Source organism: Cupressus sempervirens, chromosome 3, assembly GCF_028749045.1.
Source record: "Cupressus sempervirens isolate cs-2001-9-10 chromosome 3, ASM2874904v1, whole genome shotgun sequence".
NCBI classification, from domain to species: Eukaryota; Viridiplantae; Streptophyta; class Pinopsida; order Cupressales; family Cupressaceae; genus Cupressus; species Cupressus sempervirens.
The window spans coordinates 435,481,559-435,625,737 of NC_143120.1; positions in this window are offsets into that span (position 1 = coordinate 435,481,559).

Genomic DNA, 144,179 nt, shown 5'->3' on the forward strand with positions numbered 1-144,179 from the left:
GAAATCCAAAATTTTAGAAAAGACTTTCCACTTTTCTTTCCTAGTCTCTTGCTCCTACAAGGAGTACTCATTCCTTATTAAGTCTTTAGGAAAATAAAATTCATGCTCAATTTTACCAAGCTTAATTCTCTGCCTCAGAGCCAAATGATAAAATCCTTCAAAATCACAAAAATGAGGATGGAAAGTGGCCATCTTATAAGGATTCAAAATCTTGTGCAGAGAAAGCCAACCTCCTTTTGTGATTACAAAATGATGAGCCACTGTGCAAGTAGGAAAAATTGACCCCTTTTGTATTTTCAATAGAAGGGCTTCCTCCACTCCTCCTAGCTGCCACAATATCTCAACAACTCCTACCTTCAAAGGCATTTGGTAGGGTAGTACGTGAGGGCTTCCTTTAAAACCATATATTCTAAATACAATATAAACAGAATATGGAATGACATCTCCCCAATTATGTGAAACTTTCAAACCACTTGGGTTGTCCATAGGCCTAATGAGATTCATTAATGCTTTGGGGATTCTCAGATTGTCCCTTAATAGGAGGCATTTTAGCTTTGAAGCGAAATACCTATCAAACCTGACAAAATTGGCATTCTTTGCATCCCAAGTCATATCTACACTCCAAAATTGAACTAGTAATGCTTCCCCACTCTCTTCTCTATCTAATTCTATTTCTTTACTAAAATATTTTACTCCCTTGAATAAGAACATGTGCATTAATAGAGAATAATGGCCAAAAGTTTTTTCCACCTTACCATTAGCAATTCCAATCAGTCCAATGTGAATCTCCTCAGCTAAGTAAGAAGAAAAATAAAAAATTATATGAACACCAAAAGAGGAAATTTGAGTAATCATATACATAAAATCCACAGGCACAAACTCTTCTTCATCTCTTCCAAAAACTTTACACAAGGACCTATATATTTCTATAGCCCTAGAATTGAAGTATGCCCTTTTAAAAGGCTCCCTGGAGGCTGCTCTTATTGCTGGTAGTGTTCCAATTCTACCTATGTGTGCGCTCAGTGCTCCTTGCCTAATTGTATCTCTCTTAGACATATACTCATTTTCTAACCCTTTCAAATCAATGGGCACATGATAATCAGTGACAGGCCCTAAACTAAAAACTTCCCTAATCTCCTCTGCACTGATTGTAATCAAGATTTCATCATTAGTTCTCCTCACTACCCTAAGGGCTTGGTCATAATTCTTAGCTTCAACTTCCAAAAGATCATAATCCATGAAAACATTGGGAACTACCACCAGATGTTGGCGTGTGGGGCAAAAAGGTTCGTCTCTAAAAACCATTTTTTGAATAAAACAAGACTAGTCTATGAAGTTGTTGCATCCCTAACCTAGTTTCCTTTGTCATACAGCCCATCTGCTATTTTCAGCCTAGGGTTTAATGAAATTAGCCTCTTAACTTCTATAGTTTCAACAATGGAAGAAGGGAGCAGTTCAAGCAAATCATCGTGGACATTCCTATCCAAATAGTTCTCTTGAGCAGAAAACGCTTTCTGTTTTGGAGCCATTTTAATTAACTCTCAAAGGAATTGAAACAGAAGGAGGATTCTAATGCAAGTACTTACTTTGAATTTCGCTCTAGTTCTTCTCAGTGTTACTGCAATCTTTCTACAAAAAAACTGCTCCACAATCTTACCGAATCCAGCACGGTCTTCTCAACAACTGTTTCTGCTTAGAAATGTGCTAAATCTTTGTTTGAGTATGGTGGAATTAAGAAAATCTTATGTGTTATACACTATTTTTCTTCACATGTGAAGCTTTCATCTCTCATAAATGCACAGGGTGGCATCACCTTCTATATTCAAATTTACACCATGGATTTATGAAAAATCCTACGATCTAGGGATGCAAGCAAAGATGACTCATGTTCCTCTTGACAAGCTAGCAGTCAACCCAATGAAAATTTTCCATGTGTACCTTTCCTTCATTGTTGGTGCCTCTGAACTAGACCCACAGAACTCTGAGGACACATCTCACTTTGGTGCTATCTCACTATACATAAAGAGTGAGCACATTGCCATAGCGAGATAGCGCCCGCCATTGATCCTGATTTGATAATGCGGATGACATTTGATGCATTGCTCAAAAGAAATATGGTTGGCCCCTTGTCGCCATATCACTATTCGTAACCTTTGTGCAACTCGCCATAACGAGATAGTGACAATCATGGATTTGAGATAGATCTGACGATCAATCTTTCATATATTTTGTGAATAGGGCGTGGGTCCAATCATTCATGACGTGATGAAATCTTGGCTATATTACCTGCTTCTTGGGGCCCACATTTGTTTATTTCTCAACTAGGTGCTATGTTGCTAACGACGAGAAGCACAAGTTCTCGATAGCAACATAGAAAATCCCAGTGTCTTTTCTTTTCTTGGCGTATATGTGTAGCCCATTAGATGCCAGCATGTTCCAAAGCTTTATAATTGATATCTGATGGAGTACTTTCTAGGAGCCACTTACTCTAAAAAGTTGCTACAGTACTACTTTCTGTCTGGGCACTATGTCGCTAACGGCGAGAGACACCAATTCTTCGATAGTGACATAGTGATTTCTGGTGACTCATCAAAATTTAGGGTCAGAAAGATAAAGGCAAGTGAAGTCATAACTACCCTCGTTAATGCATCTGACACAATAAAATAGCACGTGCACCATGCAGCCTAAAAAAACTTACGATCATCAAAAAATTTAAAAGTGACTATTGGCCATTATTTTTGGTGAAGGCATCATGTCGCTAATGGCAAAGTGCCCAATTTCTTCGAAAGTGACAAAGAAACTAATAAAAAAAGCTAAGATTTATGTTGACGCCTTTTGTATCTCAATGTTGTAATTCCTTTTAAAGTTCTAACATGTTTGTTGTAAACGTGATGAAATATCTCTAAAACAATACAATCTTCAGTCACTCTATTTCCACTTGACGGTACGGCTTTTCAACTTAGTGGTGGTCACTATGTCACTAAGGGTAAAATACTTGTATCTTTTCATAGCGAGATAGTGATTGTCGTAGATCTTTTAAGGATCAAGTGGTCAGAAACACAAAAGAAAAGATGTGACTTAGGGCGTGGAAAGTTTGAAAAGGATGGGAATCTTTGCATATTTTTAGTTTTGCACCCGAAAAATTTAAAATAAAACAAGACCTAGGGTTTCCACAAAAATTTGCTTCAAAGACCTACAAAATATGACTTGGCTAGAACCCTATTCACCATAGGTGAATCCCAATTTGAATTCTTCTATACCTTGGACAAAGGAATTCGATTATGCAAAAATTCATACCAACAAAACTATTATGGAAAAATTGTGACAAAGATGCCACCTGCAACTATTAGACTATCATAGAAAAATTGTGATGAAGATGACATTAAAAACTATTGGACTATCATGTGTATAAGTCACAAAATGATTCCAACATATGAAATTAAGTGTACTACATAGGATAGTGATGACTGAATTTCCATGCCCTCCAAATTTGGTGGTTGTAACATTTATACCAATTTCATTTGTGGGATACACACTCTTGATAAGTCAGTTAGCCTTGTGACTAAGGTAAATGGGCAATTTTGACACATGCAACCTGAGCATGAGTTTGAATTTGGTATTTCCTTAGAGATATTTACTTATTTTCCAAATAGAAGGTATCATATCCATTTTGTCTGTCATGATAAGTTGTCACAGGTTTTTTGAATGAATTTATTTTCTTATGTGTATTTCTTCTCATAGAATGAACAAAACTTATTAATGCTCCACCAAAAGCCATAGAAGTAACAATAATCTAAAGTTTGGGCTTGCCACTGCCAGGATCTCCCTTTCCAAAGAGCCCTAAATAGCAAAATAAAACAAACAAATTCAAGACCGTTTAAGCTTTACCCAATAATAATATCCCAGGAGTCCAAGAACAACATTTGAATACAAGGGTGGTGATGAGAAGTGTGGGGTAGTATCCCTTCAGACCATATAAATTCTTCTATAGTTCATGTTTTGAATGCCATAAAAACCTAGAATTAACATTAGAATCCATGGTTTGAATAATATAAAGTCTTAGAATCAATCAATACAAAATCCATGGTTTGATTGCTATGAAAACTTAGGAATAGTACTAAATTTCATGCTTTGAATGAAATAAAGACTCAGAGTAGTCATATAATGTTTTTTAACTCAACATTGCACTCTTCCCTAGAACATCCAATATAAAATCCTAGGTCACATTGCACTCTTCCCTGGAACATCCAATATAAAAGTCAAAACTCATAAACAAAAAATCAATCAATTTCATTTCTAGGGCTTTTATAATTCCTCAATAAAGTTTGACTCATGAGGCTTCACCAATATGTCACTTTAATGACTTATATAACTATTTTTTTGTGTTTGAATTAAGTTATGTCATTATTAAAGTCATACTTTTCCATTAAATATAATGGCTCCTCAATAATACTTTATGAAGATAAGTAATAAATTTACAATATAACCATTATAAATAGCTTTATTACTGTTACTATAATTTTAATATCTCATTGATTACTCATCATCTCTCTGTCTCATCTGAACTAGTTGGTCAACCATTGCTTCCATCGCACAACCAACTGCCTTACTAAAAATATCAATGGTTCTCTCTATTAACTCCTAACCTACTATAACTAGTAATTCCCTGAATATTTAATAAAATTAGTAGTGCCAAGGGTCATCACTGTGTTGAGATCGGTCCAAGTGCCTTGCCAAATGTAGAAATGTTGGATACATAACTTACTATAAATTGTAAGTGTACCTAACTGAAACAAACGAGGAGCAATCGTAAACACTTCTATACTATAGAAGGGAAAGATCCTCTTGTTTTGCTAGATGGGACCCTCTAGCCATCAGCCTTAACCTACGAGGGCCAATAATAGGTCAATCCAAACATAAACCATGGCGAGCTAAAATGAGGACATTACACTTTATAACCAATCCTACTTGTCAAAAAACACATAGGACACTTCAACAAACACTTTGATGAGCCCTCTTAACTTCAACATGCTCTATTCATCTTTAGAGAACCTATTTTTCATCACCAAATCTCCATTAAATGATCTCTAGCTTCTCATGGAGTTCCTATATTAGAAGCTTCATACATAGTATCACTTTCATCATCTGCAATAGCTGGTGATAATCCACATCTAACCAATGCATGATTGCCAACTAAAGAAATACTAGAGCCAATGTTGAGATCTAACTCCACAATAATAGCTAATGCATTTTCATGTTTTTTTATCAATGGGGTAATCTATTGAATTATTAGAAAATTTACAAGTCAATAAAAAAAACTCATCAAATCAAGCTTGGTGTTATTCTCAATTATAACAACAACCATTTAGGCCAACTATTCGTAAACTACATATTTATATTTGGTTGAAACTCAATAGTTTGGATGGTGAATCTGATAATGTTTTTATGGTTGTAGAAGAAGAACTCATTTTTAGCATATCCTTGCTCAAAATAGTTTCCACAAAAAATAAGATCCACCAAATATTCTACACCTCAAAATAGAAAACAATCAAATGATGCTAGTTGTGCACACCATGTTTACTTTAGTTCTAATTATCTTTTAACCAAATAATAGTATAGGGCTTTTCTATAAAACAATGCTACTAGCTGCCACATTTCTAAAATGATCAATTGCATGCCACTATCGACTATACTCTTGCACCTATGCTTGGTGCAAGAACTAGCATATATATAGTACTTAAGATACCACTGAATATCTAAATCATTGTTTTTCAAAGAAGTTGTAAGGCATAATTCGAGTGAATTTAAATACTCTAGGCAATTCCTGAGTGCGGATGTTTCAATTCCTTAGTGTCAAAACTTGAATATATTTCATGCTTATCATTTCCTCTAGCAATTCTTATGTAAAACATCATTTAAATAATTGTTCCCTTTGACAGCATCAAAGAGTGTATATATACAATATTTTTGAAGTTGTTTTGTGCTAAATGAACCTTTTGTGATCAAGTCTTGTAAATATCTTGGTTGGTACAACTGTAGATTTCTTACTAGCTTTGTACTAGTACCCAAGATTAACATTGATGACATTAGTAGAATTCCAAGTTTTGCTCTTGTATTCCTATTAATTGTACTTGACTGTCGAATATGTTAAAGAAGAAACAAATGCAAATTAATTTATAGACTATAAATGACCTGAATTGCTTGATGTATTTTTTAAATGTTGAGATGCATATACTAAGAATTTTTTGTTGCTACAGGCCAAGCCACAACTGACAAACAGGGCAAAGCTTCCAACTATTGTGGATCCTATGATTAAAGAGTTGCTGAACTTGAAATATCTTTAGCAAGTAAGTTGCATTCAAAATATTTCTTTTGAAGGGAATTGACATTATTTTTAAAAATACATTCAGTTTATAAAATTTTACTCATGTTTTGGTGGATAAAAACTTAACGTTCTTCCACATTTCTTGCCCATTTTATTGTATATCTGAAATAAGACATAATCTTGCCATTTTCCAATAGCTAAATGTCTTTAACTGTGATTGGAATTTGGCATAAAATGTATTTTTTAGGTTAGATTGTCAGCTAGTTCTGGTTGATCACCATTTGAAAATTAGAAGTGCTAATCCTTTCATTGAAGATAAAATTTATAGTGCACTACATATCATCAAACATACCCAAAAAAGTTGAGCCAAACATTTGATTATCTAGATTGAAAGTCATTGTCCACTTCATAATCTTAGCAAGAAGAACACCATAAGTGCTTGTGAACCAAGTATTTATGATGAAGCAAGAAGGAAAGAAAAATGAAAAAATGTGGTTAGTTGAGAGATAGACATTGGAAAGAAAACCATTGATTATAAAAAGTATTAAGGTCAAGTTTAAAAATAATGTTTTAATTGACAAGCACAAAGCAAGATTAGTAGCTAAAGAGCAACAAATTTTCCTTGTACATCCGTGCACTATCTCCATGATTCCATGTTTGGTCCTTAGCCTCTTTACAATAACCACATGATCGATGATTGCCAAATAGTGCCGACATACTATGTGGAAAGGCCCTTTCTAGATCATATTTCAATGCAACAATTTATCAAACGATGACACTTTGAGGGGACAATGATCATCTTCAACCGTGTGACTTTGGCTCATTGCTTCAAAGTTTTTAGAGGATATAGAAACTTACTGACTATAAACAATAGGTATGTTCCTAGAAAAAAAACCCATACTCATTGTAAATAGCAGGTATAGACTTAATGCATATTTCATGAGTTGTGGTTCATAAAAACCCATACTCATCAGCTTGAATTGTTTTTTTAATACCCAATGCATTGAGGTGATACTTACAATTTGAATTCATAACAACCATTTCTCATCAACTTAAATTGTTTGTTTAGTACCCATTGCATTGACATGACACTTACAAGGTTGAAGTATTGCAACTTCTTAGAAGGTCTGCCTACTCAATTCCATGATGATCCAACTTTCCTTGATCCTTGGGAGAATGATGTAGGAGCATGAAGGTCAAGGTTGAAGGCATGAGAAGACATTAAGGTCTCAAGATAACCAACATGACCATGTTAGAACAGTTGATGTAATAAGACCCTGTGAAGGTCCTTTTTGATATGTTTGTAATCATTTTAGTTACATTTGAAAACATTAATTAACAAAAACCATATGTGCAGATATAAACATTAATCACAACATGTCCAATTTATTTGTAGGTATATTTTCCTGTGAAGAAAGACCACGCCTGAAAATATTAATCTAGAAGAAAATAATGAGATAATGGCTGCATTGTGGGCTCAATTCTGAATAAAACTTGATAAATGTTATTGTCCTTGCAAAAAGTGTAAGGGTTTAAAGAATCAAAGAATTATAATCACAACAGCCCAGAGTCATTGTAGGCAATATGGTCATGTTGAAGGGGGCCACAATTTTTGTCCATTGCTGAATGTGGATTTCCTACTGGAGGAACATGAAGGTGTGAATATCCAAGCTGAGGATAACACTCAAATGGAAGAAGATGGTATTGGGGCAAGTGATGAAGAGGCTCACAATGATGGTACTAGCGAATCTGATAATAATGATGAAGATGGTCTTGATATACCTTTACTTGAGAAGGCACCTGAGCCCTTATACCTAGGCTCCCAAACAACTCTACTATCGGCTATAGTGTTGTTGGTGAACTTAAAAGTTATGAATAGCATATCCAATGTAGCAATGTCACGTATGCTAAGGTATGTCATTTTTGTCATCTTCAAGGTTAGCATACAATTACTATTCATTATATTAACAATGCATATTTGTTACTACCATAAAACATTATGGATCAAATTGAAATGAAGTATCAGACAATACATGCATGTGCCAATGATCACATTCTATATCATAAAGAACATGAATTTGCAATAGAATGTCCTGATTGTCATGATAGTAGATATCGATAAGATCAAATAAAAAAAAAAGTGCCTCACAAGGTTCTTCAGTACATTCTCATTATTCCACGTCTGGAACGATTATTCAGGTGTGCTAACTTGGCACAATTTATGGATTACCTTGCACGCAATGGAAGTTAGGATGAAATTATGTGAATGCCTGTCGATGGTTCTACATTTAAAGAGATAGAAGAAACATGGTCACACTTTAAAGAAGAACCTCATAATCTGAAACTTTCATTGGTAGTGGATGGTATCAATCCATATGGAGATATGAGATCTATTTACTCAGTATGGTGTATTTTTGTTATTAACAATAACATTCCTCCTTGGATGTCCATAAAGAGGGAGCACATAATGTTGTCAATGATTGTGCCAGGTTTTTTTTTTTTAATAGTTATCTAAATTAATTTATAAATAGTGCATGAAAATGGTTATAATAATTATGTAATGTTTATGTTCATTCAATTGCTAGGTAAATACCAAGTTAAAGATATGAGCATCTTTATTGAGCCCCTAATTGATGAGTTGTTGAAGTTATGGAATGGCATCACTATGTATGACATCTCTAGACTGATAGGACATCAACAATTTCAATTCCATGCAATGCTTGTATGGACAATACATGATGCTCCTGGGCTAACTCATTTTTGCGGTATGATATATTGTTAAGATCACATATTTCTGGTCTATTATAGTTCTTACACATTACTATCAAATGCTTAAGTTATGCATGATAATTGTACATGATCCAATTATAAATGATCTTTAAGGTCTTCAGACAAAGGATAAATTTGTATGTCTAGTTTGTGGTTCGAAGATGAAATGTCATCATTCAAGAAGTTTAGGAAAGTAGGTGTTTGATGAGTCTAGAAACTTTCTCCACAATAATCATAGGTGTCGAATTGCTGGAAAACATCTTTTCAATGGGAAAGAAGAGACATCATCAAGGCCATGAAGAATGACACCTCATTTATGGAAGTTGGAATACGATTGACTAAATCGTCGAGGTAATGTCCAATTTGTCATCCAAAGTTTACAATTTGTATTTTGATATTGTCTTATATTTACTAATGCTATAACTGATGCTCGTGGAGGTCATCAAGGCATTAATGACCAACTTCCTAGAGGAATGAAAAGTTATCCTACTCAATTTAGTAGGTTACCATACTACAAGGATCTCCCAATCACGCATTTGTTTGATGCTATTCATATTGGAAAGAATGTAACAGAGACACTATGAAAAATGTTGGATGGAAGACATGATAGAGAAAAAATTGCTAAAATTTGTACTGACATTCATGAATCTAATCATGCACTAAAAGTTTTCATTGAATCAAATAGGAATGGAAATCGCATAAATAAAAGTTCCCTTCCTTGGTTATTAACAGAGCAACAAAGTGATGCATTAAAAGAAGTCATAAAAGAAAAAAAAATTTCAATAGGATTTGCTACAAATATAAGCACTCTTCTATCAAAGAAAGGTGATTTTGGGCCAGGGTTGAAGACACATGATTGGCATACCTTCCTCAAGGTAAGTCATGTTTTCTATTTACAATATATTTGTAAGATTGAATGTAGTACCAATTGCATTATTTAATAATATATTGAAATGATCATTTTTTAATGATTGCAATTCATCCTACCTCTATCCTTTCCACAATAGTTTGACAACAGTATTAAACAAGTTATATATGATCTTGGAAAATACATGAGATTAGAAGAGTGTTTTTTCTTAGATTTGTAACTTTTTATCTAAAATCTATTGTATAATTTTATTTGAAATCTCCTCTATGTGTTTTTGCATGTTGAATCTCATTTAGGTGGTTATCATCTAAAGAAATTGATAAAAAAGATATAAAGTATTGGAAGAGAAAAATTCCACAGCTTATGTGTGAAATGCAAAAGTGTTTACGTCCAACATTTTTCAATGCTCAAGAACACTACCTCATACATCAAGTTGAGGAGATTGAATTGTGTGGAAATGTACAAGTTAGATCAATGTGGATGGTTGAGAGGCATTTGAAATTTATGAAGGGTTTGGTTCAACAAAGAGCATGTCCTAAGGGTTCTATGATAGAGGGATATATGATATACCAGACCATGGTGTATATCAGTGAATATCTTCCAAAGTTTGCAGCAAATATCCATCTAGATTGTATTTGGGATCCCAACTATAGTGACAAATTCAATGGAGAGTACCTGACAGGGAAAGGTAGATTGAGGAGGGTGAGAGGTAATTATAAGTTTTTTTTTGTAATTTAATAATTCTTATCCATCATCAATATATATAAGTTGTTTCTAACTGGTGTAATTTTCTTCTTTATAGTTGGTCGTGAGTGGGATGCACTACACTTGTATATTGCAAACAATCTTGATTGGATGACTGTGTCGATTGAATAGTCTCAAGAAAAAATTCGCTTATTAATATGGGATGGTGTTGCATTGTTGGTTAAAGAAGCTCATTGTATGCCAATGGTACTTGATCTAATATATGGCTTAAGAGGTACAAAGGTATGCATAAGATTACTAATCATGAGACATAAGTTTAATATCAACTCATAGATCAGTGAGAAGATTCTTGACATGTATGAATAATTGCACGTCAAACAACACAAAGCTATGTACTACCATGGCTATAAATTCTACACAAAAAAGTTAGATGAAACGAAGAAAATGTGTGATTCTGGGATAAGTGTTGTCTTCGCAGTTACAAACATTTCATCTAGAACTGACATACATCCTCAACAATCTGAAAATCGATACTATGGCATTTTGGATGATATACTTGAGTGCCACTTTAATTCATTCAAAATAGTTCTATTTTTCGTCAAATGATTTAGGTTATTGTTGTCACTTAGGTTTGCACCCTAGTCCAAGGCCTATGTTTGAGGACAACCTAGTGAAACACGGAAACAACCTCCAAGCTATGGGACTTGAACTGCGAGGTTGAGTCTCCGGAGAAGGCTGGCTTCCTTTTACTATCAGGGTGCACCAATCTACTTCTTGGAGAGGAAAAGGGAGAAGGAGAGTGTCAAAGAAAATCTACCTAGTCTAATCTAAGGAGGTGATGCACCAAAATAGAATGTTCAGACTCATTTCTGCCCATATATGCACTACAAAACCAAGATAACATTCAAAAGACATACACACCCAGACTTATATCAATCAATAACCACATACAAATCAGGAAACCAACGTGAATAACACAAGGAAAAGGATTTCACTTATATATTATCCAATAGGCTGAAAATAGAGACAGTATGCAGGCCACAGATCTCAACAATACACCAATGAGAGGCAAGATAGATGCACATATACATTGATGGCTGAAGGAGATGACACAGAATGTTGTACAGCTTAGAGACAAAGGGAATTTTACACTGCAGACTTGCGACTAGTAGCAGAGAAATCAGAAAAGGAGTCCTCTACAAAAACTACAAAATTTGCCTTTATAGTTCAGGCATAACTAAGATCTTTTGCTGCTGAAGTGACCTTGTAGCTACCTACCATTAAGTCCTGCAGAGGAAAATCATGGGAATCTGAGGAAAATCTGATCTTTGTTGCAATAGGTGTCTTGAGAGGACTGAAAATGGCACCATCGATGTTCTGACTGGGTAGATGGATTGACTGAGATGGTGGAGTGTTCTTCCCCATTTTGAATTCATTCCAGGTAGGTTGGGATTGATCATGAAGATCAAATCACACAACCAAATCGATTACCCTCATTTCTTGGTACATGAATCAACAGGATCAATGAGGTCAAACAGTTCCACATGCTGAGTGGGCCATGCGGGCCAATCACATCTTTTCATTCTGCCACCTAGGAAGTCCTCTGTGGTTGACCTCCTTTTATTGAACTAACTGCGCCACCCTTCAAACTGTTATTATTAACTGTAATGATCATACTAACCGCCAGCTGCTAACTGCCAGCCTTGGCTGAGACAGTGAGACACGTGTCAACAAGGCGCTATGTCACCATGGTATCCACCGTGTAGCTTTCGATGGCGAGATAGTGCCAACCATTGATTGGCCTTAAAATCAAACGATCATGAAGAATTTTCATATCACTGTGCTATCCTTACCCTGGGCCCATCATATCTGGTGCCACCTCAACAATCGCACCACACTTGAATGACACCTGGCATACTTTGGTGAGACCTAGCCCTGCTGATCCAAATGGCGGATGGGCATTATGTCACTATGCTAAAGATCACACAACTTCACCATAGCGACATGGCATCTTCTGTCGATTCTCCTTGATCTGATGATAAGCGATAGATACTGCTCCTTAGTGTATCAATCAATGGAAATCGGCCACATATCACTGTCTGTATTTCTTGCACCTCCAAACCTGGACCCACAAGGACACGCATCCTCAAGGCACCAAATCACTATCATAAATCTCATGTGGCTTATCCATAGCACGATGGCGCCTGCCGTTGATCTCTACAGATCTGACGGAAGAGAACTTAACCCCTTACTGTACTGGTCATGTTGAAGATCCGGTCTCACGATCTATCTATATTCTGACCTAGCATACGTGGTTGTTCCCCATTGGCCTAACGAAGCACCACCTTGATCTGACACGGCACCAAACTGGAGGGTCCGTATTGCTTTGACCCTACTGAGGGGACACGTGGTGCCCAGGCACTATGTCGCTATGTGAAAATCGAGGCCAACTTCCCATAGTGCCATGGTGCCCAACGATGACATGTCTTCTGATTTGCACATGTCTTCCAATGATTTGCCACCATGGCACCAGAGTCCACCAACTGGGCAGATGAGGTACAAAATGGGACTCAACCACTTTCTTGAAGCTCTCGCCGTGGTGACTTTTTTGTTGCCGCAAACTTTTCCTGCCGAACACTAGGACTCACCGTAGAAACACCCTTTGGCCAGCTGGGCACTATGTCGCTATCAAAAAACTTGTGATTTTTTCGATGGCGACATGGCACCTTGCCAGCTTTTGAAATTTTCAGCTCATGAAACCGACCGCCTGCCGTAAGACATTTTCGTCGGGCGCTATGTTGCTATGAAGATTTTTTGGCCAATACATGATAGCAACATAGCACCCATGGTGCTGTGGAACTTTTTTGACCCACCGAAACATGTCTACCCTACAAGTTGGACCACCAGACACGTGTCCTCTTGGCGCTATGTCACTAACGTATTAACTATGCAACTTCCAATGGTGAGATAGCACCAACTGTCAATCTTCCTCAGATCTGATGGCAGAGAACTTGCAGGCCGCAAAAAATATGTTATAAGGTGTGAAGATTGGTATTTTAATATTTCCATGGGTATTTGATTATGGACATTTCAAAGTCGGGAAGGGCAATATGAATTATGAATTTTGGCGAGAAGATTAAAATACAACATTTTTGGCGACTCACATGGGGCATGAGCCTGCTTGATGCATGACCAGTGCCTGTAAACAATCCATTGGGTCACAGGTTCAAAAAAGTATGAATCTGAGAACTGCAAAACCCTAACCCTTCTGTGAGGAGATCAAAACATTGAAAACCCTAGCTCTGCAACTGCAACTGGAAACAAAAAAACAAAACTTCTTCTACAACTTGAGACACCTTAAAATCTGCTACCTCATAGGGAGACGATTGTGCCCACGCACTTCTTGAAAAGCAGGAAACAACAGAAAAGAAACTAAACTACTTATGTACATGGATTCCCAATTTTTCAGAAATAGGGCTTCAGATAGATCCCATTGACTGGAATGGGAAAAATTTCACCATTTGGCCTACTCAACTTAAATGAATTAGCCTGTTTGCAACTAGCAATCAGATAGGGGCCACTCCATAGTGCATTAAATTTGGAATGTCTTCCTGGTTTTGCCCTATCTGCATCCCACTTTAGAACTAAATCTCCTTCTCTGAAGGTACTGATCCTAGTTTTCTTATCAAAATTCCTCTTCATGCGTTGCTAATGTATCTCTAGGATTTATATAGCTTTATTTCTCTTTTCTTCTAGTTCAATCAGCTCTGCCATTCTTACTGACATGGCATTATCTTCAATCAATTCTAGCTGATGAGCCAACTCCAAGGATGGGAATTCCAATGAAATTGGGAGTCTGGCCTCCCTACCATATACCAACACAAAAGGTGAATTCCCAAAAGATCTCTTGGGTGTTATCTTGTCAGCCCACAGAGCAGTTCTTAATTTCTTATGCCAGACCCTCTGATTGTCTTCTATTGTCCTCTTCATGATTCTGATCGGATCCTTGTTGGAAGACTCAGCCAAACCATTACCCTGAGGATAGTAATTTGATGATGTGCTCAGGTAGATATTGTGATTCATTGCCCATGCACAAATCTGGGTTCCAACAAAAGACCTAGCATTGTTCGAGATGATAGTAGAAGGAGCACCAAACCTAGATACAATTCTGTCGAGGAATTCAACAACTGATGGTTCTGTGGCATCCTTCAAGGCAACTACCTCTGTCCACCTAGTGAAATAATCAGTAGCAGCCAAAATCCATTTGTGACCTGCACTAGATGGAGGACTAGTGGTGCCTATAAAATCCAACCCCCATTGGGTAAAGGGCTAATCCACCTGAATAGGACGAAGGGGGAGAGCTGCAAGCCTTTGTTTGCCTGAAAAGAAAGCACACTTCTCACATTTTCTCACATATCCATAACAATCATGAAACAGAGATGGCCAATAATAACCAGCCCTCATGATCTTCATGGCAGTTGTTCTTGCAGAGAAATGGCCACCATCAGCGCCATCATGAAGTTCCTTAATCATCCTTTCAGCCTGATCCTCTTCAATGCATCTCAATAGGGTCCCATTAAAATCCCTCCTGAATAGGATACCATCAATTACAACATAGGGAATGGACTGTAGTCTATATTGTCTCCTTTTAGTTCTATCCAATCCCTGAGGCTATCCATTCCCTAATAAGAAGCTCTTCATATTATTTATCCAGCTCCTTGGACCATTAACATTTCCTTCCTCCTGCTGCTCCGTTATTACCATAGCAACCTCTTCATCAGAATCCTAATTTGATAACATTTCTTTGCACAACCCTTTCCCTCTTACTAGCTTGGTAATGTGAATATCAACATCATACTCCATTACCTTAGTGATCCATCCAGCTCTCTTTTCACTGATATCTTTGCTTAACAGGAAATCTTTTATACTAGCATGGGGCACGAACAAATGGATCCTATTGTGGGACAAGAGGTGCTTGAATTTCTTCAAGGCTCTGATGATTGCAAGGGCTTACTTCTCAACAAAGTTGTACCTATCTTCATATTCCTTAAGCCCTTCACTAAAGAAAGCTATGGGCTGCTCTTCATCCTTGTCATTTTTTTGAGTCAAGACAACAGAGATACTTGACTCACCACCTAGAGTGTAGAGGATGAAATATTTTTCAAAATTTGGGTTCATGAGAGTAGGGGCTGAGGCTATGGCTATCTTGATCTCTTCAAAACTCTCCTTCCCTTCCTTGGTCCATCAGAAGACCATAACTTTCTTAAGCATAGCTGTAAGAGGTTTCACCATGGTAGCAAGACTAGGAATAAACCTTCTTACAAAATTTATTCTACCAAGGAAACTTTGCAACCCCTTCTTGTGTTTAGGAAGAGGAAGGGCAAGTATTGCCTTTGTTCTTTTTGGACCAATGGTCAGCCCATCCTTAGATACAATGTGTCCCAATAATTTTCCTTGGCTTGTAGCAAAGACACACTTGGATGGGTTAATGGAAACCCCAAACTCTCTACATCTTAGAAATACCTGTCTTAGATGATCAAAATGATCTTCTACATTTTTTGAATATATAGTTATATCATCAAGGTATACTAAGACAAACTTGTCAATTAATTTTTTAAAGGCCATCTCCATTGCCTTCTGAAATGTGGCACCTGCATTTGTCAGTCCAAATGGCATCTTGCAATAAGCATAGGTGCCCCATTTAGTACTAAATGTTGTCTTATGTCTTTCAGATTCTTTAACTAACACTTGGTTATAACCAGAAAATCCATCAAGAAAAGAGAATCTCCTTGACCCACTGACCCTGGACAGGATTTTCTCCATGGGAGGGAGAGGATGGTGATCTTTAAGAGAAGCCTGATTAAGGTCTCTAAAGTCCACACATAGTATGATTTCACCATTCTTCTCCCTAACAGGGACTAGGTTGGCTAACCATGATGAGTGCTTGATGGGAAAAATTATATTAGCCTCAATCAACTTGGATAGCTCTTTCTTCATTAGAGGCTCAATCTTAGGATTCACTGGCCTCTATTTTTTCCTTACTGGTTTGGCCTTATCAATTAAATCTATGGTATGCTGAAACAAACTAGGATCAAATCCTTTTAAGTCATCATATGTCCAAGAAAATACATCATTAAATTCTTGACATAGATGAATGAAATTTTCTTGCTCAATTTTAGAATATACCTTCCCCATATTCAGAGATTTTCCATCAGCAGTTGTAACTAGAGCATGATCATCCTTTTCTGCACCTAGATTCATTCCTTTGCCTCTTGTTTGATCATCGGGATTAAAGAAACTCTCCAAGGTAATGAAACCCTTGGGCAACTTGTTAGAACTGAGATGAATGATCTAATCACCATACTGATCTTGTAGTCTTGACTAGTTTCTATCTGAGAATTCTGCCTCATTCTGTAAGAAACTCACAATTTTCTCATCAAAATCAAACACCTGCCAATGAGTGTTGTTGTCAGGGATGGTAGGCCTCACTACCACCTTTATTTGTTGCTTCTTTTCTTCCTCAAGATTCCCTGGTACATCATAAGTTGCACCCACTGTTGCAAGTCTATCAGCATGTTTATTTTCTTTCCTAGGAATGCTCTGAATATTAAATGCATTGAAGCCCTCAAGAAAATCCCAGACTCTGTGTTTGTAAGACTTGAGTAGGCCATTTTTTTTGATATTCTAGTTTCTAACTTGGTTAACTACCAACTCACTATCCCCATATACTCTCAAGGCTTGAATCCCTCTCTTTTGGGCAAGTAAGAGACCTTGAATCAAAGATTCATACTCGGCCACATTATTGGTGCAACTGAATTGGAGCCTAAAGGAGAAGTAGTATCTTATTTGTGCAGGAGAGATCAACATAACACCAGCCCTTGATCTATTTCTATTCCTTGAGCCATCAAAGTACATACTCCATGTTCTATTTATATCATCATTAGTCCCAATTAGATCAGGAACTTGAGCATCTTTCTCTATTATGAAATATGTACTAAGGCTTGTCTCAAGAGTCTCTGACATAGGCTCAAACTGATATGCTTTTGCTCACTCATCAAAGAAGATATCAAGAATCTCCGCTATGGAAGTGGTAGGCTTATTTACTATGTCATTTTTATCTATCTCTAGAATAGGACAATTTATATTGATGAAGTTGGGGGTGTAAGATTCAATGTGATGAAGGGCTTGAGGTTCTGCTCTAATTGAGGCATTGGCTCCATATCTGGTCTTAAATGACATATATGACCAATCAGCAGCTATGAATCCACCAATTTGAGCAGTGAAGTCTCTTGAGAGACAGATAGCAAAATAGGGCTTGACTTTAGCAACAGATATGTCTTGAATCACAGTGCAACCAGGGCATGCATGTAGGGTCATCTCCTCATTCTTAAGGATACCTACAATTTTGATAGTACTACCATCTAATTGTAACACATCCCTAACAATGGGCTCATATTTCATTCCTAAAGCATCAACAACACACCTAGGCATTACTGAGCTACTAGCCCCTGAATCTATCATGCAACTGTGGACTAATTTGCCCAGTATAATCAGATAAACATAGAATGGAGGAGGTCTAACCTTTTTATTTGTCTCCACATCCCCTGCTGGTTGTACTAGACTTGTGGCACTTTCCATGATAGATGGTTGATCCTTGGGTTCAATCTTCTCTAACTCTTGCTGCAGCATCCTCTTCTGGATTGGTATGGTAGCAACAGCATCCCACATAGAAATGTTCACATTTGTCTTCTTCATTTTCTCTACCACACTGAATGATGTATTGGGAAATTTGGCAGAAACTTTGGGCACTGCACTTATAAGAAGTTGAGATGGGGCAACATAAGGATCACTTGCATCTTTCTTTCTAGAATCTTGCTTTTGCTGCTGTGAAGTACTTGTTTGTTCGTTTGCTGCATGTATATGAGGTGTGGCACTTGAAGTTGAGGCCTGCTTAGGAGAAGGAGGGGCAGCATGCTCCATAGCTCACCTCTTACTTCTTGTGTTATGAGCAACGGAATCCTAGTTTACATTACAATGCTCCCCAATTTGATGATTCATGAAAGAGCAATCATCACGTCCTTGAATATATGAGGCCTCCTTGGGATGATCCTCCTTGTATGATTTGTTTTTTGTAGGTTCTTGGTCAGTTAGGGCCAAATAAGATTCTGCCTTCTGGCACATGCAATAGGCATAAGAATAGTTGCAAGAAGGACAGAAATCTTGATCTTGGGCCAAGTTATTTTGAGGGAGTATAGCTCTATTCTGATTTGAGCTTGAAGCAGAAGCATGACTATTTTGTCGACCTTGATCAAAAGAACTATTCCACTGATTAGGAGGCCTACCACCATTTGGAGCCTGATATTGCAATTGGGGAGGCTTGCCACTTTGAGCTTGCTGCCTTTCCAAGGCCACCACCTTGTTACTCATTTTTTGTATTATAGAAAAACTATCCTCTAATCTCTTCCCTTGGTCTTTCAGCTCCCTCCCCTGTTCTTGCAATTTTTTATCCAGGGTCTTCTCTCTCTTATCTGTATTTAACACTAGACCTTGGAGTGTTTCTTTGAGTTCATCTATCTTGATGCAGGAGCATCCAGAGGTATAAGGGCAATCCTGTGTCACCCAAAAAAATGTACTTAGACTTAGTTTCTATTTTATGTCTTTGCATTTTTGGATACCCATTTGGCTCAAATAAAGGTTCCAACTCTCATAGTTCAACTATCAGTGCATTTAAAAATCCCAAAAAAATAGGAGCATGCAATTTGACCATCATTTTGGTGACCTAGAAGGTGTGACTTGGCTAGATGAATGTAATCGAGATTTAGAGCATTCCAGAAAAAGAATCAGGTCAAAAGGCCCCACGGTTTGAAAGTTATTGCAGTTTTATGGGTTTTGGAGACCCCCTAAGAATGCTTCAAAGTCAAGTTTGGGGCATTAAATGACCTCGAAAAGGGTAAAAAAATGGGGGACGAGCGAAGCTGGTCCATAGGGCTATAGAGCGCTTCGAGAGCTTTCCGAAAATGTAAACGGTTCGTCAATCGGAGTTACGGTTCAAAAGTTATGCCTCCCGGAAGTTCGGCTACCGTTTCTGGATTCTTCTAGAATTGCACCGACTTCTAACGCAACTTCTGGAACCTTCTATTTTGTCGGTGGATGCCTACTAGCACTTTCTAGAATGTACTCCTAGTCCTTAACCCTCCGGGGTCTATTTAAGGAGATTTCTGGCATTGTAAAAGGCAGTTCGGATTGGAGCTTGAGAGGAGGTGCTAAAAGGAGAAATATTCTCCAGATTTATGCTATTGTAAGCCCGCAAGGCATGTTTTGAGTTTATTTTCTCTGCACTGTTTGTACCAGCTTATTTTCTCAGTTAATATAATTTCCCCTTTCTATTGTGTCTATTCTGGTTGTTGGGTTGTGTCCCCATCAAGTGGTATCAGAGCAGGTTTTCCTGAGTGTGTAGACAGAGTGCCGACTGTGAGGCAGTTTGCACCAGGACTGTGTGGTTGTGGGTTCGAGTTAGAAGATGCCTCCACGAAGAGAGCGTGGTGGAAGGGCCAGAGCTGTTGATCCTGAGGAGGTTAGAGCCCTCCAGAGACAAGTACAAGCATTGCAAGAGGAGCTTCGTAGAGGAGCAAATATTGCCGCAGATGACAATAGTGAGGATGACAATGAAGAGGAAGTAATGGAAGTTGACGGGGAAGTTCTGAATCCTGTAGAGGAAAGGCTTTTTAGGGCCATTTCTAGGTTTGGGAAAAGACCTACAATTGAAGTGGGTATATTTTCGGGAAATTTGAAACCAGATGAGTTGATCGATTGGATCAATGAACTGGACGAATACTTTGAGTATGAGGATATAAGGGACCCAGATAGGGTTAAGTTTGCAAAGGCCAAACTAAAAGGCCATGCCAAAATCTGGTGGCAAGAGATTCAACTGGAAAGACTTAGAAGAGGAAAGGAGAAGATCACAAGATGGGATCGCATGGTGGACAAATTGAAGAAGCAGTTCATTCCTGTGGACTACGAGCTTGATCTATTTAAGAAGATGCATGGGTTAAAGCAAGCAGGAAGATCAGTCCAAGAATATACAGAGGAGTTTTACCGACTCCTGATTAGAGCAGGGCATGCAGAAGCAAATAAGGAGAAGGTTGCTCGTTATATCAGTGGGTTACGACCTAGCATCCAGGAGGAACTAAGTCTAGTAAGAATGACCAGTGTTGAAGAAGCATACCAGTTTGCCCTACGAGTTGAAGAGAAGCTGAGTAAAAGGTTTGAAGGAAGACAAAGAGGGCGCGGTCAAGGAGGACGGGGAAGCGGTAGATCATCTGGAGGCCGCAATGAAACTCAAAAGAAGAATGAAGATGAGGGTACTAGCAGAAACCAGAGGAATGAGGGTTTCAACTGCTCCCGTGATCAAGACTTTGGAAATCAAAGAGGAAGAGGTAGAGGACGTGGACAAGGAAGAGGAGGCTTCCGTGGTACCTGTTTCCATTGCAATGAAGAAGGTCATCGTGCCTTTGAATGCCCTCAACGACAAGGAAGGACAGATAGGAGAGTTGAGGGCCAAGCTAGGGTTGCTCATGTGGATGAGGATGCACAATCATCACATTTAGAGGATGCAGAAAGAGGAGAGACCTTGGTAAATGAAAGAGTCCTACTAAGTGGTGAAAATGAACCAGGACAATGAAGGAGTTTGTTCCGTACCAGATGCAAGTGTGAGGATAAATGTTGTGATGTGATCATTGATGGTGGTAGCACTGATAACTTGGTATCCGAAGAGATGGTCTCTAAGCTGAAGCTCAAGAGGGAGAAACATCCCCAGCCCTATCGGATTTCTTGGGTAAAAGATGATCATAAGGTCCTGATAAGTGAACAATGTTTAGTAAAATTCAAAATTGGTAGTTACCATGATGAAGTCCTTTGTGATGTTATTTCGATGGATGTTTGCCATCTATTGTTGGGTAGACCATGGCAGTTTGATAGACATGCAATACATGATGGACATGCAAACACATACTCTCTGACAAAGGATGGAGTTCGCCACAAATTGAAGCCCATGAAAAAGGAAGGTGAAAAGGTATGTAGCAGTGCTAGGATTTGTCTTGTTGATGGAAGGAAGTTTTTAGATGGCATGAAACATCAGCGTATGTGCTATGCTTTGATTCCTAGGAAAGATAAAGAAGGTAGTAGTGAAATACCATTTGAAGTTTCAGATTTACTAGGAGAATTTGGAGATATTATCTCTGATAATGTTCCAGATGGATTGCCACCAGTAAGGCAAATCAGTCATCAGATAGATCTGATTCCAGGAGCTAGTTTGCCTAACAAGGCTACTCACAGGATGACTCCTACTGAAAAAGAGGAGCTAAATAGACAGGTTCAGGAGCTGTTGAGGAAGGGCTTGATTCGAGAGAGCCTGAGTCCATGTGCAGTACCTGCAGTACTTGCACCAAAGAAGGATGGAGAGTGGAGGATGTGTATAGATTCTCGAGCTATAAATAGGATAACCATCAAGTACCGGTTTCCTTTACCAAGGATGGATGATCTTATGGACTGCTTGAGTGGAGCTCAGTACTTCACAAAGATAGATCTGAAGAGTGGCTATCATCAGATACGGATTCGAGAAGGAGATGAGTGGAAAATAGCCTTCAAGACCAAGGAGGGTCTTTATGAGTGGTTAGTCATGCCCTTTGGATTGACGAATGCCCCAAGCACCTTCATGCGGCTCATGAATGAGGTACTTAAGAAGTTCTTGGGAAAATTTGTTATTGTCTATTTGGATGATATTTTAATTTTCAGCAAGACTTTGGAAGAACATTTACTGCATATTCGTAGTGTCCTTGAAAGGCTAAGGGAAGAGAAACTGTTAATTAATCTAAAGAAGTGTGTCTTTGCAAAAAGGGAGTTAGTCTATTTGGGATTTGTTATATCACCTGAAGGTCTCAAAATGGATCCAGAGAAGGTAAAAGCCATCTTGGAATGGCCTACTCCAAGGTCTGCTACTGAGGTAAGATCATTTCATGGTCTGGTTAGTTTTTACAGGAAGTTTATTAAGAATTTCAGTGGCATATGTGCACCCCTAACTGATACAATAAGAGGGGATAGAAAAGAGTTCAAATGGACTGCAGCAGCTGCGAGAAGTTTTGAATTGCTGAAGAAGAAGGTGACTGAACAACCTGTGTTGGCACTTCCAGATTTGAGAAAAGTATTCCAGGTGGACTGTGATGCTAGTGGTAGCGCTATTGGGGCTGTATTAAGCCAAGAAGGTAAGCCTATTGCATATTTTAGTGAAAAATTGAATGATGCAAAGAAGAAGTATTCTGTTTATGATCAAGAGTTCTATGCAATAGTTCAGGCCTTAAAGAAATGGAGGCATTATTTATTGCCAAAGGAATTTGTTTTGTATACTGATCATCAGGCATTACAGTACCTAAATAGCCAAGGTAAGTTGAATCAGAGACATATGGAGTGGGTAGAATTCTTGCAGAGTTATACATTTGTGTTGAAGCATAGAAGTGGAAAATCTAACAGGGTTGCAGATGCATTAAGTAGGAGACAGGTGTTGCTTACAACAATGCAGGTTGAAGTAGTTGGGTTTGATGAACTCAAGAATTTGTACCCCGAGGATCCTGATTTTGCTGAAGCATGGAAATCTTGTAAAGAACCTGTTGCTGTAGATAGAACCAAGTGGTTAGACTATTTGATTCAGGATGGCATGTTGTTCAAAGGTAGTCAATTGTGCATTCCAAGGAGTTCCATGAGGGAAAATCTGATTAAGGAGAAACACAGTGGAGGGATGGCAGGACATTTTGGTCGGGATAAGACCATTGCCATTCTTAGAGAACATTATTTTTGGCCTCAAATTACACAGGATGTGAAGAAGTTTGTACAGAGTTGCCAAGTTTGTCAAGTTGCCAAGGGGTTTAGTCAAAATACTGGCCTATATCAGCCATTGCCTGTTCCATCAAGGCCATGGGAGGACATAAGTATGGATTTTGTTCTTGGATTGCCAAGGACACAAAGGGGTAATGACTCAGTATTCGTGGTGGTTGATAGGTTCTCCAAAATGGCACATTTCATTCCATCCCACAAAACTCATGATGCTGTCCATATTGCAGACTTGTTTTTCAAAGAGGTGGTGAGACTACATGGTCTTCCAAGGAGTATAGTTTCTGACCGAGATACTAAATTTGTGGGGTATTTCTGGAGGACATTGTGGAAGAAGTTGAGAACAGACTTGAAATTCAGTTCCACGCATCACCCACAGACTGATGGCCAAACAGAAGTGGTAAATAGAAGTCTGGGCAATTTGTTGAGATGTTTAGTTGGAGATAAGCCCAAGCGATGGGATTTGATTCTACCACAGGCAGAGTTTTCTTATAATAACTCTGTAAATAGGAGTACTAGAAAATCACCATTTCAAATTGTATATGGGAATAGCCCAAGGACTGCACCAGAATTGAGGAAGATAGAACAAGGGGAGAGAACAAGTGCTGAAGCTGAGGAATTTGCTGAACACATCAAGCGTCTACATGAGGAGGTTCAAGCACACATTATCAAGATGAATCAAGAGTATAAAGCTAGGGCTGATGCAAAGAGAAGACATAAGGAATTCCAAGTAGGGGATCTTGTCATGGTGCACTTACGAAAAGAAAGATTTCCAGTTGGTACCTACAACAAGCTGAAAATGAAGAAATTTGGCCCCTGCAAAATTTTGAAGAAACATAACTCAGGAAATGCATATGAGGTGGAGCTGCCAGATGGTATTCACATTTCTCCCATTTTCAACATTGCAGATTTGACAGAGTATCATGATGATGGTGCAGATGAGGAGCTGGTTTTAGAGCCGTGTCCAATTCCTGCTTCTAAGAAGGAGGAGATAGAAGACATTCTAGATCACCGTGTGGGTAGGAGTACCAGAAACAGATAGTATGAAGAATATTTGGTCAAATGGAAAGGACGACCAATCGAAGACTCAACTTGGATTTCAGCAGCTGAGGTTTCCCATTTGGGATTTCCTCTACCATCCATAAAGTGACAGGGTCACTTTTCAATCTACCCTGGGTGTCTGATGCAGGAGCATCCAGAGGTATAAGGGCAATCCTGTGTCACCCAAAAAAATGTACTTAGACTTAGTTTCTATTTTATGTCTTTGCATTTTTGGATACCCATTTGGCTCAAATAAAGGTTCCAACTCTCATAGTTCAACTATCAGTGCATTTAAAAATCCCAAAAAAATAGGAGCATGCAATTTGACCATCATTTTGGTGACCTAGAAGGTGTGACTTGGCCAGATGAATGTAATCAAGATTTAGAGCATTCTAGAAAAAGAATCAGGTCAAAAGGCCCCACGGTTTGAAAGTTATTGCAGTTTTATGGGTTTTGGAGACCCCCTAAGAATGCTTCAAAGTCAAGTTTGGGGCATTAAATGACCTCAAAAAGGGTAAAAAAATGGGGGACGAGTGAAGCTTGTCCATAGGGCTATAGAGCGCTTCAAGAGCTTTCCGAAAATGTAAACGGTTCGTCAATCGGAGTTACGGTTCAAAAGTTATGCCTCCCGGAAGTTCGGCTACCGTTTCTGGATTCTTCTAGAATTGCACCGACTTCTAACGCAGCTTCCGGAACCTTCTATTTTGTCGGTGGATGCCTACTAGCACTTTCTAGAATGTACTCCTAGTCCTTAACCCTCCGGGGTCTATTTAAGGAGATTTCTGGCATTGTAAAAGGCAGTTCGGATTGGAGCTTGAGAGGAGGTGCTAAAAGGAGAAATATTCTCCAGATTTATGCTATTGTAAGCCCGCAGGGCATGTTTTGAGTTTATTTTCTCTGCACTGTTTGTACCAGCTTATTTTCTCAGTTAATATAATTTCCCCTTTCTATTGTGTCTATTCTGGTTGTTGGGTTGTGTCCCCATCATATCTCATTTGAGGATGTAGAAGTTTGAGGGATTGGAGGAAGGGCTTGTGATGTAGAAGTTGTAGGAAGAGGGGGCATTGCTGGTTGGTGGTTGGGAACATTAGGAAAGAAAGGCATAGGGGGCCTTGGAGCCAACTTTCCTCCTTGTATTAGAATATTCTCAGCTTTTATGGCTATCTCATAAGCATTAGGCAAGGTATCTTCTCCCATTGTGTGGATTGTAGTGGCAATATCACTGTTCAAAGCTCTAAGGTAATGCAAGAAGGCATTACCAGGGGTAGGTTTCACTTTAGTAGGTATTCTATCCCATGTCTTTTGAAATCTATAATTAAAATCAGTCATACATTCATGGGGGGCCCTTTTTATAGTAGTCAGCTACTCTAAAAGTGACAAATGGTCACTTCTATCCTCAAAGTGTTTGCATAACCCTGCTCCTAGTCCATCCCAATCAGTTATAGAACCATGAGCTAAGCCTCTATACCACTGTAATGCTTTTCCTTTTAAAGATGAGGCTAGAAGTCTGACAGTAACATCATCCTCTGTAATACCATGAATATTAAAAACATTTGCTACTTCTTGGATATGCTCTAAAGGGGAGATGGAAGTTTCACCAGTAAAATTAGGTATAATTTTTAGTGCAGATACTGGTATATCATGTCTTTGGGCTAACAATAGAGGACTTCCACCACTAAAGGTGGCAAAAGCATGAACTCTTGGTTGTGCCATGTAAACAAGTGTTCTATTGATGAGTGTTGATGGCAATCTAGGCTGAGTTTGAACAGTAGGAGGAGTAGAGACAGATCTTACAGGTATATTAACTGTTATTAGACCCCTAACTCGTGATAATGAAATTCTAGTCCTCCTCCTTCTAGGATTTGAAAGAGAAAGCTCTTGATATTGAAATTTACCATTGGAAGATGCCCTTGTTTCAGCTCTGGGCATGAATCGGTGCAACTTTAGCCTAGAACCACATTTGTTGATGTTCAGAGTCACCAAGTACTTTGAAGAATCAGCCTCTTGAAGGCTTGAATACTAAAGCTAACACTACCTCTTTAGCATTAATCTCTGAAACTCTTTCTTCTTGACACCAGTAGACTTTAAATTTTTTTTTTAATAGAGTCCCACCGGGCGTGCCAAAAACTGTTGTCACTTAGGTTTGCACCCTTGATCAAGGCCTATGTGCAAGGACAACCTAGTGAAACATGGAAACAACCTCCAAGCTATGGGACTTGAACTGCGAGGTTGAGTCTCTAGAGAAGGCCGGCTTCCTCTTACTATCAGGGTACACCTATCTAGTTCATAGAGAGGAAAAGGGAGAAGGAGAGCGTGAAAGCAAATCTACCTAGTCTAATCTAAGGAGGTGATGCACCAAAATAGAATGTTCAGACTCATTTCTACCCATATATGCACTACAAAACCAATATAACATTCAAAAGACATACACACCCAGACTTATGTCAATCAATAACCACATACAGATCAGGAAACCAAACTGAATAACACAAGAAAAAGGATTTCACTTATATATTATCCAATGGGCCGAAAATAGATACAGTATGCAGCCCACAGATCTCAACAATACACCAATGAGAGGCAAGATAGATGCACATATACATTGATGGCTAAAGGAGATGATACAGAATGTTATACAACTCAGAGACAAAGGGAATTTTACACTGCAGAACTGTGAGCAGTAGCAGAGAAATCAGAAAAGGAGTCCTCTACAAAAACTACAAAATTTTCCTTTATAGTTCAGGCATAACTGAGATCTTTTGCTGTTGAAGTGACCCTGTAGCTACTTGCCATTAAGTCCTGCAGAGGACAATCATGGGAATCTAAGGAATATCTGATCTTTGTTGGAATAGCTATCCTGAGAGGATTGAAGATGGCACCATCGATGTTCTGACTGGGTAGATGGACTCAGTGAGATGCTGGAGTGTTCTTCCCCATTTTGCATTCATTTCGGGTAGGTCGGGATTGATCATGAAGATCAGATCACAGAACCAAATTGATTACCTTTGTTTCTTGGTACATGAATCAGCAGGATCAACGAGGTCAAATGATTCCACATGCTGACTGGGCCACACAGGCCAACCACATCTTTTCGTTCTGCCACCTGGGAAGTCCTGTGTGGTTGACCTCCTTTTATTGAACTAACTGCGCCCCCCTTCAAACTGTTATTATTAACTGTAACGATCATACTAACCACCAGCCGCTAACTGCCAACCTTGGCCAAGCCAGCGAGACACATGTCAACAAGGCGCTATGTCGCCATAGTATCCATTGTGTAGCTTTCAATGGTGAGATAGCGCCAACCGTTGATCGGCCTTAAAATCGGACAATCATGAAGACTCGTCATATTACTGTGCTATCCTTACCTTGGGCCCATCATATCTGGTGCCACCTCAGTAACCGCACCACACTCGAATGACACTTGGCTTACTTTGGTGAGACCTGGCTCTGCTGATCCATGTGATAGATGGGTGTTATGTCGCTATGGTAAAGATTGCACAACTTCACCATAGCGACATGGCATCTTCCATTGATTCTCCTTGATCTGACGACAAGTGATAGATATTGCTCCTCAATGTATCAATCAATGGAAATCGACCACGTATCACTGTCTGTATTTCCTGCGCCTCCAAACCTGGACCCATGAGGACTTAACCCCTTATTGTATATCTTTGATCTTTGCCTATCATTGATCTTTGCAAATCTGACGGTAGAGAACTTAACCCCTTACTATACTAGCCGCATTGAAGATTCGGTCTCACGATCTATCTATATTCTGACCTGGCATACGTGGCTATTTCCCAGTGGCCTAACAAAGCACCACCTTGGTCTGACAAGGCACCAACCTGGAGGGTCCGTACTACTTTGACCCTACTAAGGGGACACGTGGCACCTAGGTGCTATGTCGCTATAGGAAAATCAAGGCCAACTTCCCATAGCACCATGGCGCCCAATGATGACATGTTTTTTGATTTTCACGTGTCTTCTAATGATTTGCCACCATGTCACCAGACTCCATGAACTAGGCAGATGAGGTACAAAATGGGACCCAAACACTCGCCTGAAGCTCTCGCCATGGTGACTTTTCTGTTGCCGCAAACTTTGCCCACCGAACACTGGGACTCATCGTAGAAACACCCTCCGGTCGGCCGGGTGCTATGTCGCTATCGAAAAACTCATGAGTTTTTCGATGGTGACATGGCACCTTGCTGCCTTTTGAACTTTTCAGTCGTGAGACCGACGCCCATCGTAAGACATTTCTGTCGGGCGCTATGTCACTATGAAGATTTTTTAGCCAATACATGATAGCAACATAGTGCCTACGGTGCCATGGAACTTTTTTGACCTGCCAAAACAGATCTACCCTGCAATTTGGACCCACTGGACACGTGTCCTCCTAGCACCATGTTGCTAACATATTAACCATGCAACTTCCAATGGCGAGACAATGCCAACTGTCGATCTTCCTCAGATCTGATGGCAGAGAACTTGCGGGCTGCAAAAAATATGTTATAAGGTGCGAAGCTTGGTATTTTAATATTTCCACAGGTATTTGATTATGGACATTTCAAAGGTGAGAAGGGAAATATAAATTATGAATTTTGGCAGGAAGATTAAAATACAACGGTTATGACTGAATCAAAATGATCCCGATAGGACTATTATTGAACATGACAGTAGATTTACTATGATTAATACAAGGTCATTTGAGCCAATCGGAGATGAGCCCTATGTTCTTCCAAGTCAATGCGAGCAAGTATTTTACTTTTGTGTTCCAAACAAACCAGGTTGGTCATTTGTTGTTAGACATGACCCAAGAGGAAGGCTAGTAAAGTATAATGTGATCGAAGAAGAAGATTTTGAAGAAGCACCAGAGGAAGTAAATGATTATCAAGAACAACAGTTACCCAGTGATGAAGAAGAAGAAGATGGTGATGATTTTGGTCATCTTAACGATAATGGTGATAATGATGATGACGATGCTAATGATGATCATGATCATGGTGACGAGGATGGTGATGATCATGGCGATGATGGTCATGATGATGATAGTGATCAAGAGGATGATGATGGTGATGAAGATGGTGGTGGTGACGATAATGATCAAAGTGATGAGTACGATGATGGTGATGATGATGATGATGATGACATGGATGATGATCATGATGATCAATGAAATCTTCAGGTATGATCAATGTCAACTATGATGGGGTCTTGTATGGCCAAATATTTCTTTCCTAACCATATGTGCACATATAAACATTAAGTAGAACATGCCAAATATTTTTTTAGATATAAACATTAGTTACGCTAAATTTTTAACTTAAGACAAATGATTTACATATACAATCTACTTTATTATTAATATTTATTTTGGTAAGTCTATTACTTTAATTTCACTACTGTTTTCTAAGACTTACTAATTTTTTTCACAGGGTGATATGGATGCACCATGTCAGACACCTTCAGTAGAGGTAAACATTAATTATTGTAAATTTTAATGTAAATATAGAAACAAATGTCCTATTATTATGTTCTTTTCTTTATGTCTTTGGAGTTATTTTGATGAAAGTATACGAATATTTGATGTCACAACTGATAGGAAAAACCTACAATGATCGCTGATCAAATGCAATCTGAAATATGAGCGTCATATCTACATGACATTGGCCTTAGTACTGACCCTGTATTCATCACCCAACAAATTACACAAAGATACATTGATGAGCTTGTTCAAATTATCATCAAGGGTGATAGAAGTGAGGAGAAAGAGGCACTAAGAATAAAATTGGACCATAGAATCCAATCTTTGAAAGTAAGCAGTAATTCGACTAAAATAGTAATAGAAATTCAATAGATATTAATATTTTATAGTATCTTATGGATCATGATCTCTGATTTTATGTGTTCTTGTATAGACATATGTGCTAGTTGCGACATCACATGCTGAACATGGTCAGGGTTGTTTCACAGTACCTTCGTGTAAGTAACACTTTGTTTGTTTTGATCAACATTATAACACTTACCTTTTTTTTTTGTCGACATTTCTCACTAGTATCCCATTTGATCTTTATCCATTTCAAATGTCTTTACTAACAATATTTTATTCTTCAGATCATGATGAAGTGCAGACTCTTCCTTCGGTTGGCGGTCCACTATTGTCTGCTGCATTGTCGGCAACAAGGACCATGCAAACATCATCGTCTATGCCTAGTAGAACTAGTAAAACCTTGTTTTTCTATATTTTGTAATGTCTTTCTACAAGTTGATGAACAACGAAGTAGCACATTAGTTCTTAAATGATGTCTACAGAAGCTTGCATACACATAAACACATGCATACACACACCATACATACATACATACATACATACATACATACATACATACATACATATATATATATATATATATATAGCCACACATAGAGAGACATGGACATAGGCAAGGAGGTAGACCAATAGAGAGCAGTACTAAAATTGTCATTTAACTATTATGATGTTTCAGTTGATAGAGCAATAGAGAGTAGTACTAATAAAGCTGATCCATTTCTTGGAGCAGTTCGTGTGATTAGTATTGGTTCATATGAAAGGACATTGTTGCTAAATACATTGTTGCTAAATACATTGTTGCTAAATAAGAAAACTATGTTTCCACTAAGAGAATGAAAGCTTCTAGGTGCTTTAAAATTGATATTTTTTAAAGTGTAAATTTAGTTTACTTTTACATTACTCATTTTGGACTAATAAATCCTTTATGTCTTTGTAGGTAATAATGCTTTCTTTGAACATCTTTTTCATATGACATTGAGACTGTTTGGACCCACCATACATAAAAGGTACATAGTTTCATATCATTGCTACATAATTTTTATTTTCTTCTATTTATTGTAATATATTAAATTTATTGATCTAACAATCTATTTATTTTTAAAAAGATGGAATTTACAAGATATGGAATTAAAAAATCAGTTGATTGCATCCATTGAGGAGACATTTGGGGAAAATATTTTTGACACTGGCCTACTTCTGAAAAGAGCAGCAAAGCATATAAAGACTGTGAGGGATCAATATAGAAGGGGTCTTAAGGATAACCCAAAGTATGACCATCCTCCTATGATTCCACCAATGGAGTGGAATGAAATAATAGAAGATGCAAAGGAGAAAAGGCTATGTGAAGATAGAGATAATGAAGTAGCATAGGGCAAAAAGAGGTATGTCATTATAGAATTAAGTACATTGTAATCATGCACTAATTATTGATATTTGTAAACAAATAATCTAAGATGTTTAAAATTTTTCATAGATTGTAAGACACATCCGTGGCTACAAAAGCGAGAATAGAAAAGGTTGGCCAACACAAACTTGGCTCTGGTGGCTATATGAATCTACAGTCTCGACTTGTAAGTAGAGCAAAGAATTTTATTTTTGTTCTTTTAATATAATGTTGCAAATAGTTTTGTTTAATGAAACCATACATGGAAAACTGATGTTATCAAGCAAAAACCACAGGGCACAGATTTCAATGTGGAGGTCACAGATGAAGATAAAAAAATTGCCTTGAAGGAAGGCTATAAAGTTGTTGTTGCACGCCTACGTGAAGAATCTGTAAGCCTTGCCTGAGAATCCAGTGCACCAAATGATATCTCACAGGTAAATTGGTCAGATGAAAAGTAAATGAAATTAAATAGTTGAGAAGATTCTTTTTTAGTATTAGTTTTAAACGTAAATTGACTAGATAACAATGTGCATAACATTTTACTACAACCTTCATATCCTACCACATAACCTGCTCCTGACGAAGGCCGTGATGTGCATTATAGTGGTGGAGGTATTAATTTGCTATTGGAAATTAATTATCCAATTATGAATACAATTTAACATCTTCAATTGGAATTTGATGTGTATCCTTTTTTTGAATATTTCAGAGCATGTTGAACATCATGCTAAAGGACTGGACCATGTTCCAAGTGTTCAACATGTTGATGCGGTGGCAGATCAAAATGTTAATGTACATGATGTGGCATTCTCAAGTAAAAAAAATGCATTTTATGTTGTACTTGTACTTAATTACAAACTTGTAACAATTAGAAAAAGAAAAAGAGTATGCCAATTTATCGCATTCACTTGTTCTTGCAATAGAGGCCCCTTTAGTGTAGCAACCTCCTGCTCCTCCAAAGAGAAGGAGCCATCGTAATTTGACATTACACGTGCCAGAAGAGGAGGAGAATGAAGTAGATATGGATGTCCCTATGAGCACTTTTCTTGAGAGAGCTCAGAAAAACAAAAAAAAGAAATGATGTTTTAAAAATCTTCTTTGATAAACCTTGTTGGATAATGAAAGAACTTTGTTTTAAGTAATTATGTATGAATGATGCATATTAATACAGATTTTTATTTTATGTTAATGAATATTGTTATGTGTTAATGAATTTTTGATTAGTATTGTGTATTAATGATTTTTATATCATATTAATGAATGTTATGTGATTGTATTTATTGAATGTTATAGTTCATAAATGGATGAATGAATGAATGAAGTATGTAATTAGATGATAATGGGTACTTTAGATTGATGTTAGGGGGAGGGGGGTGAGGCCAGATGAGCTTCCACCTTCACATGATTGGCCTTGTTAAGAAGAGAATATTATAGTATTCTTGAAGCCAAGTGAAGCTCAAATTTGTTAAGTCTTCAAACACACATCCCAATTCTCTTTAATGAGACTGAAGTTTTTTTGCTTGTAATAGTCTCATTGCAGTCATCTTTTGGTTCCTTGAACATATAGTTCTTGCTTAGTTTAAATCCCAATTATTAGATATTTTTCCACATTGGAGTTAGTTTGGCATAGAAACCTGCATATTTTATTATATATATTTAGTCAACTGAAAGCAATGTAGAAATCATTCACATAGTTGATGTCTAACAAAAGAAGACAAGATGCATATACTATTTAGCATGGAAATCCTTGTAGGTGAATTGTATGTGTATGTACACACACACACACACACACACACACACATATATGTATGTATATAACTTCAAACAAATGTGTAGACTCAATTAGCAAGAGACACCAACCTCAAATCTTGCAATGCAGAAGGAACTAACCTTTGAAATGAAAAGTGTTTATAATGTAGGTAGATTTGCCTTAGATATCCTTCGAGGTCTTCAAAAAATCTTCCTTGTACTTATGAATAATCCACCAAGATTTGAAATATTTTTTTTCAATAAATGCTCTAAACTTGGAATATACCTTCATAAAAATTATGCCTTAGATCTGCTCATCATATTCAAAATAAGCCTTCACATGTCTAATCACTTAGGTCTGATTTAGGTCTTCCACAAATTTGGCTTATAATTATGCTCTTAAATCTTTTAAAATCTTCTTTGTATTCAAATGATATTTAATGAATTGATTGATACAAATTTCCTCATACTTGAATCCAAATATCATTGTCATTGTCAAACATAACACAAACATAAAATCATTTTGGTTATTCGCTTGTTATACAAGTTAGTCTTATCTTTTTGGTTTTCACAAGTCATGCACTTATGAATCTTTGGGATATCCACAAGCTATTAGAGATGTTTGGATGGTTCATGTCCTTATTTTTTTTGGGTTGTTTGTAGGGCTTTTGTCATGAAGTCTAAGGACAAACATGTTGGATGTTTGTGATAGACATGTCCACCTATAAGAAAAGTATCAAATGTAGAAAAAATACAAAGAAAAGCTTGTAAGGGTTTTAGGTGTCTTTAGGCCTAGTACAACTCGTAAGGGTTTTAGGTGTCTTTGGAAGGGTTAGTGAAGTTATAAAACCTTTGAAAAGGTTAGTGAAATATATTAAAGGCATATATGATTGTAAGTTGTCGAAGTTGACATTTTGTGTCAACTAGACAACAAATTTTAGTTTATAACTAACTGGTAACAATCAGATAGTTAGACAACAGTGGTTGTTTACTGTTGTTTGGTTATTTAGAATGGATTTTTTGAGTGTTTGGGGGAGAAGTAGAGTTGGGGTGGTGAGACAAGGCATTGTGAAAAAATTATAATCAATAAAATAATCCCGTTCTCTACAATTCAGTCTCTGTCCCATGGAACAGTGAGTTCCTATGATGTATCAAATGCATTTTAACTAATATTAAATGTGAGAACATTTTACTATTTTTGTTATCTTGTCCACATATTCTTTTAATTTTCATTGTGGGTTGACTAAGGAATAATAGACTGGTGCATTCAAACCAGTGACTGGGTAGGCACAATCAACTATACTTATTCTGAAGTTTCCAATGTAGATTCTCTTTTACCACCTGTAGTCACTGTTATTGATGGGAGACAATGAGGTTGTGATAATTTTTTTGTACTATATTAACCAAATGCAAGAGAGTGGGAAAACTTGGTGCAAGTGCAGTGTTGGATGGTAATTGCTGATGGAGGTTTAGCTTGGATTAGACACCAGTCTAATAGATAGTGGATCATTTCATGTTTGAAGATGTTTGGGGTGAATCCTTCATGTTTGGGGGGTGTCTCTGTTACCAAAAATGAGACAGTAGAGCATTGCTAGTGTTATGATGGGCAAAATATGTCTTTCATTATAGACTATTTCTAAGTCATCTATGTTGTTTCTTGCTATTATCAAGCAGTCTTTGTTTTCCTTGAGACCATGAACAAAATTATCTACCATTTTTGCTAATGATAAACATTTGACTTGAACAATGATAAAGTTTATTAGTAATCATTATAGTGGAACAACTTTTGACTTGTTCAAAAAATTAAGTCGAAGGTGTTGAATTGATAGTGAACCCCAAGCTCCTAGAAATCACCTGCAACCAAAATGCATGTTACATCTATGTCTGAGAGAGAATATGATCCAAAAAGCATGCCTAATTTGGTGATTTGGCTATTGCAGCACTAAAAAGTGTCTTATAGTGTTTCTCATTTTCTTAAATAATAGGCAATTAGTTCATGATTTCATCATATCTTATAGTAGAACAACTCCAAGAATCTTGGGTAAATTGCTTGCTATAAGACATTCTTGTATAGGACACTCAATAACATGGGCTAAGTGGTGGGCATAAAGAGGAACAAGAAAGGATATGTACAAGTGCACGGTGTAGTAGAATTCAAAAATGAAATTATGTTAGTTTCATTCTGATTCTCCTCTATTACCCTCACATACGTACATGGCTCACTTCAATTCTTCAATGCTCTCAAACTTATACACATCCCTTATCAGCAGATCTGGTCATAATTCTCCTAAAATTTACAAATATTCTTGGAAATAGCAGCTACCTAAGACTTAGGAATTAGATATAAATGAGTTGAGACTAGCATTTATAATTCTTGAACATGATTGAAAATAATTTTGATTTTGTAAGATGATTTGATATGCAGTAGCAGAATTCATCCTTGTTTACTTCTGATTTATAGGACCAATGCCTTATCCATTGGGCAAGAAATTGACTATTGGTGGGAGATCTAATTCAAATAACTTGTATAAGAATTAATCAACTAAAATCACCCATCTCCATTCTTATGTAATATCCCTTTTATGAACTCATAAACCCTACTGATTTACTAAAGCATTTATATAATTGCTTGAATTAAAAGAAACAATAAAACCAACATACAACCCATCTAGACTGCACTCAGCCAAATAAACCTTATTTAAATGACTTCAAAGTAAACAAACCCATAAATTGGAGACAAAAATTGATGATCCACAGATATAGTGTAAATACCCCTTCGTATTATCCTTTTTATATGACTAATACAATAACCAATAGAAAACCAATTTAATGCCTAGAATAGATTGCCATTTTTGTCATTTCAATTTTCTTATCAGAAAGTATAATGGAAGCAAACTCAAAACCTCTGCATACTATGGGACCGACTAAATATGTACTCTTCTTGAAAGAAACAAAAAATTGCACAAGTCTCGGACCATCACAATGCCTTGAAAAATCATTTATATAGCATGAGTTGCAACAAGCAAAGGGAAATTATGATTTGACAAGTGTCCAAGGAACAAAGCATCATACAAAAGATAAAAGAAATCACAACAGAATGCCAGGCATATCAAATATTCCTTCAGGTAGGCCCATTCCAATTTTAGTTGTGAATCATCAACTTCTGATTTGTCTCTCATTATTTTGGCTCCTCAAAATATGTGGCTACCAAGCTGGCCAAAGAAGGATGATCTTGTGATACCTCCAAATCAGTTTTCTCTTGCGAGTTCTCACTGCTTTCACCCTGAGCAAGCATTATTACCTTTTCCCCTTCTTCTTTTTTCAATTTTGGTGCAGAGGTGTCAATAACCTACACCTCACCTTCTAGTTTCTCATCATCATCTAAACTATCCTCCTCTAACTACTTGTCCAACAGAAGATTTGCCATCCAAGTGTCAAATTGTATATCATTCGACCAGCTGAACTGTAGGATATCATTTTTCTTTTTTAAAATATAACCAACCTCCTTTTCAAAACCAACAAATTCTTGCTTCAAAGAATCAAAAAATAATTGACTTTAACCAATTCCTCTGTCATGGTGGCCCACCAAGCATGCTCCTTCTCATTAATAACTTTATTTATCCTTGTGCAGAAAAGGTCATCCAATTCTTTACTCCACTCTTCCTTATTTTTCAATTTCTTCTTTCTATCCAAGGCAAAAGGAAATAGATCAAATTTTTGATTCTTGTACTTATTCAAATAAGAAACAATTTTCAGTTGCAAAGCAACTCTCCTATTATCAAAATCTGACAGGTCATTAGCAATATCATACACATTTTCAACATGATCATGGGAAGAATTTATAACTAAATAACATAGAAGGGTGATTTCCTTTTCCCTTCTTCCCCATTTATTAACAATAGGCTCCAGGGTATCATCATGAGTTTTCAATTCCTCTCATATATCTATTACTTTTACCAACTGATCAAAGAATAAGGGCCACTCAATTTTTTCCACTAAATACATTAGAGCCTTTCTAAGCTTATCCTCATACTGCGTATTTAACTCTACATGTAAGGCCCATAGTTTGCTCTTCTCTTCTTCAAATTCCTCAGCTGTATAATATTCAAGCCTTTGAGGTGTGTCTGGTATCTCTACAAGGGGGGTGGATTTAAAAGGTTCCACTAGAGGATGGGGGTATGTTATTCTTGGCCTTGTAGATTTCCTCATTGCCTTATTTTCAAGTTCAATTCTCCTTTTTACCTCCCTATTATAGGCCTCAAGAAGTGTTTTATATTTATTCTATAACTCAAACATAACATGTTCCTCCTTCTTAACAGTGGCCAACACAAACTTAGAAGAATCCACATTCCAATATGCTGCCTGTACATGTGAAGTGTCAGCAACCCTTCTTACAAGTATATTTCCCATCAACCTAGACTCATCTGATTGTGATGGTGTGGCTCTAGATCCCTTTCTTAATGACCAACTAACCAATGTAGCTTGATCTTCAATGAATGAAGTTCCTTGGAAGTCTCTTCTATTTGGGTCTTGCAACTCCAATCTACTTGAAACAGAATTGAAAATTAATGCATCTGCAATATACCAATTGGGCAATAATAAAATGTTAGATGCCTTTATCATTTTCCTCCCCTCCTCAGGGCTTATATTCTTCAATTCCTTCATCATTTCTTCTTTAATTTGGTTTTTCATGGAAGTTTCATCCATTTTTGGATGCTCTATTTTCATCTTTTTACATTTCTCCTCGAAAATGTTCATGTTTGTCCTCCATGCAAACTGCTGAAAAGCCCTTGATTTCACAAAACTATCATCAGTCAAAAATTGATGACTTGCCTGCTCTAATATAGGGTCCAACTCCCTGCCTCTATAATCAGCTATTGTTAGATCCAAACTTGGGAGAGGAAGTTCTGGAGGGTTACCCTCATCTAATTTTGCTTGAGTAATAAAAATATCTCCCTGTGATCCCATTTGTTCAACCTGTTCACCAGTGAGCTGCTCTTCTCCAATCCTCAAAGGGGAATGGGTGGGTGAATATTCCTCATCTTGAGGCCTTTCTTCTATCATTACCTTTTTCCTCTTAGGACTAGGCTCTTCAAGTCTCTCCTCTTGGGCTATACTGGTAGATCATATTATTTGTTTGCCCTTGTCTATAGGAACCCTTTTATTCTGAATTATAGTATATCCGAGCCTCTTTTGTACAATTATTTTTTCAGTTCTCACATTTGGAGTGAAAGCCAACCTCCTCATGACCTCTCTGGCCTTATCAAGATATGAATCAATAAAAAATTGTTTCTTTTCATTCATGACCTCCATTATTTCAGAGAAGGTATTCATGAGCTTACTTATTTTGTCAGCCTTTGTAATAGTATTATCTAAAGGATCATATTTATTATCAAAACAATGAATGAATTCTAAGACCTGAGAATAAACTCTCCATTTTTCCTTTTTAGTTTCCTGCTCCTACAATGAGAATTCATTCCTTATAATATCCTCTAGATAATAAGAATTGTGCTTGACCAGTCCCAACTTGATTCTATGCCTCAACATCTGATTGAAAAATCCCTCAGAATCACAAAAATGGGAATGAGAGACAACCATCATATACTACTCCAAAATTTTATGCAAAAAGATCCATCCCCCTTTTGTAATCACAAACTAATGGGCCACTATGTAGGTAGGGAAAATTGACCCTAATTGCGTTTTCAACAAAAAAATTTCTTCCACTCCCCCTAACTGCCATAAAACTTCAGCCATTCCCACCTTCAAAGGAACCTGGTAAGGCAAAACATGAGGGTTCCCCTTGAAACCATAGATTCTAAAAATAGTAGAAACAGGGTAGGGGATGATATCTCCCCAATTATGTGAAACTTTCAAGTCATGGGGGTTATCCATAGGCCTGATGAGACTCATTAGTACCCTAGGGATTTTGGGATTGTCACTCAATATGAGGCATCTCAATTTAGCAGCAAAATATCTATCAAATCCGAAAAAACTAGAATTACTTGCATCCTAGGTAATATCTGCACTCCACAACTGGACTGGCAGTATTTCCCCATTCTCCTCTATGTTTAGTTCCATCTTATTACCAAAATATGTCACTCCTTTGAACAAAAACATATGCATTAATAGAGAGTAGTGACCAAAAAAAATTTCCACCTTGCCCTTCGCAATCCCAACTAAACCAATGTGAATTTCTTCAGCCAAAAAGGAAGAAAAATCAAAAATAACATCTACAGCAAAGGAAGCAATCTGAACCATCATGTACATGAAACCAATGGGCATAAATTCTTGCTCATCTTCACCAAAAACTCGGCATAAGGTCTTGTATATCTCTACAGCCCGAGAAGTGAAAGGACTCTTCTTAAAAGGCTCTCTAGAGGTTGCAGTAATTAATGGAAAAGTTCCTATTGTACCAATATGTGCCCTTAGTGCACCTCCCCTAATTACATCCTTCTTTACTTTATATTCATTCTCTAATTCTAGCAGATTGATTTGCACATGGTAGTCTGATAATGGTTCCAGGTGAAAGACCTCTCTAATTTCTTCAGGAGTAATTGAGACCACAGGCACGCCATCCTTTCTTCTTACAACCCTAATGGCTTGGTCATAATTCTTAGCAATGGCTTCAAGAAAATCATAATCCATGAAAACACTTGGGACTACTAACTTTCCCAAATCAAAATTCCAGACATTAGCATGCGGGGCAAACAACTTTCTTTCTGAAAATTACTTTTTAAACAAGATAAGGCCAGTTTGAGTAGTTTTTGCATCCCTAACCTAGTTCCCCTTGTCATATAGGCCATCACCAATTTTAAGCCTAGGATTTAAGGAAATTAACTTTTTAACTTGTGTAGGCTGTATAGTAGATTCTGGGAGTAATTCTAATAAATCATCGTGGACATTCCTATCCACATAATTAATTTACCCAAAGAATGGTTTCTTAGGAGGCATTTTGACAGTATTGAGAGAATTGGAATGCCACAGAAGTTATAATATGAGTACTTACTTGATTTGTTGAACTTGTTCTCCTCTAAACTTCTAAAATTTCTCTCAAACAATAGAAGAATAGTTTCACATCTTTACTAGGATTAACACGACACAATCAATCAGGCTCTTGTGCTCAAAAAAATTGTTATCTTTGTTCGCATGGGACTAGAATTAATGAAAATCTCTGTGTTATACTTTGTTTCTCCCACACGGAAAGCTTTCACTTATCATAAAATGCGTCGAACAGAAAAATAGAGTGGTATCGCACTTTCTTTTTTAAACTTGTGTCATTGATCTTTGAAAAATCCTATGATCTGGGAATGACAACTAAGTTGACTTAGCTTTCTTCTTAACACATTAGCAGGCAAGCTAATAAAACACCTCCACCTCTACCTTTCCTTCAAGGCTGGCACTTTAAACTAGGCCCATGCATGACTACGCACACGCGTCATCAACTCGCTATCTCGTTATACATAATTCTCGAGCACCTTTCCACAGTGAGCTAGCGATGATCACTGATCTTACTTTAATTGTGTGGTAGACAATTGAAACAAACTTTAAGAACACGATGGTGGTCCATTGCTCATTAACTCCCTATATCTAATTTTTGCACATCTCTTTATAGCGAGTCAATGAGCATCATCGATCTAGACTTGATCTTGTGGACAACAATTTTACTTCAACAGTAGTGGGCCACACTCACTAACTCGCTATACTTAACTTCTGAGCACTTCTTCATAGCGAGTCAACGCCACCCTTTGATCCCGGCTTGATCTCACAATTAGAAATCTTCATACCTAGTACATGGGAAGTGGGTCCATGATATCATTGTCCATGATATGGGCCCTACAGATTTCTACCAAGCATTGGTCAAAAGTTTGACCAATGAATGGAAAAAAATGCACTGATAATGCCATCATTTTTCGACCACTGTATTCGTCAAAGTTTCGACCAACCTACTGGATGGTCAAATTTTTGACCAAAATGTTTTCAACCAGTGTCATCTAGTTTTCTACCATGCACTGGTCAAAATTTTGACCAATGCCCCATAGATTTCTACCAAGCATTGGTCGAAATTTTGACCAATGAATGGCAGAAAATGGCTCAACACCCTGGACATTTTTCAACCAACGTATTGGTCAAAATTTTGACCATCGAGTAGGTTCGTTGAATTTTTGATCGAAAAAATATCGACCAATTTGTTGGTCACATTTGGTCAAAAAATGGGTTGAAATTTTGACCAATAAAGGTCAAAAAATGAGCCCAAATGTACTAGTGTGAGGATCATTTCTTGAACAACAAAGAGAACTATGATGAGTTGTGGCTGTTCAGAATAGAATGCTGGGTTGCCAAAATTTTGCATACTATGAGCTTGAGTTTTAGCATTGAACAGATCAGTAGAAGGCACTAGTTTGGAGCTGCTCTATTGAGACGTGGTTGGCTGATGTATAAAGGCTCCTACTTCTCCTAGCTGGTAAATGAATTCATGTGATTCTTCTCTTACTGCTGGTTTTGTGGTAGGTTTTGCTTCCTACCTATGTATATATTTTGTAAATATGTTTTTAGTGTGCATAGCATTAGTTTGAATAATGTGCAAGCTTCGCGCTTGCTGGTAGTTAAGGTGTTTTTGTGTTGGTTGGCTTTGCCCTGCTCTCCTCTGCCCTCTCTGCAAGAACTCCTAGTTTTCCTTTCTTGGTGATTCTATTGCCCAATGGATAAGACACTTGTCTTCTACTGGAGAGTGTTGGAGTTCTTTGTTTTTGCATCAAAAATAGTCCCGCCGTTAGAGCCCTTGTTGGTACCTAATATGGACATATTTTCAAACTTTTAGTTTATGATCTTGAACTCCTTCAAGCCATAGTTCAAGGGAGTTTGAAGTGGTTCAATGGTTCTAGAAGCTCAATAGTTCTGAAAGTCCTTTTTGTATTTCAAGAAAAATCAGTGGCTTAATGTGACACAACTTATGTGTTCAGAGGATGGTACCCAGAATGTGTGAAGCTATAGTTAGAACCTTAGGTTCAGTGATTTATATTTTGGTTCAGAGACTTCCTTGTTCCAAAATCAAGGGATCAAGTTCCATAGATTTTTGTTCCAAGTTTAGAAGCACAAATGATCAGTTAGAAGTCTGGGTTCATGATTCAAATTGCATAAGAACTCATGATTTGATTTAAAATTAAGTTCAATAGAACAAGATGCATGTTTCAGACACACTTGGTCAAAATTCACCATTCAATTTGTGCTAAGGAATCAAGGCTGAACAAACTTGACTCTATCACTAAGTTCAATAGAACAAGATGCATGTTTTAGACACAATTGGTCAAAATTCAAATTCAAGTTGTACTAAGGAAGCAAGGCTGAACAAACTTGACTCTGTCGTTAACACCCCACAGGATGGGAGTCAGAGGAATGTGGTAAAAGGCAGGAATGATGTGGTTCATCCTAATTGGTTCAGATGTTGGTAATTTATGAGGCTAAATGAAGCTATATGGAGTCATTATCTAGCAGCAGTAATAGAATGATGGTTTATTAAAAGAGAGATTAAGAGATACATATCCTTGTATAACCTGAACTGACCCGAGCGCATGGAATGGTTCAAAAGAGACATGGTACGGGTTCCTTATGACGTGACAAAATCATTATAGCAAAGCATCAGTCTTAATGACAGATTCTCTCATCAACTTCAAGTATATTACCACACCAAACCACAAATGACTCATGCTGAATATAAATTACAAAACGCTTTGTGATCTATGTTTGTGATGCAATTGAGAGAAAATATGGGAATCACGGGTAATACTAACAAGACGTGGGATAGAATACAGATTGGAGGTGATGCATGAGCATCATAAGCGTATTTCAGTAGTAATCCTAATCATCCACCAGAATGGCTCTCATGCAGCCCGCAACCTCGGATTCATTTGATTAGTATTGTTCTGAGTGCAGTGCACTCTCTTTATCATAAGAAAATAAAGATATCCTGCCAAGATCATGAGCATCCAGTCCTAACCCAAACCTCACATCATGCCCACGAGAAGGTAAAAACTATGAGCAAAATCTGTAGCTGTATCTAATAACGTCGAACAATCATGCAAGAAATGTCTCAAAGATAATCGCATCGTGGAGGTGAATAATACCGTGTTTTAAGTTGGCAGCAGAGTAGAGAGCAACATCAGCTTGAATTAACTAATTTGCAACCTATTTCTCCTTTTATGTAGAGAAATGGAAGACAAGTTCAGGCTATTCGTACTTTATGCTTCCCAAACTGGGAATGCTGAAGATGTTGTAGAACGCGTTGGACGTGAAGCATAATGAAGACATTGTAGTGCGGTAGTCTTATCAATGGAAGACTTCGATGTGCACTGTCTTCCCAACGTAGAGCTGGTCATTTCTGTAGTTTCAACTTCAGGCCAAGGTGATCCTCGAGACTCAATCAAGGAATTTTAGAAGTTTTTGTTGATGACAAGCCATGGTCACCAATAGTTAGACAGAACACATTATGCTTTATTTGGGCTTGGTGATTCTGGCTATCAGAAGTTTAATTTGGTTCCAAAGAAGTCGGACAAAAGACTTTTTAATCTTGGAGCACATCCAATCATTGAAAGAGGGCTTGGGGATGACCAACATCCTTCACCGTATGAAGCTGCATTGGATCCATGGTTGAGTTCATTGTGGTAAACAAGTCAAAGAAAACTTTCCAAATATATTTGTAGAAGGAGAATGATTAGAGTTTTATTTATCTCTTTATGATGACTCCCGTGAGACTTTTTAATGATAGTAAGTATGGTTAGCAGACATATGATATATATGGCCACGTCATTGATTTTGTAGATACCATGTGGAGATCATAGAGGAAATCTCAGTGTTATAATCACAAGTCCCCGTGAGCAAAAATTAGAAAAGAAGTAAACATAATTATAATGTTTCATTAAAAATTTATAATTATTCTCAACATTCTACCATTTTCCAAATAATAGGATATGTAGCTTTATTTTAAAACCAAATGAGGACAGGCAAATAAGAACTTTCCCGAGAATCAGCTATGTACCTGAAAGGTTATAGGAAAGAGAGGAGGCTAGGATTTCTTTTTTGTAAACTGTGCTGTAGAAAAAGAGAGGGGGTGCTACAGGGTAGGGGGAGATTCAAATTGTAATGCAAGGAGAGAAAGAAAATATTCTTCTGGATAGAAATTTTTGTGTGTGTCAAATAGCGAAATCTATGTTGTTTTGTCATGTTCAGAGAGGAAGGATTTTAATATATCAGAACTTTGAGCCTGCATGTTAGATTCTTGATCAATAATAATCTTTGAATTGTATTGGTTATCTCTGAATTTAGTTTGATACATCTGATTATTTTGATGATTATCTTTTGGACTTTGTAATTTAGTTATTTGATTATTTGGAAAGAACCATTCATCTTTCTCTCATTTTCTTTGTAATGTAAAATCTGAATAAATGGACTTTGTGTCATTTATTTCGTCTTAGCTACTTAATTTTTTCGCATCTATTTCATGTTTATGGATAGATGTTTGTAAACCTTTTTTTCTTTTTGGTTAAAAGCATTTATAATTTTTGTGCAGTTGATTCAGTGCATATCATACATGGGGAGTTGTACCTGATAAAATTTAGATGAAGGTTATCAATCCAATGATAATCTATCCAAATGTTAGTGCTGATTTAGTCCTCTTATCTGGGCATTTAGAGTTAATTTGTATGTATTTTCTTGGAAGACAATCTATTCACTAATAGATTTTTGGCGACTCTACTTGGGATTTGGAAAGCAAGATCAACATTAATTTTTGTTTCCTCAGTTTTCTGATTATCTCCGTGTGTAGGAGATTGGAAACTCTATAAAAACCATGCCAGATTTTAAAGCCATGAGAAGATCAAGGCCAAACCCTTCTCTCCTAGAACTTTATCAAATTATTGATAAAGTGTTACACAAATTTGTGGATAGCTTTAAAGAAAGCATTTCATGGGCTCTCCGAAACAATATAAGTCTTGAAGATGATGCCTCATCTTGGCCACTATCGAAAAGCCTCTACATGATATTTCACAAGTTGAAAGAATTGCAAGAGCTTGGGGAGAAAGTGTCTCAGTTGAAGAAACATTTGGAGGTGGATAATGATGAAGCCCTAGTTATATCTTCACATTTTATCTCATGCAATTATTCAGTCCTAACTGAGAAAGGATTCAAAATAGTCAACAATGGAGAAAGGGTAAGCACTAATAATGAAATCTTGTCTCGAGTTTCTTGTTAACCTCATGTATAAAGTTTTTCAATTGAGGATCATGATGATTATTCTTTTCTTAATGATTCCATTGAAATACTCTCTAGCAATGCCTTATTAGAATATGAATCTTTAAATATCATAAGAGATTGTGAGAATAGGGGTTCTTTATATATGAATGATGAAAAAGACCCTATCCTAGAATCCTTTCACTTTGGAAATAATGCAATGACAGATCTTATTATTAATGCTAATTTTAAAGATGGTACTGAAATCTGTCTTCAAAGAGATTCTATTGGGACTGAATATTTGGCCAAAGGGCTGAATCTAGAAACAAAATCACAGAAAGAGGCTTTCTTCCTTCAAGAAATATCACACCCTCATGAAGATTAGGCAAGGGTAGATAAAGATTTTCAATTTGAAAGTGAAGATCATGGTGGCAATGACAATGAAGGTAAAGACAGTTTGTCAGTTAAGAGGGAAGAATCCTCGGTAATGTCATCTCACTTCTCTCCTCACTATGATTCTATTCTTTTTTGTCATGATGGTACTCAGGGAAGTATTAATGAAGGTGCCTCTAAATATTTCCCATCTATGGCTATAAAAAGTTTCAATTTTGAAAGTCATGATAGTCATCTCATTTCTAAAGTTCCTGTTTGTAAAAAATTTGACAACAACATGCTAACAGATTATCAATCCTTTACTTTTAATGAAATGGATGGAAGTGATATTAATCATTTTCTTTGGAGAGTTTTGTTTGTAAGAATATTAAGAATAACCTACAGTCTAAGACTGATTCTTATACTTTCATGGAAAATAAAGACAACATCTCATGTTGTAAAATTTGTGATCAGTCCATTGTAAGATTTGGTTAGTTTGAGGATGAAGTTTGTAATGATGACAAGGTGAAAGTGCATGTGGAAAAGCTTCCTTCTCATGTTGAAACTTTGATTGAGGAGAGAGGTGCTGAAGTTGACACTCATCTCATAGATTACCCAGTTGAAACATGGAGAGGAACTCTCCTTGAGCAAGAAGGAGAAATCATAAGTGAGTTTTTATTGTCTCTTCAGCCAAAAGACCTTTCTCAAGTTAACTCATTTGATGACAATCAAACCATTCATAGAGATAGGGTAGAGATGTCTTTGGATGAGAGTCTTCTTGCTGAATTTCTTGTTGAGAAAAATATGTATGAAGCTGACTTCCAACCTAAAGTTGACTTGGCTGGTGTGTTGAGGAATGCCCTTCTTGATGAGGAAGAGGACATTATAAATGGATTTCTATCATTTCTCAAACTAAATCATCCCTTTTCTGATGACTAAGTTATTCACTCAAATCATATCAAGAATAAAACACTCATTGATAATTTTTCTTTTCATTCATCTATGTATGGTTTTGCTGATTTGGATTGTGGAAGTAGTGCTAGAAAATGTGATGGAACTTTGGGAAAAAATAAAAGATGGAATGTATTGCATACCTGATGAAAACTTGTTTCTTGAAAGAGATGAATAAATCACATACTCTAGAATTGATCCTATGTTCGGTGAGGAATCTCTTGGGTTGCATGTTGATCATGATATTAAATGTCATATCCAAAAGGTGACTCTTGAGGATAGCATTTTCATGTATTGTACATCTTGTCTTGAGAAGGTTTCTTCTTTTCAAATCTTTGAGCTTGAAGTGAAACCTGGCCATATGCATGTTGAGGATCATTTCTTAAATGAGAAAGATTGTTATGATGAGTTGTGGCTATTCGGAATAGAATGTTAGGTTGCCAAAATTTTGCATACTATGAGGTTGAGTTTCAGCATTGAGGAGATTGCTAGAAGATAGTGGTTTGGAGAGGCATGGTTGGTTGATGCAGAAAGGATCCTACCTCTCCCATTTGGTAATTGGATTCACATGATTCTTCTCTTACTACTAGTTTTGTGGTAGGTTTTGCTTCCTACCTATTTATGTATTTTGTAAATATGTTTTTGTTTTGCGTAGCATTAGTTTGAATAATGTGCAAGCTTCACTCTTGCTAGTAGTTAAGGTATTTTTGTGTTGGTTGGATTTTCCCTACTCTCCTCTATCCTCTCTACAGGTAGCTCCTAGTTTTCTCTTCTTGGTGATTATATTTCCCAATGGATAAGGCACTTGTCTTTTGCGAGTGATTGTTGGAGTTCTCTATTTTTCCATAAAAAACATTCCCACAAATAGAGCCCCTATTGATACCCACTATGGACACAGTTAAAAATATTTAGTTTATGATCTAGAAGCTCAATAGTTCTAAAATTTCTTTCTATATTTCAAGAAAAATGAGTGGTTTGATGTGACATAACTTATGTGTTCAGAGGATGGTACCTATAATGTGTGAGGCTATGGTGAGAAACTTAGGTTCAATGATTCATATTTTGGTCCAAAGACTTCCTTGCTCTAGAATTAGGGGATCAAGTTCCATAGATTTTTGTTCCAAGTTTAGAGGCACAAATGATCAGTTAAAACTCTAGGTTCATAATTCAAATTATATAAGAACTCATGATTTGATTTAAAATTAAGTCCAAGAGATCAAGATGCATGTTTCAGACTCAATTGGTCAAAATTCACCATTCAAGTTGTACTAAGGAAGCAAGGCTGAACAAACATGATTCTATCACTAACACCCCACATGATGGGAGTTGGAGGAATGTGGTAAAAGGAAAGAATGATGTGGTTCATCCTGATCAGTTCAGATGTTGGTAAATTATGACAATAAAGGAAGCTATATGAAGGAGTCATTATCTAGTAGTAGTAATAAAATCATGCTTTATTAAAAGAGAGATTAAGAGATATATATCCTTGTATAACTTGAACTAACCCAAGCATGTGGTATAGTTCAAAAGAGACATTGCATAGGTTCCTCATGGTGTGAAAAATTCTTTATAGCCAACCATCAGTCTTAATGATGGATTCTATCATCAAGTTCAAGCACATGACCACACCAAACCACAAATGACTCATGCTCAATTTAAATTACTAAGTGCTTTGCAATCTATGTTTGTAATGTAGTTGATAGAAAATACAAGAATCACGGGTAATACTCACAAGGCATGGGATAGAATATAGATTGGAGGTGATGTGTGAGCATCATAAGTGTATTTCAGTACTAATCCTATCCCTCCACTCGAATGGTGCTCATGCAGCTCACAACCTCAGACACATATGATTGGTGTTGTTCTGAGTGCAGTGCACTCTCTTTATCATAAGAAAATAAAGATATCCTGCCAAGACCATGAGCATCCTATCCCAACCTAAACCTCACCTCATGCTCACGAGAAGGTGAAAAGTATGAGCAAAATCTGCAGCTACATCTAATAACATAGAACAATCATGTAGGAAATGTCTCAAAGATAATTGCATCGTGAAAGTGAATAATATTGTGTTTCAAGCTGGTAGTAGACTAGAGGGGAATTCTAGCTTGAATCAACTAATTTACAACCTATTGCTCCTTTTATGTAGAGAAATGGAAGACAAATCTAGGCTATTGATACTTTATGCTTCCTAAACTAGGAATGCTGAAGATGTTGCAGAATGCATTGAACATGAAGTAGAACAAAGACATTGCAACATGGTAGTGTTACCAATGGAAGACTTCACTGTGTGTTGTCTTCCCAATGTAGAGCTGGTCACTTTTGTAGTTTCAACTACATGCCATGGTGATCCTCTAGACTCGGTGAAGGAATTTTAGAAGTTTTTGTTGATGAGAAGCCTTGGTCACTAGTAGTTAGACAGAACACATGATGCTTTAGTTGGGCTCGGCGATTCTGGTTATCAAAAGTTTAATATCAAATGGCTTAAACATCACACACTAATGCTTCATTCCTAGAGTAAAAGTGTTAAATAGTCAAAGTTTGACTTAATTTTCCAAGCTTAATTTCTTGGTTAGTGTGTGATGTTTAAGGCTGGTCGTTTAATATGGTTGCAAAGAAGTTGGACAAAAGAATTTTGGATCTTGAAGCACGTCCAATCATTGAAAGAGGGCTTGGGGATGACCAACATCGTTCAGGGTAAGAAACGACATTGGATCCATGGTTGAGTTCACTGAGGGAAAAAGTCAAAGAAAACTTTCCACATATATTTGTAGAATGAGAATGATCAAAGTTTTAGTGATCTCTTTATGATGACTCCCTTGACTCTTTTTAATGATACTAAGTATGGCTACAAGACATATGATATATATGGCCACATCATTTATTTTGTCTACCATGTGGAGATCATAGAGGAAATCTCAATGTTATAATCACAAGTGCCCATGAGGAAAAACTAGAAAAGAATTAAACATAATTATAATGTTTCATTAAAAATTTATAATTAGCCATGACACTCTACCATTCCAAAATAATAGGATATGCAGTTTTATTTTAAACCCATGTGAGGACAAGAAAATAAGAACTTTCCCTGGAATCAGTTATGTAACTACAAGGTCACAAGAAAGAGAGGAGGCTAGGATTTCTTTTCTATAAACTTTGTGCTGTAGAAAAAGAGGGGGGGTGCTACAGGGTAGAGGGAGATTCAAATTGTAATGCAGGGAGAGAAAGGAAATATTCTTCAAGATAGCAATTTTTGTGTGTGTCAAATAGCAAAATTTGTGTTGTTTTGTCATGTTCAGAGAGGAAGGATTTTAATATATCAGAACTTTTAGCCTGCATGTTAGGTTCTTGATCAATAATAATCTTTGAATTGTATTGGTTATCTCTGAATTTAGTTTGATACGTCTAATTATTGTTATGATTATTTCTTGGACTTTGTGCTTTAGTTATTTGATTATTTCGAAAGAGCCATTCATCTTTCTCTCCTTTTCTTTGTAATGTAAAATATGAATAAATAGACTTTGTGTCATTTATTTCTTCTTAGCTGCTTAGTTTTTCCACATCTATTTTGTGTTTATGGATAGATGTTTGAAAACCTTTTGTGATTTTTGGTTAAAAGTATTCATATTTTTAGTGTTGTTGATTCATTGCATATCCTATAGGGGACACTATACCCAATAAAATTTAGAGGAAGGTTATCAATCCAATGATGACCTATCCAACTGTTAGTGCTGATTTAATCTTCTTATATGGGCATTTAGAGTTAATTTGTATGCATTTTATTGGAAGACAATACACTCACTAACAGGTTTTGGCAATGCTACTGGGGATCTAGAAATGAAGATTAACAATAATATTTGTTTCCTCAGTTTTCTAATTATCTTTGTGTGCAGTAGATTAGTGACTCTATAAAGACCATGCCAAATTTTAAAGCTATGAGAAGATCAAGGCCAAACCCTTCTCTCCTAGAACTTTATGAAATTAATGATAAAGTGTTACACTAATTTATGGAAAACTTTAAAGACAGCATTTCAAGGGTTGTCTGAAACATATAAGTCTTGAAGATGATGCGTCATCTTGGCTGCTATGGAAAATCCTCTACATGAGATTTCACAAGTTGAAAGACTTGCAAGAGCTTGGGGAGAGAGTGTCTTGGTTGAAGAAACATTTGGAGGTGGATGATGATGAAGCCCTAGTTATAACTTCACATTTCATCTCGTTCAATTATTTAGTCCTAAGTGAGAGAGGATTCCAAATAATTGACAATAAAGAAAGGGCAAAAATTAATAATATAATCTTGTCTCAAGTTTCTTATTCACCTCATGTAGAAACTTTTTTAGTTGAGGATCATGATGATTATTCTTTCCTCAAAGATTCCATTGAAATATTTTCTAGCAATGCCTTATCAGAAGATGAATCTTTAAATATCATAAGAAATTGTGAGAATAGTGGTTCTTTATTTTTGAATGTTGTAAAAGACCCTATCCTAGAATCCTTTCACTTTGGAAATAATGCTATAGCAGATCCTATTGTTAGTGCTAATTTTAAGGATGGTCCTGAAATCTGTCTTGGAAGAGATTTTGTTGGGACTGAAGATTTGGCCAAAGGGTTGAATCTAGAAAGAAAATCATTGCAAGAGGCTTTTATCCTTCTAGAAATATCACATCCTCATGAAGATCAAATAGGGCAGATAAAGTCTCTCAAGTTGAAAGTAAAGATCATGGAAGAAATGACAATGAAAGTAAAGATGGGTTGTCAATTAAGAGGGAAGAATCCCCCGTAACGTCATCTCACTTCACTCCTCACTATGATTCTATTCTTGCTGATAATGATGGTACTCAGCAAAGTATTAATGAAGGTGCCTCTAAATCTTTCCCATCTACGGCTATAAAAATTTTTAGTTTTGAAAGTGATGATAATCATCTCATTTCAAAAGTTTCTATTTTTGAAAAATTTGACAACATGCTACCAAATTATCCATCTTTTACTTTTATTGAAATTATCAAATTATCATGCCTTAAAATTTGCCATCAACCCATGGAAAGATTTGATCAGTTTGAGGATGAAGTTTGTAATGATGAAAAGGTGAAAGTGCATTTGGAAAAGCTTCCTTGTCACGATGAAACTCCGATTGAGCAAAGAGGTGTTGAAGTTAACACTTATCTTGTAGATTACTCAGCTGAAACATGGAGAGGAAATCTCCTAGAGTAAGAAGGAGTAATCATAAGTGAGTTCTTCTTGTCTCTTCAACCAAAAGACCTTTCTTAGGTTAGCTCATTTGATGACAATCAAACCCTTCATAGAGATAAGGTAGAGATGTCTTTGGATGAAAGTCTTCCTACTAAATTTTTTGTTGAGAAAAAGATGTATGAAGTTAACTTCCAACCTAAAGATGACTTGGCTAGTGTGTTGAGGAATGGCCTTCTCGATGAGCAAGAGGACATTATAAACGGATGTCTATCACTTCTTAAACCGGATCATCCCTTTGGTGATGACTTAGGTATTCATTCAAATCAGATCAAGAATGACAAATTCATTGATAATTTTTCTTTTCATTCATTTATGTATGGTTTTTTTGATTTGGATTGTGGAAGTAGTGCTGGAAAATGTGATGGAACTTTGGGAAAAGAAAAAGATGGAATGTATTGCATACCTGATGAAAACTTTTTCTTGAAAAAGATGAAGAAATCATGTGCTCTAGAATTGATCCTATGTTTGACAAGGCATCTCTTGGCTTGCAAGTTGATCGTGATATCAAATGTAAAATGCAAAAGGTGACTCTTGAGGATAGCATTTTCAAGTATTGCACATCTTTTCTTGAGAAGGTTTATTCTTTTCAAATCTTTCAGCTTGAAATGAAACGTAGCCAAATGCATGTTGAGGATCATTTTTTGAATGAGAAACAGAGCTATCATGAGTTGTGGCTGTTTGGAATAGAATGTTGGGTTGCCAAAATTTTAAATACTATGAGCTTGAGTTTCAGCATTGAAGAGATCACCAGAAGGCAGTGGTTTGGGGCTACACTATTGAGGCATGGTTGGCTAATGCAGAAAGACTCCTACTTCTCCTAGCTGATAAATGGATTCACGTGATTCTTCTCTTACTACTTTTTTTGTGGTAGGTTTTTCTTCCTAGCTATGTATATATTTTTTAAATATGTTTTTGGTGTGCATAGCATTAGTTTGAATAATGTGCAAGCTTTGCGCTTGATGGTAGTTAAGGGGCTTTTGTTTTGGATGGCTTTGCCTTACTTTCCTCCACCCTCTCTACAAGAAACTCTTGGTATTCTCTTCTTGGTGATTCTATTCCCCAATGGATAAGACACATTTCTTTTTCCCAAGATTGTAGGAGTTCTCTATTTTTGCATAAAAGACAGTCCCACAGTTAGAGCTCCTATTTGTACCCAATATGGAAACAATTTTAAATTTTTAGTTTATGATCTCGAACTACTACAAACCATAGTTCAAGGTAGTTCAAAGTGGTTCAATTGTTCTGGAAGCTCAATAGTTTTGAAACTTTTTTTGTATTTCAACAATAATCAGTGGTTTGATGTTACACAACTTCTGTGTTCAGAGGATGGTATCCAAAATGTGTGAGGCTATGGTGAGAACCTCACATTTAGTGATCCATATTTTGGTCTAGAGACTTCCTTGCTCCAGAATCAAGGGATCAAGTTCCATATATTTTTGTTCCAAGTTCAAAGGCACAAATGATTAGTTAAAAGTCTGGGTTCATAATTCAAATTGTATAAGAACTCATGATTTGTTTTTAAAATTAAGTTCAAGAGATTGAGATGCATGTTTTAGACTCAATTGTTCAAAATTCACAATTCAAGTTGTACTAAGGAAGCAAGGATAAACAAAATTGACTCTGTCACTAACACCCCACATGATGGGAGTTGGAGGAATGTGGTAAAAGGTAGGAATGATGTGGTTCATCCTGATTAGTTTAGATATTGGTAAATTATGAGGCTAAAGGAAGCTATATGAAGGAGTCATTATCAAGCAACAATAATAGAATCATGTTTTATTAAAAGAGAGATTAATAGATATATATCCTTGTATAACCTAAACTAATCTGAGTGCGTGGAATGGTTCAAAAGAGACATGGCACGGCTCCTCATGATGTGACAAAATAATTATAGCCAAATATCAGTGTTAATGACCGATTCTCTCATCAAGTTCAAGCACATGATAACACCAAACAACAAATGACTCATGCTTATTTTAAATTACTAACCACTTTGTGATCTATGTTTGTGATGTAGTCAACAAAAAATATGGGAATCATGAGCAATACTCACAAGGCATAGGATAGAATATAGATTGGAGGTGATGCTTGAGCAGCATAAGCGTATTTCAATAGTAATCCTAACCCTCTACCTGAATGGCCATCATGCGGCTCGCAACCTCTGATACATTTGATTGGTGTTGTTCCAAGTGTAGTATGCTCTCTTTTGTAAGGAAGAAAAGGTGTGTAGAATCACTTCTTATGGTAATCTTTGAAAGGATGATTATGCAAATTCAACTAACTATTGTAGAGATCTCAAGAAATGCATAATAACATAATCAAAATAACAAAGAACACATAGCACAATGATTACCATGGGGAAACCCTTTTAGAAGAAAAACCCCACCCTCCAAAACTTGCACAATGTATTATCAAACCAAGATTATTACAATACACTTGCAATGTAAGTTCTTATAGGAGCGCATCACCACAACTCAATCTCGGAGAGACTCCTTCTAGCACCAGTATTGCAAACTGAACTCAATTACACAAACACCTACCCAAGCCCTCCTTTTATAGTGATTTTACAACCTAGAAACTACTTGTGGTTTTACAAAACCATGGGCAAAATTACCATGACACATGTTACCCATTTTTGACATTTACATTTCCAATATGGAAAAACAACAGGTTAAAATAGTAATCCCGTCCACAATTTTGTCTCTTAGTCTAGACCCCCATAAAAGTCACAAAATGAGTCATCAAGGCTCTAAAAATGACCTACCTATATTCTACTATGGACAAGACTCATTTTTGACAACTCATTAACCAATTTCCAATGTATAAACAAGTGGAAAACATCCACAAACAAATTCTGGAATTTTTCAAAAGAAGATTGCAAGGTTGAGACACATGTTCTCAACATTCTCCCACTTTTCGAACACCTTGCAAGAGTCAGGGGATCCTAAATATCATGGACTTAATTGCTAGGGGCTGAGAGGGCTATAGACTCTAAACACCATCTGAATTTATCTATGCTTACAAGCTTAGTTAATGCATCAGCAACATTCACAAAAGTCTCTACCTTTTCGAGCTTCACCATGCCACCCTCGATCATATCTCTCAGAAAATGATATTGTATATCAATGTGCTTGGTCCTCGTAAGAAGAGTCAGGTTCTTTGTTAGGTAGATTGCACTCTGGCTATCACTATAAATTGCCACTACACCCTATTTGAATTCTATATTTGAACACAATCTCTTTAGCCAAATGGCTTTTTTGTAGGCATGAGTAGCTGCCATATACTCTACCTCAGTAGTGGACAAAGCAACCATAACCATAATGTAAACATATATGCACTGGTGGATCTTCTTCTATCAACATCACTAGCCCAGTCTGAATCCACATGGCCTCACATATCCAAGGAATGCTCATTTCCTATTCCATGAAAACATATTGAGTACTTTGAGGTACCCCACAAGTATCTGAAAATTCTTTTTATTGCATCCCAATGTGCTCTTCTTCGATTAGACATATAATGGGAAAGTACTCCCACTGCTTGGGCAATGTTTTGTATTGTACAGACCATAGCATACATAAAACTTCTAACAACACTCTAATATAGTACTTGACTCATCTCTTCAATCTCCAATGGGGATGTAGGACACTGTGAGCTAGAAAGATTTGTTCCCATAGTAACAGGAACACTCAATGGTCTTCAATCCTACATATTAAACCTTTTCAAAATAGTACCAACATACTTACTCTGGCTTAGCCAAAGCTTTCTATTTTGTCTATCTCTTATAATCTCCATTCCTAGAATGTGCCTAGCTACATCAATATCTTTCATTTCAAACTTTATCGAGAGTTGAGATTTTAACTCTTCAATCAAACCTTTTCCTTTGCCAATAAACAACATGTCATCAAAATACAAGGCAATAACTAGGAAACCATCGCCATTAGATTTGATATATATATACAGTGATTAGATTTAGATCACACAAATCCGAAACTCAACACATATGTATCAAACTTTTGGTACCACATCCTAGGACTCTATTTTAAACGATACAAGGATTTCTTCAATTTACAGACCAAATGACTTTTACCTCTCACCACATAGTGCTCTGGCTGTGACATGTAAATTTCTTCCTCCAAATCTCCATGAAGGAACACAGTTTTCACATCCATTTGCTTGATCTCTAGATCATAAGCTACTGCAATAGAAAGCAAAAATCTAATGGATCTCATTTTGGCTACTCGAGAAAAAATCTCACTATAATCTACTCCCTCAACTTGAGAGTAACCTTTTGTGACCAAATGTGCTTTATACTTTTCAATGCTTCCATCTAAACCCATCTTCATTTTGAACACCCATTTACAAACAATAGGCTTCCGTCCTTCAGGCAATGGTACAAGGTCCCATGTTTGATTCCTCTTAAGAGCTACCATTTCTTCATCCATGGCTATTTTCCAAGACTCTAAATCATTCATACCAAGAGACTCTTGTATAGATCTCAGTTCATCAATGCTAGTATTTAATGCAAATATGCACCTCCAATCATTAGGAGAATACCCATACCTTTCAAGTGGTTTCCTTTGTCTAGTAGATCTTCAAACAAGATCTAGTTCAGGTTCAGGAGGTTTAGGTTCATGATTAGGTTCTCCCTCTTCCTCTGATGATTTGGAACTCATAGAGCTCTCTTCAACATCTCATCTTTCTAATAGCCTTGATTCAAATTTCTTAGGTGTAGTAGGAAGTTGAATCACATCTTTCTTTTCTTCAATTTTATTCGGCTAGACTATAACAGAAGAAGGCTTAGTTTCTCTAAAAATAACACTTCTGGGATAAAATACCTTATGTGCAATAGGATCCCAAAGCTTGTATCCTTTTACACCATAACTATATTCAATGAAGATATATTTGATGGCTTTGTCATCCAATTTTGTCTACTTCTCCTTTAGCACATGAGCATATGCCTCACAACCAAATGCTCTTAGATGTCTAAGTGAAGGCTTGTGGCCAGACCACGCTTCCATTGGCTTCTTATCAACAAGAGCTGATATAGGAGACCTATTTATCAGGTAGTAGGTAGTGGCTATAGCTTCAACCCAAAACTTTTGTTCTAGTCCAACACCACTCAACATACTCCTAGCCTTCTCCATCAGGGTCGTGTTCATTCTTTCTGCAACTCCATTTTGATGTGGAGAATATGGAGTTGTCTTCTCTCTTTTAATACCACAATCTTTACAAAATGTGTCAAAATCGTTAGAGAAAATTTCACCACAATTATCAGTTCTCAAACATTTTATTTTCTTTCTAGTCTACAATTCATCCATTGCTTTAAATTCTTTGAAATGACTGAAAACTTTAGCTTTACTCCTTAGAAAATAAACCCATGTTCTTCTACTGAAATCATCAATGAAAGAAACATAATAAACTAATCTACCAATAGAAGGAACATCAACTGGACCAAATACATCTGAATGGATTAGATCCAAAATACATGAAGACTTATGACAACTCAAATAAAATTGAATGCAGTTTTGTTTTCCATAGATACAATGCTCACAAAAATCAAATTCAAGATTGTAGTCATTTAACCCATCAACAAGGTTCTTATTTTTCAAGGTCTATAGACCGTTCTCACCTATATGGCCGAGTCTCTAGTTCCATAACATGGTTTTTTCTGTAGGCGACTTTGATTTGGTAGACAGAGCACCCTTAGGTACCCAAAAACCACAACCTTCTTTTGAAAGAGAAATCTTCTCCTTCTCCAACTGAGTAGTCTTTTTCACAATCTTATCAAAAGTACTATTGCACTCGATTGTGTGTGCATCAAGCTGGTATAATGTACCCAATTTTCTTCCTCTTGCTATTACCATAACACCACTCACCATTTTTATACCTGCTTCAGAAAACTATACATGCACACCTACATCTATTAGCTTACTAATGGATAACAAATTCCTTACTAGTCTAGGGATATGTAAGACACCATCAAATCTTCTAATTCTACCATCAATAAATTTTACACAAATACTTCCACGACCAAAAATATCAAGTACTGAGTTATCACCCAAATACACCTTACCACCATCAAAATTTTCATACTTACTAAACCAATTTCTAGTAGGAGTCATGCAGAAAGATGTACCTAAGTCTATTAACCATGTATTTTCACTTGCATGAGTGGCCAAAGCTGCGATGAAAGCATCTCCATCTTCCTTCTTAGACTCATAGTCAAAATCTTGCTTCTTCTTCTTCTTCCTTTTCCTCTCCTCTTTGTAGTCCTTTTGGAAGTGTCCAAGTTTGCCACAATTCCAGCAAATTGCCTTGGACTTACTAGGAGATTTTGATCTCCCTTTATTTTTGGACTTAGAATGACCATGCTATTTTTCATTCTTGCCTCTTTCTTTTGGTGTTCCGTGAACACTCAAAGCCTCTTTGGCATTCAAAGAGACCTTCCTTCTCATCTCCTTTGGAAGTAGAGAACCAAAAACATCCTCCATCTTCAAGACAATTGAAGTGCTCCCTATAGCCATCACAAGACTATCCCATGAGTCTGGCAATGAACATAGAAAGATTTGACACCTTTCTTCTTCATCCATTGGTACTCTTACTAAGGTCAACTGAGTCACCAACATATTAAAGATTTTCAGATGCTCATAAATTCATCCACCTTCTTCCATTCTCAAGCAATACAACTTCTTCCTCAAGAAAATCTTATTCAGAAGTGATTTAGTTTGATAGATCTCACTTAAATTTTTTCAAAGCTTCTTTGTGGTAGGTTCTTCATGGATATTAATCAGAATTGAGTCTACAAGACACAATCTGATGAGACCTTTAGCTTTTTTGTCTGTCACATCATATTGTGCAGCTAAAGTCACATATGTGGGCCTCAACTTGTTTTCATCAATCGCATCCCATAGATCCTGATCAATCAATAGATCTTCCATCTTCAGCTTCCACATCTCAAATTTTGTTCTAGAAAACTTTTCAACATCAATTCTCCCTAACATGCTTGACATCTTTTTAATCTTGCAACACGAAAATGAAATACTCTACACAAGCTCCCACTCAGACCTTGATTAGCTCAGAAAACCCTGTACCTAACAAATAGAACCAAAACTGGCTAGGCTCTAATAGCACTTGTAAGGAAGCAAAGGTGTGCGGAATTGCTTCCTATGTTAATCTTTGAGAGAAAAATTATGCAAATTCAACTAACTATTGTAGAGATCTCAAGAAATGCATAATAACATAATCAAAATAACAAAGAACACATAACATAGTGATTACCATGGGGAAACCCTTTCAGGAGAAAAACCCTAGCCTCCAAAACCCACATAGTGTATTATCAAACCAAGATGATTACAATACACTTGCAATTCAAGTTCTTATAGGAGTGCACCACCACAATTCGAACTCAGAGAGACTCCTTCTAGCACCAGTCTTGCAAATTGAACACAATTACACAAACACCTCCCCAAGCTCTCATTTTATAGTGATTTTACAACTTAGAAACTACTTGTGGTTTTACAAAACCATGGGAAAAACTACCATGACACATTTTATCCATTTTGACATTTACATTTCCAATATGGGAAAACAACCAGGTTAAAATAGTAATCCCGTCCACAATTTTGTCTCTTAGTCTAGACCCCCATAAAAGTTACAAAATGAGTCATCAAGGCTCTAAAAATGACCTACCTATATTGTACTATGGACAAGACTCATTTTTACAACTCATTAACCAATTTCCAATGTATAAACAAGCGAAAAACTTCCACAAACAAATTCTGAAATTTTTCAAAAAAAGATTGCAAGGTTGAGACACATGTTCTCAACATCTTTATCATAAGCCAATAAAAATATCCTGCAAAGACCATGAGCATCCAGTCCTAACCTGAACCTCACGTCACGCCCACAAGAATGTGAAATGTATGAGCAAAATTCGCAGCTGCATCTAATAAATGTAGAACAATCATGCAGGAAATGTCTCAAAGATAATCACATCGTGGAGGTGAATAATACCGTGTGTTAAGCTCGCAGCAGAGAAGAGGGGAACACCAGCTTGAATCAACTAATTTGCAACCTATTGCTCCTTTTATGTAGAGAAATGGAAGAAAAGTCCAGGCTATTGATATTTATGCTTCCCAAACTGGGAATGCTGAAGAGCATTGGACGTGAAGTAGAATGAAGACATTGTAACACGGTGGTCTTATCAATGGAAGACTTCGATGTGCACTGTCCTGCCAACATAGAGCTGGTCATTTTTGTAGTTTCAACTACAGGCCAAGGTGATCCTCTAGATTCATTGAAGGAATTTTTGAAGCTTTAGTTGATGAGAAGCCTTGGTCACCAATAGTTAGACATCATGCATTATGCTTTATTTGGGCTTGGTGATTCTGGTTAACAGAAGTTTAATATGGTGCAAAGAACTCAGATAAAAGACTTTCTAATCTTGGAGCACATCCAATCATTGAAAGAGGGCTTGGGGATGACCAACATCTTTTAGAGTATGAGGCTGCATTGGATCCATGGTCGAGGTCATTGTGGGAAAAAGTCAAATAAAACTTTCCACATATATTTGTAGAAGGAGAATTATCAGAGTTTTATTTATCTCTTTATGTTGACTCCTACGACACTTTTTAACGATAGTAAGTATGGCTAGCAGACATATGATATATATGACCACATCATTGATTTTGTCTACCATGTGGAGATCATAGAGGAAATCTCAGTGTTATAATCACAAGTGCTTGTGAGCAAAAATTGGAAAAGAAGTAAAGATAATTATAATGTTTCATTAAAATTTTATAATTATCCTTGACACTCTACCATTCCCCAAATAATAGGATATGTAGTTTTATTTTAAAACCATATGAGGACAGGCAAATAAGAACTTTTCTCGGAATCAATTATGTAACTGAAAGGTTTTGGGAAAGAGAGGAGCCTGGGATTTCTTTTCCATAAACTTTGTGCTGTAGAAAAAGAGAGAGGGGTGCTACAGCGTGGGGGGAGATTCAAATTGTAATGCAGGAAGAGAAAGGAAATATTCCTCTAGATAGCAATTTTTGTGTGTGTCAAACAACAAAATCTATGTTGTTTTATTATGTTCAGAGAGGAAGGATTTTAATATATCAGAACTTTGAGGCCGCAACCTCAGATACAATTGATTGGTGTTGTTCCAGTGCAGTACACTCTCTTTATCACAAGCAAATAAAAACATCCTGCCAAGACCATGAGCATCCAGTCCCAACCCGAACCTCACCTCACGCCAATGAGAAGGTGAAATGTATGAGAAAAATCCGGAGCTGCATCTAATAATATAGAACAATCGTTCAGGAAATGTCTCAAATATAATCCCATCGTGGAGGTGAATAATACCGTGTTTCAAGCTGGCAGTAGAGTAGAGGGGAACGTCAGCTTGAATCAGCTAATTTGCAACCTATTGCTCCTTTTATGTAGAGAAATGGAAGACAATTCCAGGCTATTGATACTTTATGCTTCCCAAACTGGGAATGCTGAAGATGTTGTAGAATGCATTCGGCACGAAGTAGAATAAAGACATGGTAACATGGTGGTCTTATCAATGGAAGACTTCGATGTGCGTTGTCTTCGCAATATAGAGCTGGTCATTTTTGTAGTTCCAACTACAGGCCAAGGTGATCCTCCAGACTGAATGAAGAACTTTTGGAAGTTTTTGTTGATGAGAAGCCTTGGTCACCAATAGTTAGATAGAACACATTATGCTTTATTTGGGCTTGGTGATTCTAGTTATCAGAAGTTTAATACGGTTGCAAAGAAGTGGGACAAAAGACTTTTTGATCTTGGAGCACGTCAAATCATTGAAAGAGGGTTTGGGGATAAACAACATCATTTAGGGTGTGAAGCTGCATTGGATCCATGGTTAAGTTCATTGTGGGAAAAAGTCAAAGAAAACTTTCCACATATATTTGTAGAAGGATAATGATGAGAGTTTTATTGATCTCTTTATCATGAATCCCGCGACACTTTTTAATGATAGTAAGTATGGCTAGCAGACATACGATATATATGGCCACATCATTGATTTTTTTCTACCATGTGGAGATCATAGAGGAAATCTCAGTGTTATAATCACAAGTGCCCATGGACAAAAATTGGAAAAGAAGTAAACATAACTATAATCTTTCATTAAAATTTTATAATTATCCTCGGCACTCTACCATTCCCCAAATAATAGGATACGTAGTTTTATTTTAAAACCATATGAGGACAGGCAAATAAGAACTTCCCCAGAATCAGTTATGTAACTGAAAGGTTACGGGAAAGAGAGGAGGCTGGGTTTTCTTTTCTGTAAACTTTGTGCTGTAGAAAAAGAGAGCGGGGTGCTACAGGGTGGGGGGAGATTCAAATTGTAATTGTAATGTAAGGAGAGAAAGGAAATATTCTTCTAGATAACAATTTTTGTGTGTGTCAAACAACAAAATCTATGTTGTTTTTTTGTATTCAGAGAGGAAGGATTTTAATAAATTAGAACTTTGAGCCTGCATGTTAGATTCTTGATCAATAATAATCTTTGAATTGTATCAGTTATCTTTGAATTTAGCTTGGTACATCTGATTATTTTCATGATTATCTTTTGGACTTTGCGCTTTAGTTACTCGATTATTTGGAAAGAGTCATTCATCTTTCTCTCCTTTTCTTTGTATTGTAAAATTTGAATAAATGGACTTTGTGTCAATTATTTCTTCTTAGCTGCTTAGTTTTTATGCATCTATTTTGTGTTTCTGGATAGATGTTTGTAAACTTTTTGTGCTTTCTTGTCAAAAGCATTCATATGTGTAGTGTAGTTGATTCATTGCATATCTTACACGAGGAGTTGTACCCGATAAAATTCAGAGGAAGGTTATCAATCCAATGATAACCTATCCAACTATTAGTGCTAATTTAGTCTTCTTGTTGGGCATTTAGAGTTAATTTGTACGTATTTTCTTGGAAGACAATTTGTTCACTAACATAGTTCTATTCACAATTTATAATTAGAATGAAAAATAAACCTAAGATTTCTATTTAAAAAAATAGTTTAAAATAAAATATAAAAAAATTAACTTACTGTTGGGACTTGTTCACATTGGACATAGCTAGAGTGTCATAAATTTGACAAAGAATCCAATCTTCCATAAGAAGGAAAAACACGTTGACATCCAATAATATCTTCCAACTAAGATCTTGTTATCACCCTAACTATTACTATGACATTTGCACAAAACATAATTGTGATCTAGTAATCAAACATGAAGTTTCCTATAAGTAAACATGACTTTTTGATACACATTCTTGGTATCGTCCAAAATATGCTTCTTAGGAAATGGAATGAGTGAAGCTAGATATAAATTTAAAATGCTCCTTAACTCCTCCTCGTACAATTGAATATTTGAGCATACAAATTTCCCATCATTATCTTTGAACTATGACAATATATATGATATGACATCAAGTTAGACACAACTCCATGCTTTGTTAATATAAATTGTAATATAGTTAACATTGATATTTGGTACTTTGAGATTTCAACTATAATAATTAATAAAATTGGAAGAAAAATTATACTTTATAAATAATTATAAAAATCTTTCAATTTGAAAATACTAAAAAAAATCGCAATTTTAGATTTATAATTTAATTATAAGAGTGCCTACTCTATTTTTAAAGTATATTCTACCAAATATTTGAAACCAAATTTGATCATTTAAAAAAAAAATTCATTTATTCTATGAATCAGTGTGAACATTCTATTAATAGGAAGTATAGGTATAGCTATTTGATGAGAAAATTATTGGTAGATACATGATCATAGCCTTTTATAATTAAGTCCAAAATAATTCATAAATTATGAAAGTCCATTAAGTCACAAGATAAAAACCAACATAAAAAATTGTTTTATGATTCAACAAATTTGTGAATATTACTTGAAGTGAGACCATATTTGTGGAGACAAAGAATTCGAAAACCCAAGGTTGTGGTGTTAAGATCTGTACAAGGACTTTCTCTACCACACACAATACCATTGATATCATTCCTTGATACCTACTATTCAAACCACATGTTACAAATATTAGGAATGGAATAAAAGAAGAAATCTTAATTTAGCTACCTTGTTGCAAAAATTTGCAATGGTCTTGACCTTGTGAAACCTGAAAATGTTAATATTTTACATTCAATCCTATTTATATGTTCAATACTAATTTTTATAATATTGATCCTTAAGTATACAAATTTACGAAGGCATAATCATAAACATATTTATATAAGATATTTTTAGAATTCACATTTAAGTTGATTTATTAATATATTTTTTTTGGAGTATTATTTTGTGATTAGGCTTAAATCTGGTATAATGTTCAATTAGCCTTAACATTAAAGTTTGCTTAAGTGTTTAACTTTATTTATTTAATTGATATGGTTTTAAAGATATGTGTACTTATATAATGGATATTTTATACTTATTTTATTAAATAGAAATTTTTTGATTTTTAATGTTGTTTAAACATATATGTAGATTATATTTGATGGACCCAACCCCACACCTTCCCCCTCCCCACCCCTACCTCTGCCCCCTCCATCTCATCTCCACCTCCATGACCACCTAGTCCTCCTCCACCACCTATCGTAGAGGACCTGTGGGAGAGCATGAGGTGTAATTTTAGAGACCTCATGTGAGATATTAAGACTATCAGGTGTGAGGCCCACCCTCCTCCTCACCTACTATGCCTTGAGGATAGCATGCAAGGCATTGTTCACTCTATAGAGAATTTGGATTTTGACATTGATAGCTCTAGATTATGGCTGCAAAACATGCATGCCTTTTATTCTGATGGCCTATCCTATATAGAGGTCCATAATCTAAAAATAATTAAACAACATTTTACTAGATATTATGTAAACCCTAAGATGGGTGAGGAGATTAGCGAGAAGAAGCCTCACATTTCTATTAGATGGTGCACACATCTGCCTATATTAGCACACTTTTGGGAGTGGTGGTGGATGGTATTTAACCATCCACCACATGCTAATCATGAGGTGCCCATGTACTTCCTTAAGAAACTATGGGCTGAGTTTGAATTGGGTTTTAAACCTAATTCTTTTGATATTAGAGCATTTCAGGGGGTTGGTGAAGGGATGCCTCGCAATAGACCTAGGGCAAAGCTAAGCAATAGAATGAGAAATTGCATATAGCCTCAACCTCTTGTACCTCTTCATACACTAGTTATCCCAATGCCACACCATCATCAAGTAGTTTCAACTTCTCTTACCTCATTAAGTACCCTTTCAGGAAATTTAGTAGAAAAGTGGACGTAGGCGAGAGATAGTCATCCCCTTGGACACATTTGTACTAGTTGTGGAGATATATTTAGAGGTCACTAGAGTGATGTTGATGCAACACATGATGAACATTATGATTTTGATGATGACATATACACTACCCATGGTGATGGTGGTCATGATATTGATATGTCATCATTTGTTGACCTCATGTAGGGAGAGCCTAGAGACAGTCAGGAGCAACAAGAAAAATTTAAATATAAAGTACATAATTATTTACTTTCTACATACATTTGTAATTGTATTAATGATATTAATGTATGTTGATTTTGAAATAACAGAGGATGGATGATATTATTCCTCCTAGGAGGCAGTATAGTCTTTTTTTGAGACCAACAGACATTGGCATCCCTCATACGGTATGCACTTTGAATTACATTGTAAAAATATACATTTGAACTTGAATTTAATAACATGTGCTCATCAATTCTTTTTATCTAATTTTGTAGGGATTGTCAGCTACTACACAATTTGAAGTCAGTATAGGATCTGATCCATTGACCACTAAGGCACAACCTCAAATACCTACGGTATGAAATTTTGACTCAAGGGAAATAATTTGTACTATTTTTATGTATGTACATTGTTATTAACTTATAATCTGAAGAACTTTGATTCATGTGTATAATTTTATGTGTTTTGATTTTATGAATAGGAGATGGATCATACTTATCCATGTAGGCCTCAATCTAGTTTATTTTTGACTCCATCTTTTTGACCATGTGAGACATGCTGATGATCATCATGCTAGCATATCTTTAGACACATCTGCAATAGTGGCTACTACTCAAGTATGATATATATAAATATTTTTATAGTGTATAAAAAATGTAGCATACAAATTATGTACTTTTTAGTTTACTACTTTCTAATTCATTTATATATAATTTTGACTCAACGTTTGTGTATCCATAATTTTAGGACAATGTCACCATAAATGTTCCTAAGAGTACAGGACTAAGCCTGATGGAGGTACCTACATCATCCTTTGAGGTCAATATTGTGATTTATGTACATACATAGTTCATTATGCTCTTTATCAAATTTTAAAAGTGTATGTATTGTAAATTATAGGACCTTAGACTATCGCATTTGGTAGCATTCACAATGCACCTCCTCCTATTATAGAGGGACACCCATCTCATGTGGTATTATTTTTATTATGTAGTGAATATTTAATTTATTTGCAAGCTAGATTTTGAAACCCATTTCAATTAAGCATGTATATGATGAGACACCTCATGTTACATAAGATGATCCATTTGAGTCCTCTTCGGGTGGACTAAAGAGGATTGTAGGTCAAATAGATTAGGTCTTTTTGGTACCTTTAGATTGTATTTTTATGACATTGTCTATTTTGATACACTTTGTATTAGGACAATTAACTGTATTATATGTATTTTTTGACTTCATAGATCATGTTATGACATGTTAGACCATGTAATATTTTTTATGACTTCTTATCATACTAGTGTATGTAGTATATATTATTATGTTAGATCATGTTGTAAGTATTAAAATTGTTTTCTTTATTGTGACATATTTTATTCATGTTATGACACATTTTCTAAGCATATGGTACATGAACAACAATTTTAACTATTTATATATACAAAAATTAATTTAAAAATGTTTGAATGTAAAAGCAATGGAAAAAAATAGGAGGTCATTACTTGAATGAACAATTAATTTATAATATCAAGTGCACACCTTTAACTTTCAAATAGAAGTAATCTCCTATTATTAAATGTTTACAACATGTTTCAAAATATATGTAAGACAATGTCGATGACATATTTATAGAAGTGAACTCAAAATATAAAACTGGTTCAACACATTTCTTCAAATGGGGTCCTATAAAATAAAATTGTAAAACAAAAACACATGTTAATAAAAGCATAAATTATAATGAGCTATTTGAACTATGTAAATATGCATAATTTTTATGTACTCACTATGTGTAATTGCACAAGATGTTGATGTTCGATCCACCTTAACATTTAAATTTGCATAAATTGTAATTGAGACCTGAATAAGAGGTCTATATAAGTTCTCTAATTTTCTATTGACAACACAAAGATACATATAATTAAATCATATAAGTACATATATAGAAATAGCACAATAAATAAAAAATTTACATGCATTTGATTTAAATGTAGTCATCCCGCTATACCATCTACATTCTTTCTCTTTTGTAATGCATCTATCATTCTTTCCTGCTTGTCCATTGAAATTATCCATAATACCTTATTGGCAGGTCTCCCTTTGTATCTTTCTAATTTGATATTTGTTGCCACAACCAAATGAGAATAGTGTAAAATCTTCTTTTCAAATTGGTAGTCTTCAAATATTGGTAAACCATTTCTTCTTGTTAGGTATCTATGTAGCCAGGTGCTAGCTACAATGATAGACCCAATTGGATACTCAAAACCATCATCATCTACTTGATGACATATCAATTTTTTCTTAGGTTCCAAAAATCTAGCTAGGCGATACTCAGTCTATTCATTGTTATCATTAGGTGCAATAATAACATAAACATGTCCTACAAGATATGATAAAGTACATAAACACTTTAATCACATGTGTACATATATAAATAATATGTTAAAGAATGTACACTTGAATTATATTAATGAGATGTACATAAATAGATAATATAAATTTAATCATGATCACAACAAAATCTAATTAAATTATGTATACTAGGTTGTATGATGTTGAAAATATGACCATCATCTTCTAATGCCAAAGTAACATTCTGGTCTTCATTTACTATATCATCTTGAAAATGTGTATCAATAGGTGCTAATGATTTCTATTGTCAATCTTCAACCCATTTTGTATTCTTGCATTCTTCCCATTCACTTGCGAGACAAAATTGATAAAAGCAAGCAAGCTCCCTAGTCCATATAGTCCAAGTGTTAGAATCTAAACTCCTAAATGAAAGCCATTTAGCTGACCCACTAATTGTATCATAGTCGTATCTTGAAAGGATATTCTTCTCTTCAACTAGGCAGAAGAAATGTTTGATTGTAGAGTTTTTATTTGATCCTTTGTATAAATATTTGTTACAACATTCAAAAATCTCATGTGCATTTTTGAATTTGGCTTTTTCCTCAAATTTTAATTGCTCTCTACTAAGGGCTTTCTTTACGCATGCACCAACACCATCATGTTCTCCTTTACCATGTCTACCCTCAAAAAAACTCCACACATGTTGGATATTAGTTTGCCTATGTGTCCCACTCAACCAATAAACATTCCAACATTCTTCAATTGTCCTGTACAATTATCTAACCATATCTAATGTAGTGTTATTTGAATTTGTCTCTCTTTTAAATTATCATAAAGGACCTTGAAACAATATTGAACAAAATTAGATGAATGAAGTTTATTATCACTCATATAAAAATGGTACTTTCTTAATATTTTTTGATCCTCCTCTGTACTATTAGGTGCATGCCTATAAACCATATGAACATAAATTCTTAGTTGCATTGAATTGTAATATTGTGGTTGTACCTCATCTTGCAGTGCAAGTATGTATTTCTCTGCAAAGTCAACTACTAAAACTGTAGTACCAATTGGAAATGTATTCTTACATATGCAAAATTGTCCATCAAGCCATCTAGCATATTGAGAGTGTTTAACATATTCTGGTATGATCACACTCTTAAATTTATCCATAAATGCATGACAACTAACTTTATCTGTAACTAGATCACACCTTCTTCCAATATTCTCATCCTTTAGTGTATATTCAATAGTTTTGAATCATTTTACATCAAATAATTGTTATCGAAAAGTAGTCAAAGCATTTTCATGAAAACATTCATCTAACAAAGAAAGATTGCCACACATATCACATGTACCAAAAAGACATGCATTGAAAAGAAAGTATTGATCAATAGGTGACTTACAAAAACAACCTGATATGACACCCTTTACTGTTTGAGGTGGTATTTTTATACCACATTCTTGCAAAATCTCTTTACTATCCATGATACCATGTATAGATCAAAATACATCATAATTGGAATGAAATTAAATATGAGTTTTTCAACAACATGTGATTATTTCCTTATTAGTCCTTACATACCATGGTTTACACTTTTCAAAAGCTCTTTGACTAATGGTAATAGTTAACACCTTACCATCTACAATTTTTTTGATATCTACAAAATATTTCCTAGATCACATTCAAAGTTAACCCTTCTCTTTACAACTCTTTCTAAAGTCTTATGATTCACATTAAGATATCCACTTGTGTTGGTAATCAGTCTTTTGTCAGTTGTATATTTTTTAACTAAAGTTGTTTGTATTGCTCATCATGTCGAATTTTTATCTTTAGAGTGACTTTTCTTTCAGATAACATCAAAGGCTCTAGCAACAATGGATACAACTTGTTTTAAAGACTCATTTTTATTATTTGGATTTGCATACATTCCTAACCTTTTGATTACTTTTTGCATTTTAGACATTTTAATTAGTTGCAACATCAACTGACATTGAAACTCAAATTCCCTCTTTAAAAAAAAATGTCTATATAATCTATTAGCATGTGTCCAAATTTTTCTCCATGAAACCAATTGCTCAATATTATCCAGCACATCATTGGGAAAAATAAAATTACATTTAGGTACTTTAGTGTCATTCTGATATGTTTGTTTAGTAATTGGTGTTTCTATGTCTACATTCATATAACAATTAATATTTTCAATTGGCATTTCACTTTCACTGTTATTTGGGATTTGAATCTCATTTTAAAATTTTCTTGGTATTTCTTTAGGGTCATACATTTTCATTGGATTTTGTTGTGCATGATCATTTGATAATCTATTCTCATGTAAAAAATCTAAATCGTTTAAATCATAACTTGCTTCTAAAAAATACCAATTTCATCATGAAAAAAATTTTGAGGGTTTTGGAGACTATTTGATTAGAATGTGCACCAGAATCTCCTTGTAATGGGTTCTCTTCTTCATCCTCTTCATCCATTGTGGTATCATCAATATTTTTCTCTTTTGAAACATTGCTCAATACTCTAATTATTTGTCTTCTCTCTTGATGACATTGTGTGTCATGCTCTTTATTTGTTATAATATCCTCATTTTTTAGAACTTTTAATTTCTTCTTTCTTCATTTTTTTGATCCCATGTTTGCACTAGTTTTGAATTTGAATCAACCGCTTGCAAATTGTAGAAGAAGATAAGAAAATAGAAAAACTATGATAGAATTTGCTCTTGCAGATTCAAACTATTATTCAATCATTGCAATCATTGAAAAGTTGTCTATGGGGAATCTTTTGGGGCCCAATGGGTAGATTAGAATTGGGTACCCAATTGTTTAAAAATCAAGTACCTTATTTTTAAACAATTGTTTAAAAATTGAGTACCTAATTTTTAAACAATCGGGTACCCTTTTTTGTCAATAGCTAAAACCAAATCAAGCACTTGATTTTTGAATTACAAATCGAGTGCCTGATTTTAGTTGACATAGGTAGGAATTTGGAATGGCCACAAATTTTCTTTGGGTTTTGCCTTGGGAAAAGGTATGGCATAGGCTTGGTCCCACCAAGCCATGCCTTCATGAACCATTTTTTTCCAAGGCATTTAATCAATAGTTTCAAAGATTGTTGTAATTTTTATATGGTCGTCCCCATTGAATTTTTTGATGGAAAAAAACCCATTAGAGGTATTATTGTTCTTATTTCAAAAATGTAAATTTTATAGTGTTATGAAGTCATTTTCTATTTTTTCATTATTTATTAATCAAAAGTATCTCTTAAATGTTAAATAGTGACATTCACTATAACTTTAATAACTTTTTAAATTTTTGATATTTTGTAAATTAATTTACATGTCATCAATCCTCACACAATTCTTTTAAAGTTAAAAAAATTAAATATTGATTAAATTTTGGCATCTCTACATGAGATGTTTTAGAAATTAGCTTAATCATCAATTAAAAATTAATAATAATAGAATATTCATTAAAAATTTCAAGAAAAAATATTCTCATCAATCTTTGGTGTGTCAGGTAACTTTGTTTAAAAGGATTCACAAAAATTCATTTAGTTGTGTCAAATTATGGTGTATGTACACGAGCATGGTACGGTCCTGAAACAGGCATTTTGAAAAAGTGGTTTTTAAAGATCCATACCAAAAAAAAATCTATCATATGGGTATACAAATAAATTACATATTCATAAAGAAGATCCCAGGCACTACAATTTTTATTTCTGATTTTTTTTTATATTAAATCTCTAAATGCCTTAAATTTTGGCATCAATTGACAAAATATTTCAAAAATAGGAAAAAAAATTACACTTTTTGGCCAAAAGTGAGACCCAACTTCTTGGACTGACCCTTGTGCTAGCCATCAGATTTCAGACATTCCTTCATCAACAATTGTATTATAACCATATATTGGTAGATTTTTTTGCAGCAGCTAGGCTATACTTTTCAAATGGATGGTTTATATTGATGACTCATTTTTTCGGGGCAAATTAGATTTTCCCATATAGGTTAGTTGTATAGGTGTATGCAAGTGGGTTAATGTGCATGTTATCCCACCCTACTCTTTTAGTAGGGTTATTTTATATCCCACATGGAGATGAGGTGGCAAATTTGAACCAACCATTGTTTGCCACATGATGCCTAGATGTAGCCAACTAGAGGTTTGACCAAGGTAGAGTTGAAGGTAGATGTAAAGTTTAAAATATTAAAAAATTTAAAATAATATCTTCAACATGGACATGAATTCTAAGATTTGAAATTTTTAAAATAAAGTTGGGATATATTGTATAGTTCAGACTATATGAAAAGGTTAAATATTTTGAACATTTAAATGGTCTATTCATTGCAAAGGGCAGAATTTTCAAAGACACACCAAGGGCCTTATTTTTTGCCAAAATATGAAGTATCATATGTCAATGGAAAGAGGAGAAGATGGATTTTCCAATTTTGTAGTCAAAATATGCGTAGGTTTAACCAAGCAGAAGTTATAGGTGGATTAGTGAAAATAGGACATTCTTAGCAAAACATGTATTTTTCATGATGGAGCTTTAGATTTAGTTGGAAAGTAAGCAGAGAAATTTCTTGGCTCCAAATTTGGGGAAAATGGTCCTAGATGTATTGTTATTCCTAAAAAGTTATTTGGCATGTGTTTTGGCATAAATTTTGACATCTTTTGCAGTTGGTTCTTTCTTCATCATTTGAGTAGTTTCAAGCATTTTTCAACAACAATGATGGAGATCTGATTCTTAGTTGAAGGAAGAGAGAAGAGAGAGGCTTTGGAGCAACATGGGATGAAGATTCAAGTGAGATGTGTCACTTCTAGAGTAGATTCAAATTCTTCTTCATTCTCTATATCTTTCTCTTTTTCTCTCATTGTAAGGGTTGGTTCCAATTTATTGGAAGGTTTTTCCATTGTTGTGATACAACCTACGATTGGTTTCCAAGTTTTCTGAGAAAGTTCTCATCTAGGTTACCACCATTTCTTTAGTATCTCTCTCTATATATGAACAACATAAATAAAATCATAGAGATATTTCTAATCTATTTATTTGTTTCATGAGCTAATTTCATGCATCCTTATGTATTTGATTCAAGGAAATGAGTTTATCTTTAGTCTGATTCTTGTCTCTTATTTATGCTATCTATACTTTTCAGTGGTTTGTGAACAAAGGGCACAAATCCAATTACAATCTATTTTAGGTTGTATGTTTTGGTATGTTTTTCTTATGATTCAAGGAGTTATGTAAATTCCTAATTTACCATAATCGAGTTGTAGATTTCATGAAGGGATAGGTTGAGTATGAGATTCATTTTTAATACAAATGTCTAATTCACAAGGTGAATGGATAGATCTTGAGTCTTGATATATGATATGTATCAATGATTTTCAAGGATTTGTGGTAATAATTTGTGAATTTTTCCAATAGATAAGGAACTGATCAACTACAAGATCTATTTGTTTTGTTTCTCATATCTTGGTTATGCTTAAATCAATCAATATTAATCAAAGTCTTTTCCCTTTATGTTTAGGAGTTGAAAGGATTCACCCTCACTTAGCTTATTAAGTTCATAGGTCATGTTATTGGCTATTTCATGTCTTTGTTTTTGAATTAATAGTAGCCAAAACAAGGGGGCTAACCCATAATAGAAAAATCGGTCAACTACCAGTGGAAAACCATCAAAACTAAACTAACCCCTATTATTACTAAAAATAAAAACAAAGTTCACAACCATAATTAAGAGAGAATTAACAAACTTAAACAAAATGACTGTTATCAAGCTTAAGCAACTACAGAAAAATATTAACAAAGGCATAACAATCTTGCAACCTAATAAGTTCGAAAACCAACAAATTAACAACATAAAAAAGAAAAATGAGGGAGCCCTTAAGATTTCTTGGCCTCTTTCCTCTCAAGGAGGATGTTGACCTAGTCTTCCACCAAGAAGTCAAATAGCATGTTACGGTCCTCTTTAGACAAATCCCCTTTAGCATCCTTGAGTAGGCACAAAGTGGTGGCAGTCGCATGTGTCACTTTTACTATGAACTTGGTCAGTAGGTACATTCTCTCCTCTAGCACATGAATTCTCTCCCACGCCTCATTGCCAACCTTATGCAAACCACCCAGATGGCCATCAATACCAGTCTTTTTAGTATCTTGCATAATTAGGGGGTTAGTAGCATTTTAGGAAACATCCTTAACAAGGGAGGAGATCATTATGGGGGAAGGCATCCTCTCCACCATATCATGGAACTGATCCTTTGTTAGGTCCACACACCCTAGATCAACTATCATTGAAACATGTGACACATCCTTATTCTCTTTTCCTTCACCCAAATCTAACCTGGAGGAGTCTGAAATCTCCTCTTCCACCTCCTCCATACTTCCTACCCCAAATTTTATCACTTTTTCTTTCCTCCTCCATTTGGGGTAGCCTGAATCCTCTGAATTTGACTCCTCCTCCTGCGAGGATCCCTCCTTCAACTTCCACTTAGCATTATATTTTTCTAACCTCCTTGAACTCCTCCTACCCCATCTCCCCTCATCCTTTGACTCCACCAACTCTCTCTCCTTCCCTTTATCCTACCTCCCTCTTTTCCCCATGGGGGAAGGATTCACTAGGGACCCTCTGGGTGAAGGCTGTGGGGTATAGGCTCTAGGATCCATGATCCTAAGGGGAAACATTTGGGGTTTAAGGTTTAGATGGGTAGGAATGTCGATTTCCACAATCTTAAGGTGGGCTAGGGTGAGGTGGAACTAATAGATTCTAGAAAATTAAACCCAAGTGTAAACCAATAAAATTACTACCTTTTCATTTTTTCTTTCACATCAACTATAGTATCCTCTAATTCATGCAATAAGAAGAAATCAAGTAAAATTGAATCTCGGTGTTGAATATGATTAAGGAGAAGAAAGTGATAGTAGTAGAAGACTCCATACCTTCCTTATAGGGTAAGATATTTCATCAAAACAAAACAAACCTCATTCCATGGGTTAGGAAGCTTCTCCCACATAAAATCACCTCTATGCCAAATCAATTCCTCACCATCTACAAAGAAATATTGTAGACTCACATCATCTGTCACCCTTATCACCTTCTACCATTTCCTACCCTTCATGGCCAAGCCCATCAGTAAAGCAATCACATCCTCTGTAATATGAAATGAGATACCATTTATGGTAACTCTTCGATTCTCCCAGGAGTTAAAAAATTACATAGAGCAGTTCTTGTCATGCCCATTAAGTGCATCGATAAAAGAGACAAATCCACCATCCTTCAGTAAGTACCACACCAAGGGCTTCCTCATAGTTTCATCAATCATAGCTAGTTCAATGGGCATCAAATCGCCACCCATCTTTGCAATTTTTTCCTCTCCTCTCTTTCTCTTCAAAGCCCAGACACAATTTCTTAAGTGGATTTCACACTTAGGTAGAAAAACTCAAAAGTGGAGATGATAATCACATTTAATAGTAATAAACAATAGAGAAATTTCATGTCTTTTTTATTTGCATAAGCAATAGAAGAATTAGGGTTTCAAACTACTTTATCTAGATTCAAATATATGTTTTGGCAACTAGTACCATATGAATGAATCTAAGGTTCACACAACTAGGTCTTCTAGAGCCTGAAGAACAAGAAGTATAGCCTTATAATTGGCCTTGAAGTTTGAATATGTATGTTGGACATAGGAATTAGCTACCTTTATATGTATTTTTTCCTATCACTGAGTTTTTCAAAAGATGTTAATTTAGGAGTCAACAAAATGGCAACTCTGCTAGAGAAGTGTTGAATCTATATGATAGACAAACCTTGTCAATCTAAAAAGAGATTCAATATAACAAAAAGAAATGTATGAAACAATTTGCTGCAGTAGGTTTTCTTATATGTGATATCCAGTTTCTTACTCAAAAAATATGCATCCCAGTGGATAACTTATTCATTGAAAACAATAGTTTTGAAGAATTACAATGATTGTTACATTGAGATCATTTGAAAGTTTTTCAAAGCTGCTATTAGAATTTAGAGTTGATGTTAAGTTTCTTTCACTTTGTCAAGATTATGAAATTCCAAAGTTGTTTAAATTTTTTCGAATACCTACTATAAATTTTGGACCAGCTTGTTATCTTGTGCAAGTTGGGAAAATATTTTCTCATTAAGTGAGTGGTGACTCAAGGTTATATCTCTATACCAGTGCATTGTGAAGTTGAAGGTATTGTGAAGGATATGACAATTGGAATGCAGATTTGAAGAAATGATCTAAAGTTCTTGGCAACGAATGAAAGGATAATATGAGATGTTATGCAAGAGTTACTAAATCGAGATAGGATTTCATTCTGCTATTGTTTGTGGTATTGAAGTGGTTTACACATCATGTATTAAGGTATTTTCCACTTTCATGATATTTTTTTTCCATGTAAGTAAGTTCTACAAAAGTTTCTCCATTAAGTGATGTTTTTAGCACTAAGTAGGAGATTTGTTTGATGCATCTTCACATACTTTACGAAAGATAGATTTAGAAAATGTGTTTATATATTGGAGTATTTTTGGAGAGTGAATTGGTAGTAAGAGTTTTAATATCTGCTGCAAGTTACAAATTTTAAAAATTATCTTGGTGAATGAGTTGTAAGTTTGTAAAGAATGCCAAATTTTTTTTCACTTAACATGTAATCTATTGATGAAAATTATAGATCTATCACTACCGAGAGATACTTTCCATTAGACTTTGATGGCATTCATGGTTTCCTAAATAGTGTGTCGTATGATCTTAGAAATCATTAACCTAAATTTAGTGGGAACCATTTGCATTCAATCAGTCATCATATTCAGATTTTTAATGCTTTGATCGGTGACTTTGAGATTGCTCATGAAGATGTGCATATGAAGTTACTTGTTCAAACCTTGGAAGGCGATGCTAGAGATTGGTTTTCTTTTTGCTAGCATGTTCTATTTCATCTTGGAGTGAGTTTCATTCAACCTTCATGGAGCAATTTAGGGAAAGAATTATTACATCTAATTCTTTTGAGAACTTCTTGAAGATCCATATTAAGAATGGAGAAGTTATTCCCAAATTTAATATCAGATTGGCAAGAGCCTTGAATGAGATTCCCTAAAATTGGAGACTAGATGATCAAGTGTGTTTAATGTTTTATTTTGATGCATTTGATGAAAAAATGAGTTATCTATTGAGGGATACAGAACCCAAGACTTTGCATCAAGCATTCATGACAGAAGTAGAGATTGAAAATAATATAAAGTATGGACTAACCAAAGGTCATTTCTCTAGAAAGGTTTTCTGACAACATGAAGTTGAAGTTAAAAATCAATGCATTATTGAGCTTTCAAATTCAAATCAGCATCTAGGGGTAACAGCACAAACTTGGGTTGCAATTCTACAAAAGTCAATTTGCCGAATGAGACCTTTCTAGAAAAGGTTACCTGATTTTAAAAAATTGGGTACCTATTATGGTTCGAGCATTCAATCCATATTGAAAAAAATGGGTAGCCAATTTTTGAATATGGATTGGGTGCCCAAAGCGCATTTTAAAAATTGGGTACCCAATTTTAAAACAATTAGGTACCCAATTTGTTTAAAATTGGGTACTTGATTTTATAAATTAGGTACCCAATTTTGGAAAGCTATAAAACCCACTTTTGGGGCAGTTTGGTCATTTTTATTGGAGTGTAAAATGAGAGCCCAATTTTAGCATAGAAATAGGAGCCCATTTTCGGATTTCTACTAACCCCCTATAGCTCTTTTGCAGCATACTAGGGATTTTACTTTGTTTTCAAGTATTTTATTTAATTTTTTTTAGTTTTACGCTTTATAATTCTATCAATTTATTATTATTATTTTTCACTTTTAATATATAAATTTTTTAATTTCAATTGTTAATAGTTTTATCTTTAGATTATTGTATCTAGTCATTTAAATAGTTTCGTATAAGTTCATTTTAATTTTTTTTGTAGGTGTTCATTTAAAAATTATTATTTTAGATGTTTTGATGTATTTAACAAAAATTAAGATGCTAAATGTTTGGATAGATGTAAATTCAATTGTTTAAACATGTAATTATATTGATATTTTAGATTTATTTCAACTAAATAGTAATTAATTATAAATTAGTTTGTAAACCATATTAAAAAAAAAATTCTACCTATATTCCTAAGTCTAACCTCAACATAACCATAACTGTATAATAATTTAATTAAAACCCTATACATACAACTAAGTATTTAATGTGTTTCCTTACCTTAAAACCATAACTTTAACTCTAAACCCTAGATTCATGTAACTCTAATCTTAAGTTAACTCTTTAATCCTAACATTAACTAAATCTCTAATCTTAAACAATCATACATAACCATTTATCCTTAACATAACCTTAGCCCTAATTATGACATTTAAACATAGACGAGCTCTTAAATTCTATTTGTGATTTTCAATAAGTAATGTTTTAGGGTCCAAATCAAATGTAATTTTAAATCCCCTACTCCAAATTATCTGGACTATCATATCCATTTATCATTTCATTATTTAGTTACATAAATTTTATAACAAAATTTTCAATAATTTGATGAGCATATCTTTTTTAATAAAACTACACAGTAACCATAAACATAGTATTAACCTTGATGTAAAATCTCACTCTCACCATAATTCTAAGCCTAACCCTAATACTGACTAAAATTTTAACCAAATTATATAATTAATATTGAGAAACCTAACCGTAATAATTAATAAAGTTAATCCTAAATGTTAAACCTTAATTCTAATTATAACTTCAAATCTTAAGCCTAACATGTGATCCCTAGCTAGGTAACCATAATAGTAGGTCCATAATGGAAAGTAATCTTAATCATAACCATAATTAACAATTGTAATCCTAAATCAAAACCTAAACCATAATTCTAAATTCTAATGCCTAATCTTAAACATGATAAGTCTTGAAATAGTAGTCATAATCCTAAATCTTATTTTTGTGCTCTAGTCATTTAATGTTAAAATTTACTATACCCTAATTCTAAATGGATAACCCTAAACCCTAACCCAAACCACAATCTTATTTATGTTAAATCCTAGTTGTTTTAATATTGAACCTTAATCATAAATGCCAAAGCATAATCCTAAATATTTAAATATAAATGTTAAACACTCGTATTAAATTTCCTAGAAAATACATACCATAATCCTAATCATATTTCTAATTTAATGGTGTAAACCCATACCATAAGATCTTCAACCTAGCTCTAATTTTAAATGCCAAACCATGATTATAAATTATGGTAGACACTAATTTCTCAATAATTGCCCTAAATGAGCTAAAATCTAAATTATTAAACACTAAGTTATTCGAATCTTAACCATAATCCTAATTATTTTAATATTAAACCTTATGGTATATTAAACACTATGGTAATTAAATTAATTTATTGTATATTTTGACAATTAATTTATGGTATCCTCTTCATAAATTAAGATTTAAATTGTATATTAAGCTTTATGGTATATTTTGTGCCCCAATCATAATGTTAATTACTCTGTCCCCTAATTTTAAATGGATAACCCTAATTCCTAACCCAAACGACAATCTTATTTATGTTATTTATCCTAATTGCTTCAATATTAAACCTTAGTCACAAATTCTTTAAAGCATAATCCTAAATATTTAAATATATAAATGTTAAATACTCATATTAAATTTCCTAGAAAATGCATGTACCATATAATCATAATCATATTTCTAATTTAATGATCTATAAACCCATACCATAATCTTTACCCTTGCCCTAATTCTAAATGCCAAACCATGATTGTAAATGGTAAATCCTAATTCCTCAATAATTGCCCTAAAAGCTAAAATCGAAATTACTAAACACTAAATTATCCTAATAGATTAACCATATTTAAAAATTGTAATCCTTAAAGCTAGCATGTGATCTTAAAATTTGTAAACCCGAATTTTAATCCTAATTTTTAAACACTTATTCTAATTTCAATCTCAATCATAAATTCTAATTACTCTTATATTTTGTTCTGCAATCATAATGCTAATCCTAAATCTTATATTTTGTGCCTTAATACTAATGCTAATTACTCTACCCTAATTGTACATGGATAACCCTAAATCCTAACCCAAACCACAATCTTATTTATATCTTCAATCCTAATTGTTTTAATATTGAACCTTAATTGTACAAATTTGCTAAGGCATAATAATAAACATATTTACATAAGATAATTTTTAGAATTCACATTTAAGTTAATTTATTAAGATAGTTTTTTGGAGTATTATTTTATGATTAGGCTTAAATTTGGTATAATGTTCGATTAGCCTTAACATTAGAGTTTACTTAAGTGTTTAACTTTATTTATTTAATTGATATAGTTTTAAAGATCTCTGCATTTATATAATTGATATTTATATTTATTTTATTAAATAGTAAGTTTGTGATTTTTTATGTTGTTTAAACATATATGTAGATTATATTTGACGGACCCACCCCACCCCCTCCCCCTCCTCCACCCCTAATTCCAACCCCCTCCATCTCCACCTCCACCTCCACCCCTACCTCCATGACCACCTAGTCCTCCTCCAACACCTACCACAAAGGATCTGAGAGAGAGCATGATGTGCAACCTTCATGACCTCATGCACAATATGCTGACCATTAAGCATGAGGCCCACCCCCCATCCCAACACACACCTACCTTACCTTGCAGATAGTATGCAAAGTGTTGCTCATTTTATCGAGCATTTGGATTGAGATATAGATAGCTTTAGATTATGGAGACAAAACATACATGCCTTTTATTCTGATGGCCTATCCTATAGAGAGGTCCATAAGCTCAAAATAAATAAATGACATTTTACAAGATATTTTATAAACCCTATGATGGATCTTGAGATTAGCAAGAGGAAGCCTCACATTTCTATTAGATGGCACACGCATCTACATATATCAAAAAACTTTTGGGAGTGGTGGTAGATGGTTTTCGACCATCCAACACACATAAATCAAGAGGTTCCCATGTACTTCCTTAGGAAGCTATGGGCTAAATTTGAATTGGGTTTAAAACCCAATTATTTTGATATTAGATCATTGTATGGGGTTGGTGGAGGGATGCCTTAGGGTAGGCCTTGGGGGAAGATGAATGATAATATGAGGAATTGCATATGGCCTTAGCCTCTTGTACCTCTTCCTGCACTAGTTGTCCCAGCACCACACGATCATCAAGCAATGTCATCTGCTCTTACCTCGTTTGGTGCCCTTTAGGGTAATTTAGTAAAATAGTAGACATAAGCAAGAGATATTCATCCACTTGGACACATTTGTACTAGTTGTGGAGATATATGTAGAGGCCCCTAGAGAGATGTTGATGTGGCACATGATGACCATTATGCTAAGGGTGTTGATTTTGATGATGACGCATATGTTGCCCATGGTGATAATAGTGATGATATTGATATCTCATCATTTGTAATTGTATTAACTATACTAATGTATGTTGATTTTGAAATAATAGAGGATGGATGATATTGGTCCTCCTAGGAGACAGTATAGTCTTTTTTTGAGACCTACAAACGTTGGCATTCCTCATATGGTATGCACTTTAAGTTATACTATAAATAATGTAAATTCAAAATTGAATTTAATAAAATGTTCTCATATGTTCTTTTTATCTAATTTTGTAGGGATTGGCGTCTGCTACATAGTTTGATGTTTGTACAGGTCATCATCCATTGAACACTGAGGCACAACCTCAAACACTTACAGTATCAACTTTTGACAAAAGAAAAATAATTTCTACTATTTTTATCTACACATTATTATTAAATTATAATCTTCAACTTTGATTTAGGTATAATTTTATGTGTTTTGAGTTTACGAATAGGAGATGGATCATACTTATCCATATAAGCCTTATTATAATTTTTTTTTGACTCCATCTTTTGACCATTTGAGATATGTCGATGATCATCATGGTAGCATATATTTAGACACATCTAGGAAATTGGCTACTACTTAGGTATGATATATATATATATAATTTATTAAAAAAATGTAGTGTAAGTTATGTACATTTTAGTTTATGTACTTTGTAATTCATGTATATGTAATTTTGACTCCATGAGTGTTGTTGGGAGAATGGGACTAAGCTAGATGGAGGTACATACATCATCCTTTGAGGTCATTATTATGATTTATGTACATACATAGTTCAGCATACTCTTTATCAAATTTTAAAGATGTATGCATTGTAAATTACAGGACCTCACCACTGCCCCATTTGGTAGCTTTCACATTGCACCTCCTCCCATTATAGAGGGACACCCATCTAATGTGCTATTATTTTTATTATGTAGTGAACATTTAATTTATTTGTAAGCTAGATTTTGAAATCCATTTCAATTAAGCATGTACATGATGAGACACCTCATGTTACACATGATCATCCATCTACCTTGTCCCACATGATTAGATACTTCATGTTACATAGGATGATCCCTCTATCCCACATGATTAGACACCTCATGCTACATAGGACAATCCATCTAAGTCCTCTTCGTGTGGAGTAAAGAGGACTATAGATCAGATAGATTAGGTCTTTTTGGCACTTTTAGATTGTGTTTTTATGACACATATTTTTTATTTTGATACACTTTGTATTAGGATGGTTAATTGTATTATATATATTATTTTACTTCATAGATCATGTTATAACATGTTAGACCATGTACTATTTTTTTACTGCTTCTTATCGTGCTAGTGTATGTAGTGTAGATTATTATGTTATCATGTTGTACATATGAACCATTTTCTTTATTGCAACATATTTTATTCATGTTGTGACACATTTTGTAAGTATATGGTACATGAATAGTAATTTTAATAATTTATATAGAATCATTAATTTAAATATGTCTGAATGTAAAAGTAATGGAGAATAATAGGAGGTCATTACTTGAATTGACAATTAATTTATAATATCAAGTGCACACCTTTAACTTTCAATTAGAAGTAAACTCCTATTTTTAAGTGTTTAAAACATGTTTCACCATATATGTAAGACAATGTGAATGGCATAAATAGAAGTGAACTCAAAATATTAAATTGGTTCAACAAATTTCTTCAAATGAGGTCCTAGAAAATAAAATTGTAAAATAAAAACATGTATTAATAAAAGCATTAATTAATATAAGCTATCTAAACTATGTAAATATGTATAATTTGTATGTACTCACTATGTGTAATTGCACAAGATGTTGATGTTTGATCCACCTTAACATCTAAATTTTCATAAGTTTTAATTGAGACTTGAATAAGAGGTATACATAAGTTCTCTAATTTTCTATTGACAATGCATAAATGTACATTTAATTAAATTATATAAGTAAATATATAAAAATAGCACAATAAAGAAAAAAATTACATGTGTTTGATTTAAATGTAGTCATCCCACAGTACCATTTGCATCCTCTCTCTTTTGCAATACATCTATGATTGTCTCATGCTCATCCGTTGAAATTATCTATAATACCTTATTGGTGTGTCTCCCTTTATATCTTTATAATTTTATATTCGTTGCCACAACCAAATGAGAATAGTGTAAAATATTCTTTTTAGATTGGTAGTCTTCAAATGTTGGTAAACCATTTTTTCTTGTTAGGTATGTACATAGCCAGATGCCAACTATAATGATAGACCCAATTGGATACTCAAAACCATCATCATCTACTTGATGACATATCAATTTTTTCTTAGGTTCCATAGATCTAGCTAGCAAATACTTAGTATGTTCATCATTATCATTATGTGCAATAACAACATAAATATGTCATACAAGATAAGATTAAGTATATAAATACTTTAATCTCATGTGTACATATATAAATAATATATTAAAGACATATACTTGAATTATATTAATGACATGTGCATAAATAAATAATTTAAATTGAAACACAATCACAATAAAATTTAATTTAATTACGCATACCAAGTTGTATGAGGTCTGAAATACAACCATAGTCTTCTGATGCAAAAGTAATATTCTGGCCTTCAATTACTATATTATCTTCAAAATGTGTGTCAGTAGGTGCTAATGGTTTTGTTGCCAATATTCAACCCATTATGTATTCTCACATTCTTCCCACTCACCTTCAAGACAAAACTCACAAAAATAAGCAAGCTCCCCAATCCATCTAGTCCAAGTGTTAGAATCTAAACTCCTAAATGAATGCCATTTAGCTAACCCACTAATTGTATCATAGTTATATCTTGAAAGCATATTCTTCTCTTCAACTAGATAGAAGAAACATTTGATTATAGAGCTTTGACTTGATCATATGTATAAATAACTATTACACCATTCGACAATCTCATGTGCATTTTTGGATTTGAAATTTTCATCAAATTTCAATTTCTTTCTACTAAGAGCTCTCTTCACACATGCACTGACACCATCATGTTCTCCTTTACCATGTCCAACCTCAATAAAACTCCACACAAGTTGGATATTAGTTTTCCTATGTGTCCTACTCAACTAATAGAACATCCTAATATTCTTGAATTATCTTGTACAATTATCTGACCATATCCAATGTTGTGTTATTTAAATTTTTCTCTCTTTTAAATTATCATAGAAGACCTTGAAAAAATATCAAACAAACTCAGATGAATGAATTTTATTATCACTCATATAGAAATGGTACTCTCTCAATATTTTTTGATCCTCCTCTATAATATCAAGTGCATGCCTATAAACTATATGAACATAAATTGTTACTTGCACTAAGTTGTAATATTGTGGTTGTACCTCATCTTGTGGTGCAAGTGTATAGTTCTCTGCAAAGTCAACAATTGAAAGTATAGGACTAATCGGAAATGTATTTTTACATATGCAAAATTTTCCATCAAGTCATCTAACATATTGAGAGTGTTTAACATATTTTGGTATGATCACACTCTTAAACTCATCCATAAATACATGATAACTAACTTTATCTATAACTAGATCCCACCTTCTTCCAATCTTCCCAACCTTCAATGGATATTCAATAGTTGTGAACCTTTTTACATCAACTAATTGTTGTCCAATAGTATTCAAAGTATTTTCATGCAAACATTCATCTAACAAAGAAAGATTGCCACACATATCTCATGTACTAGAAAGAAATGCATTCAAAATAAAATTTTGTTCATTAGATGGCTTACAAAACAAACCTAATATGAAATGCTTTATAGTTTGAGGTGGTATTTTTATACCACATTCCAGCAATATTTCTTTACTATGCATGGTACCATGTATAAATAAAAATACATCATAACAGTAATGCAATCGAACATGAGCTTTATTACAACATGTGATTCTTTCCTTGTTAATCGTTACATACCATGGTTTACACTTTTTGAAAGATCTTTTGTTAATGTTAATAGTTAACACCTTATCATTGACAAATTTTCTGAACAATTTAGTTTGAGTCATGTCCAAAAGGTGTTTAGGATGTAGACCACCCTTTTTTGAGCCAACTCCCAATTTAAAAACATCTCTTGAATTAGGTGACACTCTTGTATTATCATGCCAAAAAAATTCAACCAAACTTTTAACTTCACTAGTAAGTTGAATATCACATCTCAAGAGTCTACCACTAGAAGTTCACAAAATATTTGTTGGATCACATTCAAAGTTAACCCTTCTCTTTATAGGTCTTTGTAAAGTCTTATGATTCACATTAAGATATCCACTTATGTTACTAATCAATATTTTTTCAGTTGTTGATTTGTTAACTGAAGCTATTGCTATTGCTCATTGTGCTACATTCTTATCTTCAAAGTGACTTCTCTTTCCAATAACATCAAAGGCTCTAGAAACAGTGGATACAATTTGTTTGATAGAATCATTTTTATTCTTTCTTTTTTTTCATACACTCCTATCATTTTCATTACTTTTTTTATTTTAGACATATTAATTAGTTACAACATCAACTGACATTGAAACCCAAATTTCTTATTATAAAATAAATGTCTATATAATCTATTAGCATGCATCCAAATTTGTCTCCATGAAACCAATCCCTCAAGATTATCTAGCACATCATTAGGAAAATTAAAATGATGTTCAAGCTCTTTACTATCATTTTGACATTTTTGTTTAGTAATTGCTATTTCCATGCATACATTCATACAATTATTTTTTTCAATTGGAATTTCATTTTCACTATTATTTGGAATTTGAATCCCATTTTCATTTTTTATTGGGATTTCTTTCAAGGCATGCATTTCCATTGGATATTTTTGTGCATGATTGTTTGACAATATATTCTCATGAAGAAAATCTAAATCATTTAGATCATAACTTGCTTCTAAAAAATCACCAACTTCATCATGAGAAAAAAATTGAGAGTTTGGAGACACGCCTATATTGAAGGTTTGAGTAGAATGTGCACCTAAATCTCCTTGTATTGGGTTCTCTTCTTTAGCCTCTTCATCCATCATGGCATCCTCAATGTCTTTTTCCTTTGAAATATTGCTCAACTCTCTAATCCTTTGTCTTCTCTCTCAGTGACGTTGTGCTTCATTCTCTTTATTTGTTGCAATCTCCTCATTTTTTAGATCTTTTATTTTCTTCTTCCCTCATTTTTTGATGACATGTTTGCACCAATTTCAAATTTGAATCAATAGCTTGCAAATTGTAGAAGAAGACAAGAAAACATAATTACTATGATAGAAATTTGATGTTTTAGTTCGAAACTATCATTCAATCATTGTGATCATTGAAAATGGTCATTAAAGAACATGGCTCATTATCATCAAACTTTCTTTGACCTATTTGTATTAAAGAACATGACTCATTATTCACTAGCACCTTCTGACTTTAGATCTTGGACTCTCAAGCAACTTATAACATCATTTTCACTTTGTACTTTATGAATGCTAGATTGACCTTTCAAACTTTGAAGTAGCATGGTTCAATTTCAAGTTCAACTTTCACATATGTTAGTAGATAGATCAATGATTGGAGGTCACCCACCTACTTTTAACATTTCCCACTAGTGGCAAAACTTGAACTTGAACCTTGAAGATTAGAATTTTAACCTACATTCTGAAACCTATAACTTTGACCTTCAACTTGCTCATCCAATTTTGAACTTTGAGAACTTTGCATGTTGTGCTAATGATATTTTGGATTTTGAACCTAAAGTTGAACTTGAACCAACTTGAAGGTTCATGTTCAAGTTTGACTTAGGCACATCCACAACTTAAAATGTTGAATATAAGGATGAAGAAAAATACAAGTGTAATAGCCATAACATTTTTTACCTCATTGGTTAGTCTTGATAGAAGATGTCATAGGGGTTAATAAGCACCTTGAAATTCCCTTTTTTTGATATTTACATGCCTAACTCCACTGGGGGCCTCAAGCATTTAGATAAAATCAAGCTTCTGATTTTGCATCTCAAAGATGTCAATTATTTCAATCGCATTAGGCCTAAGATGGAGGCAGGTTTTCACCTTCTAATGCATTGGAAGGGAATAGTAGATGATTGTGAAAAGTATTGGTTCCTTCATTACCTCCACATATTTGATTCCTACATAGAGCCTAGATTAGTCTTCAATGAGTTGAGAAAAATGGTTTTTACTCTTCCAAATTTGTTCAAATCTACCAGGGAAAAGACGATGAGGTTACTGGCTCTAGAGGCAATGATAAAAAATTTGGAGGAAGCACAAGACTTGGTCATGGTTTACTGGAAGATTGATGATAATTCATAATTCTTCCTCTTTGGGTCCTTCTTGGTGCCTCTAGGTTCTTTCCTTTTGGGCTCTTGTATATCGTTGGCCTATTTCGTTTTGTTGGTTAGTTTGGCCTTTGTTTATCTTGTCCCTATATGTTCTCTTAACTACTTTTTTTTTAGGTTTTCATGTTTCTGGTTTGTGCCTAGGTTTTTTTTTCTTGGTTCATCTATTCGCAAAAGGTGTTATGGTTCTTAGTGATCATTTAACTATTTTTTGAGGGCTTTGTGTTTTTTGGGGCTATTCTCTTGGGTCCTTTCTTCCATTTCTTCTTCTTAGTTATTTTTGACTTCTTATAGCTTTGGTTTATTCAACTAATGTAGGAAGAGTCAAAATAACTCGGGCCATAGGCACACCTAGCTATCCAAACCACCCTACAAGAGTTAACATAGTGGAAACACAACACACCACCAAAGGAGGGAGAAGTGAAACACTATATTGATTCATCAAATAATTAGCATGCATGTCCAGCCGTAAGGCCTTCTAGGTTATGGCCATTTAGCAATTCAATTACAATCCTCAATGATCCTACTTCACATTCTACTCCTTACTCTTCTAAGTTCTCCCTAAAAATTAATCCTAGACTTCCTTAAATACTTGTTTGGCCATGGGTCAGCCTATTAAAAATATAAACCTTACATTAAGTGTATGCACAACCATAAGTCAACTCACATTAAATATTAACTACCTATAGAAAAATTGAATATGGAAAAGGTCATCCCAAACTGGAACCAGACACAGACTACTTGGCAAATGAAGACTTTAGAAAAAATTGGGACTCAACATCCAATGATCACTCAACAACCACATGAGCTCAACATCCAAAGAGAACTCAGTAACCCTAAAGAACTCGGAAACCACAGAGAGCTTAGCAACCAAAGGATCACTAGGTAGCAACTACAAACTTGGCATCAACTAAATGCTTGGCAACCACTAACAAGCTTGTTAATGCAAGATATTGCAACTTGATAAAAATAGAAAATGTGCAGGATAGTAGTGCAACCTAGGATGCTCCTAAATTCTTAAGTGTAGGACATTCCAAAAAAAAATTTACCTTCTCAAGATCCATCTTCAAACCATCAGTTGAAATCACAAATCCCAAATACACAATCTCCTCTTATATAAAATTAATCATCAACTGCTCCTCTTTCAATCTTTGCAATACTTGTCTAGCATGCTCAAGATGTTCTTTGTTAGTCTTACTAAATATCAAAATGTCATCCAAATAAACAATCACAAAGTTAACCAAAAATCTTTGTAGAACTTCATTCATAAATCTCATGAAAGTACTAGGTGCATTAGTCAAACCAAAAGGCATAAACAACCATTCATACAAACCATCTTTTGTCTTGATAACAGTCTTTCATTCATCACCTTCTTTGATTCTAATATGATGATAGCCACTCTTCAAATCATTTTGTGTAAAACACTTTGCTCCACTCAAATAATCCATTATTTCATCCATCCTCAACATAGGAAACCTATATTTCACTATAATCTTGTTAATAGCTTTGGAATCAGTACACATCATCCATTCTCCATTCCTTTTAGGTGCTAATATAGTAGGGACAACACATGGACTCAAGCTTTTTTTGATCAAACGTTTCTCCACCAACTCATACACTTGTCTGTTAAGTTCTTCATTCTCTGTAGGTGTCAATCTATATGGTACTTTGTTCAGAAAACTAGCTCTAGGAATTAGATCCATACAATGACTTATACTCCTTACGGAAGGTAAACCACACTAGTAAATTTAGGTTTAAATTTTGATGCGAATAGGTCAAAATTGCGACCAGAGTAGGTCAAATAGGAGATTAAACTTGTTGTCAGTGTTTTTTAGTCAATTTTTTGACCCAGACATTTTGCATCAAAATTTTGACTTCATAAAGGTGGAGTTACTGATGCAAATTTTGTCGATTTCCTTAGTCCAACCTAAACTATTATTTTCCCATTTGCGGGCATCGCTAGTCAAAATTTTGATGTAAACCCCTTCACCTATGATAGCCAAATGACCAATTTAGCATCAAAATTGTGACCAACACCCCTTAATTTTCTACACTGATTCCATACATTCAACATCAAAGGGAAGACATGTGCATGAAAATGGACACCAATGCTAGGTAGAAATTTAAACGAGCTATGCCAATTATTGTAAAAGCTTTGCTCTCATAGCAGTGTTCTAGACTGCACAAAATTTGATTGTAAAGCATAATTGCTTAGTGCATGAGAGTCAAGGTATCATGCACATTTCTACCTCCACATCATTTTTTTGTTCATCACATGATTTATTTCATACAAAACAATGGGAATGAGGAAGAAATGTGCACAATATTTTGAGTCTCGACCAAGCAATTATGCTTTACAACTCAAATTTTGTGCTATTTAAAAGGCTCCTATGAGAGAAAATCCTTTGCAATAATTGGCACAACTTGTCTAAATTTTGGTTCTTGAGACACCATTGCTTGTGAAGACTACAAGGAAAAATAAAATTAGGAAAGAATTATTTATCAGGAATAAAAGCCAATAATTTCACTAACTAATCTCTATTTTTCAAATAGATAAATGTGACAAAAAAACTTAGAGTCCCAATCACATCATCATAAGAGCACATATATAACTATAACTATAACTGTCTAAAACCAACATAATTTACAAATATTCACAATTCAAATATCCCTTGATGTTTTCTTTAATGTAAAGTTTTGAGTCAACTATGTTATCACCCTAGATGATGTAATGCCAAACTGTCATTAGGCTAAAGACTGTAGCAAGATTTACAAATGCAAGGAGAACTACCCAACCAAAGTAGAAAATGACATGAAAAGTTAACAATCTATCAATTGACACCTCTAGATGAGATATTTCTAGTAATTGAACTATATGTTATAGAAACAAAAATTGCCTTAAAATTGACAGCTCACCAGTTGAAGTTCATTTACATCCGTAATGGCTTCACAAAATTTGAAAGCTTATGATTTGTTAAGAACACAAAAGGCACTCGTAGTTCAATTGCATCAACAAAAGTAAAGTAGTTCAGTTGCACAGTGAGGGCAAGAGACTATCAATATCAATTGTGGAGTTGCAAATAGGTAAGCGATAAACATAAAAAGGTAGTACAAGGCACCATTTGCCATGTTCTAATATGATGAACTACCTTGGAGCTGGTTCTAAACCTTGATTTCTTAATGTTAGATTTGATCCAATGGTACCATTATTTGGAGAAGGTCCCACACCCCATTTTCCTGATCATTGTGAAGGCACTAACAAAGTATCTTCACTAGCTAATCTCCCTTGTGAGCTCAACTGAAAGAGAATTCTTGATTGAAGAATGCCGAAGATAGTCACGATGTGCCTATTGCTAATAGGCACATGGTGACTATCTTCAAAATTCTCCTATGGCTCTTGTGGTTCTAATCTTATAATAGAAGACTTCCTCTTCTTTTTTTGAGCATAAGGCTAATGTGGCCCTGTAATAAGAAATAAATGGGTTTAATTTTGATTAAGTACAACATAAGAAAAACCAAAATGCAATAGCAATTTTTAACAGAGAAATGAATTATATAAACTTATAAAGCTCATAATAATAATAGGCCATAAAAAAGAACTAAATTCTAAGTAGTCAAAGTCTGAACACATGAAGCGTACCTGATTGATCAAAACCAAATCACTACCAAGCCTTTTAACCACTCCTTAATAGCACTTTCTTTATCACCAAGTTTGCAGCAGGGTTTCTGTTTATTTTTGGATCTAATGTTAATATGGCATCTCCATCTAGAAATTTCTTTAGAGCCTGAAAGATTTATACATGAAGCGATCAAAAACTCAAAATTTGTCATGAGAAATTGAGCTCCAACACTAATAGTTTATACAATTTGTGAAATCAAAAAGTACTTGCATATAAACTGAAACTATAAGTTGGAGAAGAGAGAATATAATTGCAGGCCAAATGCTTGAGAAGTAGTCGAATATGTTATATTTGTAAAATATACATGTTAAATTTGGAGTATTAATTAAAATTGTACATCAAAATTTGTAAAATCAAATCTCTTTCTCCTGTATTTTTAACATGGTATTTTTTTTTAAAATACAAAGCTCGTCGTCTTAAATTTGCACATATACACATACCTATATAAGGACTACATAACATTAATATTTAGTTTACACATTTATAAAAAGGCTTTAGAATCTTTCAAACTAATGCAATCTTTGGGTATAAAGCTAAATTCCATGACTATTAAACAGATATATTTAGTTCTCTCCCATTCTTAGCTATTTTAGCTATTTTTTTTATATTTATTTAAAACATAAAAGATAAGGAATAGTTAAAACACATGAGATTTGATCTATAATTTTTAGCTATTTTGTTTATATTTATTTTCAGTATAGGATTGTGCAATAAGCTTGCACAATCCTAGTGTGCAAGCTTATTGCACAAATTTCCACACTTTAAACCTTAAATCAAGATTTTTTTAACATACTTTTATTAAGGGTAACTATCAAGGGTAACTATCAACTAAGAATGAATCTTCTAAAAATTTGTCCAAAACTTGTTGCTTTATAAAAGTCGTCTAAGATATGTTTCTTAAAATATGACAATGTCTTTGAAAACAAGAATGACTAAAAATAGAATGGACTGTATATAAATTGAGTTAAAAATTCTCAATTTGACATTGGCTCTTTGCATTGGTTGTGATGAAGCTATTTTGTTTTGACCATGGCAGATCCTTTGAAGAAGCCTTGAAACTTTGACAATTTTCTAAACAACCTTGGTGATGGAAATGATTTTTCCTCTTTAACTTCCCTATTTTACACTAAACCCTAGATCTTTTAACCAATGTCCTCCAACAATCTACCTTTCATCTTTGCAAAATTTGTAATACCCAACCTCTACAATAATCTCCCATGATGAAAATCTATGCTCCCCCAAGTTTTTGGGATAGTGATAATAGGATGCGTGTTAGGGATGAGATTTCCTTTGGCTAATTTTGCACCTATTTTATTGAATTTTATATATTTGTTGGCCTACCATGTATTCTTGTATTTAGGTGTATGTTACTGTGTGTGTATATAGTGCCGAAACTTGAAAGATGTTATATATTCTACTAAAACCATTTTGATATGGTCCTCTCTCTCTGAGTCAATAAGACCAAGACCTTTGAAAATCAACTAGAGAAAATTTTCAATTGCTCCCTTTGTCATGGAGGCATACCCTTTTTCATGTTTATGATTTTATAGCATGTAGGATAAACTTTATTGAGATAGGCAGCTTCTCATACCCTCAAACACATAATAGAGATCCAAAATTTGCTTGCTCATTACGAATGACTTTGCAAACCTATAGGCATTGCTTCCACCATGTTCCTTTTCCTAGGTATGTAGAAACCAAGTAGTCCTCCTATAAGTTAGGTAAACCATACTACATACTTCTATAAGCTCTTTCTCATTTTTTATATTACAGACATATTCTTGAGGAGGCTTGATTGGAAACATATCAAAATCCCTTCAACTAGCTATTTGAGTTTAACATATTTTGGGATCATAACCAATTACTTCAAAGATTGCATAAATAAACCCATCCTTAGGAGTTGCATGAATTTTAGAAACATCATCTCCTTCATGGAGTAACCAAAGGGATCAGATTCAAAGTCACAGATGTTAGAGCTAGGTAGATTATCACACATCCCTAAATAAAGAGTCATTTCACTTGTAGAATTTTAATTTCTCTTCTAAAATAGAAAGGCCCAACCATAGTTGAGTTGTATAATGTAGATCTCTAGAGTAAATATAGTTTTAGAGTCCTCATTAGATGCACTGTCAGAAGAAGAGACCACTTATTTTGAAGAATTTGTAAGGTTTAGAACAAAGGTTTATTCTTTATATCATTTGTTACTGATTGTTGATTGTTGAGATGCGTAGTAAATATTCTTCATTCCTTTCAAACTACATCCCTATTATCTCTATCAATACACCCTCATTTTTTTTTTACTCATTTTACCATGGAAATACCCAAGAATCTGATTTTTGCTCATCATGGGAGGTAACAACAAAGGAAAAAGCAATCACAGGAAGTTGAACATGTTTCCAAAACATATTGAAATAACAGATACATAGCTTTGAATGACTAATTCCCAAATTTGATCTTGTTTGTATTAAACATTTGAGCATTTAAAACCTTAATTGATTCTAATTAACCAGCTAGAGATAACTATTGGTTGAAAGGCTGTTAGAATGCTCCATCAACTAGAAAGCATAGATTGTTGACCTATTCTACTAAATTGAAATCTCCAGATATAAGTTAATCTCCCAGTGATGAATAGGAACCTGAGCCTATAAATTGTATATATTTACTATTTTACCAATCATTTACACAGGCATGGTCTCAGGGGTGAAGTCTCTATAGGTTCCAAGCTAGACCTCAGTTACTTTAAGGAGTCACATAATCATGGTATCTGCAATTATTTGTCCCATTGGGTCTATCCAGTACATGCTTGGAAGGGTTGTAAACACAAGGACCAAGAAGTGTTCAAAAAGAACATTATCTTTCCAAAATTCTATAGAGTCTGCAATAGCAATTAAGTCACTATCTTTCAAATCATTTTCAAATAATTTTACTTTTGATTAAAAAGAGATATATTCCAATAGAAGACATGGTTCACTATTACATAGAATTTCAGCGTCAGTTGGGAATGAAGTGACACTTGAGGAACCAAATATTGATGCTCTTGCACAAAGTGGACATTTAGATAAGCCATCAAAAGGTGATAAATCATATGTGTCTGGCTCATTATCAGAAACTGAATCACTTGCTATTGAAGATCCTTCTAGTTCAGGACAGTCAATACCCACTAGAAATATTAGCAAGAATGGGAATCCAAGAGTGCCAAATGAAGATTTAGTTCATGGTGCAACTTTTATAGGGATAGTGAGAAGAATATAGTCATTTGGCACTTTTGTTGATTTTGGAGCTCTCATGGATGGACTAGTACATGTATCCAAGCTTAGTGATATAGCTTTGTGCACTCAAGGTCATCATGAGGCATTCCACAAGGACCCTGCTCTACACCACCTTCCTAGAGAATTCATGAGTAAGATAACAAGGTTTTAGGATGTCAAGAATATTATGAATCTAGACACTGAGTATGAATCTACACATAATATTCACACTATTCTTATCTAAGAATCTAGACACTGAGTATTTATCTAAGAATAGTATCCTAAAACACTATTGAAGATAATAAGGTTTTAGGTTATGTCTAGACACTAAGTATGAATCTGCACATAATGTTCAGCTTTCTCTTTCTCCATAATCAAAACACTCAATCTTAAATATCAATTCATAACACAATATATAACTCTTTAAAGTTGTTCAATTTTATAAAAGATATTTCTTCTAAATTGAACATAATTAATATTATATATATATAAACTAAGAAAAGAAATAAGAAGTAATCTAATTGACTTTACCATTAAAACCTAATTCTATACAAATAAAAGAAAAATCTTAACAACTTAAAAAATAGAATAGAATATACTAGAAACAAGAATTATGTGAAATTAAGACTTAACTATTAGAAATGGTTATTATGTATGACGCTGATGGCATTCCTTCACCCATTTCATTCTCTATCCAAAATCTATCCAGGAAGAACATTTATTTCAAACAATATGGAAATCAATTCACAAATGTAATACAATTAGTCAAAAAAAAAATCTCCCACTTACCTATAGACACCATCTAGAACCTCTTTTATCTCATGTTTGAAATGTCTTGCTATACCCAAGCCCTCGAAATGATTTACCATTGAGAGGCCAAGAATCAAATTGATAGGATAAGCACTCAGCACTGCACCAACAAGCAAATGTCTCTTACATTTACATGATCAGTATAAAAATATCATCAAACTATATAAAAGAATATTTAAAGACCAAGCTTTATCATAAGCAGAAAGAGATGAATATCTTCTCTTAATTTCCAAGAACAACATATTTATCCTTGAAATTTAATTTAAAATAAAGACATTGATTAGATTCTTCTAACTTATTGTTTATTAGAAATGAAGAATGGATCATATACTTCTATTTCTTTATTTTCTCTCATTTGTCAATCTTAAATAAAATAATAGATAGAGAATATGTTCTTGATTTAAATGTAGAATAAAATGGTTGTAAGTATGCATTTCTACCACATGCGAATGATTTTGAGATACAAACCTGTGCAATCTAATCTCCCCAGGAATAGATAGCACCACTTATTGCCATCTTTTCCAAAATAGGATTTCTCATAAAGTGATGTTAGAATAGTTACTAAAGTGGTCATAAATTATATTGTTATAGTAAAAGAATACTTTAACTCAAGAAAAAAACTACACAATATTAAAACATGACATTGTGCTTTAAAAAGTAAAAAGATACCTATAATGAAGAACTTCATTTGGACTTGCTAATTGGTTGTCACTATTAACTATAAGATTATCTTTAAAGTTTGAGCTTCACTTGGTTTCAAGAATAGTTTAATATTCTCTACTAAACAGGGCCAACCACGTGAAGGTGAAAGCTCATTTGCCACCACCCCCACCCCGCCCCCACCCCTCAGCATCACTCTAAATTCCCCATTAACATTTAATAACATTAATTCATTCATCCATTTTTCAAATATAGCATTCATTAACACATAAAATTTATTAACACACAACATTCATATATAATTCATTAACACAAAATTCCTTAATACGCAACATTCAAGAGTAAGTCGATAAACATAACAGAGACAAAGATAGGCTGGATGTGGATAAAGCCAAGGACAGAACTATGGAGCAGGATTTGACGAACGCCCAGGATCATAAGGCAGAAGAGCAACAAGAGTGCGCCGAAGCTGCCCAGACCATGCTCGAGATGGAGAAGTAGTCTGCTAGGTTGGGTCTCTGTCCTTTGGTTTTTGTTTCTCCTGGCTTTGGCTTTTTGTCTGGTCTCTATTTTTCTGGTTGGTTCTCTGGCCTTTTTAGTGGGCAGTTGTTTCGGGCTGGGCCTTTGGGCTTATTTTCAGCCGTAAGGCTTATGTTTTGGCTGGGCATTTTTTCACTTATTTTCAGCCTTTCTTGTTGTTAAACTTATGGGTTTCAGGACCCCTTAAAACCTTTTTACCTTATCAAAAACATTCAAGAGTAAGTCATTCATGAATAATTCAGTAAACAATATTCATTAAAACCCAAAATTAATGAATAATATTCATTAACAATATTAATTAATACAATATCCATTAACAATATTCAAGAGTAAGTCATTCATGAATAATCATTTCCTTTTGGATTTCTTGCTGTTTTTATTTTCATAAATTTTCTAAGAGGAATATCATTGTCCTTGTCCTCCCCCTCCTTTATTGGTTCTAACCCATGTCTCCTCCTCATCCATTGAGGAACACCATTTTATATTAGTGAATTATGAGTTTTTATTTAAGTAAAATAACTATAAATCAAAAAATTAATTTAAAAGAACAAAACATAGATTTTCTTTACCTGAATGTGTGACATGAGCTACCTGCTAATCATTCTAAACATCCTCCAGCACTGGTTCATTAGCACAACATGATTGATCTATACCTTCTAAAATATACACAAAAGGGTTACACCAAGTTCAATTAAAGATGTTAAAATGTATTACTAATTACATAATTAGTTTTGAATAGCAAATGAGAACCTCCATGGATAGTATGAGGCACATCAGGGGCATGATGCGGCATATGGTCTGTGTCACAATTAATAGGCTGCATTGCAATGTCATGCACATTATTATCAAATAGATTGTTGCTCAAGTATTCAATTTCTAATATATTTTTTGGCATATTTACCTATGCACATGATCTAGGAGACTATTCAGTTGGGGCAATGGAAGCTTTCCATAGGCATTCAACCATGGCTGCATAGCCTTGCTTGAAGGTAATTCTTTTGTGTTCTTTCATGGCCTCCAGATTAAAATCAGCGTCCTACATTTTATTTTCATTTTTTATTAATTAAAAAAATTATTTGCATTTTATAAATATTTTTTCTCTACAATTCATTTATTGCTACTTACAACTCATGCTTTCATTTTAGAATATCCCCCAGAGCCAAGTTTGTGCTACCCAACCATTTCCAGCCTAGCCTTTGTTTCCTTTGATGTGTCCTGCAACATATGAAAAGTTTGAGATACGTTAGATGATATAGATATGAAGATCAGTACTAATTAGTTCATTATTACATTAATGTACTAGTAGTTAATACTATTGTATATCTTTTCGAATTTTCTGGTTTACTTTCTTTTTGACCTTCCCCTTTCTCCTTTGCATCCAAAATAAACTCATTCCACTCCCTCACTAAAACAAAGGGAGGATGCTCATACTTTAGGTTTAGGACAAGACTCTTTCTATATGATTCCCTCTAAACCTTAAGATGTTTGCGAGTTTTTTGTAACAATTTATTATGATAAAAAATATTACTACCAAACTCATGCTCTATATCTTTGATGAGCTCATCTTTTAACTTTTTATCTTGGAAGTTCCACCTTTGAAGGAAAAACACAAAATTGTTAGATATACCTAGTATAAGAAACGACCCGAATGAAATGAAAAATGTTGCACCAATTAATGATATGAAAAAAAATAGTGGGATAAAATTAGTTCAATTATGATGTTCCACCTTGTATGTATGGTGACTCTGAATCTTTGCAAAAAGTGTCTATTCTCATCAAACACCTGCTTTCTTAAACATTTTGAATAACGAGATTTCATCTTTGGACCACAAACTAGACATGCAAATTTCCCCTTTCTCTAAAAACTTACAAAATCATGTATAACTAGATTAAATGTGTTAACTTTGACATACTAAAAAAGAGGTGTTAAGAAGAGAACATACCACAAAAATGTGTTAGCCTAGGGGCATCATGTATTGTCCATACAAGCATTACATGAAATTGAAATTGCCTTTGTCCAATTGATCTACAGATGTCATACATAGTAACCCCATTCCATAACACCATCAACTCGTCGATAAGTGGTTCAATATATACATTAATATCTTTAACTTGGTACTTACCTAGTTGAATGAACAAAAACATTACATAATTATTATGACCATTTTGATGGATTAGTAATAATAAATTAATTTAGATGACCATTAAATCAAAAAATACCTAGAACAATCAGTGTCAACATTATGTGCTCTCTCTTTATGGACAACCAAGGAGGTATATTTTTGTTGATAACAAAAATAGGCCACATCGAGTAAGTAGATCTCACCTCTCCAAAAGGATTGACACCATCTGTTGCCAATGAAAGCTTGAGATTACGAGGTTCTTCTTTAAAGTGTGGCCATTTTTCCTCTATTTCCTTAAATGTCAAACCATCTGCAGGCATTCACATAATGTCATCTTAACTTATATTGTGTGCATGGTAATCCATAAATTGTGCGGGGCTATTGCACCTAAATAATCATTGCAGACATGGAATAATGGGAATATGTTGAAGAACCTTGCAAGGAACCTTTTTTGTTAATCGATTTGATTGATATCTACTAATATGACAAATAGGGCACTGTGTTGCAAATTCATGTTGTTTATGATATATAATATGATCATTCGATCATGGATGTATTGTTTGATACTCCATTCCAATATCTTTCATGATGGTAGATAATTCTCGGTTCGAGTGAGGTAGAATGTTTGATGGTGGTAACAGACACTCACCTATCAACCTACGACCAAAAATGTAATTTGTTAATTTAAAGAATATTAATTGCTACACAAACCCGATGTTAATTGTAAGGGAACTACGAGTAAAATAATGCAAGAAGATGGCATACCTTAACATATGTGTCATTTCTATGTTGGATAAACCATTCATAACCTTCAAGTTCACCAACAAATATATAGCGGCAAGAAGAGTTGTTTTGGAGCCTTCATATAGGGACTCGTGTGCCTTCTCAAGTATAGGTACATCAAGCTCTGCATCAACATCATCATCATCACCATCATCATCATCATCATCATCATCATCGTGATCATCTTGATCATCGTGATCTTCATCATCATGGTCTTCTTCCATGGTATCATTACCTTCTACTTCAATATTCACACCTCCATGTTCCCTCATTTGGAAATCTTCATTCTCTGAATTTTCATGGTCCATAACATAAAACTCAGGGATGTTGACCCATATGAAAATGATGACCTTATATTAACCATGAACATGATGTCATCATCAAATAATTTCTTATGTAATTTATTTACTATTAAAATACATACCAATAGATGGTATTTAGTTCCCCCTTCAATGTAACCATGTTGCCTACAATGTTGCTTAGGTGTCGTGATTAGATATCTTCAAGTCTTTAAGCCCTTACAAAATTTTCAAGGACAATAAAATTTTCCATCACCTTTTCTTTTTAAGTTAGACCATAGTCTAGAAATTGTATCCCTATTTTTTTGTGCATTGATATCATCAAACATGGTCTTTCTTGCATGGAATGACTCATCAGTGGAAGAAGGATGATTTGTTTGCAACCTACAGATGGATTAGTAAGAGGAAGACACGTATAGAAATGAATACTAAAGTGAGATAGATATAAATAGGTATAGATAGAGAGATAGATTGATAAATAGATAAAGAAATATAAAAAATGAAAAGAAACAAATATTTAGTTGACCTTCCATAACTCTACCTCTATCTATTGCACTTGCTAAATACAAGCACTTCCTGAGAAAATGGGCACTAGCAACCAAGAAGGGAATAGGAGAGTGTATTTGGCTCAAGAGGAGGATGCACAAAGTGATCAAAGGGCAAGAGGAAATGTTGATCCAGAGAGAGGAGAGTCTTTAATGTTCAATAGAACACCGCTGAAGAACAAAGCAAGAACCTCCCCAAAGAAATACACTTTTCAGAACTCTTTGCAAGGTAAGAGGTAAGGTCTACAAAGTTATTGTAGATTCTAGTTCAAATGATATTATAACCTCAGTAGAAATGGTAGAGAATCTTGGATTGAAGAAGTTGCATCATCTTAACCCTTATAAGGTTTCATGGCTAAATAAGGAGCAGCAGGTCATCATAAATGAACAAGTTCATGTTCAATTTGAAATAGGGGAGTATAAAGACAAGATTGCCTGTGATGTTGTAGAAATGGATACTTGTCACCTATTTTTAGGAAGGCCTTGGAAATTTGATGTCAATTCTAAGCCAAAAGTGGGAAGGAATACACCATGAGACCACTACCAAAAGATAAGAAGGATATCCAACATGCATCTAGTGTGATGATGGTTGGAGAGAAGGAGTTTTTGAAGACCCTCAAGCTCAAAAACACCCCTTGCTTTGCCATAGTAGTAAAGCCAAAACTTGAAGAAAAAGGAAAGGAGTTAGGTCTATGAACCAAGTAGGAGTTAGGACATGTTGGAGTGGGGTCAGCCCAAGATATTTTGGAATCTTCAAGAACCTAGTAAAGGGTATCTAAAAATGTGAAAATAAATAGTATTTTTATAGCTACAAAGGAGGAATCAATAGCATTATAAATAATGAAGAAGAAACTTAAATCCATATGGCTTCACCTCTATTTACAATTTGACCTTTCTACATGTGAAATATGACAATATAAAAAATTTCCAGTCACATTTTCACCTTAAAAAGAACACCAAATATACCATTGCTACAATATCTTCTTCAGATTATTTGCTATTAGATTCCTCAAAACTACAAGCTCCTGTGCAGAAAAAAGATGAGATGTACTAAGTAATTTTTGATGGGCAATATTTAAACAAATCAACTATAAAAAAAGAAATTTATGAAATTTAGTTGCTTTATTACATACTGAAGACTTGGCAAGATGTTCCCACTTCTATCCATAGAATGCTTATCTGGATGGTTGCTTGCAAATAGTCTAGTATGGTGCCACTTTTGAACAACAACAAATGTCGTTGGGGCTGGTAATTTGGCTCAAGAGATGCACAAGCCTATTGACACCATAGAACATTTAGTTCATATAGCATTTAGCTATCTTCTTTAACAAAATCCAAAGAGATTACAAATAAACTAATGAGCCATGTCAATCTCAATTGAATAGCAAGTACTATAGTGAGTATTAGGAAACTAACCCTACAAATAGCATCTAGTTAATAAAGTAGAACTTGGTAAAAATATCCTTTACTTACATCATCTCTGAATAAAAATGAAAGCTGTCACTAAGGAGACATAAGAAATGCAGAACTATATCTCACCATAAAAACCAATCAAAATGAAATAAATTACCTATAAAATATGATTCATAGAGGCTTTTGTCTTGTTGCTCTGCAAAAAGAAATTAGTAGCTCCCTACAAAAAATTAAAGTGAAATAATCATTTGAATTTCCTAATATCATACTTTAAATTTTGAGTAGCAAGTGAATTTCCAAAAATCATATTTTTAATTTTGAGAAGCAGTAACTTGTCTAAGAATTTTCAATTTCATTGTTTGGTTCAGTGTTAATAAAATGCATAATAATCAAGGCAAAAATTGTGCTCTAGATGGTTTTCTCCTCTTCATCATTTAGTAATTCAAAACACATCCCTAATCCATGGTGTGTGAAGTTGTAAAATTTTTCCCCAAGTTAATTCTTTGTGACTTCAGGCCAGTCTTGAGATACAACCGCCTAACATTTGCACCAAGCCCAACATATTGAGATAAGCATTTGTCATATGAATTGCGTGAACCAGAACAACAACAAAGAATGATCTATATTGAAAACCTACTGCCACTATTAATGGACTAGAATCTTCTGTAGGGTGTGGATGTGTAACATCTGCCCTATAGGAGTCTAAAAGGCATTGTGAACTTTTTAATTAGGTAATGTTCCTTACTTGTAAGAAAGCCTCAGAAACACAAAAGTCGGTAATCTAAAAAGTTCTCCACAATTGTACATTGAATAAATAGTAACAACTACAAAATAATATAAAGGAAACTCGACACCAACTTGTATTGAGAATAATTGATCAAAATTGGATCACCTCAACATGAAAATTCATTTAAGATATGGTGATTAAAAGTTAGGTTTTTTCTCAAAATTGCTACAACTCAGAGGACCAAAGCTTTGCTAATTAGTTTAACATAGATTGGTGAATAGAAAATTCATAATAAAAATATAATTTTTTTCCACACTTGTTCAAACTATATAATGAATGACAAAAAATGAATTGTATATGAGTCACTCCAAATCCTTAGCTTTTAATATGCTTCATAGATGAGATTACATTATATGGTTTGAATAAGATGTGGAAAAAAATGAAATGATAGAGTCACTCCAAATCCTTAGCTTTTAATATGCTTCATAGATGAGATTGATCATGACTCTGTTGATGATTTGGAGTGATAAGGACACAAATAGAGTGTAGTTTCTTTGTAAGCTCATGGTTTTTAAGTCATTTTGGAGGTCACTATGTTGGAACAGTTAGAACCAAAGGAGTGTATGAAATAGTCAGAGCTTTAAGTAATATATGAGATCTAAAATCAATTGTAACATCAAACAACCAATTTGATATGGCTTAGAGAACCTAAAAATCGAAACATTATAGGGAAGCATCTAGTACAAAGAAAGTATTTTTTCACATACTTCGCATGGATGATAATTTTACAAACTTGGAGACAAATAAAGCTCACTTAACCTTGAACAAAACTAATATTTGTTCTTCAAAAGTAATGAAGATAGTAGAATACCCAAAAAACTTAACTTAGATTTGGTTGAATTTAACAAGAAGGTTCTAAAGACCATTCATTAGAGAAATCAATTCAAAGGTGATGTCTTGTTGCATATGGTAAGAGAATTTTACTTTCTAAAAGAAATATAATGCTTATTAGCTCTATGATACATTTTGATAAAAAGAATTATTGTGACTAGTCAAAATATCAATATGCTCAATTTGGTATTATATGTCAAATTTTATAGTACAAAGTGACTTCAAAATTCATAGGTGCTATCTTCAATTTCCTAGCTCCTATTATTTAAGTAGACTTTGATGAAATGAAGCTTGAACTCTATTTTGAAAAGAAAAGAGTTGTTGATTATTTAACTTCTACTAGTGCCACTTATCCAATTTATATGAAAAGAATACCATCAATATTTGATAATAATTTCCATGACAAATTGACGTAAAAAGAAGTAGAATGAAAGTATAGTAATAGTCTAGATTGTGTTGAAGACAAATTTATGGTATTCATTGATTGTGAAGGATATCAAAACCATATATTATAGTTCAAAATTTTGAAATAGAGGATGTGAATGTTAATTTTAGTTCTAATCCAAGATATAGTTCCAGATATTTTTAATGGTTATATACATACTCTTTTCAAGAAATAAGGTTATTATTTTTAAAATAACATTTAATCTTCAAAGCCACCCAAATGAAAACACACAATATTTTAGTCTTTTTGTTTCAATAATCCACTTATCCAATGAGCAATCATATCATTAAAAGCTTCATTTCAGTATTTAAAAAGGCCTTAAATTTTGTCAATTACAATCTTCCATAGAAAGAAAAGAAGTTACCAATTGCTCAGCCTAGATAATTTTGTTGAAGGATATCTATGTTGTGGAACACTTCCAAGAAATGCAAGTTACACTTCAAAACAAACAAAGAAACAAAAATTCAAATGGTACTTTCTGCTTCTATAAATTCCATTTAATCCTAATATTAACATAAAATAGAACGAGTTTAAATGACCATAAACAAATTGGCTTTAGAAACTTTCATTAATTCTTGGAAATTTTTGAAACATTTAAATTGAAACCCAAAGTAACATGAATATTTGGACTTAGTTATCAAACCTTATTTTAGCAACATACTGAGGACTTCAAGAGCCTTATAGCAACCAAGGAGGGTGGAAGTAATCCACCATTGGTAAGAAATAAAGATTGCATGTGCATATAGCCTCAATTAGAAAGGATGATCTTAACAAGAACATCACATAAGAAATAAAATTAAATATCAGAAATAGCGATAAAAAAATTCAGACTTGCCATTATATCAAGCCATTATTTGGATAAAAAAGTGGATCATCACATACACAAAAGTGATGAACATCAGAAATAGTGATGAGCATATTACTTTCAGATTGTAAGATCTATATTTGATTGATACAATATAGAAATAATATTCAAGAATATAAAACTTTGAGAGATGATACCAAACCCTACTGTAGCCCTAGGCTTCTTATAATTTTTGTTGAATTTTTTGTGTTCAGATTCAATTAGGGTTCAAATACACTTTTCTATTTTAGTGTTAGTTGTCACTCTAAGAATGATGCCATCAATACTTCCTGATATTGCAGTCAATGTCACGAATCTCTCTTATTAGTGACTTGAAAACCTCACTTTTCTTTTATAGATGCTTGTTATGTTGCTGAATTTTACCTTAAAATGTTGTCCTAAATAAAAAATTTCTTGACATCTTACTTCTATTTTATCAATAATTGATTATCTCATACATCTTTATAAGCACATTTTTAGAAAATTTATGTGATTTGTTTTGGATGGTGCTTCCAAATTTGATATTCTAGACATACATGTTCAGACTATCAATCATTATACATTAAAAAAATGTATCACAAAATCACTTGAAAAGTGCATATAAACAGAATAGTCAATTAAACCTGCCTGATGTACCTAAGAAGAGAAAAGTCATCAATCCTTAGGCTCAAATTTAAAAGATCAAAAGAAAATTTTATAATATGAAAATTCTTGCCTCAAGAAAGTTTGTCATTATTTCCTTAGAATGCTTTAGCAAGAGAAATGGCTTGAACAATGAGTGGTTTATAAGATGTGTAGACTATCAAAAATTGATAACTTATTATGAAATATATAATATAAACTACCAACAATTATTCATAAATATGTATAATACATAAAACTAATAACCAATGTAACCTACAACATGTGCCTAAGGAAAGAAAGTTTCATCAATACATGAGAACGTTGTAATGTGCAAAGTCTTCTATCAAGAAAGTCTATACCTATTGCCTAAATATGTTTTCAAAGATGTAGCAGTAAGAATGCAGTTATCAAGAATAAATAAGAATTAGGACCACTGTGAATGTAGTAAAAATTTGATTGAACATTAAAGATCACAATGATGCATAAAACAAACTACAGTTATGCTCGAATGACGCTCGAATGATGCTCCAATCGATGAAGAATGCTAAATTATCTGCTCAAGAAAAATGCCCTCAAGTGAAATGCCCTGAAGAACAATTTTAGAGCCCTTTCTTGACTACACAAAATTAAAGGGGAAGAAATTACTAGAGAAAGACTATACACTATCTCTGAAACATACATCAAATAGCACCGCATACTATATAAAATCTCCACTATTTTGTAATATCCAAGAAAATTATCAGCAGTTGGCTGGAAACTGAATTCATACAGACTAAAATTTTACCTGTTACAATGGTTGGCATTGAAGTCAGGTCCCATTTGACATGTTCCTTTAAAGTGACTTGGTACTAGTGGCAAACCGACATCACTGAAGCTTTTTGATTCTGGCCAAACACCTACATTTATATTGTCCAACTCTTCAATGTGAATGTTAACACAGAGATTAATTTTCAGCCTTTATGCATGGAAAGCGAAGGATCTCTCCTAGCAAAAACCTCTAGACAACATTGAAAAGCAACAAACCTAAGGAAAACCCATCTACTTGGTATCTACTAAATATCCCTTAGAAGCAATCTATCATGGAAGGAGATTCGCTAGAAGGCTAGTAGATTGTTGGCAATGAAAAAAACACAAAAAGTAGAGACTTTTCCAAATCTCACAAATAGGACCACTATGCCCTCATGCGAAATGTTGGAATGCTCTGGAACCCTCGATACTGACTTCTCAAATGAAATGCATTTTTGCCCTCTCTCTTTTTTGTCTTTATACTGCCATGTGCGTCGCAATTGAGACCAACAATAATTGGTCGCAATTGTTACCAACATGGGCATGTTATTTAAAAAAAAGTTTTCTTTATAAATTGACTAGCCAAGCCATTTAAAATAGTTGGTCAAAATTTAGGGTTAAATGCACTAGTGCCATTAGGAATATCCTCTGTAATAATATCCTTATACTTATTCAACAATTCAGCAATTTCTTTTCATACACATTCAATACTACTAGTTTTCACTCAGTCACCACTAACTGGTACTCAATTAACATTATTTTCTAGTACTTAGTTACTATTGACACAACTTAGTTTCCTTGGAATTATAGCAAAAAAAAACTTAATTATTTTTCATTTCCTTTTCAAATTGTTTCCCATTAACCATGCAAATTTTCATAGTAGTACAATTAACCTCATCATGTATAGCATATCTATCACATTGCCAAGCTCTACCCAAAAAAATATGACAACAATACATAGGCATAATATTACACAAAACTTCATCAAAGTAATGTCCAGTCTTGAACTTCACAATACATTGTTCACTCACCAATATGTTATGCTCATCTTTGATCCATGAAACATGATAGGGTTTACGATGCTTCAGCCTCTACAATTGAAACTTTGTAACCAACTCTTCTAATGCTAGATTTGTAGAAATTCCACTATTAACGATCGCTTTGCAACATTTTCTAGCCATCTTACATTTGGTTTCGAAAAGACACCCCCTTAAAATAGGTTCTTCATCACTTCCCTTATTTAATAAGGTTCTTCTCACCATCAAATTTTCTCCAGCCTCAAGTCCACTTGGTGAACCTTCATCATCTCCTTGAATCACAATATTTTTGGTACCTTGCCTTCTTTTAGAGGATCTACATTCAAAATATTTATGCCCTTCTTTACCACATCTGAAACAAATACCATAGAATTTATCTCTAGAATAAGAATTATCTCTTACCTAGTAAGGACCAGTACCTCCTCAGTAAGAATCACCACCTTTCCTCTTGGTCTTGCCCTTTTCATCATTCTTCCATTCAGATTTACCCTTATCATGCACATAATTGTCAAATCTACCACCTTCTCCATAGGATCTACCTCTACCTCTCTAGAATCTAACACCTCTGCCTCTTTGTCTTTGTTCATGCTTCTTTGTCAAGATCTCCCTAGCCTTCAAGGTATATTGGTATGCTTCCTCCACACTTTCCAATTTCACAAAAATTATTTCATCTTAAGTTACAAATCTCAATCCATTTATGTATCTTACAATATTTTCAACATCATCATCCATGTGTCTAGATCTGATGTCCAATCTATAGAATTCCTCAGTATACTCCTTCACACTCATGTCACTGTCTCAAATTTTGCATCTTTCTCAACAAGCTAACTCAGTAATTAGCAGAAAGGAATTTATTCTTTACCTTGTTCACTATCTTCACCCAAGTTCTGATCCTTTCCTTTCCTCTCCTTTGTCTATCAATTTAAAAAATTATGCCACCACAATGAGGCATATCCTGTCAACCTAGTAACTATAATCTTCACCTTCGTATTATCAGAAGTGTTCTCATACTCAAAGAACTCAATTTTAGAGATCTGATCCAACAGAGCACTGGTGCCCAATTTCCCATCATAAGGAACAACTTCTACAGTAGGCTTTGAATTTTGTCTAGACAATACTCTCAACAACCTTGCTTCATCTTGGTCTTCTTCAAGTTCTAGATTAGGGTTTGGTGCTACTACTTCATCATCACTTACATCATCAAGATGTGCTCCTCTCCTCTTAGCTATCTCTACAACATTTAATCTAACTAAAATTTGTGTTAATATATCTAATATTGCATTATCAACATTTCCTCTACATAAAACCATCTTTACAAATTGGGTTCCTACAAGATTGTATCCCTCTGTAAGTTATAGGTCAAATCCATAGATCTGCAACCCTACAACCAAATTCACTTAGGGTTCTACATGATCCAAACTTCATAGGGATGAACCTCTATGCTAATACCACCTGAGGTAGGAAAAGTCAAAATAACTAGGGCCAAAGGCACACCCAACTATCCAAACAACCCTACAAGAGTAAACACAATAGAAACACAACACATTGAACAACTACCAAAGGAGGGAGAAGTAAAACACTATATTGATTCATCAAATAATTAGCATATTTTCCTAGTTGTAAGGCCTTCTAGGTTACAACTATGTAACAATTCAATTACAATCCTCAATGATCCTACTTTGTATTCTGCTCCTTACTCTTCTAAGTTCTCTCTAAAACTTAATCCTAGACCTCCTTAAATACTTGTGTGGCCACAAGTTGGCCTATCACAAAACTAAAATTTACATTAAATGTATGCACAACCATAAGTCAACTCACAACAAATATTAACTACTTATACCAAAATTAAATGCGAGAAAGGTCGGCCCAAACTATAACTAGGTAAAGACTACTCAGCAAATGAAGACTTCACAAAACACTAGCACTTGACATTCGATGATCACTTGGCAACCACACAAGCTTGGCATCCATAGAGAACTTGGCAACCACAAATAACTTGGGGTAAAAGTACAAATTTGTGTCACCTTTCAGGCTAACTTGTCAGAACGACTAAATTTGAGTATTTCTATTTAAAAATCTAATTTTTTTATACATATCATCTAGTTAAATTTATTCTAGCTAATTTATATATGATCTCACACTTTTTCAATTGGAAATGTCTATTAATTGCATGTTTTATACAAGTTTCTATCTAATTACTAAAGAAATAAAATTATTTCAAAAAAGTAGTGTTTCAATAACTCTAACTATTTTTTATCATATTTTTAAAAATAATATGTAAACACCATTTTATAGTGCCGAGAGTCAAGAATATTCTCATATAGAATTTATAGTTTTTTAATTAGATATAGTATATTGTAATAAAAAAATTTCTACAAACACATATTTTAACACTTGAAAGAATGTCGATTTTGAGAAAGAAAAAAATATTAGATCATATCAAAAAATATATAAAAATTATATCATGTTCTAGAAGAGAGAGTCGTTTTCTAGAATGTATAATTTTTCTTCTGGTTATAATAGGTTTAGTTTGAAAAATGTGGTGCGAGATGAAAACTATCGATTTAAGGTGAGTTGGGATTTCAATCCTCATAAAAGAGAAAATATAGGTCTAAAGCCAATTTTTAATTTTTATTGTTCTAGATATATATGTTATCTATAACATAGTTTGAGATCAAATGGAAATAAGTTTATTTCCATATAGTTTTATGGTAGGAACTAGACCCCTAATTTGAATCAGCATTTTCAGCACCTAAAAAAATAACTATAAAAGTTAGGAAAACATATCAATTCTTGTTCCAAATAATTATTAAAAATTATAATCCTAAACTTCATCCATTTCTACACATTTCATTAGTTTACTTCATTTCTAATTTCAAAAAAAGAATCCCAATTTTATGTCATTGAAGGTAAACAGTTATACTTTTGTTAGCCTTTTCCTTTACAAAAGGGTGACATAGGTTTATGATTTTACCCCTCAGCAACCATGGAGAGCTCAACAATCAAAGGATCACTTAGTAGCATTTACGAACTCGGTAACCACTAATAAGCTAAAAAATGCAAGACATTGCAACTTAGTAAAAACAAAAAAATGCAAGATAGCAGTGCAACTCGGGATGCTCCCAAATTATCAGCCCTTGATAAGTATATTATCATCATATAATAATGGAAATTAGCTCTTTTTAAAGCTCATGTTTTTAGCTCTATTTTGATTGATTTTTGTATGATCATGAGCATTTTGTTGATTGATGGTGACCTAAATTGTATTTATTTGTAAGCGTCCTTTCAAAATGTAAATGAGGAGAGTTAACCTAACAGGGATCTAGATACTCTAAATCTAGAAATTTAATTCTATCTAATTAAATGTAGTAATACATTAACCTAAGATGTATGTCATTTATAAAAATCTAACTAGTAATATAAAATAAGTATTTGAATGATATTATTATTAATCTTATCATCAATTATAAGTTTTAATGTTTAACTAGAATGATTTAGAGTTGGCATTTTTCCTTAGTTGATATGTTTAATTATATCTGACTAATATTCATCCATCAAATGTTTGGACTCATCTACTTATTTGATTACCCTTTTTTAGTTTAGTTCACACTATAAATTTGGTTATGTCTACGCTCTTTGGTTGATACTTTCTAGTTCATTCCTTTTCTCTTTATGTTTGTGGCATTAACCTTTGGTTTGCATATCTGAATGTAGAGTACTATCTAGGTCTACATATGTTAAAACTAGTAGACAACTAAGTTTTTATGCTTTATCTATTAGAATTGCTTTAAAATAACTAAGAGGGGGGGTGTGTGAATCAGTTATTCAAGGTCCAAATGTCCTATTCAAGCTTTTCACTAAGTATAGTGAACCCAGACAACCATTCTTTTTCCAAGCTTTAACTAATCTAATTAACAAGTTATTGTAAATCAACACATGACACAGTGATTTACATGAAAACCCAATTTGTGAAAATCCACCAGTAACATGCTACTCAATTCTCACTCTTCTAAAGTGATGCTTTGTGAAAGGCATGCCCTATTAAAGGCTTACAACACACTATTAAATGTGACCTTGGTGGAGGATTTAACCACCCTATTAGAAGTGGGCCTGGTTAAAGGACTTTAGAACATTCACTTGGAATGCCATCTAGTTAAAGAATTTACAAATGGCTATTAAACCAATCTAAGTCCATAAGATTTTTAGATCTAATACAATTGCTAAAGAGTATTAGAAAATTTTGACCTAACTACAACATATAACTTATGTTGTAGATTTCGGATCACTTCTCAGCTCATACCCTTGCCCGGCCATCAATCTCTACAAATCTTGATAGCTTTCCCTCCTTTCAAGCTTTTTTCCCTTGAGTCTTCATACTCAATGTACAAGTGCAATCTTCTCTTCATGACCACTTAAAGAAGTAGAGCCTTTATGCTCTTCCTTCACCTAGATGTCACCTCCTTGACACCCTTCTAGCCACTTCGTAGATTTTGGCTCTTCAGTAGCAATAGTATCAACAACTCTTTGCTTCTTGGTCTATGACTCCTTAAATAGAAGTCTTGGAGTTCCTTTTCCTTCTCAATTCTTCCTTTCTTCAATTTCAACTCACATGGATTAGGTAGGATACATTGTATCTAACCCATATTCTATTTCCTCTAGAAGCTTCTTGAATAATCCCTTAGAATTCACCTTAAAATGATTTACATAGTATTTTATGCCACCAACGCATCATCCTTATCTTCCAACTCATTCAAAAAATTCAATGTAACCACTATGTCGGCTCAGATTTGGCGAATCTTCATCATTTGAAATAATGCAACAGCTCGGTACTATTGAAATACTGGTGCTTGACACATACTGTGTTACTCAGCATCAGCTATGTTTTTCCTGATGCTTGGTGCCTGAAGATAACTTGGCACCAGCTAAAAAAATTTTGATGCTCAACACTTGATCTTCACTTGGCACATGAAGATCACTCGGCACACACTAGAATTTCCTATTACTCAGCTCCTACTGAGATTTTTCTCGGCACCCACTAAAGATTTTAGTCTAAGCTTTGTAGTCAACCTTGTTACAACTTCTTCCTCCAATGTTTCTAAGTGTGGCTAACCTTTGTATCTTTGAATATTTCATCAATAAATTACTAAACCATTGTCTTAACTGATCCTTGCACTTCATTACAATCATCACAAATTAACCTTTCCCTTAGGTTCTTTTATTACATCTTGTTGATGAAATCCTCTTCATTAATCAACTTTAAGTGATAGTACTTGGATCTTAAAAGAAAATATTATCCCTACAAATAGAAAGTTTCAAATCAATGAAAAAACAATGATCAAAAATATTCTTTTACAACAATCTTCCTCTTTGATCTTCAACAACAATGAGCTTTTTAATCAAATTTCCAAAATTATCCAGATAGGAATGCTAACTCTTTTGGTTTTCTCATAGTTCCTATAAATCTTAGCTTACAATATAAAATGGGAAAGAACTCATTGCAAACTTCAGTAAGATTATAATGTTTTCAAACTTAACCAAATATGAAGTTACAACTAACCTAACTGTTGAAATTTGAGACATGATAGTATCGCATAACCTTTTTAAACTAATATTTTTGAATGAGTTTGGAGTTGCATATTTTAACCAATATGTTTAGGATCACATGTTAGGCATTTAAAGTAAGCACCTTGGGTTGCAAGATACAACAATTGTGTATCCTAGTTTTGCATTAACTCTCTCACTGTTTTATCACTTCCTTTATGATTTCATTTCTATATAGGAGGGAATGCCTTCCTAAAATCCCATATAGATTAATGGAATCTATATTTTGATTCTTTAAAATTCATCTAAAATCTAACTAGGGTATGCCCCTTGTAATTTTGTAAAATATAGGACCATGGTCTCGACCAAGACTAGAGTTTTTCTTCCTCAATTGTTTCCTACTAGTGCCCATTTGAACGAAGCCTTTGTAAGTTTTATTTATTCATTTACATAACTATAGGGCTTTAGCCTCTCACTGAGCCAAAAATAGAAAGTAACAAATAATAATAATTTTTTAAAATTAAATTAATCAAAATTTTAAAAATATTTATATTTAGTGTAGTTGACTACTATTGTCTATTGTAAGAAAAATATTATTTTTTTGATATTTTATGGTGCCTATTATACATAAATATCAAATTAAAGTTATTAAAAGTAATTTACAATGTTTTTTGCATGTTCAAAATATCAATTAAATTGAATTAACAAAAATATATAATAGAAAATAGATGTCAATGTAGGAACTATGAGATCTATAAGAAATCAAAATAGAAACCTACCAAAATATTAAAACTAAGATTGAGAAGAACAAAATTCAGGAGTAAAGCTCCTATAATAAGCCTATCGGCTTCCTGACTGCTAGTCACACGCTTTTGTGTGTGCAACAGAGTCGATAGGAAGATTAATTTTCTAAGAAAGCATAATAATTTGCATGGAAGAATATACAAAGCATCGTTAGAATTGAAAAGTATGAAAGGTAAAAAAAAATATTTTAAAATCTACTTAAGGGAACTTTAGATTATATTTTTAGAGCTCAAAAAATTTATTGAAGAATAAGTTAGTTTTTAGATTTGAAAGTTTTCAAAAGAACTTTTTAGACAATTATTTTCAATATTTGTAATATATAAATAATAAATTTATTTAAACTTATAAAATATGCTAAAAAATGAATCATCCCTTCTTAGAAACAAATGAGTGTTGATTTAGTCATCTTGAAAAATAAGAATGATTTTGCAAATAAAGTAGCATTATTTATCTTCAAATAAAAATTTTATAAGAAAAGATATATAGTTTAAACCATAATGTTAAGGAAACATCAAATACTCTTTGATTTTTTAATTAATTTTACACATGTACATGTAATATAACACATAAATTACCCTTTAAGTTAATGGAGTAAAATGTTTAAACAACCATTTAGTTAACTCTTGTATTGTTTATAGTAATTGATAATCTAATACTAATATTATTTTTATTAAGAAAAGACATAACCAAATATAAACATAAAAAGACAAGAAACGAAAATCAATATCCAATCAACTCTACTTTTTTTTCCTTTTTCTTATTCTTTAATTTACTTTTATCTTCTATAAATTTTTTTTTGAAGTCTAGTTTTACTTTCTAAATCTAATTTTGTAAATGAATATTATTAAAAACTCAGAGATATTATATGTAAAAAATATTAAAAATAGAAATGCAAAAAATGTAATAATAAATTAGAAATGAGTTCAATATGCTTTATAATTAATTTAGTAATATTTTGATTACATTAAAATTAAAAATAATTTTATGAAGATATACTATTTTAAAGTCTTAATTGTTAAGAACTTATTAAACTTTATAGCTTTTAAAATTAAAATTCAACTTCTTAATGCAACTAAATAAATTTAAAGAAATCAGGAAATGTAGATGTAATTTTATAATTAAAATAATAATATATTTGGGACACTTTTCTTAATAACTCTAAATTCTTATCTTATAACTCATGCAAAATTAAATATAACTTGAGGGTAACTCAATTTATATGTTTTTAATACAAATGTGAAAAATCAGACATCTTATCTAAATTTGAAATTACATTCAATTAAAATTCCTATATGAATAAAACCAATGGATTTCAAGAAAAAACATCTAAAAGAACCACATTTTTTTTTTACAAAGCAGATGATTAAATGACCAAAATCCAATAAATTCTTTAACTTAGCAATTGAAGGAAATTGAGAAACAACAAATAACACAACGTGATCAGAAAAATCAAAATAGAGCAATCAATAAAAAGGAAGCAGAATTGAGAAACTAAAATAAAATCTCAAATTTTACAAAATTTGTAACAAATATCTTAGCACAAGATGATAATTACAACTCCATAACATCAAGTATGACCACAATCTAACCAAGGACCAACCATCAATATTTTTAGAGTATGCAGATTTACAAACAACTTTCAAAAGTGATCTACCAAGTATGATCTCCTTTATTCATTTAGTTTTTTGATTTGATATACGTAAGCGCACATCAGTTAGAAGAAGAAAACAATGAAAAATAAAGAAGAAAATCTCTTAGAAGAACTCCTATTTGGTCTTAATTTCTTGATGCTTGATCTAGCTCCCCAAAAACTCTTAAAAATCTCATACATTTTATCAAAATGATAAGATGATGAATGTGATCAATAAGCTTGAATTGCTATATATTTTTATTTCTCCAAGCTTACTATTTCAGCATTAAAAAGAAAACTACCTTACTATTTCAGCATCAATTTTTGCTAATTTTCATGATAGTATTTCTAACTACTAGTGGTAGTTGTTCAATTCCACTATTGAAGATAGGTGGATATGGAGATATATGAACAATGGTCCCTTCTCTACTAGAACTAATTACTTGTCCCAACTAAATATTGAAAGAGGGACCCAAAATGGAACCTCATCTAGACTCCTAAGCTCTCCCTAATATTAATTTCTTCTCATAGTTTATGATCCATAACAAAATTTTGACCCTCGATAACCTTTCTAAATGTGGGTTTTGCCTAAGTAATAGACGCATTCTATATGAAGAGGAAGAAGAAAATATAGACCACTTTTTTAGAGATGCTTAGGGACTTTGTCAATGACCTATGGAGTTTCATGTTTCAATCTCTCCAACATATTTGGGTTATGGCTAAAATAGTCAAAGACTTGCTCATCACTTGGAATTACTCTAATCTTTCTCACCTTTTTATTTTAATCATTGGCAAAAAATTGTCCCTTTTGTATCTTGGAACCTATGAGAAGAAAGAAATAATATAACCTTTTAGGAGGAAAAAAATCTTCTCCAGAGTTGTTTAATATTGTTAAGAGAATAGTAAGGGATAATGTCAATGCTTCTTCCTACCCAAAATGCTATGTTTTCCCCTCCCTTGTGAAACTGGAATTCAACAAACTTGGCATATTAATTAAATCCTAACCAACTTGAACTAGTTAAACATATGGTGAAGGAGGAAACTAAATGGATCCCTCTAGACTGAAATATGGTGTAAATACAATTTGAACGGTTGTTCAAAATGTAACCTGAGTATCTTTGCTATAGGAGGGCTAGTAAGGAATAATAGAGGAGACATGGTCCAAGGTTTTGCTAAAGATATAGGTATCAATTCAAATAACTATGTTGAAGGGATGAATATGTGGCAAGGTATCAAATCTCTTTAGGAGCTAAGTGCCGACAAATTCATTTGAAGTGGATTCAACAATCATTGTTGATATACTATTGAACAAAGCTAATAGTCTTTGGAAATTTCTTAGCCTGATGGAGGAATATAAAAGTAGGCTAACTATGTTCAAAAAGGTCAAGATTAATAATACTTTGAGAGAAGGAAATCGAGCTTTAGACTTCCTTTCCAACTAGGGTTTGGGCTTCTAGGAAGGGAAAGTGGTTAATGATGTTGATTTCCTAAATCAACTCAAAAGAATATTAATTGATAATAAAATTAGAAATGTTTATAAACATGAGGATTAAATAGATCTATTATGATTATTTTACTATGAATATCATTAACCTATTATTTATTTTGATCGAAGAAAACTTCAATTATCAAAGATACACTAACAGGAAACTTTTGATTATTGATGGGAAAGCTAAGTTTCCAAAGTTAGAAAAAGATACTAGTAAGAAGTGAATGATTGCTATGTTTAGTAGAATCGGTAAAGTTTGTATCCAAGAGAAGATCAACTTGCCCAATTTTAATTATAAGGTCATCATTAAAACACACCCCCTTCTCACTTTTAATGAAAATATATGGAAAGGGTCTTACAAATGTAAGGATAGAAAAAAGTATGAAGAATTAAGAAAACTTTCCAGTTCTTCAATAATTGCCAAATGTGCCAAAGATGTTAATGTAGATTACATAAGATTTAATGAAAAATAGGAATTCCACTTATCGAGAAAGGCATCACTAAGGAATTATTACAATCACAATCTATTACAGCTAAAAAACTTAAAATCCTACACCATTCTCAAAGTTTCTCGGTTCTCTTCTTTAAGAAAAAGGAATTTGGTAATGGAGAAGATATTGTTGTGCGAGGTATCTTAGAACACCACCTCTATTAAAGATAATAAGGATATTTAGGGAGTGTTCTAGGAGTTAGGCAAAACTAAAATCATGGGATGACTACTTAAGAAACTAGAGCCAAAAGAAAATAGGGAATTGAAACAAAACTAGCAAATTTGGAAGTACTTTCAAGATGTGGAGCTAACTAGTTAAATTGAAGATATGAAGGGTTCCAACATGGATCTTACTTCTAGGTTTTGGAACTCTTGGCATAAAGCTACTATGACTATTGGCAGAATTTTTTTTTAAGTGAAGCCAAAGTTTATTGAAGAGACCATTGGTTTGAAAAGTGAAGGTCACCAAGTGGAAAGAAAAAGAAAGGTTAAATACAATAACTACAAGAAAAAATTTGTTGGCGGCAATGAGGAGGAATGCGTGAATGGAAAAAATGGTTATGAAAAACCTTCTCTATGTCCTCCTTTTTCTATTATACACCTCTTGTTTATGAAATATTTTAAGTGTGAACGGAGATTTGATGCTTACCATGCCTACTAGTTCACCCTGTTGAGTTTCTTATACCATAGGGAAAAATTGGTGTCCTATTCTTTTTTGGTTTCCTCTTTAAAATGTAGCATTAACAATGGTGATAACCCACCTCTCCATCAAGAGTTAATATTTTTTATACCAACATGTGTTTTACCATCACCCATCTTTTAGTAGGAGCCTAACCCATGGAAAAGAGCTGGTTGGGACCATCTAATCTATAAAAATTGTTGAGTACAATCCTATCCATGTCATGAGCTCCACCAAAGCAAGTTCTAACCTAAGAACCCATCAAAATACCACTAATGAACTGTGTATATCTGTTAATGGTCCTAAAAATCCCTTGATGAAACCTTGCTTCAAGAAACCCCTTTTAAAAGGAAGAATCTTTCCAAAAATAGCTAGGGTCCCACTCCTAAAAAGAGAAAGATAGATAAAGACATCATAGATGTTGACAATCAAGACACTAAGGACAATGAGAGTAAAGATATGATTACTATGGGGAAAGAAGGCCAACAAGAGACAACCTCTAGTAAGATAAGATAAAAGAGGATTCATAAGAAAGGGGAACACAAACAATAGAAGGATGAGAAGGGCACTTATGTAGGTCCAGAGGAATAAAAACTCCTATAGACAAAGACTAAAGAATAGAACAAGATGAAAAATGAGGACATGGAGGATGCAAACTATATAAAGGATGACAATATTAGCTATGATGGGGAGGATGAAGATGTGTAATAACCCCAATGGATTATCGACCCTTTAAGCACCAAAAATAACTCTTTATTCTTCAATGGTTAGGCATTTTGTCAAACAGTTAGCAAACAAGCACTGAAACCCTTAGTCTAAAGGCCACTAAATCATGAGTGTAATAATGGTAATCGAGAAACCCATAGTTTTTAGAGAGGATCAAACTCCAAATGTAATAACAAGGTCTTACACTGAAAGTAAGGAATTAAAGTATCCTAACTGAGTTTCTATGGTAAATAGAGAATATTGTGAACCTGAGATTCCGTGGTTTACATGAACTATCACGAATTTGAATTATCAAGCTAGCATTTATCCCTGCTAGTCCGCAACCTGCTGATGGAGTTTACTGGCGAACTTCTATACGTTCTTGACTGCATTGTAAATAAGGCCGATGCTGCCAATGCTGTCTCTTCTGCCACTTGGTCTCTACTCCAACTGTCAAGTTCTCAATCGCTGTCACAGACCAGATGGCATGGGTGCCGTCTCTCCTTTAGTGCATTCTGCCGCAGAGAGATCAGAATACGAATTTCCTCCAGCAGTTCACCTGGTCACCTTATCTCGTGGTGTGGTTGGAAACTCAACTAAATCTATTCAAATTGCTACTTACTGCCATTCTTATTATTCATGTCCTCCGTTTGCGGTAATGCTGAATCAGAATCCGGGAAGCAGATCCTTCAAATGTTTCGACCCGTTCTAGTTTCAGAATCTTCCCAAGATGTGATAGCGCATTTGATTGTCTCCTGCCCACGTATCCCTTTGCGGATAACGGCAAGACGCGATATGTACTTAACACATCCACCGACCAGAAGTAACTCTGCCGTTTTGATTTGTGTGAGCGGGTTTTTACATCAGATCTGCCTATGTCTTGGTGTCTTTGACAGTGCTTATTCCGTTATGAATGTGTCCCTCCGATGGCAATGACGACAATGCATCAAGGGTGATCCGACCTGCGTCCAAGCACTCCTCCGCTACTCCTTCTTCTGATTGCCTTGTGACTGCGACTGCCAAGAAAAGGGTGGAGGAATGAGATCTGAATGATGCTCGTTCTATACATACGCCGGTTTAGGAGGATAACATTCAGAAACAATGGTATTTAGGTGATAATTTGAACTATTTCTACCCTTGTAACTGCAAGCCCGATTTCGTTCCCTGACAAGGTCGTCCCCTGTCCTCTGATCCTTAATTCCCTGCAACCTATTTTAGGGTAAATGCATTTTGATCCTTACGGCGGTCGACATTCAGGTTGCAATTTCCTGATATGAAGATCAGTTTGTTCTTCCTTATTCAAAAGACCAATACTGCCAACCCTTTATTCAACTGCTGACTCCAATCAGACCCTTCTTACTAACAGACTTCAATGTAACGGATCTCAAAATTGGCCTTAAGCCACGAATTCTGCCCCTGATGAAATGACTATATCGTCACCTCCAATCTGCAATAATTCGGATGATATTTCACACCCTCAAAATCGCGTACCAATTGAGAGTTATCGTTCTCAATGGCCAACTGTGACAATTGCCGAAACCCTAGGTTTCCACAATGCACCTGTGATTGAATCACAATCTGAAAACACAAAGAGATAAACCAACTGCCTGATTCGAATGGAGCCCCGGGGTGCCTATTTATTCTTTTTCTCCATCCTCTCCAAAGACTTCTAGAATCTTTTTGATCTTATCCCTCAAGTGACTTTATTAAATACTCCAAGTAACTTTATTAAATACTAAAGTCACTTTATTAAATACAAGGTCATCTTTTAATATTTATTTATTTAATTAAAATAACTAATTAGTCGTCCTTGGACAACCATTAATTAAATTAATTAAATCGAACTGTCACCAGAAAATTGGGGACATGACAAGATGTTGAAGTATTTCAACATAAGGCTATTATTATGGATGAATTGGGAAGGGTTACTAAGAATCACACTTAAAGTTAATCAAATGGAGGCCAAGGAGCAGAACCAGGTGACAAAGGCTATATTGAGGAAGAGTAGGAAAGGAATACGAAAATGGAAGCCATATTGTTAAGGTTTAAAGAACTTTAGGAAATGCTATCTATAAAATTGGATAATCTTAAGGCTAAAATTTATTCCCTAGTTAAAATGTAGAAGAATTATTTTACCAACCTTGAGTTGGGGGTCTTTGTTGAGACTATTTGCTATATCTAGAGGGAGATCATGGAAAAAATGGTTCTAGGGGTGGTAACTAGAACAAGTAGGTTGTGCAAGACTAAGGAAGTGGACCTAAATGGAAAGGAGAAGGACAAGGAATGGGAGGCAAAAGACATCACAGATTGGCACAAGGAGCTCTCCTAGTTGATCAAGGATTGGAATGACATTAACAAAGTTTATGTCTCCTTTCTTTTTTAGTATTTTGATCTTTAATTAATATTAAATTTAAAGTGCTCTTTTTTATTTTGAAATTAGGTTACTTTTTGATCTCTAAGTTTTTTGATGTAAAGAAAGATTACAATATTAAGACTTTGAACTATAATGGCTTTGTTATTCACAAATAGTTTATATCGATTCATATATTTTGAATTGATTTATGTGCTTACAAGATGCTTAGTAGTTTTAGTTTGATGCAATCTTTGATCACTTTAATTGATATTTCTGTGATTGGTATCAATTACTATGGTAGTAATAGATATGTGTTTTCGATTATTTTGTGGGAGTGATCTCTATGCTAGTTTTGATCTTATTGGCTTGCTACTTAGCTATTATGGACCTAGGCTTTTCACTTTTTGTAACTTTTGGTTTAGGGCCCTCTCCATGCCTCCTTTATCAAAAATATCCTCACAAATTCAACCAAAATACAATCAAGGAAATCTTTAGGTTGAATATATTTCTTAATAATAAAAAATCTCTAAATAATGTAGAAAAATATAATGGGATTGTAATGTGTCTCGATTAATTCCCTGTAGAGCATTGAGGTGCAATACTTGTAAAATTAAGATACTTGCATCATAATTAGAAACTATTACCACCATTTTATAGGTAACAAAGACTTGTGCTTCTTATGATTTCAATTTTCATAGTCGATCATCTATGATAGATGTTCAATTAAATACACAATTACAAATACTATTTTTTTTCTTCCTATACATTTGAATGTTGTACTTTCTTAGCTAGAGTGGCAAAAAACACAAAAGAATGCTATTGTAACTTTGTATCATTTATTTATATAAAACAAGTGCCTTCCACAAGGATATATATTTTTAGATATCCTTGTACATGTATTCTTATTATGTAATCTATCAATCATGTTTTCAAATCTATTTTTATTATGTACAACCTAAGTTGGTCTAGTGGTGGAGAACATGGACTCTTGGAAATGTTACAAGCTACTACCGGTAGGGTATGTACGTCTCATTTGTAGCACAATTAGGTGTCTCCTCGAAAAGTAGTACAAGGTAGTCTATATCACACCATATATCAACCCAAAACTATATCTGATATTGTAGATTATAAAAGACAATTAACTTTAATCAAGCACCTATCAACACATCCCTTACACAAGTACAAGTTGTCAGTGGCGATATAAAGTCATTGGAAATTTTGACATTTTAAAAACTGTGTTTTACCTTATTCGCAATCAATATGACGCATGGATAGACAGTTCTGTCATCTCGTCTGCAAAATGCCATTCGAAGTGCTGATTTATCATGCATAGACAATTATGTCGATCTCTCGTGCCTAGACTTGAGAAAGCGACGAATCATTCCAGTCTTCAATTGAAATTGACTTGTTTGTGCCTAGGACTCTAATCCGTTCTCTACAGAGAAATTTCCTAATAAGACAAACATTCACAATAGAATTCTTCTCCATTCTCATCCGTCCATGTTATATCAGGGAAAATACGTCACTGCCCCGATTCACACTCAAATATCTTGCATTAGAAGCTTTGATCTTAGGCGTGCAAATACTCTTCAAGACGTGAGAGTGACGGCCTAATGCCGAAGGCATTCCCTATATAAGATGGACGGCCTAATATTATAGATCTACGGTTCCTAATGTTGCAGAAGGATGAAGGTTCAATGCTGACGTTGGCCGTATGTGTGTATGCCGCAGTTTCTGGAATTCCATTGAAAAATTTACCGTCCCAAACACCGGTCTCCCAATACTGTACAGAACTGTTCCATGTCAGAACCAATGGTTTGGTCCCCGATGGATCGGCGTGTAAGGTAAAAAGGCCAGGCGCAGGATCAAATGAATTTTTCCAAGAGACTAGCTTTAGCTCTCCACCGAACACCATCCCTGCCAACCACGTATCTACAGGATTGTCGAAACTCTGCCAAACAGTTTCAGATTCGATATCATTGCTCATCAACAAAAAATTAGCCGAATCCAATATCATAGCCCGGGAGATCTTGTTTGTTGTGTTGACTTACCCTCTGCATTGAGCGGAACCAAATTACCTCCTCTTGACAGCATCAAAATCGCAGACCGGTTTCTAGCGGGAGTCTCCCTGTTGGTCAGGCAAACAATAGTCTTCTCTGGTATTTGGATGTACCAGATGCCAATATACCAGTTGCTTCCATTTCGGCTGAAGAACCCCAACCCAATAAAAGAGTATCCCCCCTCGATTGCAGCACCATAGCTCTGCAATTGAGTAAACAGTGTAACTAGAAAAACGATTCTAAAACATAATCTTGCCCTGTTTGCCATAGCAAAATTGTTAGGGACCGAACGAACGTCCCTAAAACGTTAATATAATCTATTTCCAAGCGAACCTAGGTTGGAAAGTCAAGTGACAAATGAAAGTCATAAGAGTTTGCGTCGCTTGTGATGTCAAAAATCACGGACAAGTCCCCAGTCGTGTCTGCAGATTTAGTCGTGGTAGAAACAAAAAAAATTGTCCGTGATCACCACCGAAATAGTAGCAGCTTGTATTGTAGCACCTCGACTCTGAATTAACACAATAACCGCATTGAAAGTGTTTTCCCATTGCCCAGAGAGCCGGATGTCTGTCGTGCAATGGTAAGCTAAATCGCAATCTAAAACTTAACCTGTTAGGGAGAACTTGAAAAAAATAGTCTTCATGTGTACACAGAGAGTTTGAAAAAACTACTCGAAGTGTGAAAAGGGGCATATTCACTATTCTTTAATTGTCCATGTACGTCAGAATTAAGTAGAAGCTTTTTCTAAAAGTCCACAAAAAGACTTATTTGATTGACTAGTATTTCTATCAAAAGGTCCCACAAATATCTTTTGTAAGTTAATAGATTAAACTGTGAATTTCATTTGTACATATAAAAAATAATTTTAATTAGCAGTTGTATGTTTTTTGTATATGCAACTATTAGCGAAAGTACTATTCTAAATAATAAAAGTTACTTTTCTAAAAGAACTATATTTAGAAATCTAAGAATGTGCTACAAGCTTAAATAAAGATATACAATATTGTAATTGGATTTAATCAAACACTTATTCCAAAACACATAAGAAAAACTATTTAATGACAATCTAAAGAACTGAATGAAAACATGATATTCAATCAAAGATATTGATTTCATTGCACAAAAATAAAAAGAATCCCTCTTCGTACAAATTTGATAGATACATTAAAACAAAAGAAATCTAGGAACTCCCATCAAATTTGAGAAAGAAATTAAAGATTTAATTAGGATAAAAATGATCCGTAAAAATTAGAAACTTGTCATTATCCAAAAAAAAAATTAAAATGGAAGTTTCATTATTGGACAATTGAGAATGCTAAAATCATTATTAAAAAAACAAGGAAAGTTTTATTCCTAGAAAAGAGACAACTTTTCCCTAAAAAATGCAATTTCAAAGTCTATTAGATAATTAACAAGTGCTACGTAGTAGCATAGTATTTGCCTATCTATAGTAAAGTAGTCATTGCAATTTTAATTTTGCAGAAAAATATAAATATAATATTTTTTGCAAGTTTTAAATATATTAATATTTTAATTTCTATAAATTTTAATAATTATAATCTAAGCAACATTTTTTTATAATTAAAATAATGTAATCTAAGATTTTATTGATAAGTTGGTTTTTTTTTTTTCAAAAAAATAATAATAATTAATAAAATTAATAAAATGGTTATATTATAATTATTTTAATAACTATTGAATTGTAAATAATTTAAGAAACATCATGGCAAAATGTGCAGCTAAAAAATTAAGCAACTATCTTTGTGGTGGGGGCAAAGTAAGTTCTAACAATCATATTTATTAATTTTTATAATATATTAATTGAATCAATAAATATGTCAACTTTAGATAACTTCAAATTTTCATAAAATAGTTAGGTCTATTAGTGCAAAATATAGTTGAATACAATGATACAATAAAAATAAAATAACCATACATTGAAGTAATCAAGAATAAATAAAATTATCTTCAATTATAATTTTAAATAATTAAAATTAATTTTATAAATATAAAATATCAAAATATCTCTTAATAAAAAAGTAATCTATGTGGTTCAATTTATGACACTGGTTAGGGATGGTATGTTACTTATTCATAAAGATGAAATCAAGGCTTTCAAATACCTTGATCAATTTAAGGATATGATGAACCCAGATGACATAAAAAAAATTGTTCAAATGATGGAGGATTTCCCTATTTGTACTACCACCCAATAGTCTACTACACAAGTTTCTATTGATGAAAAGGTTCAACTGGCAAGTGATTCTTTTCTAGCAGGATGGAATGATGAATTATTCGATGTTGCTTTTCTACAATCTCTAGGTTCTAATGATGGATGGGGCCTGAATGTTAATCAATACCATATTTTTAGCTTGATGATTAGTAATATGTACAACTCTTGATTATCACTACAATGTTACTCAATTTTTGGTTATTTTGACTAACTCTAGTATTGTTTTGATTAGTTCTAAAGTGTTTCATATGGACTGATTACCCTGTAAGTTGTGCTTAGTAGTGATTTGGTGGTCTTTAAATATTTTTTATTTGGGTAATTTATGATGAAAAATATAGTATGAACCTAATGTATTCATTTTCTAAGCTATTCTAATATGAAAACATCTCTAAAAAATTATAATTTTAAGTTTAGAAAATAATTCTTTAATGTGAAAATAAAAATTCAAATTATACACCCAATAGTTTTAAATATTTTAATACCATACCACTCACTAGTGTTTATACAACACCTAGATCATTGATGTCTATTTTTAATATTTGATTGAATAAATACTCTTAAATTTAGTGGTCAATGCAAATAGAGGGCACAGACATGGAAAATTTAGAAATTATAGATTATAATGGAGACATAGATTAAATAGGTTCATATTTAACAAATTTTATTTTCTTATTTTATTTTTTCGATAAAGATTTTTTGAAATAATTAAAAGTAGCCAACAACATCGAGGGTTGACCCTGAAGTACAAAAGACTGATAATTCAACTGGAGGTAACTTTCTAGTTAACTAACCAATATAGACTTTAAACTTCAAAAAAAAATATATGTCCATATTCAGCTTAATAGTACTATCAGTCTTTAAACTAATATGCATAACAAACTGTAAAATGAAATAGCATCACTTATAAAAATTGTTTGCTTTAAGTCCCCTTAATTGACATAAACATAAAGACCCCGTGGGGTACCAAATTCATAGGTGAAATGAAAAACACAACAAAAATAGACAAAAGAAATAGGGCTAGCTACCCTTTTCTAGCCTATGACTATCATCCTTCTCAAGCACATCCTTGTCCACATCCTCCCCTTCCACTCTAACCAATTTGTCTAGGATGGTCTTTTACCAATCTTCAACTAGAAACCCATAGATGGATCAAGTGGTCTTAGTGACTTTGCCTAGGTCCTTCTCCTCTTTGTTTGCTTGTAGAAAATAGAGGGTGGTGGCCACATAGTGCATGACCTTGGTGGAAAACTCCACTAAGGTTTTGAACATCTGACGGTCACTTTCCCATCATTCCAAGTCTGGAAGAATTACATCAATATAATCTCATGGTGCTTCACCATACCCTCAAATTACTGTAATAGGCCACCTTCTTGCAAGTAAGCCATCACTGCCTCACTACTACAAATGTTATCTTCCACACTCATTGATTCAATATGATCACTATTTCCCATGTCATCACCTAGATCAACCACTAATTCTTCAAACAACATAACCTTGTTGTAGGTTATGAGGTTGCTAGATACAAATTGAAGAACCTCAACAAATAAAATGAAAAGGTATTGCATGACCATCATAAGTCCACAATGTTTCCCAAAAAAAAAACCACTCTTCACAGCACGTGTGACTATTTTCTTTCCATCCATAAATGGTCGTTGCCAACTGTATCTTGTGTGGTAATTCATTAACATGCCATTTTGATCATTACTAGATCATTCACTGCATCTTGCCAAATCCACCCTCTACATCTTTTTATCGCAATAATCAATGCTCACGGCAACCAAAACCATAATACAAATGAGTAAATAATCATGCCAAAAAAACCCTTTATGATATGTCCTATTCACATGCCCACATGGAGAAAAGAAGGCCTAGCACCTATTTTGATCATTCATATGGTATTTATAAAGGTACACTCCTTTTAGATCACAACTTAAGTTGATGATGGCAACAATCTAATGTCATCCCATTCCATAAGGTGCATGACACTATGGCCTAATTTAGTCAGCCCATCTGCCATGCCATTTCCTTCATGATGCCCATGGATCTCTTGGAAATTTTTTGTCAACCTTCGGATATCATTGATTATAACTTTAATTTACCAGTTGCATCTGCCTTTACCCTTAGTAGCCTTAATGATTAACATTGTATCTTCCTCAATTGCCAGCTTATTGACTCCTCCAGCTCTCACAATTCTTAGCCCTTGAAGAAGCATTGGTGCTTTTGCTTTATTTCTAGAGCCCCCTCCATAGTTACTCATGTAAGAAATGACCATATTTTCGATACAGTTACAAAGGATACCTCCTGCTGTGGTGCTACCCATCATAGCTGAACCATCAAAGTTTAGCTTGATTCAAGAGTTAGGGGGGTGCCACAATGTCTTCTTCCTAGCTAAAGATTTGGAATTATTAAATTGAACCACTATTGGGCCAACATTCCAAGCTGAATCCCATTTCATATCAATCTCACTTGGGGGTTCAAGGGGGCTTCCAATGCTAGATCTCGTTGCATGCTTTTAGAAGCTTGATAGTTAGTTGGGCCACCCCCCAACTGTTAGTGGCTTGGTCCTTGAATATTCTCTTGTTCCTCTCCTAAATATTCCATGAAATGTATGGGGGGAGAATTGAACATAAGTTTTTGAGGTATGAGTAGTAAGCAAGGCTATTCCAGTGAACAAATTATTTCAGATCTCTATCCATACACTAATGAACCTCCAATAAAGCAAGAAACTCCCTCCAAACCTTCATAGAAAAGGGGCAATGAATGAAAAAGTGAGTAATAGATTCAACTTTATGGAGACATAAAATGCAGCAATTAGCGAGTTGGCACCCTCTACGCTAGAGGTTGTCAATAGTGAGAATCAACCCATGTAAGGATATCCACCAAAAGAAGTTTATGTTAGGTAGGATCCAAGGGTGCTAGGATTTTTCCAAATGGCTTGAGCCATTTCCCTTGTAGATCATAGAGGTAAGAAGAATTAACTGTGAACTCCCCCGACAATGTGAGTTTCCAAACTAAGGAGTCCTCTACATGGGTGAAAGGAATCATGTAGTTGCATAGGAGGTCCTGCAAATCATGAGCAAGGCCCAACTCCCTAGGCTCAAGGATTTGGAAGGTAATCCATTATCTATCAGGGGTGATAAAGTTTTGGGTCTAGGGGCGATACAATCTGGTACATCCCTCTCACAGAGATAAGAACTTAGTTTACATGAGGTGGTTATCATGAATCCACTCCCATAAGTCAATAGAATTAACATTCCCTAAAATCCAGTGACACCATTTTCCTAGGATCTTTTAGGTATTAACAACATTATTCCAAATCTTGGACCCCTGGGGGTGAGTTTGTGCCCTAGGGGATTAATGATAAGACAAACCTCTGAGATATTTAGCCAATATTATGTTACACCAACTACCCTAAGATTTTACCAAATTCCAGCCAATTTTTGTTAAGAGAGCACTATTCAAGTGTCCAATTATTCTTGTTCAAGGCTCCAAGAGCTTTCAGATGACAAACTTTCTCCTAGCTCACCAAGCTCATTCTAGTCTTCTCTTCGATACCAGACCATAAAAAATTCCACTAGATTTTCTCAAGAATATCTCTAAATCTACTGGAGTTTTATGGAGAGGAAATGCATTGGGATACCTTGTAGAGAGGCAAAGAGAATCTAGAGTTCTCCAACATTACTCTAAAAAATTCCCTTCCAGCCTGCCAACTTACATTGAAAGTGTTCAACCAAACCATTCCAATATTGGTTGGGGACTTCCTTTATTGTAAGTGGTAGGACAAGATAAGTGTTAGGGAGGGATACCTCCTGGCAACCAAGAATATTTGTCACCTTTTCTCTCAAACAAGAAGTTGTGTTGAAGAAATAATCTTTGTTTTTCTGATAGTTAATGCATTGACTAGAGATCAATGCATACTGGTTTAGAATGTCGTTCCATTCTCTAGCTTCATGTATGGATGAGATGTCAAATAAGAAAATGTCATCCAAAAACTATTGGATAACTTGTGAGGGGCATTGGGAAGCAGGTTTAATGCCCTTAATTCTACCTAAGTTAGTTAAAGAAACTAAATTTATACTTAAAACTTCTACCATAATAATAAAAAGGTAGGGAGATAGTGGGTCACCTTGACACAATCCCTAGGAGGAAGAAAAGAAGTTTCCAGGGGTTCCATTAAGGAGCACCAAGAAAGTAACAGAGGTAACAATTTTTTTAGTAATTCTATGAACCTTCTCATTGAAGCCAAGTTTGGAAAGTATAGAAAAGAGGAAATCATGCTTGACCTTATCATAGGCTTTAGAAATGGCCAATTTAAGGGTCATACCTGGGATCTTAGACTTTTCCATATAATGAATCAGCTCATGGGTGGCTATAACCACATCGAGAATTTTTCTCCAAGGAACAAAACCATTCTTGTATGGGCCAATGAATTTCTCTAGGAGGGGCTTGATGTGATTCACCATAACCCTAGCCAAACCCTTATAAATTGTGTTACAAAGATTAATGGGTCTGAAGTATTCTAGTCTCTGAGGGTCCCAAGTCTTAGAAATGAGAACAATGAAGGTCTTGTTTAAGTCCTTTAGTAGCTTTCTTGTTCTTACAAAGTCTCTAGTAGCATGGATGACATCATATTTTACAATGTCCCAAAATTCTTGGAAGAAGGCATGAGGGAAGTCATTAGGCCTGGGGGCTTTATACTAATTCATACTAAAAATAGCCATTCTGATTTCCTCCTCCTTGACCTTGCTCATCATCTCCTCATTCATTTGGTTATTAATCACTTTTTGAAGTCACCTTAGTATATCATTTTGTAAAATACTATTAACCTGGGTAGCTAGATGGTTGTACATTTCCTAGTAGTAGAAGCTGACTTTGTCTTCTATCTATTCCACTTCAGTGATTTCTTGATAATTATCATCTAGCAACATGTTGATATTATTTCTCTTTTTCCTTTTTAAGGCCAATTTGTGGATGAACACCATGTTTTTGTCTCCCTCCTCTAGCCATTGTACCATGGATCTTTGTTTCTAGAAGACTTCCTCCCTACTCATGAGGGTTTTCCCTTTGTCTTTACACTTCCTCTCCTCCTGTTGGTGCTCAAGTGTATCACTTTGCACAAGTTGATTTTGGAGAGTTTCCAACTTATTTTTAGTAGCATTCTTTTCTTTGGATAGACTTCTGAAAGAGGATTTACTCCATTCTCTCACCGCTTTTCAGATTATGTGAAGTTTTCTACCAATCTAGAACATAGTTATGCCTTCCACTAGATCCCTCCACCACTATGTAATACGGTTACCTTTCTCTCATATGTTCATTAAAACAAGGTTTTTTTTGTCCATACAAAATAAACCATTATTTTTCTAACAAAAATAAAATATTTTCTATTACTCATTTTTTTATAGAATATCTTAAAAGAATCATGCAAATAAAAAAGGATAAGGGTAGGGAGATAGGTATCAAAATTCAATGTAATTTTTTATTCCTCTTTACTCAAACAAATTTATAGGTATCAATGTAATAATAACTCATAACTCAAATTCCATTAAACAGAAAGGAATTTATGAATTAAAATTATTCACAACAAAAATTAAATAGAATGGAATTTATGAATTAAAATTACTCACAACACTAAATGATAAATTTATCAAATAAGAAGGACATTGTGTGTAATTGATTGAAATTATGACAATATGAAATAGAAAGTTCTGCATAACTTCTTAAATTTCTTATAGTGTGTAACTGTCCACTATTACTTTTTTTCATTGGAATTTGGATTTAATAGTAGTTGCATTCTTCTATATCATGTTAATGTACTTTGGAGAGTCATATCAAATGGATAATAAGAGATTGTAATAGATAAGAAGATGAATTAAATACTTGTCATTTTAAGAAATAGTTAAGCAACATTGGTGATTTTCCCAAATTAGGTTTCCACATTAAATCTTGGTGTCTCATGTGTTCATGTTATTTTCTTACTATTTTATCTTTCAAAAACTAAGTTACTGAAGGTTAATACATGCATTTTTATATCAGATTACTTTGTTAACAGAGTTACAGTGAATATCTAGTTCTAATGGAGCTTTGTGTTAAATGGAAGTTTTGTATTGACATCTAAGAGATCAAGAATTATTTTAAATAGTGGTAATTTATTCACCCCTCCCCTCTTAGTTACCCCTCTTATATTTCCAACAATTTTATTGTGATAACACAAATGTAGTCAATATATTTAAGAATCTAGTGATGCACACCAAGACAAAACACATTGAAATCAAGTATCACTTTCTAAGAGAATTAGTTCAAGACAAAGAGATTAGATCAGAATATGTTAACACAAAGGAGTAGGTTGCTAACATATTTACCAAACTATTACCTAAGGATGAATTTTTGTATCTTAGAGGAAATTGAGGGGTCATTCCCCTATCTGATGCTCACTAGAGTACAAATTAGTGATGCATTGACCTTGGTAAAAGTATAAGTTGTGTCACCTTTCAAGCTAACTTATTAGAATGACTAAATTTGAGTATTTCTATCTAAAACTCAATTTTTTTCAAATATATGATCTTGATAAATTTATTCTAGCTAAGTTATATATGGTCTCACACTTTTCCAATTGGAAATGTCTATTAAATGCATGTTTTATACTAGTTAGTATCCAATTAGTAAAGAAATACAATTATTTCAGAAAACACCATTTTATAGAGCTCAAAGTCAAGAATATTCTACTACAGAGTTCATAGTGTTTTAATTAGATATAGTATTTTGTAATTGAAAAATTCTACAAGTATGTATTTTAACACTCGAGAAGATTTCAATTTTGAGAAAGAAAAAAATATTAAATCAAGTATATAAAAATTTAAAATTATATGAAATTCTAGAGGAGAGTGTCCTCTTTTAGAATCTATAAGTTTTCTTTTGGTTAAAATAGAATAACTTTGAAAAATGTGGTGGGAGATGAAAACTATTGATTTGAATAAGCTGAAGTTTGAATCATTATAAAAGAGAAAATATAGGTCTAAAGCCAAAAAAGAAATAAATTTCTAGTTGCATATGTTATCTATAATATAATATGAGATCAAAGGGAAATAAGATTATTTCCATGTAGTTTTGTGGTGGGAACTAGACTCGTAATTTCCAGTATTTTTTAACAACTAAAAAGCTATCATTAAAAAATAGGAAAATATATCATTTCTTATTCCAAATAATTATTAAAAATTATAATCCTAAACTTCATCTATTTTCACATATTTCATTAGTTTACTTCATTTTCAAATTCTAAATAATAAGATCAATTTTATGTCATTGATGATGAACAATTATACTTTTGTTAGCCTTTTTCCTTTGTAAAAGGGTGACATAGGTTTGTGCACATGGAAACTACATTGAAGATCTATCAAATTAATGCAAAGGAGTCAAAGCTAATTTCTTATGAATTAGTACATCAACTACATTGAAAACTCATTGTCTGGAGTCTTTGGTATTTGATGTCAAAGAGGGAGAGAATCATTTCGTATATTCAGGTAGAGAGAGGGAGAACTTGATTTGATAGAGTTCAAAGATAAGATGGCAGAGGGAGAATCTTAGAGGGAGTTATCATGAATGGAGAATTAGAATGAAACTAAGGATATTTGCTGATATTTTTATTTTTTTTACTTAATCACATGTTATGTTTCCATCAATGCCAAAGAGCGAGATTGTTGATAAAAATGATTTAGTTGTATATTGTCATTCATGTTACACAAATGTTATACTCTAACCAAGCTCAAAAGACTCTAGTATATGTTGGGCTACAAATCGAAAGAAGGCAAGTTCAATGATCAAGTGAAGACCAAGCTAGGTCAGTTAATAAAGGGATTCTTGTGTAGACCTAGTGAGGTTAGTTACAAAAGGAGTTCAGTGTAAACCAAGTCAAGTCAATTAGTAAGGAACTCTGTGGCAACCAAGTTACCCAATTTTCATTTTAACCCAACTTCCAATAGATTAGTTTAAATTTTTAGTTGATTTATGCAAGCCAACTTAGTGAATTTTTTTTTTTTTTTTTGAAAGGGTATTCAAGCCAACTTGACATTGGATTTCATATATATGAAAGGTCAAGATGTGGATTGAGAAATGTTGAAGAAGAAAAGAAGATTAGATGTGAATAAAGAAGGATTTTTTATTAAGGGAAGAACATATAAGGAGCTACAAATAATGTTTTGATGAGGGAGGACCTAGAAGATAAGCCAAAATAGTGAATTGAATCTGCAACCTAGTTGTTTCATCAATCAGGTCAATCATTGTTACTCTATAACAATTGTAGCAATAAAGAAATCTCTTAATAGAGTTGACTTAACAATCATTTTTGTAAATCCTCTAACTAGGTGACATTTTTAGATTGAAGTTTCTTGAAGACATATAACAAGGCCACTCCTATCAGGATGTTTTGAATCCTTTAATAGGGTCACACCTAATAGTGTGTTTTGTAACTTTTAACAGAGTTGGCTCCTAATAGGTCTCACTTTAGAAGAGTGAAAAGTTATAACTAGTTGCATTGGTGGTTTTCCCAAATTGGGTTTCCATGTTAAATGACAGTGTCTCATGTATTCATGTTATTTTCTTACTACTTTATCTTTTTGCAACTAAGTTACTAAATGTTCATGTACACATTATTATATCATATCTATTTGTTAACCAAGCTATAGTGAATATCTAGTTCTAACCAAGCTGTGAGTTAAAAGGAAATTTTGGATTGACATCTAAGGGTTTTGAATTATTTTAGTTTGATTGATTCATCCCTCCCCTCTCAGTTACTCCTCTTATATTTCCAACAATGACCTCAACTTTACAATAGCACAAAGCCATTTATAAAAGGATGGGAACAATATCTACACTTGTTCTTGATTGATACTTCAAAAAAAGCTATATTGATATCATATATCAATTAACTCCATTTAACTTTCATAATTATTTTCAAGTAATAATATTAAAACTCAATTTACTCTATGTTTATACATATATCTATAGATATCCATGGTATTGATTCAAATATATAACATAATGTGAAGTAAGGATTTAAATATCTAACATAAGACACACCTTATCGGTCTTATAGTCCAAATATTAGAATCCTTCTTCCCTTATACTTTTCTTGATTATTCCCATGCACGCATGCTCTTCTTGACAACATACTTTATATTTTCCCTTCTTGTAAATTCTACCATGCAACATGGTTTTTCCATGTGTCTTTTTAGGACATTATGGATCTTTCACCTACTACATTAGTAAATTATACACCTCTTTATCACTCTTAAACTCATACCAATTTCTCCATAATTATGTTTGTATATAGATATGACAAGGTTGTATGTTGTCTGCATGGATGTCTCACTATTCAATAGTCATTGTGGCGCTTCCAATATTTACGTCAACACTAAAGCCTATGATCATTATTACTACCTATCCTTTTGTTTTAATAGTTTCCAAGATGTTCTAATCTTCCTCATGTAAATTTATCATAGAATTTTGTATTTGGTCTGAGAAAATTCATCTAAAATTATAGAATTTCAACCTAGATATATAATTCCAATTGCAAATTATATAATTTCATCAAATGAGTCTCGAATTTTGGAACACTTTCCATATGACAACGTTGTGGACATGCTTTGTGATGCCAAAGGAAAATCATATGAATGATGAATTAATAGTGTGATTAACATATTCATACGATGGCATGCATAGAATACATGGTGATTTTATTCTATTCAATGCATAGCTCAAAAATATTGTATCAAAGGAATATGGCCTTGTAGAGAACATCTCCTCTAATACCCAATCGTAAAGAAGAAGTAACATAGCACAATGATAATCTTCATACAACATGTTGAACAAAGGTTGAAGTACCAAAACATCAATCACCATTTATGTAATTTAGGCCCTCTAGAGCAGCACAACATGAGATGAGAAAGTTTAGATGGGGAAGACTTATAAAGGCTCTACAATAACCTTTGATATATGAAGCAACCTATGGTTAATCAAATGTATCCACTGATTACAACAAGAGACTTTAGTAGCTCAAGTCATAGAACATTCCATATTTTTCCATCATGGTTATGTTAGTACTAGCACTTGATCTCCATCATAGGTCTACAGGTGGTGCTTATGCCTAGATTAGTCTCAAAACATGCATTGGCATGCATTGGGAGCTTGACATACACTTGGAGCTTAACATTCTCTATGGTGCTCAACATACACTAGGAGCTTGACATAATTTGTGGTGCTTAGCATGCACTAGGAGCTCAACATACACTATGGTACTTGACATACACTAGGAGCTCAACAATACTTGGGAATTTACTAGTGACCAACTTGGTCTTTCTGATGCTCAGCTTGGTCATGGTTCCTGTTGGTGTCAAGTTGTTTGTGAGCTGACTTTTGGTATTTGATTTGTGTTGTAGCTAACTTGTGGCTCAACATATATTTAATGTAATGGATTTAATTTAATTTTTAATGAACTAGGCCATGTGTAGCTTAGTTGGGTATAAGTAGGGAACTTTGTGGAGTCTTTAGGTATGATCATCAAGCTTGGCTAAGAGGATGAAGGGTAGATGCAAACTTTGAAGAGTTAGAAGCTGCAGCTTAAGAACTAAAGAATAGCTTGGTGGATCTGAGGTACAAGTGTGCATTCTTCTTGGTGTTCTTATCCATTTGTGGGTCTGGACTCGCTGGGGTTGAGATTTTTAGTTGAACATTGTGGGATCTTGCAAAACTAATATTATAATTTTTGTTTGTATTTGTCCCTAACCTAGAAGGCCTTACATCTAGGCATATTGCATGTAATCAGTTATTTTATGAATAAAGAATTGTGATTTGGTATTAGATCTTGCATTTGTGATGCATTGTTGTTGTGTTTTTGACATGTGGTTATTTGGTAGGGTTAGGACATCTCCATTGGAGATCCTCCTACCTTGCACTGTATCAAAAGAGTCCTTCAATGATGCATGTCCAGTATAATTATTTCCTTTAGGTTTTTTTTCTTCTTGCATAGAGTCCGTCACACCCATGTAAACACCCCCAGAGTCTTCTGATTATTTTCTATGACTTTTAGTGTGATTTCCCTATACACGAGACATCTATCCTTCCAATTTTGTTCTTATTGCTAGGGGTTTGAACTAGGCTTTGATACCATGTTAGTTTTGGAGGATCATCTTGGTGCATATTTTTTTAAATGCAACTCCCTCTCTTATAGTATAATCCATGAAGGGGGACATATTCATTTGTTAATATAACAATTTATTATTAAAACACACACACACACACACATATGTATATGTGTGTGTGTGTGTGTGTGTGTGTGTGTGTGCGTGCGTGTGTGTGTGTGTGTATACATGTATATGTATATATATATGTATATGTATAGATATATATGTATATGTATATATGTATATATATGTATATATATATGTATATATATATATATATGTATATGTATATATATATACACACACACACATACCTATACATATATACATATACATATATATATATATATATATGTTAGGAATAAGGTGTCTCAACCTTTATAATTCCTATTCTTATTATTTGTTTTGTAAAATGTATTTCTTGCAAATAATATTGATGTGTCAACATCTTGAATTGTGTATAAGGAGATCATGACTAAAATGGTTATGACGGATTCCTATGACATGTAAGAGCTATGTTAGGAAGATCCAATGATAGGTGAAGACATGTGGCAACTAAGATATTTGAGTACTGTACACTCTACCCTAATAGTGGGATTCGAGGCATCGGCCCGAAAAATGTTTGGGGTTCCTATTTTCTTAGAGAATGGTAAAACCCTAATTTAGTTTACCTTTTGGAGTAGCCCTAAAGTGAAGCACATGTTAGAAGCATTCTTTTTAGGGTTGCGAAGAGATGCGATGCGAAAAAGGTGTATTGTTGGTAGTGCGAGTAGCTACTGGAGTCTTTTGTTGTTGATGTTGAACTTGCATTGCAACTGTATTGTAACCTTATGTTGAAGATAATACATTGTCCAAGTTCTGAAGGGGTGGGTTTGTTTTACCGAAAGGTTTTTCCCCACTGGAAAATCCTTGTGTTATGTGTTCCTTTCTCTGTCTATTTTCTGTATGCATGGTTAGCTGCAATATTGTTGTTTACATGATATTGAATCTGTAAGTGAAGAAGATTTTAAATAGGATTTGCATCATACTTTGCTTATGAGATTAGTGTAGGAAGCTATTTCCGCACCTGAGTTTCCCTACAAGTGGTATTAGAGCTTGATCAACTTTTGATCCTAGTTGTTGGGTAGGATTTTTTGAGTTAGTCTCAAGTTGAGTAGGAGTCTTCTACAGAGCATCCTGAATCTTATTTGTAGATTGAGATGGCAAGTTCATCATATGGAAGAATGGAGGTGGAGAAATTTAATGGCACTAATTTTGAGTTGTGGAAACTCAAGATGGAAGACATGTTGGAAGATCATGACCTATGGGAAGCGACTACAAGTGCTACAAGACCAGCAACTATAGCTCAAGCAGATTGGGATATCAAAGACCATAAAGCTAAGGGTCTCATAAGACTCTGTTTAACCGATGTCGTCTTTCTGAATGTTCTAGATGAGAAAATCGCATATAGTTTGTTGGAGAGACATGGGGCTGTGTATCAGGCCAAATCTTTGGTCAACAAGTTTTTCCTGAGGAAGAAGTTGTATTCTCTATGAATGGAGGAAGGTGGATCCTTAACGAATCATTTAAATGCATTTAATCTGTTGGTTGCACAATTGACATCAGTTGGCGTCAAGTTAGAGGAGGAGGATCGTTGCTACACACTATTGTGTTCTTTATCGGATTCATGGGACCATCTTGTGATGGCTCTCGAAAGAACATTAGTCACCTTCAAAATGAACAATGTGGTATCTTCACTGCTATCAGAGGAGATGCAGAGAAAGGCTTCTGTTTCAAAAAAAGAAGCCCTTACTATTCGTGGGAGATCCACAAAAAGAGTGAAGAAAAATGACAATAAGTTTGACAATAAGGGTAGATCCAAATCCCATGGGAAGTCAAAGACTTGCAATAAGTCCAAGGAAAAATGTTGGAACTGTGATAAGACTGGGCACTTTTGTAAAGACTGTAAAGAGCCTAAGAAAAAGAAGAAAGCCTCAGATTCTGGTTCTAAAAAATCTCAAGAAGATGGAGATGCATTCATCGTAGCTTTGGCAGCCCATGCATCTGATGATGTATGGTTGGCTGACTTGGGTGCATCCTTTCACATGACCTCTCATCGAAACTAGTTCTAAAAATATGAAGAGTTTGATGGTGGAAAGGTGTACTTGGGTGATGATTCCCATCTAAAGATAGTTGGACACGGAAGGGTCACTATCAAATTTCCTGATAGATGAGTAAAGGGAATCAATGGAGTTATGTACTTTCCAAGTTTGGCACGAAACCTATTATTTGTAAGTATGGTGAATGATGTAGGTGTGCAAGTTGTTTTTCTAAATATGGATGTAAGATGATGAGAGGAGCTATGGTGCTTACTAAGGGTACTAGGAGAGGTACTTTGTTTCAGCTTGATGCATACATTTCTCAGTTTAATAGTTCTTCTATTTCAAAGAAGAGAGCAGCTATCACTTCATCCCCACCATCTGAACAAGAAGTAAAGAAGATTGTGGTTATTGGTTCTGATGGTAGTGCAACAAGTGTACCTAAGGGTGTAGACACTTTGGAAGGAAAGCTTCCTGCAGAAAAGACAATGTTGTGGCATATGAGATTTGGCCACATTGGTGAGAAGGGTCTTAGAACCCTGAAAAATAAAAATCTCATTGAGGGGTTAAATGATTGCAATCTTGAGTTTGACTTCTGTGAAAACTATGTATATGGTAAAAAAAATCATGTTCATTTTTACTCTAGTTCTCAAAAATCTTCTGATGTTTTGGATCTTATTCATTCTGATGTATTTGGCCCTGTAAAAGTTCCTTCAATCTCCAAATCTGTATTTTTTGTATCTTTCATAGATGATTATAGTAGAAGGACATGGATTTATTTCCTTAAAAGTAAGACATAAGTCTTTAGTCGATTTAAGGAATTTAAAGCCCTTGTAGAGAATCAGACTAGTAAGAAGATTAAGTGTGTGAGAACTGACAATGGTGGTGAGTTTTGCTCAGCAAAGTTTGAACAGTTCCATAAAGAACAAGGTATCGAGAGGCATAAGAAAACTCCTTATACCCTAGAGAAAAATGGAGTTACAGAGAGAATGAAGATGACACTGATGGAGAAGGCTAGGAGTATGCTTAGTGGAGCTGGTTTAGAACAAAGGTTTTGGGCCAAAGCTATGGCCACTGCTTTCTATCAGGTTAACACATCTCCTACATCAGCCCTTGTTGGTAAGGCACCCATGGAGGTGTTGTCTAGTAAGAAGCCTTCAATTAGACATCTTTGTGTTTTTGGTTGTGAAGCTTATGCACATGTTCCAAAGGAGAAAAGATCTAAGTTGGACAACAAAGCTGTTAAATGTATTTTCATCGGGTACAGTGCTGATGTAAAAGAATACAAGCTTTGGGATCCTATGACTAGTAAGGTGTTGTATAGTAGAAATGTTATTTTTAGAGAGCTAACATCTTCTCCTATTGTGCTACAACCAGATGAAAAAGAAAGGAAAAAGATGTTGTTCAGTTGCCTCCTACCCCTAAGAAGACTGAACAGAGAGACCATGTTGGATCTAATGATGAGGAGAGCTCTAGCAGCTCTGATAGTTTAGAAGAAGAGGAAGAAAAACCTCAACCTTAGCCCTTCAGGAGATCCATGAGAGAAAGAAAGCAACCAGAAAGGTTTGGTTATTCTATGTTAGAGTCTAGTTGTGCTTTTGCTTTGATTACTAACATTGATGAGCCTAGATCTGTGAAAGAGGCTTTGGGCATGGAAGATACAGGTTCCTGGATTGAGGCTATAGATGATGAGATGGCTTCATTAGAGAAAAACAAAACATGGGACCTTGTACCTTTGTCTAAAGGGAGAAAATATGTTGGCTGTAAATGGGTGTTCAAGAAGAAATTATGTGTAGATGGCAGTGTTGAAAGGTACAAAGCTAGATTGGTTGCAAAGGGGTATTCATAGGTAGAGGGAATAGATTATGGTGAAATATTCTCTCCTGTTGCAAAGTTGACATCCATTAGATTTTTGTTATCTCTTACTGCATCATATGATTTAGAGATAGAATAGATGGATGTGAAGACAGCTTTCCTTCATGGTGATTTGGAGGAAGAGATGTATATGTCACAGCCTGAGCACTACATTGTTAAAGGTAAAGAATCCTTAGTTTGCAGATTAAATAAATCTCTATATGGTTTGAAGTAATCTCCTAGGATGTGATACCTTAAGTTTGATGCCTTTGTGTTGTCAATTGGATTTGTAAGATCAAAATTAGATCATTGTGTTTGTTTCAAAATTGAAAATGATCGCCTTCTTATTGTTGCATTATATGTTGATGATATGTTGCTGTTTGGGAAGGGTAAGGGTATGATTTCTGATTTTAAATCTCAGTTGTCAACACATTTTGAGATGAAAGATCCTGGGGTAGCTAGGTACATCTTGGGTATGGAAATCAATAGAGATAGCTCTAACAGAAAACTTTGGTTGAGTCAGAGTAAGTATGTGAAATCTATGTTGGACAGGTTCAGTATGGCAGATTGTAGACCTCTATGTGTTCCTATTCCTATGGGAACAAAGTTATCTGTAGATGATTCTCCAAAATCTCCTAGTGAGGTGGAGGATATGAGTAGAGTACCTTATGCTAGTGTAGTTGATAGTCTTATGTATGCTATGGTTTGTACTAGACCAAATATTGCCCAAGTAGTGGGAGTCCTGAGTCAATTTATGGCTAATCTTGGACGGATACATTGGGATGCAGTTAAGCAACTATTTAGATATTTGAGGGGTACATCAAATTACTCCATATGTTATCATGGTAACTCTTTTGGATCTCTGCATTTAGTTTGTATTCATGGGTTTGTGGATTCAGATTGGGTAGGTGATATTGACCGTAGGAGATCCACCGGTGCTTATGTGTTCACTATGTTTGGTGGTGCCATCAGTTGGATGAGCAAGCGACAACCTGTGGTTGCTTTGTCCACTATAGAAGCTGAGAACATGGCTGCTACTCATGCTTGTCAGGAAGCCATTTGGCTTAAGAGATTGTCTTCTGATATTGGTGTTGATGCAGAACAGATTACTATTTGGTGTGATAGTTAGAGTGCTATTTGCCTTGCGAAGAATCCAACTTTCCATGCCAACACAAAGTACATTGATGTGCAGTATCACTTTGTGAGAGATATGGTGGAAGATGGAAAGGTAAATTTGGAAAAGGTAGATATTGTGAAGAATGTTGCAAATGCATTAATGAAGCCAGTGGGCACTGAGAAGTTCATATGGTGTTCGGAGTCTATGGGCCCTTCAGCCTATAGTGGTTAGTTACTATTATGTTCATGTTGCTCTTACAAGGTGTTTGACAAGTGGGAGAATGTTGGGAATAAGGTGTCTCAACCTTGTATAATTCCTATTATTATTATTTGTTTTGTAAAATGTATTTCTTGCAAATAATGTTGATGTGTCAACATCTTGAATTGTGTATAAGGAGATCATGACTAAAACGGTTATGACGAGTTCCTATGACATGTAAGATCTATGTTAGGAAGATTCAATGATAGGTGAAGACATGTGGTAACTAAGATATTTGAGTACTGTACACTCTACCCCAATAGTGGGGTTCGGGGTATCACACTGAAATTTTTTTTGGAGTTCATATTTTCTTGAAAAATGGTAAAACCCTAATACGGTTTACCTTTGGGAGCAGCCCTAAAGTGAAGCACATGTTATAAGCATTTTTTTAGGGTTGCGAAGAGATTCGATGCAAAAAAGGTGTATTTTTGGTACTGCGAGTAGCTACTAGAGTCTTTTGTTGTCGATGTTGAACTTGCATTGCAAGTGTATTGTAACCTTGTGTTGAAGATAATACATTGTGCAGGTTCTGAAGGGGTGGGGTTGTTTTACCGAAAGGTTGTTCCCCACTGGAAAATCCTTGTGTTATGTGTTCCTTTCTCTGTCTATTTTCTGTATGCATGGTTGGCTGCAATATTGTTATTTACATGATATTGAATATGTAAGTGAAGAAGATTTTAATAGGATTTGCATCATACTTTCCTTATGAGACTAGTGTAGGAAGCTATTTCCGCACCTGAGTTTCCTTACTATATATATATATATATATATATATATATATATATATATATATATATATATATATATATATATATATATATATATATATATATATATATATATATATATTACACACACACAGCTCTAGGTTAGTCTCTTGAGTTTATCCAATTGAAGCTACCAAACATTCACACCAAACACACGATCTAACCACAAGAAGTATTATTTCCAAAGCATTAGTGGACATAGGGTGAGAGAAAGGAGAGACATTCTTGTGTATTGTCAGATCCTTAATATTTTTAGGGAACATAGTGACAAGATGACATTCCTTGAACACTAGATTCCAAACCTCATCTATGAATGGGCAATGTAACTAAATGTGATTAATAGAATTCCATTCTAAATAGGCCCTCAGTTTTCAAAATGTTCTTCCATAGAACATAGCTACCATTTGGGTTATTCTTGCTTAGATATAATTAGGAAGGACTACAAGATAAGTATTTAGACCTTATGATTTTAGTCAATCTTTAAATCCTTCTAAAGCTAACCATCCCAATTTAGAGAGAAGATCATTGTTCATAATTTTAAGATTTCTAACACCAAGGCCACTATTCTCCTTAGGTTTATTTACCTTATTCTAGTTTACAAGAGCCATCCTTCTCTTTTCCCCCACTCCAGACCACATAAATATCTTTTCTATTTTCTCTAGGATATTTTCTAGCTTTGTAGGCATTAAAGAGAATGACATAAAGTATAGAAGGATACTTTGGAGGCACACTTTAAGGGGAAGAAGGTTACCCCCAAAATATAATAATTTTCATTTGAAAGTTCTCTATGACACTATTCCAATAATTATGACTAGGTTTGTTTAGGGAAAAAGGAAGATCAAGATACATATCCAGGAAATATTAGATATGGCATTCCAATTTGAAAGAAATGTTTCTTTGCATGTCTTATTGAGTGTTAAAAAAGAAGAGTTTACCCTTATGAAAGTTAACGTATTTGGCCAGATAATTTGACAGAATTAGCTATTAGGGACTTCCACGCCTTAGCTTTAGATAGAATGGCTTCTCCAAAATGGATAGTATCATCAACAAATTCCTTATATGTTGTAGTGGGGATATTAGTGGCCTCATTGACACCACAAATAGTTTTGGAGAGCTAAAGTTTGTTCAAGTTCCTATTTAGGAAATCTGCCACAATTATAAATAAGGGAAGAGAGGCTCTCCTTGCATGAGGCCTATACCATTAGTAAAAAGCCATGAAGGGGCACCACTGACAAGAACGACATAGCTCATCAAGGTGACATAGTTCATAATCATATTTTGGAACTTACAAGAGAAACGAAATTCAGTTAACATTTTATCAAGAAAAGACCATTTCACCCTATCACAAGCTTTAGAAATATAAATCTTGAGAAACATGGTGGGTTTAACATTGGCATTCATTGAATGTAAGATTTCATGAGTTGTAATAACTACATTCATAATGTTTGTCCCACCAACAAAGCCTTTTTA